Source organism: Amblyomma maculatum, chromosome 11 (genome assembly GCF_055883805.1).
Source record: "Amblyomma maculatum isolate TAMU_Amacu chromosome 11, ASM5588380v1, whole genome shotgun sequence".
NCBI lineage: Eukaryota > Metazoa > Arthropoda > Arachnida > Ixodida > Ixodidae > Amblyomma > Amblyomma maculatum.
In genome coordinates this window covers 79,388,030-79,532,208 of record NC_139354.1, presented here as the reverse complement: position 1 = coordinate 79,532,208, position 144,179 = coordinate 79,388,030, and the positions used below count along the sequence as shown (strand labels likewise).

Below are 144,179 nucleotides of genomic sequence, written 5' to 3'. Positions count from 1 at the left end.
TAGTGCTCCCAAATGCTTCTCAAGGCTTCTTTTCGAATCATCATAATTGAAAACCAGTCTCCTCTCTACGCATTCGTTAGTGTTATGAGAGAGGAATTACAAATTGCATATAGCCGGTTTTTGACGGATGACACACCCACGCATTCTAGGCACCTATATATGTATGTGCCTTTGTAGCTTTCTTCTTATTGTTTTCAGCAGTTCGATTAGCAGGCTTTGCTATCAGCCTTAGCCCAACTGTTTCTGCCAAGAAATGTGCTCTGTCTTGTAAGCTCTACGGTTTATTTCACAAGACATAGCTCATTAAATAATACAATATATTACTGCTCCTGAATTTAAAAAGCGGTTCATTATCAACTTGATGCGAAGCCGTTGCTAACCTGTCTGAAAGGCAACTCCATAAAAGTGCTCCGCCAAGTGAGCCGGCGAACGCAACGCTTTGCATCAGGGAACGTTGCCAGTCGTGGTTGCAGACTAGGCCCCACTGAATGGAAAGAGAGCAAATGCATGATCGCTGCAAAGTTTAGTGCGTCAAGTTGTAGAGCGGTACTAATCGGCAGTGCAAGATAAAATGTCATAAAAAGATCTCGACTTCTGTAATGTTGTTTCTCACCTTGATTTATGAGTTCTGTGAAACAGAATCATATAACTGACCTCAACATTTTCCTCTGGACAAAATGCATATTACTACGTTTTCTGTTTTTCAAGTCACAATACACAGGAAACTAACAAGACATATCATGAAGCAATATGTTCTGTTTCTGTTGTGCACTGAAATTTCACCTTGGAGGATACAATAAAATGTGCAGTTCAAATGGGCCTTGATGGCAGCTGCGGGCAAGTTCCTAGTATTTGTTACAATGATCTGTACTTGTTAACGTGATGCCTCTACATTTTTAATGTGGCACATGTAGTCCAATTAAGGTGGTCGGAAGTGAACACCACAAGCACCTAAACAAAAGGCAAGACGTTTACTGCTAATTTACTTCTGTACGAAACAGTACGTTCCTTACCACTGTTCTTTACCTCATATCAATGTAGAATATATTTTTGTTATCACTGCAATATGTCTAGCATACTGCCTATTCCTTTAGTGTGCTTAACAGCGTTTGTAGTGATAATGTAAGTGTAAAAGATTACGTAATAATGATCCCAGCACATGTTCTGCAGCCTATGTGGGCATTTGCAACTTTATACTCCTTCAGCTTTCTATGCATGTGAACCTTGCCCTGAACAAAATCATTTGGTATTTGGTTGCTGATATATAAAATGAGCGGAACCCCCTCGTGCAGGAACTGTTTATGGAAGCTTTTATGCTCTAAGCTCCTGCTTTATTGTATCCATGATTACATTTTTGTGAGAGCGTCCTTCAAGAAGAACAGATCCCTCTCCATATCAACATGATTTACTATTAAAGAAGTGTCTTGAGATTTATCTATAAAATACTCATCCCAAGCTCAAGACCTCCGGCACAGCTGAAGATCCCGGTAACGTGTAGTTATAGGTCCATGCCTTGCAGGGATGTAGAAGGTCAGGATGCAATGTTCCGTTCTTGAAAACTGTGCGTTGCCGACAACGCTCAAACTTCGTATACTGCTGGACTCCTCCGGCACCAGTAGCATTAGCAGAACCTGAATAGATTACCTCAAAAGAGAAGCAAGCAATTTTCTGCCAAAGTGAAAATAAAAATATAATTTCACAAGTTTTATTATCCTCCAGAGAAATAGGCATATATTTTTTTAGAAACCTTAGCCAAGAGGGCAGCATTCAGAACGGTTTATGAAAAAATTGGGACTAAGAAAGTTATTTGGCTCTGCCACCCTTCTTGCATTCATGGTTAACTAAGCTTTCGCTAATTAAGTACTTTTCTGAAATTTATATTTTCTTTTTAAATAACGGTTCATTAATCAACGCCAGGAAAGCGCAACTCAGGATTTCGTAATCGTGCCATTTTACTTATGCCTGCAATAACCCGATGTTCTTGAACGATTCTCATGCTATACTTTCGGCCTATCTGCGTTTATTACTGGACATAAAACGTATTGTTTGAATAAATTCACTAAATTTTAACCTTCATGTTGCTCTCCTCCAGCAAAACTGCTGCCGGCATTTTAGTGTTCTCGAAGGCTCGGTATTAATTCCACCTGCCTACCATTAGAACAAAACTTCACTTTCATACAGAACCATATTAATTATTGCTTTACTAGTTGACATTTCACACATCATTCGCATATCTCATTAATACACGCGAGCAATCTAAGCTCTAAGTATTATTACGTTCAGATAATATAGTGGCCGGAGGTGTGAAAGTTTGAGCAACTTAACATCTCCCATTTTACCTTGTCATGCACAATTTAGCCATTTTGGTATAAGAGTTTGTAATGAATGAATGTCCGAAAGTTTATATATCGCCACAACTTACCTATATCAATATTAATAGATCTTTACTGAATTATAACTTCCTCCGATCAAGCGTGGGCGCTAATATCTGGCATCTTCATCGTAGGATTCGCATGACTAATGGCAATAAATATCCACCTAGACATGAGATAAAGTTCTCTACACTATTTTAGCAGTTTATGGCAATATAATATTCTTCAGTCCATGAATGTTACCGCCTGATAAAATGCTTGATAAACAGTTTGCCAAGAGGCTGAAAAAGTTCGATAATTTTGACTTCTAACAATATTTTTATCTTCATGCTTGTGTACTGATCTTGTAATAATTTACTCTACGTGGGTTTCCTCTTTTCGATATAGTTCTCAATATGATACTAATTGTCATCATCTGTTTCACACTATTTGTATTACGGTTATATTCAGATTTTTTATTTTCCTTTCCGCTCGCGTTGACATATATTGCTTGAAATGCTGTATTTCAATTACTTCTTTGTACAAGTGTACTATTAGGGCACCTGAATCTGGATAATGTAATCTTTTTTCAACAGTTTCTTACACAGGAGTTTATTTTGAGACTTCTATTACCATTTATTTATAATGTATGACCTATTCTTATCAGTTCGGTGAACATGAAAATTTAAAAGTCCTCTATTCTGCGATCACTTAAGGGAATGGCAAGCTGAAGCCACTGCTCATCTGTAAAGTTTGCTGATAGCGAGGTTGGCTTGGCGCACCAGTGGTCTACGTCGGCCGCAACAAAAGGAGCGAGGAGGAGCGTCCACGCAGTCGGGAACGCCCGAAGCACGGTGATTGCGCCGACAGCCAAGTGGTACCAACCAAGCTGGCCCACGATATCCGATACATCCATCATGGCTTGAACGAATTCGAAGCACAACAATCCTTTCGTTGGGAATATCACATCGTTTGTTTCGGCAATCTATGAAGAATTAGTTACCAAGCGAAACACCATTATATTAACTACGCCGCAGCAGTGAAGATCACTTCCACCGCGTTAAATCATCCCTAAAATCTATCAGCATATAGTACTTAATCGCCGCAAAATGAGTTCTTTAATCCACACAACAGAAATCCATCCAATGCTTAAATTCACAAAACTCACAAACCAATTATGCCACGTAGAAGCACGAAGTATGTAATGCAAGCGCTTCAGCACCGATTTCGTAGCATCCAATAAATATACCACCGACATTTATCTCCGAAACTTCTAAAGATTTGATTGATAAAAACATGAATGATTGCAGATTTTGAGTAAACTGGCAAGTTCCCCATGTTTCTCTATGCTCTATGCAAATGATTACACATTGCTAAAATTTTCTGATGCATCTCCTGCATTGTAATAACACAGTTCTCAGGCAAATTATGTAATTTACACTCTTTCTGTTATAATCATCACTATAATCAGCCTGACTATACCCAGTATAGAGAGAAATCCTCCCACATTCCTCCAATTACCCGGCCCTGGGCTAGCGGCATCCACTTAAGCCTTGCCAACTTCTTACCTTCATTAGCTCACCTAATGTTCTACCTTCCCCTGCTGCGCTTTTTGTCCCTTTAGAATCCAGTTTGTTACCCTAAACGACCATCGTTTATCCTCTCTTCACACTACATGCCCTGCCCATGCCCATTCCTTTCTGTTTTCCACTAGAATGTCAGTAACCTCACTTATTTGTCTGACCCAATCTGGACACTTATTATCTCTTACCGTTACCCCTACCATTTTCGTTCCATAGGCATCTGCGTTGTCCTCAACTTAGGTAGGACTCCCTTCGTTATCCTCTAGGTTTCAGTATTATAGGTGAGCACAGGTGAGATGTAACTGTTGTGTACTTTCCTCTTGAGCGACACCGGTTAGCTGCTAGTCATACTTTGTGACTGCTTGATAAATGCCCTCCATTCAAATCTTATTCTCCTTTTATTTCTCTTTCATATTTAGGACCTGCGGCTACTAGCTCTCCTAAGTAGGCATATTCGCCCACTATTTCCAGGGCTTCGCTACTTAACTTAAACAACTGCTCCTTCTCGAGGCTTTTGAACATTACCTTAGTCTTCTGCACATTGATTGCCAAGCCTACCTTTCTACTTTTCCTGTCTAGGTCATCAATCACTTTTGAATTTTATCCCCTGAGGTACTTAGTAGCGCAACGTCATCAGCAAATAGCTTATTACTGAGGTAGTCTCCATCTACCCTTAACCATTACTACTCCTATTCTAAGTCTGAATACTTTCTCTAAGCAAGCTCTGGATAGTACTGGGGACATCATGCCTCCTTACCTAACACCTTTCTTTATAGAAATTTTGTGGGGTTCTTTATGTTGAATCATGGTTGCTGTGTAGCCTTTATATGTGTCTTCCAGTTAATTAACGTACGGCTAGGTTACAACCTGGTTTCGCAATGCCTGCTAGACCACCGAGGTTTCTACTGAACGAAATGCTTTTTCGTAATCAATTAATGCTCTATACAAAGGCTGGTTATATCCCGAACATATTTCTATCACCATGTTGATAGTATGGATATGATTAATAGAAGAGCAGCTTTTCCAAAAACCTGCTCGATCTTTTGCTTGATTGCAGTCTAAGGTTGTCCTGAGTCTACTAGCCATTACCTCAGTAAATATTTTATACATAGCACGCCGTGGAGGGGGGGGGGGAGGCGTTTGGTCTGTAATATTTCAGATCGTTAGCGTCCCCATTTGATAAGATGTAAGAACTCGTTGGCATTCTTCCATGGTTCCGGCAACGTCATTGGCACCAGGCGCTGCGTATAGATTGTGGACAATTTTCCTAGCACGATATCCCCCCATGTCTTTCAACAAATCTAGCTATCTAATTCTCTTCAGTCGCTTTCCCCCATTTCAGTTTCTAACGCTTTCTTAGCCTCGTCCGTCGTCAATGGCGAAACGTCTGACTGCTTTTCCCTAATGACAATCTCATTATTGTCCTGACTGCTTTGGCTGCTTTCTGTATTACGTTCTCTAATAGTGCTTTTTTCACGGACTGCCTTCATTGCATTCCTTTGGGCATTGATTTTCTTTAATATGCCTCGAATACCTTTCAAGCTCTATTTTGTAGTTTTTGTTCCATGAACCATCCCATTCCAAAGTATGAAATGAAGTCCTAATAATTGATTCATTTATTTTTGAAGTGTCTTGTATTGCCCTAACGGGCATCAATTATTTTTGCTTCGCCATGAACGTCATACATATGTCTCCTACTTAATGTCAACTAGCATATCATCAATCGTTTTTTCTAGCTTCTCTGCAATATACTGAACGCTTCAGTTTTTTGTCGAGGGTCGCTGCGTTTTAGAGCGCACCTCTTTGGCGGCCGTTCCAGCGTTTCGGTCGTCGCTGTCGGCGTCATCCCTCGTAACCAGCTCCGGAGCTGGGACAGCGCGCGCTCCCCCTTCCTCTTTTCTGTGGCGGTGACCGCACGTGTTCTCCGATTGCTGCGCGCGCTTCTGCCACCACTGTTCCCCCCCCCCCCCCCCTATTCCTGCGTGGCGGCGATGGTGTTCCCCGTTGCCGAAGCGCCGGCTCACTATCAGCGGATAACGGTGCTTGCATAGCAAGCCGAAACGCAGAGCCACCTTGTGTTGACTCGCCGGCGGCGTCAGTCATGCTCTGCTATCTATTCGCCACGAAACGTTTCTGAGGACCCACGCGCTGCCTCTCACAACCTCCCGATAACTTAATTGCTCTCTTCCTTTCTCCGACCACAAAGCTTCTTTCATGGCCGTCAAGAATTGTTAGTGGAGTGTATCTTGCTAGAAAATGTGTGAAAACTAAACAAATGTTCTTTGCAACTGTACATACATGTCTTCATCGAAATATTTGCCTCAAAATATAGAAAAGGTGGAACAGCTTATGAGCGGCGCTCAAATTTAGTGTTAGGAAGTAACAGAATCGTCGGCAAATTTATGCGTTAGGTTTATGCGGAAATATGTTGCCCTTCATATTTCCCAGGCGATGACTTCCAGCTTTTCAAGCGAGCAAGCCTGTCAACTGAAGTTCGCATGCTGATAGCTGGATATTTTCTATATGAAGAAAAAATAAACATTTCATGTCGAAACGTTTACGCAACCCAGGCTGCGGCTGAGGCCGCGTTGACCAAAGCTCGAAATGTAGGCCCTCATGAGAACAATATCTAGCTACCTCGCTGTAGTAATTGGTAAGAAGCTCTATATCAATGCACCTAAAACTTAACACAAAACACAATCCAAACTTACGCCCTTGGCTGGGTAAAGTTACTACAAAAATGTTTGCGTTTTCTCATCATTCAAAGCTTCAGTGCAGATGCGCAAGTACTCAAATATTAAACGGCGGCCAGAAATTAAATGGTTTGTGTCGCGCAAGTAATTGGCGGAAGTTTGCGTTTTATGTATTTCAGATGGATACTATTGCCAAGTAGAAACTAATACGTGTGTTTGGAAACATGAGAGGTCTGGGATGAATGCGATATACTTAATAAAAACTAACAACCCCAACGATATCTAGTGATAATATGGGTGATATGTTAATATATGCAGAGTTGTAAATTACAAAATAAGGCACTTAAAATGTCAATATTTTGCGAATCAAAACAAAACAAGCATACATCAGCCGCCACCCTCCGTCCAGTTTTTTTTTTTTTGCCGCACACTGCATTCGAACAACACGGCGAGCGTCACGTTTTGACGCTTTGGAATAAAAGCATTCGACACTAAACGTACCTATCCTCCGTAGGTCCTCTTCATGGCAGCGGAGCCCTTGCCTCGAACTTGGCCTTTTTTCCACTAATGCGGATGGTGGGCTTTTCCATACGCTGACGTTTTCTCCTGAGACTTTTTCGGATGCTTTTTCGCCGTCTAGAGCCGTCGCACACAGCAGCTTTTGCCTATCAGGAAATGGGTTTTCTCCAAAGTCTGGTCTCTGAGTACATTTCCGTTTTGAAATCATGGAACAGCATACACCGATGAGGGAATACTGCAAAATTTCACGCGGATGTGCATAGTAGTATTGCACGACAACTGTATCAACGTCAATGATCGATAACTTTTATATGTCATTACAACACGTATCGTCAAGTGAACTGCCATACACTTACCATTGACAACCCTAGCCCCTTGGTGTCATTTAACCACCGACAGTACTATGACTATGGCTTTCTGCGCCGAGTAGAATCCACTGTCTTCCGGCTTATTTTAGGAGGCCATCGTGTTGCCTAGTGTTGAGTCAACAATTTGTCATTACTGTGCAATACAGCGGCGCATATGGGGTGTTTTTGTTTGACAATTCTCATATGCAAAATGGCTTCTTTGGCACCTTTATTTGCTTCTCTTTCGAAGTGATTTCAGTGAATGTTTGCCTAAAATGACTATGAAAAAACAGATATATGGATTTCAAATCTGCGTTCTCGCAGTGTATTGAAATCCTTGGCGTATTTTATGCTTAAAACTTTTATGAGATGACGACATTTAATGCTCATAAATTCAAGATTGCGCCAGTTGTGGTTTATATTCTTTTATAAGTCAGTGTGCATGTGTCTTTTTAAGATTTGGGGTTCAGCTGTTAAAAGAATTAAACCCAAAATTTGCGCCTACCTCTAGTCACGTTAAAGAGCTGTACAAACAGCGTTTTGGTCTTGATATGCCATTCGTTGTTATATTTTAAGCTTAATACCGAGGATGACCGCACACGAAGCATTATAAGAAATGATTATAAAAAATAAATGGTTTGGTTAACTTCGCTATGTGCCTGTGGCTACAAAGTTATCCTCTGAAACTCGGAAATATCTTTTTCGAGCATACAGATTACGCCTAATAAATTATAAAACCGAATATACACATAGCGGGAATGCGTAGTACTTCATTTATTCTTCGTCGACGTCTCGACCGGGGTTAAAGTCTTTTTTCACTGTTTTGAGAAAGACCGGACCTCGGTTGAAATGTCGCAAAAGAAGAAATGAAGTGTTACGCACCCCCCCATACACGCAACAAGAACTCTTGTTGCGTGTGTATGTATGTGAAAACTTGTATTGCAATAACACAAAGTGCAACGAATACCGCTTCGGTGTCCTAAGCAGTGACAAAGCTGATACTTACAGCAAAGTGTAGACCGAAATTGGCAAACTGCTAATGAAGGTAAGTATTAGAGGATACCTGTTAGGTCATTACACGATAGCATCCAGGTCGAGATTCACGGTGAAAGGCGTTCTGTAGTGCACTCAAGCGCTGCAAATGTATTCTTCACATATTCTGTCTGCTGCATCACAAAGTAGAGGCTTGGAACGACTGGCGCACTTTCCTAATTAACGTATTTTACACATGCATGTCAAGCGCAAGGCTTCTGCTGGGAACTTTTTCACTCAAGACTATGAGTCAACATAGGCTGCTTCTGGTGCGTCGCTGCTGGGCCTTTTTGAGTATAGGAGCTCTGATAATCTTGGCCCGAGGGGTTCTTTTACATTGTGTATCAAAGCCAGGTTCTAGAAGGAGTTTCACGTGTAGATAATATCCGTAATTGCCTAGTCCGCTTTTGTCGTTTATGGTGCCCATTCATGAGGTGACAGATAAGGGCACATCATATATTGCGTGTATATCTCTATATTGCTGCAGCGCAAAAATTTTCAGATGTGTGTGGCTGCCTTCCAGGTGCTACCCATATCTCTTCTGAGAGAAAAAACCAGCAGCGAAGCGTTTTACAACCATAGAGAGTTAGATGTTTTCACTTGCTTAAGCAGGTTACTGAATTTTGATGGCATGAGCACAAATTCTGCGCATATTAACACGTTTTGACCCTGAAACGGTGAACAAAATTTATACAAATGAATGTGAATGGCTATGCGAGAAATGTGAAAAGACAAAAAGGCATCAATATACAGATGTACAATCACAATTTATTTTAGTTTGCTCTTTACCACAGCAGAAAAATCCACTAAAAAGCTGCCTTTTTTTTTATTGCCACATGAGTGTCCCAAAAATAAAAAAGGCACAAAGAGACATTACCCTTCGAGTAGCTACCTAATGGCTTCCGTTTTCAAAGCTCCCTGCAATACTTGGTTTTCGCATTGACTGTTTATTGCGCTTGTCACTTTACTTGTGATCTCAATCGCGTAGTATTCTCAAATATATGCACACCAGGTTTCGCAGTTAATGTCCCAAGGCTTTTAAAAATGACACTCATGTGTGAATTACACAGGGAGGTTATAATGTCACCAGACCTACTTTGCAGGACATTTGATGCACAGAAGATAGTGTATACAGAATAATAAATAAATTTTCAATTTCCGTCCCCGGCAGCAACATGGCATTACGGATTCTTGTGACTGTCCCGGAAAGTTGTTAGGTGTGACATTTCGATCTGAAGATGAGGTACTGATATCTGTTCATTGTCCTCAACAAAAATCTCCCATGTGGCCATCTCCTTTCTAGCATCTCACGGCCAATACTAAACAAAAAGCATCATCGGCGAGAGAAATTCTGAAAAATATTCGCGTACTCTTCACTGTGACGCATGTTCGGAAAGGTAAGATACACAGCTGACACGTGGGAGCTAATTAATGTGCAAGTTATGTTTAATACCTGTAAAAAAACGCTTTAGATAAACGGCAGCTTGCCGTAAACATCAACCAGCAATTTTCAGAGTGGAGTGCAACTTTCTATGTGGCAAGAGCATGCTCCTTGCAATAATATTGTCAGGCGCCTTCGCAGAACTTTGATGGAAGGTGAAGAAGAACGTTTGGCTAGATCGGGGAACAAAGAGGAAGAGCAAGGGCAGAGGGACATTTGTACGCTTCGCAGCAGTCCTGTTCCAACCGATCCCTGTAAATAGCCCCCCTGTAAATACCCCCCCCCCCGTTCGTACAAAGCACGTAACATCTTGGTGAGAGGTACTTGTGTAGCGACCAAGGACCGTTCCATCCACCGAAGAAGCCTTAGAGCCGCTGGCTTATCGCAAATGCTATCGGACATGACTGAAGACGGCAGGACTGAGCAGCCAGGCTCATTCACGAAAAACAACAGTCCCCATTATCGAGAGCCGCGAACATTATCTGGAAAACCTGAGGAGGACGTTGATGAATGGTTGAAACACAATGAAATTGTGAGTAAATATAATCTTTGGAACGCAGCTACTAAGCTGGCTAACGTAGTGTTCTTCCTTGCCGACGCTGCCTTGGACTGGTTTGATAAACACGAGGACTTATTCAGTACATGGGCTATTTTTACAAATGAGATCAAGAAAAGTTTTGCGTATGAACCTGAAAAGAAGAAGTGCGCTGAACAGACTGCTTCAGCGGGCGCAAGCACCAGGAGAAACGTGTACTGCATACATCGATGCCATCTTAAAGGTATGCAACCTAGTCAACCCCGTGATGCTTGAAGAAGATAAAGCCGGGAACCTCCTGAAAAGAATAACGGAAGACGTTTATAATTTTTCTGTTAGCGAAAAGATCCTGAGCACCACCGCTGCTGTTATAAAGCATTGTAGAACATATGAGGCTCTATAGCTGCGCCGAATTAAACCTAAATTCGGAAGACTGGCCAATGTCACCTCTGTTACAAGTGTTGAAGCCTGTCCTTCAGTTTCGATGGCTGATATGATACGAGAGATTGTACGCGAGGAATCGTCAAGGTCCAGGAACACTATTTGTGGTGAATATGTGCGGCTGAGTTGTGCACCGCAGGCAAATGTTCCCGCCCTGTCAACTCAGTGGGTCCAACACAGCGGCATTCGCATATGGACGATCGGCGCAGCTCTACTCAGTGTTATGACCACCAGCGGATAGAAAGGAGAACCCCCTCCTCTGGAAACGTGGTTCGCCAGCAGCGAGAGCCTGGCTACAACCAACGTCGCGACATTGTTAGTGAGGACTCTTATGCGGATCGCTGGCGCCCTCAACCTGTGTGCTACAGGTGTGGCACTGCGGGGCATATCGCTAGAAACAACCGCAACTGTTTTCCAACTGTCCAAGACAACCGCCCTCCGCGAGCATTCCCTAACGGTTGCATACCAAACAGAAGCGATCGCCGACTATGTCCACGTGGGACTCATACCATTCGACATATCTGCGGAATAATCTCCTGCACCTGATCGTAGTGTGACGCCGCCACCCCAGCGCCAGCGCAGGTGACCTTCCCCTCGACGTCATTCTTCCCCTCAGCCTCAGGGAAACTAGGAGGCGCGGCCAATGGAGGTGAGGCCGCCGGCGAGTCGATGAGGTCCATGCCTCTACCCGTGTTCATATTAATGAACAAATTGGAAATGTTAGTTGATGCAGTGAAAACAATGGCTCTTGTGGACACTGGTGCTACAATATCTGTTATAAGTTTGACTTTTACGAACCGTTTAGATAAGAAAGTAATATTCAGTGGTGACCGTGCAGTACTATTCCGTGGTGTCGATGGTGAACCTTTAGTTCATCGTAGTGTGTGTGCTTCGGATGTTGTTATTGGTGCACTCAAGTTTAGAGTAGAATTTGCAGTACTGCCTCGATCAACGCATGATGTGATTCCTGGGATTGATCTCCTGCAAGAGTGTGGTGTAACTTTAGACTCTGGTAGTGTGAGATTGCTTTGAATCCTTCACTACTATCGGCTCTTGGGGATAAGTCGACACCTGATTTTGGAGCATTTTTTTGTGGATGAAGACACAACTGTGCCAGCGTTATCTGCAGCCTTCGTGCGGGTTTTCTCTATTCGCAACCAGTGCAAATCTTTTGAAGCTATAGTTGAACCTACGAGACTCACCTGCTCTAAGTTACGCCTAGTTGCGTCGTTCGTGTGACTAGACGCCACACTGAGCTGTGGACAGTAAATCACTATAAATAGCCAACTGTGTTGCCTCGGGGCCTAAAACTTTGTTTATGCTATTTGGACGACGTTGTTATTTTTAGCAAAACATTTAGTGAGCACAACAGCCGTCTGGATATCGTACTTGTTTGCATGAAACGAGATGTTCTTGTACTGAATGCAAAGAAATGTCATTTTAGTGATCGCGAAACAATTTTCCTAGGTCACTTACTTGATAATGAAGGTGTTCGGTCAGATCCCAAGAAAAGCGAAGATGTCAAAAGTTTTACCGTGGCCAAATCAGTAAAAGAGCCGCAGAGCTTTTTAGGGCTATGCTCGTACTTTCCATGCTTTATACCGAGGTTTGCAGACATCGCTTACCCACTCGCGTGTTTACTGCATAAAGATGCACAATTCAATTGGACCAGCGAATGTGACTCCGGTTTCCGTCATCTGAAGTTTCTTTTGACCTCGAACCCGTCCTCCGCCACTTCTGCCCATCAGCTCCAATTGAAAAACACACTTACGCAAGTGATATCGGTATCGCCGCTTTGCTTATACAACGCCAAGGACGCGATCAGCACGTGATGCGTATGCCAGCCACTCGTTGAGTAAATTCGAAAGAAATTACACGGTTACGGAGCAAGAATGTCTTGCCGTTGTTTGTGCTGTGCAGCGCTTTCATTCCTATCTGTATGGGAATGTTTTCACCATCGTGACCGACCACCATTCCCTTTGCTGGCTCGTGAGTCTTCGTAACCCCTGTGGGCGGCTCGCTCGATGGGCTTTACACCTACAAGAGTTCAATTTTACTGTGGTGCATAAAAGCGATCATAAACACTGAGATACTGATTGTCTTTCGCGTTTGCCGCTTGAAACGACTGATGACGACGCAGACAACTTCGATGAATATTTGGCTGCAATTTCACAAACCTTCCTGATCTCCGAGTTTTCCGAACCGAGCAACGCAAAGACCAAACATTAACCTCTCTGTTTGACTCCGCCAACGTTCCTTTGAAGAACACATTTAGCATTCGCGAAGGAGTACTTTACGAGAAGAATTTTGCCTCAGGGGGAGCATGCATGCTTCTTGTCGTTCCGGAAAGCCTACGTATCACAGTTCTAGAAATGATGCACAATGATGCCACGTCTGGTCCCCTGTGAGTGGCTCAAACTCTCCACCGCACACAGCAGCGATTTTACTGGCCGAAGATGCGTTCAACGATAGAGCGATATGTAGCCAGCTGTGTGCAATGCCAGCGCTTTAGGTTGTCGACGTCAAGTCCACATAAAAAATTGGTGCCAGTCACACCTCCAAAAGCCCCTTTTGAGCAAGTTGGCATGGATCTGCTTGGACCTTTCTCACGGTCCTCGAAAGGAAACCGAGGGATTCTTGTGTGCGTGGATTATTTTAGCCGCTATTTTGAGACAGCCGCGATACCATGCGCTACTGCGTCTAAAGTATCTAATTTCCTTCTTCGATTCATCATTCTTCGGCATGGCCCTCCTGCAGTCATCATTAGTGCCCGTGGACGTCAATTCACAGCGGACATTGTCGAGGAACTTCTTCGCCTCAGCGCCTGCAGTTTTCGCCCCTCCACGCCATATCATCTCCAAACGAACGGTGTGGTATAGCGAACTAATAGGACGCTCACCACCATGTTGGCTATGTACGTCGCTGTAGATCATAAGGACTGCGATGGCGTTCTATCGTAAATTACTCATACATACAAGAGAGCGCAACATGAGACAACAGGCTATATCCCCTTCTACCTTCTCTATGCTCGCACGCCTCGCTGTGGCCTCGACACCATACTGCCATTTTTCATTCATGACGAACCTTCTCTTGCTATCACACTTTCCAGAGCTAAAAAAGCGCGCCAGCTGCCCAGAGTTCGAACTTTAACTTCACAAGAACGTTCTATGAGCCGCGACGACGCCAGATACCAACAAGTTTCCAATGTTCCTGGCAACTATGTGTAAGCGTAAGCGTGGTCTCCATAAGCATGGTCTTGGTCAAAACCTGCTGCCACACTACACCGGACCGTTTGTTGTGTTCGAGCGCATCAGTGGTCTGAATTACGTTATAGGACGTATAACTGCGAATGGTCGACGGTCACATCAGTCTCAGGTGGTGCATGTAGCCCGCCTCAATCGATCTATATAACTTGGATCTATGTAACTAGATCTATGTAACTTGCCTGACGCGCTTCGTCTGCGAAGTGAGAAATGTCACGCGCCTTCGCAGATTGTCGACGGAAGATGAAGAAGAACGGTCGGGTAGATCAGTGAAAAAAGAGGCAGAGCAAGGGCAGAGGGACATTCGTACGCTCCGCAGCCGTCCTGTTTGGACCGATTCCTGTAAATAAATCTCCGCGCGTATAAAGCACGTAACAATATCAGGTCACATAACGGGGCACAGGCTAGTCGGCTAGTTGTTCTGATGTCGCTGGACAAAATGACGGCCAATTTGACAGGAACTGCAAACTAGGGAAGCCCCTTTCAGATGAAAGTAGGGCTGCAAAACTAATTTTCCTCGGCCCTTTTTCCTGATCAAGCGTGTGACATTCCCGCTAGGCGAGGCAGGCACATCCTTGCGAGTGGAAGTAAACACTGATTTACCTTTTAAGGTGAAAACCTTTTACGCTCATGGGTAACGAAAGTGCTCCCAGGAATTGTGCACAGGAATTGTTCCCATGAACTACAAGTTAAGAAACCAAATCTGTCCCACTGGGAATAAAACCTCTGTCCCTCCGAACACCAGCTACGCGAGCAAATCACTTGGCAGGACCGGGCTTTTTTCTTCATCGCGGGATCGTGAGAATTCTCCTTGTCTCTCACGAGTTCTCCTTGTCTAATAACATGAAAAAGGATGCAAGCGAGAGAGTGTACAGTAACTATGATAGCCTTCTAGTGAGGCGGGCAATTTTTTCAGAGGGATTGACATATATTTTGAGAACGCTCATAGAAACCTCTTTAAATAGTATGTTTTTGGCTTCATCCCCTAATATGCAGGTCGCAAGGGTGGAGGATAAAAAGCGGTAAACAACAGATAAACACACAGCAGCGGTAAATTAGATCAATTCTATTTAAAGGAAGCAGAGTACAGAAATGTATAGAAGCTAGAAAAAACAAATCAGGAAGGAATCTTTCTTTGATAAATCAACAGACAGTGCTCAATATTTTGAAGCCAGATGTCAGTGCACTAGAACACGCAGCTACCAAAAAAAAGTTGAACCAAGACGATGACGCATGTACAATGTGCCATAAATCGAACCGTGCAATTGGACATCTCATACTCAATTGCGATGGTAGCCATCCAAATCTCAATGCAGACGCAGTCACCCTCCTTAAGTCCCTACGGTTTACATTCAGCAATCGTCGCGTGAATGAATATGCGGTGCATGCTAGCAAACAGTCATTGGTAGATTGGTGCACGAAAGGTGGAAAATGGCGTATGGATAAAAAGGTACATTTAAGTTCAAATAGTAATTCGAATATTGAAGTAGTTCACTAATTATTGACAAAATTTAAGGTGTAAAAAAAAAGCTTGAGCTTGGTGACGACTGCCACCACTCCGTTTCGAAGAGGACGCTCTTATATTTCATCCGTCCATCCACCCTATCGAGACATCGGCGTTAGCGTCTTTCGCTTCCATCATCAGGTCTCTGACGTTCCCAGTTTCTCATTATGTGAGACAGAACCAGTTCAGCAGCATTACCAAGATTATTAAGCAACACAAGAGTCAACAACGGCAAGCTTTGCGCACTGTGTTAGCCGAAACAAGCCTTCTGGTGAGAAGGGCAATTTTTTCAGAGGGATTGACATATATTTTGAGAACGCTCATAGAAACCTCTTTAAATAGTATGTTTTTGGCTTCATCCCAAACTTTATGGAGAAAAACATTTACTTGAAATTGTAAAACTGACAATGTTAGGTCATTCGTCCCATTACCGTTGAGATATCCACATCGCTCTTGATTGTACCCGCTCGTCGCTATTTCCATCGTGAGATATTGGCTACCCATTTGGGTACTTAAATTAGCTTAAATTAGCAACTTTAGTCAAGGTTCTTTAGTTTCAGGAGACGATGTAAAACTTTTCAGAAATTTCTATCAGAGCAAAACGTCGTCTTCTTCGACGACGGCTGTACAGCGACAGCTGCGAAGCTTGATTTCCCTCGCTGGCGGTAACAAGAGCTAATATAGCAGTGGAGCACGCACGAAACGCGCCTGCATGCGCACATTGCTTCGAGAAACCAGTTTGTTGACAGACAGAGAAAATAAAGAAAAATGAAGGCAAGAAAGGAAAGAAAATTAAAAGAAAGAAGAAAGAGGGAAAGAAATTGTTGGGCATGCCGGTTGCTCTCTCGTCGATTCGATGGCTCGGCAACGGCTGGCCTGACAGTACCGATGACATTAGTCACGCGTGCCAGAGAATCTAACCCTCGACCTCATGTACGGCATCACAGTAGCTGTGTCACTCAAACTCATGACCATGGTTGAAGCCACGACCTTTACTGAAACTCATAACCTTGACCTTACGTTGCGACTCCTGCCATCTATCTTTTTTCTCTCTCTCTGCAAACAGCTTTCTTGTTAATTACAACTTGTGAGGGCGAGCTTTACCAACAGAGCATGCACACGCTAATCATGAGAACACAAATGTTTTTTGTACTAATTGTGTGCTGTCCACCTAGTTGCATAGTATGAACAGAAGTAGACAGTACATAGCGCTCGCTTATGATGTTTCTTTCTGGGCAATCGCGTTTCGTCATCGTTTGATGCCGGTAGTGCTTTGGCGGCATGCTAGGTCATCAATCGTTTCCTCAGTCGACACTGACCGGGATGATCAGCCTGACTACTGACATACTTAGTTTCGGGAAACTACATGCACAGTTATAGAAGCTATCGCCCCGACTGAGATATCACGCGGCTTCTTTGACGTAGTTACAAAGCTGTTCATATAATCTTCTATATGTGTCGATCTAATCTCTTTCGCTGTGATTAACAGTGTTATACCTATGGAATTGGGGCATAGGGCGTGCAATTAAAGGATGAGGAAAATACCACTTTCTCAAGCTCACTTAAGACACGGTGTTTGATATGCTAAACCTGAGAAATTCCGAACGTCAGCGAGAATATAAAAAAACATCTTTAACCTTAAGACGTATCAAGTCATACTCACTCAACCTGAAAGGCAAACTCCAGAAGACAAATTGCCAGGAAGACTACAGAGATCATACTTTTCCAACTCGCAATAAGCGGTGTCTCAGAGATTCACGGCAAGGTTGACTCGAGCGATGTTATTTCAAAAGGCCTCTAATATTCTTGAAGACGTTTTTCTACATGCGATACTAGGATCAAATTACGCAAACGATCATTCAAAAAGCCTACTCACAAGAATTACCAAAATTAAGCGCGTACAGAAGCACACATAACTTCGGGTACAGTGCAACTCGAAGGTCAATTTATATATTACAGTGTTTTGTACTTGACATTTGATATATCATTGCACTTTAGCACCAAAGATATATATGTACCAGGCTGAAGCTTTCGAGTGGCACCACCTTCATCATCACACGTGAGAAAGCAATTAAGAAAGCTTTAAACGCAGTGGGTAGCTCATTAATATGTCCTCGTTTAGCTCTCATCCCATCCGTCATTATTAAATTTGGCCTTGGAAACGCTCTATCATCGCAATTATAGCACAGTATTTTGTACAAACGTTTGCAAAAAGTACATGTATTTTCAACGCCGTGTTAATGCCAAATGCTGGAAGCGCACAAACGATAAATCCTTCATCGCGACGACAGCGGCACATACTTTTTTTTTGGCACCTGTGGAGCTTTTAGAGCCGCACGTCGGTGCATATCATTCCGACAGGCTTGGGTTTTTTTTTTCATAAATATGTCCTTTTAGACATCGCTAGGAGGATATAAAACTGCTGGAGTGGAATTGGCGCGGTGGACGTGAAGCCATACGGTGCCATTTTGTGTTGGGCAAAAAGCGAAGCGCCTGGCCGCTGTATGTTTGGAGGCCGAACGCCGTTTCATGCACAGTTCCGTGACTTTCCCGCCCAAAGTGTGTTCTCAAACTCAAGCGCTTTTATACGCTGATGCAACAAGCGAGGTTTCATCCTACGTAGTATACAGATTCACACACAGCGTGAACTTGGCACCAGGGATCGAAATCGGCAGGAATGCGGGAGATGCTTTTCGAAGTTACACAGCTCATTGGACAAAACTCCTTTCGCATAGTAATCGGGGTTGTAGTAGCAGTCGGCCTCGCAGGTATAGAAATTACTAGGGGCCCATTAAAAACCTTTATCATAAGATTTTGTTGTGCTAGTGATCAATTATTTATAGATATATGTGATAGATGATGATGAATTATTAAAATTATTGCAAATAATGGATAATTTAAATAAATGAAAAAAACAAATGAGGAATGCAGTGTAAAGGTTTCAAAATGCTCGAAATAAAAAGGCAGTGTTTGATTATGCTTAATCAGTAAATATTTGTAGATTTTTGAAATGTATTCATCAATTACTCATTCCGAATTTTTAAAGTTAACGCCATTAAACTTTGGTTTTTGTTTTGAACATTTCGGAGACCTCTGAACACAGCATTTCTAATTTTTCATGTTTTATTTATATTTATTTATTCGATCAATATCAGTCTAAATTTCGATAATTAACATCATCAGGCATTTCTTTTTGATTTTTCCAATTTTTGTTTCAGGACTTTTAGTGACATGATTACAAAGCTCCTCATCGCTATCACACCTATCAGTCATGAATCACTAGAAGCACAAATTGCCATGATAGGATTTTTTACGCAGACACGTTTATTTCCGACACGAGTAGTAGTAGTAGTAGTAGTAGTAATAGTAGTAGTAGTAGTACCAGTAGTAGTAGTAGTGCCGAACACCACTGCTACTAGTACCACTACCACGACTACTATTACGAGCTGTATAAACCATCCCTTATTATTGTTTCCTTTGCGGATTTATATGCAATGAATTAAATTTACTGGAATAAGTGCTGAAAAGCTGCTTTGAAGGTGGTGCAGTGGGCTGTGCTACCCTCTTTTTGGCCACCATAAGGTGAATGCCACAGGCCTCACGTCGACTCATTGGTAAGTGCAGGTGGCTTCCACTCTAGTAGTTTTTTGCCCTCTAGGGAAAACCACGCTTTTAAACTGACTTTTATTTCCCAGATATACCGTAATTCTTGTTTATTAAGTAAGCTGCAACGTTGTGTAAAATATTCCTAATGACAGCTAATTATAATCTTTAAGGGCTTTATATTTATCAATTCTGTGTTCGTTAAGGAGCAACGTCCAACGTTTTCAATAAGAAACAGAATGTTCGTGCAAAAAGCTATTACCACAATGTTCCCCGCTTTCTCCGGGTCATCCGCAGTTGGCAGTGCATATACACTGCATCTAACAATAGGATCACTAATTTTGCTGCGTATATTTCCTCTTAAATGGGGGATTTGGTTTTGCTTTTATGTGCCAAAAAGTATCTGATCATTAGAGACACTGAGTAAACGGCGCCGCAAATGTCACGGGGCTGCAAGCCGATGAACACAGAGAACACAGTGAAGATGTTCCATTACCGTGAGATGATTTTATCAATCGCGGCAGGCCCAAGGAGGTTATAAAAAACAGCAGTATTTTTATAACATATTTTGGCGGGCTTAGTGCGAGCTCTCCTGTCCCTGTCGTATAATTCAATCTCTGCAGCGGTATGGTTATGAAATTTTTATACCCCACTGGTTTTATTTCAACGAGTTGAAAGGTGGTTCAATCGCAGAAGTATGTATGAACGATGTCCCAAATCGGTCCACATTTTATTAAGCCGGCGCGGCGCGAGGCCCGTGCGGCGCCGAAAGGTACACAAGGTTCGAGAAAAGTCTCCTTAATTCGCGCGAGAGAGCGCGTAGCTTTGTACGCGTCGCTGTCACCCTCTTTCTAATCCCCGGCCATGACGGTGCTTCATACGTCCGGAAAATGCCAGACATCTCCAGAAAATTCTACGGGACCTAGCCAATGACGACGCGCGGATCGACGGGATGAAAAAGGAGCGCTCTAACCAGCGAAGCTACGTGTGTGTGCACTCTAGCCTTCGCGCGTCTTAAAAGACCATGGAGGAAGGAAATAACTTAGGAGAGGCCCTTGCCATTTCCAATGCATTGGAGAAAGTGTGGCAGAAGTGACGTCAAAATTTAGGGTTAGCCAAGTCGGGCCATTAGCAACGGCGACGCTGTTGCTACGAAAACTCGGGCCACTAGCAACAGCGTTGCTAAGGGCCCTTGGCTTGCCCTCGGTACTTGAGCGTCGCGGAGAAAGGGTAAAGGAGGAGGAGAGATGCTGCAGCGCCCTGTCGCGGCGCGGCCGCGCCGGCTTCAAAAAAATGACCTCAGGGCCTCTCCTAAGCTTCCCTTCCTCCATGTAAAAGACTGACGCGGTGCGCTCTATTTATGGAGGTCGCGCCGCTTGTGTAGTCAGCCAGTATCTCAGTGATTGCGGCGTGTTCGCTAGTGCTTCGGCTAGATCACCCGCTGCTGGCAAGCTTACGGACCTGCGAGAAAGCGGCGCTCGTTTTGTATGGCGGCCACATCGTGACTCTCGAGGCGTCGGACTGCAACAGTGCCCAGTGAACAATTTGGTATCTGTTTATGATTCTCTCGTGTTTGATCTGTGTTGTAAAGCCTCTGTGTTAATGAATACCTCTGTAGTTCCATGCTTAGCGCTAGTTTTCTGTGAATCTCTCGTCTGTGACATTTTTGTGTTTGAGAGTTCCTCTGTATCGTCTCTTGCTAAAGTTTTTTTTGTTTGTTACTTCTGACTCCGATGATTACTCTGGCTTGAACCAGCGAAAGCTGGGTACCAAACGGCCACCCCCTTTTGTCACTACAAGGTAGTTGAATTCCGGTTGAGCTTGCCACGCAGGTCGAGGGCATCTCCTTTGCGACCGGAACAGCTACCCCCCCTCACTCTAAGTGTGTCTGGGAGTGTACGCACCGTTAAGGGTGCATCGGTAATAATCACTCAAAGTTATTAACGGGTGATAATTATTCTGGCGTCCGCGACAGGACGTTTGATGCATTCAAGCTCAGAGGACGGAGAATGAATTGGAAGAGTTTACGAACGTAAAATGTGCAGGAGCAGAGCGATTGCGAGAGGTGCCGCGCGAAAGCGATTGTGAATGTCCATTGAGTAGTGCTATGTGTCAGCACTAGGCAGTTCATATTGAAGCTGAATCTTAAGGAGATTATTGGGTTGGGCCTAGAGAAAGGTCTAAAAGGAGCAGAACTGCGAGAATGGGTGGACCAAAATGAAAGAGACGTTAAAGCAGAAAGAGAGAGAGAATGACAGAGGAAACAAGCAGAGGCAAAGAGACAAGATGAAGAAGGAGAGAAAGAATGGCTCAGGAAACAGGCAGAAAAGGAGAGAGAATCTCAGAGGAAGGATTTTTTAAAAGAGGGATATCCTTTTGAAGAAGCTGACTGAGGTTCAGCGTTTGAAAGGTATTGCCGAGCCTCCAGAGATTAGCTTTCTTTTTGGTAGGAGGTACAGTGAAACGAGTGATTCGTTGACAGCCACAGGTGCTGTGGAAATCATCTCCGGAAGTCGCAGTGAGATTGCAGAACAATCCGTTTCTGCAACAGAAATTTCAGAGAGGGAGGACCTAACTGGAGCTAAGATTTCTCAGAACAGTGAGAATGTGTCCTCCGAAACGACAGGTTGCGCCGAAGCTGCGAAGGCAGTTGTCGAGCCAGAAACCTTATTCGTGTGCTCATCGCCTGATGACGAAGGACTGGATTCTAGCTCTACGTTAGATTGCACCACGTCTGAGTGCACGAGTTATTTAGAGGAGGAGCTTACAAATAACGGCGAGCACGAAAGCACAGATGAAGCTAAAGCTGAGAACAGCAATCTTCTAGCAAATCAAGAACCGGTTTTGAAGGACGGCTCGACTGCCGAGGATGTTTTTCCCGCCGAGGAAGATAAGGAACCCTCTTTCCCAATGGAGAGCGGCAGGCCAGCTCATAAATTGGAAGATTCAGAAATGGAGCAAATCGAAGACTGCGCTGCAATGAAAAGGTTCAAGGAAACTGTTAATGAAAAAGAAGTAATTGAAATTGAGGAGAATGAGTCTCCAGCTGAAGAGGAGCTCTGTTTTAAGGAGGTACGACTGAAGGTCGTAAACAAGCGAAAGAAAATTAAAAGCATTGAGGGAGAACAAAGTTCTCAAAAAGAAGCTCCTTCCAGAACACAATGTTCTGATCATGCGAGCAAAAACGGAACAAACGCGCCTCTGCCAGCTGTGCGGGAGAAAGTAATTAAGAAAAGAAACCTCAATAATACTGATGTAGGCATAGTTGAGCGGGAAGGGTCCCAAAGGACAACTAGGAAGACGTTCATGAAGGATTGGAAACGTAAGCGCAAAACGACCTGTGCTCACCGAGATCAACTTTCCCAAGGCGTTATGAGAGGTCAACGTCATACTTCCAGTCAGAAATCACACCCAGGTCTTAGCACCAGGAGAATTAGGAACCGCACACGTAAGAGGAACTCAGAAGGGAGTAGAAAATGGAGAAGAACAAGCGAAAGAAAGAGAAGCCATTGCTTTGTGAGAAAGAGAACTGGCGTGTCTGGAAGATTGAGTGGAACTGATACATCCCAAAGAGGAGGTACAACACGAGTTTGGAAATATAGGCAATAGCATGCCTTAGGTTTGTGCGCTTCGCAATTAAATAACTGTGTGCGTCTGTGTTGCTCATTTTCAGCATGTATATTGACAACAATAAGTTATGTTTGTTAACATCAATTTAGTGATATGTGAAAAATTTGTCATGAGAGTCTGAGAAACTTGTGAGACCTTTGACGTGTGAATTGTAGTTTGTGATTACAGCTCATGAAACTTGGATTATAGATGCGCGTATGTGTGCCGTTGCCCATTTGCTTTGTTACTTTGTGAGCGCATGCTTGTGCGCGCGATGTTCGTGTGTATTGTGAATATTGTCGGACAATATTCTTTAAGGGAGGGGCAGTGTTACGAAATCAGCTTACATTTTATTAAGCCGGAGCGCGGCGCGAGGCCAGTGTGGCGCTGAAAGTTACACAAGGTTTGAGAAAAGCCTCCTTCCCTGCGCGAGAGAGCGCGTAGCTTTGTCCGCATCGCCGTCACCCTCTTTCTCATCACCCGGCGATGACGGTGATTCATCAGACCAGAAGATGTCAGATGTCTCTCCAAAATATTCTACGGGACCTAGCGAAAGACGACGCGCGACTCGACGGGAGAAATAGGGAGCGCTCTAATTAGCGAAGCTAAGTGTGTGCGCGCAAGCTTTGGCGCGTCTTAACAGACAGACGCGGCGCACCCTATTTATGGAGGTCGCGCTGCGTGTGCAGTCAATCAGTCCGTCAGTGATTGCGGCGTGTTCGCTAGTGCTTCGGCTGGACTCCCAGGGTCACCCGCTGCTGGCAAGCCCACGAACAGCGACGGAGCGGCGCTTCTCTTGCACGGCGGCAACATCGCGACTCTCGAGGCGTCGGACTGCGACACTACCCGGTGAACAATTTGGTGTTTCTTTATATTGTTACGTGGTTTATTTACACCGATGTTAGGATGCGCTGGAGATTGGTAACACACCACAGCGGACCGACTCAGCTTCCTCGTCCTCTTCTGCTTATTCCGCCAAACCTGATCTTCCTTCAATAAGGACCGCGGGAAGTGCGTGACACTGCCCCCTCCGCAGAGGATGCCCGCCGGGCGAGTCAAGGTTCGTCACGTTGATAGAAGGGCTTCATGCGGGCCGCGTGGACTACTTGAGTCTTCCGAAAACGACGTCATTGGGTGGTCAGGCGAGAGACTACCAAGTTTACTGCGCTGAGACGTTCCAGTACAACAAAAGGCCAGTATAGTGGTGCAACAGTTTCTGGGACAAAAGGCGCTTACGCAACGGCGTCCAAAGCCACACCAACTCAGCAGGAGCATAATTAACATCTTGTTGACGCTTGTCGTAGCGTTGCTTGTAGCGTTCATGGGATGCTAGAGTGCGAAGTCTAGCGAGTCGACAAGCTTCTTCAGCCAAAGAAAGAGTATGCGGTAGCAAAGTTTCAGCAGGGAGTGAGAAAGGCAGAAACGTGTCCAAAGTGCTTAGTGGAGATCGTGCATAGCCTGTCGTTTCGTGCTTAGCAGTGTTAAATTCGTATGTTATGAACGGAAGGACTTCATCCGAGTTTTTGTGGCGGGAGTCGACATACATTGCGAGCATATTGATAAGCGTCCGATTGGTGCGTTCGGTAAGACCGTTTGTTAGTGGGTGGTAAAGAGTTGGATAGCGAAAATGGGATGAGCAGAGGCGAAGAAGTTCTTCTACAACTTCTGCCGTAAACTGTCGGCCACGATCGCTTATTAACACATGAGGAGGCCCATGCCGAAGAATGATGGACCGTAGGTGGAACGCCGAGACATCAGAAGCAGTGGCTGACGGTATAGCAGCAGTTTCACAGTACCGCGTAAGGTAGTCTACGTACACTATGACCCCGCGTTTTCCGTTGGAGGAACGGAGAAACGGTTCTAGAAGGTCAATTCCCGCCGGTTCGAATGGGGTTCGTGGCGGCGTTATAGGCTGTAGATGACCAGGCGGAGAGCAGGATGGGTGCTTGAAACGCTGGCACTGGAGGCAGCTGGCCACATAAAGTTGAGTAGTTTGACGTATCTTCGTCCAATAAAACCGTTCCTTAGTCCTGTGCAATGTCCTCGCGAAACCCAAGTGTCTAGCTGTGGCATCGTCGTGCATAACCCGAAGAACATGACACCTAAGACTTGTAGGAACTACCAGAAGAAGCTGCGCACCTACTGACGAGTAGTTCTTCGTGTATACTACACCGTCACGAATGTAGAATGTGGTCCTAGTGCTCCGACAACTTGCTGCATCAAAAAGCGGTGCCAAACTGTTGTCGTTCAGCTGCGCAATTCTGAATTCACCAACATCGGGGAAACTTGCAGAGATAGCAGCTATATATTCATCCAAGATCTCATTGTCGCAATCAGTAGTTCCAAGTGGCAACCGTGATAGGCAGTCAGCATCACCGTGCTTCGACCACTCTTAAAAGACACAGTAAAATTGAATTCTTGAAGGCGCGAAGCCCAACGCGCAAGGCGTCCACAAGGGTCATGAAGGTTTACAAGCCAACATAGGGAATGATGGTCTGTCACAATTTTAAATGCACATCCGTAAAGATATGACCTAAACAGTTATACACCGAATTCAACAGCTAAGCATTGCTGTTCGTTTACTGTGTAATTACGCTCAGCCTTGCTCAAAGAACGGCTTGCATATGCAACAACATGTACATTGCCATTGTGGCGCTGTATGAGCACAGCACCAACTCCAACTACGCTGGCGTCAGTGTGAAGTTCTGTTGGAGCTGATGGACAGATGTGGCGTAGTAGTGGTCCTGATGTCAAAATAAAGTTTAACTTTTTAACGAAAGGCGTAGTCACAATCGGCAGTCCACTTGAAAGGCGCATATTTTTGCAGAAGACAAGTAAGGGGATATGCTAGGTCAGCAAACTTCGGAGCAAAACGTCGAAAATAGGAGCAAAGCCCCAAAAGACTGCGGTTGAAAACAAATGACAGCTTCGATCTTTTTCGGATCAGGCCTGATTCCATCCTTGTCTATGAGATGTCCAAGTGCCACAGTCTGGCGTTCTCCAAAACGACATTTCTTGGAATTGAGTACCAGACCAGCTTTCTCAATACACTTCAAGACAATCTTTAATCGACTGTTGTGTTCATGAAAAGTAGTCCCGAATATCACTACATCGTCCAAATAACACATACACATGTGCCACTTCAGTCCGTGCAAAACTGTATCCATGAATCTTGCGAACGTGGCTGGAGCGTTACATAATCCAAACGGCATCACAATAAATTAATACAACCCGTCTGGGGTGATGAATTCCGTCTTTTCTTTATCTTCCGGGTGCATGAGGATCTGCCAATAGCCTGATCGCAGGTCGACTGAGGAAAAATAGGAGGCGGAATGTAAGCAATCAATGGCGTCATCAATACGTTGCAGGGGATACACGTCCTACTTGGTAACAGTATTCAGCCGTCGATAATCAACACAAAATCATCATGTGCCATCTTTCTTTTTGACTAGCATCACAGGGGCAGCCCACGGACTAGACGATTCCTGAATGATGCCCTTATGCAGCATATCACGAACTTGTTCTTCGATTGTTTGGCGCTATGATGGGGATACACGATAAGGCTTCTGACGGATTGGATCAGCAGTCCCAGTATTGATTCGGTACTGAGTACGGGAAACGGGAATCAGTTAGGGCGAGTCCCGAGAGAAATCGAAAGTCACAGTATTTTCGCCATAACTTTCACTAAACTGTGACGGTCACTTGCTGGCAGAGATTTGTTAATTATGGCAATAAATTTTGTCTCATCTACTTCTGAGCATGCGGTAGGCTGGGAATTGTCTGTGCTGAGCACGGCCACTGATTTAAAACTGTCTTCGTCAGAGTTGGCAAGTTTTAGACCTCGTGGGAATACAACAGGTTCGTTACAGCAGTTAGTCGTCCACAAAGAAGAATCACCATTCATGACTGAGATGACGCAGCGGGGAATCAAAATACTTTTCTTCGGCAGTTGAGAGTGAGTGGTTCAACCACAACGTCCAACGCATCACTGGCACAGCTTGAACTAACAACTTGTATAAACTCTGCTGACATTGCGGGAATGACTATGTCGTCCGAAACCGAAAGCGTGCTAGGATTGTTCCGGGAATTTTCGCGCAAAGCAGATTCAATTGGAGTGCTCGCAGAAAAGTCTCCATTGCGATAGTCGAGAGTGGCCCCACATTGTTTTAGGAAATCGAATCCAAGAATTACGTCATGTGTTGATCGAGCAAGTACAGCGAATTCAGTTCGGAATTTGTGGCCGGCGATAACAAGATTCACGGAACAGACTCCAAGTGGGTTAAGCGGTTCGCCACCAACACCACACAGTGTTGTCGCACTATCCCAAGCAAACATAATTTTACGACCAAAGCAGTTTTTAAAAGCGAGGCTTATAATAGAAATGGCTGCACCTGTCCAACAATGCCATAGCACGTACACCGTACAATAACACTTCAATTCGGTTCTTTAACATCGAAACAGGCAGAGGCATGGATAAGTTAGAATCATTTGCGACCTCACCTCCATCGGCCGCACTCACTAGTTTCCCGGAGGTGGCTACCGTCGTCGGGGAGAAGGGGAGCATTGTAGGCGCCGAGATGGTGGTGTCATGCTACGGTCAGAGGCCGGTGATTCGTTTCCGTTCAGCGCCATTCTGCGTTCTTCTCGGCTACCTGTCGCTCTGTACTCACTCCGGCCAGGTGTTCTTCTGCATGAATCATCATTGTCAGCAGGACACCTTGTACGGGAGTTCACCCACTGTCGGCGATACTGCTCGTACGGATGGCGGTTGCGGCAAAAACGCGAAATGTGGCCGTTCATTCCACATGCATAACACACTGGCGGCTCACGTTCATTCGATGAATAAGGCTCATCGTCGCTCGGATTAAACGCTTCATGTTCTGGATGTAGTCGACGAGGATGACGAGAGTGCTCGCTGTTGTAGGCGTTGATGGTGAGAGGCTGGATGTTCGGGCGATGAGCATCAGAGCATCGGGTGTTCGAAGGAGACGTAACAGAGGGAGCACAACAAGTAGACGATGGGGTATTGTCTGACGAAGAGGTTCTGTAGGATCTGACATGGCCCCTAAAATCTTGATGCCTCCGAAGCTCCTCGCGGACAATTTGTCGAATTGTATATGCCATTTTCGTTTCCGACACATCCGACATTGGCGACAGTTGTTACATTAGGCAACCGACCAAACTTCGGAATGATACGGCGTCGCTTCAAACATTCAAACGTGCGGCAGTGTCGTGTTACATCAGCTGTGGTATTCAAATCGTCCTTGCAGATAAGAAAGTGTTACACGTCTTGCGCGATTCCTTTGAGGAGGTGACCTACTCTGTCTTCCTCAGTCATTCGAGTATCAACTATTCTGCATAGCTTGAGGACTTCTATATAAGTTGTGCAGGTCTCCCCCGTTACTTGCGCTCGCTGAGCCAGACTCTGTTCGGCGCTCCTTTTTCGAGCATCGGCATCGCGAAATCCCGCTCTCATTTCTCATATGAAGCGATCCCAGGGGTTAAGGGATGCTTCATAATTGTCAAACCATGTTAGCGCAGTTTCTCAGGAAAGAATACCGCATTCGCCAACTTGGTATTCGCATCCCAGCGGTTGTATTTGCTCACCCGATTGTAGTGGGTGAGCAAGTCATCCACGTCTTCCCCGGGCTTGCCACAAAAGTGTCGGGGTTCCCGATAAGGCTGTCCGGTGGTCGCTTGAGCTGCTGGCGTGGGCTGCATTGAACCATCTGCTTGCACCCTCTCCGTCCGTAGGGGGGGTAGCCAAGCAATTCTTCTGCTTCACCGAAGTAGGAGAGGTTCCGTGGTGATCTGTAGGCCGCAAACTCCACCACACTTGTTACGAGGTTTATTTACAGAGATGTTAGGATGCGCTGGAGATTGGTAGCACACCACAGCGGACAGACTTAGCTTCCTCGTCCTCTTCTGCTTATTTTGCCAAGCCTAATCTTTTTTCAATAAGGACCGCTGGAAGTGCGTGACAATATGACTCTCTCGAGTTTGATCTGTAGGCGAGGTAGGCGAGGTGGTGGCATTCTGATAGCCACCGATTGTACCCTTCAATGTTTTAATTTAAAGATTGACTCGCCACTTTAAATATTGCTCATCTGCTCTCGTGCCTCATTTCCTGCCATGATAATCTCAAGTATTTACGGTGCTGCGCACAGCGACGCTCTGTTTGTTCCACAATTTCTTGAGGCTATTAACACCGTAGCCAGAAAAATTCCGCTTGCTAGTATCTTTATTCTAGGGGATTTTAACTTTCCCGCAATAAACTGGGCTTGCGCTTCTGAGATCGTATCAAATTCCGCAGGGTGCCTTTTGGTGTAAACATGTCAAACATTTGCTTTAACCCAACTAATCTCTTCACCAACAAGGCAAAGTGCGCTTGATCTAATTCTAACTTCACATCTAGAGAACATGTTATCCCTCTCACATCTTCCTGCACTTAATGATCATTCAGTAATTCACGCCACGTTTCTGAACCACCTAGCAAGACTAAAAAAGTAACTAAAACACTCACTGTTTATGATAAAGGAGATTATCAGAACATTATTCGTGAACTTGACAATTTCCGTACTTTGTTACTTATAATACATCTCTACAATTACTGTATGCGAGCGTGTTACCATTCCTTGGTTCAATACTACATTAAAATACCTTAATAACAAGAAAAAACGGCTCTTTCGAACAACCAAACGAAATACCAACCCTAATACATCACAGAAGTATTACCTAAAAACTATTTATCGTCCATGTTTTCAAAGCTACGCAATCCCTTCTTTAATACCGCACTACCCAAATGCTACGCACAAACCCTCTTCAATTCTGCAGATCATCAATTCTGTCCCTAGCAACCCAATAACACTTTGTGATGATGATATAGTTGCAGTTTCAGAACCTGATGTTGCTGAAGTATTAAATCGAACCTTTAGTTCTGTATTTACTCGTGAGCCAGGTGGGGACATGCCTGATGTTTCATACTTTGGTTTTACTGCTGTCCCTAATATATCATTCGGACACCCGTGTGTTGTCAAAATAATTGATTCTTTGAAATTAACTATCCGCATCAGCAGGTATTGACGAAATAACGCAAAGGTACTAAACATACAAAACTTTTAACAAGTGTCCTGTTGTCTCATATCTTTCAGCAATCGCTTCCATCAGGCCTTGTACCCCACGACTGGAAAGTGGGCAAAGTCATTCCAGTACCGAAAAAATGGCCTTCATCTTCCCATCATAATTATCGTCCGATATTCATTACTAGCGACCCGTCTCAGCTAATGGAGCATGTAATCGTTTTAAACATCATAAAATATTTGTCTCTGTTCAATTCTTTCACGCTAATCAACATTGTTTTATAAAGTACTTCTCTTGCAACATTCAGTTAGCTCTATTTATTTTTGACCTGAGCTTCAACCTTGATCACAACCTTCCAGTGGACGCCCTATTCTTAAATTTCGAAAAAACGTTTGACATAATTCCTCCCAAACGACATTTTTGAAACTCACATTTCAGTCTCAATTTGTTGGTTCTTGACTGCCTTCGTAACTTTCTAACTAACCGGCAACAAAAACTAAATATATATAAAAAGAAACAGTGCTGTAGGAACAAAAAAAAAACAAAGCTTTCAGATAGCCTACATTCACAATTCCACCACATACATTATTCAGTTAGCGTCTGTTATCATCCACCTAAAATCCAGAACACTGCAATACAAAGATATCAAGTGCGAGGCTGGAAAAGTGACAAACGGATTCAAATGCGACCTTTCAAGATTGCAAAAAATAAATCAAGGTGGTGCCCTCAATTCTTCTCTGTAAACATTCCGGTCGCAGGACTGAGGTTTACCTGAGGTCCAGGAAGGCGCAGTTGTATTGAATATTTATAAGGCATATTACTCTTCAATAATTATATACACAAATTCAGTGTTTATTTTCAATTTTATGGCACTCACGTGAATTTAGAAAGCTAATCACTCAGAAATATTTTAGCTTGGTCCATTCTAGTTCGGTTGATGTTTTTTTTTTCTCGCAGAAGGTTACACTGCCCACCTCAGTAAATAGATCAGAGCACTTGACAACTACTCTCGTATTTTCTTCTGGCCATTTTTCCTTTCGGAGCACATATGGCGCTTGCTTGGTGTATTTAAGTGCAGAGAGCTGAGCGGTAAATTCATTTTGCGTGTGATTAATGCTCCAGTCGCGCTCTATAGAACGGCTCATTTTTCTCTTATATCTTAAAGGCAAATGCACATATCAATGACTGAAGATTGATTTAAGGTACACAGAAAGTACTAGTGAAAAGGGCCCGGCGGATCTGTTCAATCAACAACATTCTAATGGTCCCTTATACAGTATTTGTACTTTACATTCGGATCGTATTTATGCCCTTTTAAGAAATTTTTGTTTTTTTTTATACATTTAAAGTTTGGTGTACCATCCTCGCTAAACATAATCCGAATTTTTGTAAATTCTACCCCGGTATATGCAGTGCATCACTTCTAGCCGTTATCTATACGGCGTGCGTTCAGAAAACGCTCAAAAACGCAGCAAAATTAGTCGCTAATTAGCCTGCTTTATTGAAAACAGAATTTTTGTTGGATAAGCTATAAGTAACCACTAAAAATAGACCTCCTTTTTCATGCTTGTAACACACGTTTGAGAAGTAAATTTGAAATATTGACATGGAAAGAAATTTTGATACATATGATTCCGCTCCGATGGCTTCCCTTTTTATGCCGGTCATTTTTCATTCTTTTTTTTTTTTGATACACTCCGACACTTCCAAGTGGTTGTGGCATTGTGATCACTCTCAGCTTTTCTATAACAGTTGCAACAAGTAAATGAGGTTCAGATATTGCGTTCTACGCAAGCAGCGAAGTCATCGAGCATTTCAACACCATATACGTTTGGAAGAAGAGGTTTCATTCTACAGAGCGGCAGAGTCGCTGTTTTCATCGCTGGTGTACCTTAATAAGCGGGAATCACAAACTAGTTTATGAGTACCTCTTGGAACAAAAATCGTAAATTCTTTGTAATATATGCCATGCGTCCACAGGATTAAGTTTCTGCTTAGCACCCTAAAGCGAGTCAGACCATGAGGGACGGGGTAGTGAAAGGCTCTGGAACTTTCTACCACCTGGGGTTCTTTATCGTGCGGTGGCATAGCCAAGTACTCGCGCTTCTTGCTTTTTACATGCATCGAAAAGCGGCCGCTGCGGCAGGGGTTGAATCCGGCTTTCTTGGGCACAGCAGTCAAGCGTCCTAACCACTGCGCCACTGCGGCGGGAGCTTATGTCAGAAAAATGGAGAGGCAAATACCCGTTGTTGCTTAGTACCAGGAAACCAATAAAATACGCATTTATAAAAGAAAAAGAGTTTCGGGTATTTAGTTGTCACGCCCAATGATGAGTGTGAAAGAATAGCATGAAAGCGAACTCAAAACCACGGTGCAAATACGAGGCAAGAAACAGAACCGGCACATAAGGGGAAGGCTCTTTTCAGCGTACTTGGACGAGGCTCCTGATCTGAACATCGCAGCAGTTCCTAATAATGCAGCAGTTCCTCGAACCGGGAGAACGTTCGTAACGAGAGGGGCATTTTCTAAGCCTTGTGCGGTTTTTCGGTGATGAACATCAGTCAACCCGTTTAGGCCTATGCAAATGTTTTCAGTGGGTGGTGTCAGGGCACAGTGCTGAGAAGCGTAAGCGCTGCTATAATTATTGACGCCATATGAACCGCACTATCACACCTGACGATAGCACACACACACACATATGTAAAGCATGAATCCCACTGGTCACCGCGGCAGCAAAAAGCGATAAGCTACATCGAATGAAGATGATCTAAATCTCTCTATTTAAGCTGCAATTTAGTTAAACCACACTCTTCGCCGGAATTTAACCTGCAGTTCGAGATACTCCTATTTTTCTCGGCAATTTTTCTGTGAGCTTCATGCTTCTCATAAGACGTGTAAACCTCTTTTACAACCCTATAGACACTTTAAGGTGCATGTTAAGGTGTGATTACTTCCTTCGTAGAAAGTTTTGAGTATTGGGAATACAGCGAGAAAAATCAAAGGCCGACTGGGCTGCCGAAGCCACTAAGAACTAACGGTCGCACGAAGATAGTCTGGGCATATACCAGCTGCTACCTGAGCGGATTCATTAGTACAGGGCAGATGCCAGTGGCGTCATTAGTATCATCGATCCCATGTGTGGTGCCCCGGTTTATAGCAACGACCTCCGTCCCAGCTGTTGAACCAACACTTCCTTTTTCCTTTGGCTCACTTCGACAAGGCGTACTTCGTTCTGCGTATTCCACGATCTGGAGATATTGGAGGCATTTTTTTCATGACATGAACATAACTAACGCGTCCTACAGCTGATACTTCATTAATCATCTCCTTAAAAGAACATAACTTCATGCTCATTCCGGAACAACATACAGAGAAAAAAGGGCGTGAGCATTTCCTTTTTCTTAAGAAAGGCGTACTTGTGAAGAAAGGCAAAGCAAGTAGAGTCTCAATTTGGAATCGTGCCGCATTAATCACAAGCATCATTCACAGCTTCAAGGCTAGGATCCCGCACTGCAAAACCACGCTCTATTTGAATTCGTTTATTCCTAGAACTGCAACAAAATGGAACCGTGCGCCGGATTGGAGGAGGAGAAGATGATGAGGAAAGGCAAGGAGGTTCACCGGATTGGAGGAGAAGGAAGATGATGAGGAAAGGCAGGGAGGTTAACCAGTAAAAGCAACCTGTTTACTACCCTGCACTGGGGGAAGGAAATGAGTGTATAAAAGTTGTGAGAGAGGAATAGTTGAAGTTAATACAGTCACATAACAGACACGCCACATCACATCACGTTACAGTCATGTCATAGCAAACTCATAGTCTTTTTATATTGGTTTCACCGCGCGGTGAAACCAATATGAATAACCAACTAGGCCCAATTCTCGCCATTTTATCACAGTCTCTCGATTAGGCCTGTGCTTCTCATAAAGCGGAGCAGTGCCTGGGAGGCCTTCGCCGCAGACGATCGCCGTGGCCAGGGACCTAAATTCTTAGTTTCACTCAATGCGCGTCCATCTAGATACTCCAGCGAACTCCAGATACTCCAGTAGAATATAAACAAAAACTACTGCTGGCTTTGTATGCTCCTCCTCTTTGTAATGCCGCCGGTCTTGAGAACATTGAACATTAGGCACATAACAAATAGGTATTTTTTTCGGATGCAGGGACCACATCATCACTCACTCTGTACATAATAAATCACCCATCTCTTTACAATAATTTAATTATGTCTACGTCCTTCGTCACATACCTCCCTGATTCCCCGCAGCAATAAAATCTTTCTTGAAATAGTGCTTTTAGACAAATGAATTTCCAAAACGAGCCATAACAATAACAAGGCACATGTACACCGTAATAAATGCAAACTTTTGTGGGTCCAGAAGCACATGGATTGATGCGCGCACATATAACTCCAAAGAAGTGAGGTGTCAGATGCCGCCAGGATTTTAATGGGGTGCTAACTAGCGGGAACGGAACCAGCTAAATGTATGGGAACAGGTAGGCGTGGTTCCTTGTGGTTCATCGTCTTTTCCCTGGTTTCATAATCTCTGCATAACGACCATTTAAAGTAGCAATGACAAATATCAAACGTAGACTGAACTAAACAATGTTGGAGCGTGGGATCATACTCGCAAGAATATGCCAAAATAGGCATTGAGAACTAAACAGGCTAGTAGGCAAACGACATCTCGGAGGAGAGCATAGGATTGAAGTTACGAAACAAACAGTCATTCTAGGCCTTCAATTATCACAACACAATACCAGGATTAAGCTTCCGAGAGGGACAAATGTATAATTAATTCTTCCGCACATTACAAATAATCATGGGTCTCGCTGCATGCATTCAATTATCAAGAATCGGCTGGTTTACCAAACGCCCGACCGCAATGGCCCATGTCCTGCGCGGCTCGGTATGAGCAGCTCTTGTCGGATACTTTCACAGTTATCGAGAGGGCCGAACCGGAACTATCCTAAGATCTGATCCCACAGTGTCGAATACCGACATCCGGTCGAGCAAATGCCAAAACGTTCAAATTCCACATGTGGATACCTATGAAAAAGTTATCCAGATCCCGCGGGTGTCGGATGTCCACGGTGCAAAATGTTTCAGCCCAACAGCGCCAGGCTCTGTGTTTAGGGTGTGGTGTTCATTGCAGAATTATGTCATTTGTCTTACGCAGTGAAGCCGTGCCACAGCTCGCGTGGAAAACAATAACTCTTACTTTAATAAAGAGAAAATTTGAAAGCGATGCTGCAACCTTTGTAGCAGGTTTGATTAGCCATACTGCAGAGTTAAATTTCGGAGCAGGATGTTGGAAACAGGTGATTTTAGGTTGAGAGGAAAATTAAGGAGAGCAAGAAATCGTAGGTAGAAATTCTGGGATAGGATTGCGCTACATTATTTGTTTCCCTATTTCCTGTCAATAGATGGCCGCAGGGACGCACTTCGACATGCTGCCCATAGCATTTCTTTGCGTACAAAAACTGCGGACTCAGTTGCGAGACGTTGAAGCAGACCTTTCATCTACCGTTATGCGGGTGCATCTGTATAAGTCTTTATGTTCCTTCTCACCCTTGCAGGTGTGGTTTCGTAGATTTATTTATGCAGTGCAGTGCGGTAGGACAAAAATGTTTCCCTTCAGCCGACGAAGTCCCCCTGCCTATTGAAGTGATTTCAATCAATTAGTGAGCCTTTCACTGGCTACAAACTGTGACATGTACATGTGAAACTATATTTTGCTTCTGATAACTGCATTCGACCAGCATGGTGCGCGTTTTAGGCCACATTCCGACCGAAGAATTGCAAAATCGTGCTGATGCTATATCAACAGAACATATTTAGTCGTGAAACGGCCATTCCGAGCTGGTTGACTGCAGTTTAGTCAGGCTACATTTCGTAATGAACTGAGCCGCATTTTTGATTTCAACAATGAGCTTCTATTTTTTTTTTTGAGGGAAAGCGATCATACCCAAATAATGCAGTGCTCAAATAACTTTGCGTAAGTTTTCTCTTAACTACGGATTACAAAGCACCGATAATTGTTAAACATCCACGCATGCTCATTTGTCCTTCACTCCTGTTTTTTTTTCCTTTTTTTTGTAGATGGCGCGTAATGATTAGAAAGCGACAGGCATTCCAGACATTTTTACCTCTGCACAGGGTATTGCTATCATTTCGACCTGGATGCACCGGCGCCGCTTTCGTCTCGCCAGTAGCGCGCATACACCTCGCCTCTGAGTTCCACACCTAGTGCGGTCAGCGCCCCCCGAATCCCCCTAATGACGCCTTTGTAACAAAGTACCAAAACGAAAGCATTTACAAAAGACGCATCAGTAGTATAGAAAATGGAGTCCTAAATAATTATCAATATAGTTGTTAGAAGTTGCTGAGCGTAAGATCAATATACAATCAGATACAAAACCAATAAGGAACATCTTCATAAAAGGTATTGATAGAACCATAAGCAAAAAGAATTATACACCTTTTAATCAAAGTGCATCAAAGTGCTTCGTTGGATATAAGACAGCGTAGTCAATTTATTCTCAAACTTGAATTAAAAAAAGGGTAGATATGTGATTATCAGTTTTCTGTTCATAATTTATTCTAGGTTTTGGTGGTCGGACTTTTTCTTTAGGAATGCATAGATTGGAAGACCCCTTCATGGATCACTGCCTTGTCGTGGCGGAGGGGCTTGTGAAATTCGATGAAGTCGTGAGCTCTGCTGTGTAGGGCCACCGAAGATAGACAGGTCACGGTAGAGTTCTGACAAAATGTGATTAGTTGAAGAAGGTAACGGCAACCCACTCCAGTATTTCCTGCCAAGAAAACCCTGTGGCCAGTCACAATAGCATTAATGATATGGCGCTGGAACATGAGCCCCCCAGGTTGGAAGGCGTCCCACATGTTACTGGGGATAAACAAAGCGCGATTCCTAGTAGCTCCAGGACGAATGAAGCGGATTGGCTGAAGCCAAAACGACGCTCAGTTGTGGATGTTTCGAGAAGCGACCGGAAAGTCCGATGTTGCAAGGAGATATATCACATAGCAACATGGAATGTAAGATCTATGACGTAAGGTAAACTGGATGTCGTCAAGCGAGAAATGGACAGATTGAACATTAATATCTAGGGTATCAGCGAGCTGAAGTGGACCGGAATGGAAGAATTTAACTCCGGCGACCAATATGTCTTTTATTGTGGGCATGAATCCAAGAGAAGGAATCGGGTCGCTATCATAGTAAACAGAAGGGCGGGCAAAGCAGTGCTAGGGTACAACCCCAAGAAACGACCGAATGATTTCACTTCGGATCCAAGCTAACTCTTTCAACATAACAGTTATCCAAGTCTATGCACCAACGCCTACTGCTGAAGAAGCTGACGTTGAGAGATTTTATGCGGAGCTGCAATGCCTTTTAGGCTGCACTCCATCATCAGAGGTCGTTTTTCTCATAGGAGACTGGGATGCTAAGGTCGGGAGTGAAGAAATATCCGGAATTACAGGCAAGTTCGGTCTTGGTGAGCCAAATGAAGGTGGGAAGAGGCTAGTAGGGTTTTGTCAAGAAAACAACCTGACCATAGCGAATACTCATTTTCAACAGCACAAGAGGCGCCTGTACACATGGACTTCACCGGGCGGTCTGTACAGGATTCAGATCAACTATATTTTTGCCGGCAGAGATGGAGAAGCGCTATACAAGCAGTAAAAACAAGGCCTGGGGCCGTTTGTGGCACCTTTCATCAGCTTCTTGTTGCAAAAAATAGGCTTCGATTGAGGAAAATGCCGAAAACTAGAAGACCTTTCATGTATGATCTGGACCAAATTCCTTCAGAATATGCTGTGGAAGTGAGGAATCGATTTCAAGAATTAGGTCTAGAAGACAGAGAGCCTGAAGAGATGTGGACTGATGTTGGTGATAAAACACAAGAATTTGCTACTAAGGTAGTTCCAAAGCAAAATAAACGCAAGGAAGCAAACTGATTATCTAAAGAGGTTTTACAAATAGCTGAGGAAAGGAGGATGGCAAAAGTTATGGTGGAAAAAGAAAGTTACAAGATTCTCAAGGCGGATTTTCAGAAAATAGCAGAGAGATACGAATCCTTTTCTGAACATACAGTGCCAAGCAGTTGAGGACAACCGCCAATTATGGAACACAAGAGCACTGTGTAAGACAATCAAAGATATCAAAGCAAGCTTCTGTGCAAAGCTGGACGTGATAAAGGACAAACGAGGCAAGGACCTTACTGAAGACTCAGAGATAAAGAGGAGGTGGCAGGAATAAACAGAAGAACTGTAAAAGAAAGACCCGGATGTGCAAACCCACTATAAGATGGTTGTGATTACTGATCTCGAGCCAGGCATCCTGAAGAGTGACGTTGAATGGGCCTTAATTAGGCAGTTTTGCTAAGAACAAAGCTAGTGGAATATGGCATTTCAGCTGAGTTGCTTCAAATCCTCAACCATGACGCTGTTAACATTCTGAATACATTATGTCAGAAGATTTGGACAACCCTGCAGTGGCCACAGGAGTAGAGGAGGTAAGTTTACATCCCCATTACAAGAAAGGCAGTGCCAAAGATTGTTCCAACTACCGCACAATCGCGCTTATTTGGCATGCTAGCAAGGTGATGTTGAAACTCCTCCAAGGTAGGCTGCAGCAGTATATGGATCGGGAGCTTCCGGACGTGCAAGCTGGGTTTCGCAAGGCCAGAGGAACTAGAGACCAAATTGCCAACCTTCGCTGGATCATGGAAAAAGCAAGAGAGTTCCAGGAACCCATCTACTTCTGCTTTATTGATTATGCGAAAGCGTTTGACTGCGTAGGTCACAGCAGATTGTGGCAAGCTCTCCAAGAAATGGGAATTCCAATTCAGCTCATCTGTCTCCTCAGGAATCTGTATGAAGGGCAAGTGGCCATTGTCAAAAATGGGCATGGTCTTACTGATTGGTTTCCGATCAAGAAAGGAGTGAGGCAAGGCTGCATACTGTCGCCCTGCCTATTTAACCTATATGCAGAGTGCATCATGAGGAATGCCGGTCTGGAAGAGTCTTCAGCTGGAATGAAGATTGCTAGAAAACGTGTCAACAACCTTAGATATGGGGTGATACCACTTTATTGGCAGAAAGTAAGGTGGAACTCAAGAGACTTCTGATGCGATTACAAGAAGAGAGTGAGAAGTTTAGGCTTAAACTAAACATTAAAAAGACAAAGATCATGGCGTCTTGCCCTATCAAGTCCTGGAGCATCAAGGGACAAGAAGTGGAAGCTGTAACAGATTTTCTCTTCTTGGGCGCAATGATCACCCCGGAATTAGACTGCAGCCATGAAATTAGGAGACGCCTGCTTCTGGGAAAGAGAGCCATGGTTAGCCTTGACCGCCAAGTAAAGAGCAGACATTAGCCTGCCAACCAAGATCCCTATAACTCGTGCAATGGTTTTTCCAGTTGTGATGCGAGAGTTGGACTGTGAAAAAGGCTGACCGCCGAAGAATTGACGCGTTTGAATTGTGGTGCTGGCGAAGACTCTTGAGATTTCCTTGGACTGCCAGAAGATCAAATCAGCCGAATTGTCTACCATAAACCCTGACTGCTCATTGGTGGGTCAAATTCTAAAGTTCAAGCTCAGCTACTTTGGTCATCTGATGAGAAGAGAGGAGTCGCTGGAAAACGATTTGATGTTGGGAAAGGTTGAGGGTCGCCGGAGAAGAGGTAAGCAGCGAACGCGATGGTTAGATGGCATCCTTGAGGCGCTGCAGATGATGTTATGTAATGTTAGGAAGATAGTGAGAGACCGGAAAGTGTGGCGTGACATGGTCCATAGGGGCACGAAGAGTCGGACACGGCTGAACGACTGAACTGAGATTAGAAGAGCAATATATATTAAGATACAGAAGTAAATATGATTATCCACAAACATAATAATAAATATTAGCATAAACAAACTGATGACATTCTGTAATTTTTTATCAGAATGATTGTAAATGTTTTCTTGGAGGCATTTACTATTGAAGCCTGTTGCACTTGGTTTGAAATGGGTGTATGTTTTAAATTCAGTTGGAGACTATAATTCATTCTAGTTTTGGGAGGTCAGAGTTTTATACGAATGTGTAAGAATACTCGCAATCGATGTATGGGCGGTGTAAAGTTCTTTACTATTCTACTGCATCCATAGGTTATCCGCATTTTCTAAGTAAGGTTAACCAGCCGGGGTGGCGCAGTAGGTACGGCGGTCGACTACTGTCCCCTAGGATGCGGGTTCAGATCACGGCCTCGGCGGCCTCTTTTCGATGGAGGCGAAAAGCAAGGCGCCCGTGTCCTGTGCGATATCAGTGCACGTTAACGAACCCCAGGTGGTCCAAATTTCCGGAGTCCTCCACTACGGAGTCTCTCATAGCCTGAGTTGCTTTGGGATGTTAAACCCCACAAACCAATCAAGTAAGGTTATGAGGGGAGTGTTAAATACTATCAAAAATTGTATGCAGGAAATGGGGTGCAGAAATAGACTACAATATTTTTTTGCCAAAATTTATGGTATCAAATAACCAGGTTAGTTGTTCTTATCGAGCTAAAAATTTTCTACAGTAATCGAGCGCTACACGGATGCATCCGCAAATGTTCTTATGTTACTTTTCAGTTCCTTCCTTATGTCAGTTTTCATGCTCATATCTCATACGTGGTACATGAAATGCAAAAAGCTAGGGTTAAGCCCTTTTCATTAGAGAAAAGGTTCAATTCCACATATGCAGCACGTGAATTGTCTTCCGTAATTCCTCCTTAACTACTTGTTCTAAAGCACCTCGACTTAATTAAAAGTTGTAATATGCTAATTATTTTATGTTCTACAGCGTTTGTAGCTAGCGAGTGGTGTTCACAGTTGCTACTCCTTTCCGTATTGAGTGGATAAGGCAAACTATGTATATTAACGATTTCAAACATAATTGGTTGCACTTTCACCACGGACACCCCTGCCCTTTTCTCCTCTCCAGCTGCAGCCACGCCCTCCGATAGTGACGCTCCTGCAGTGAATCATGAGGCGAAAAATGGCTAATGTATTTAAATGCAAATAAAGCATCTTATTTATATATCACATCATCATTATCAGCCGGGCTATGCTCACTGCAAAGATACGGTCTCTCTCATATTCCTTCAATTGACACCGGTCCTGCGCTAGCTGCATCCACTTGACCCTTTTGAACTTCTTAACCTCATCCGCCTCGTGCTGAGCTTTCCTTCCATTGGAATCCAATTTGTTACCGTTAACGACCATCGGTTCTCCTTTGTACGCACTAAATGACCTCTGACCACGCCAATTTTTTCTTATTGATTTCCACTATAATGTCATTACCCGAGTTATTTCTCTGACCCACTCTGCACGCTTCCCATGTCTTAACGTTACCCCCACCATTTTTCTTTCCATAGCTCTGTGCGTTTTCCTCACTTTACGTAGAACACTTTTCGTTAGCCTCCACATCTGAACCACATGGTTGAGTGCAGGTGAGATGTTATATATATATATATATTCCTCTTTAGCGATACTGGTAAGCTGCTAGTCATAATCTGCGAGTGCTTGCCAAATGCGCTCCATCCTAATATTATTCTTCTTCTTATTTCTTTTTCATTGTCTGCATCTGCGGTTAATACCTGTCCTAAGAGACGTAATCCTCTACCACTTCCAGGGCCGAGGCTGTTGAACATTATCTTAGTCGTCTGCATATTGATTTTCAAGCCTGCTTTTCTGCTATTTCTTTCTAGGTCATCAATTTTTCACAAAAAGCAGTCACATTCCTCGACAATATATTCTATATGCCGTTCCCCCATGTTTACAATCAATTTCTATAGCTACCTTGATGTGACTAGTTTGCTTTCCCACTTCCTTTTCTGGAAACTCCCCCCTGGCTTGTGGTATAACATTACTAATGACATCAATATCAAGCTTCGTTTCTTGCACCATTGCTTCCGACTAGCCCCTCTCGCTAGAAAGTTCCTGGACTCTTTGTTTAGCACTCGTTCGGTCCAAGCTGGAATACGCACACCCTATGTGGGAGCATCATTGTAATTTTTCTTACTCATCAATTTGTTCAAAATCTTTCGACAAATTTTATTTATTCGGGTTCTTGTTAAAATGAACATTTATTCCCCCATCCACAGTTTCACACAGTAAATGTGCCAATTTGTTGAACTATGTCTTTTTAATTACTTTTGACCCTCACTGCTTAAAATTTGGGATTTCTTAGCAGCTCACCGCGTTTTTTATCTCATCAATCACGACAAAAAACCATTTACCCACCATCCGCATTTACAACCGCGCATCTTAACGCTTTCTTTCCTCACAAAGCCAAGAATTAATTCCCTGCCGACGAAGTTTACCGCAGTACTCCAGTTCACTTTTAGTCATTTATTGAAGAAAATATTCGACATGTTGAAACATTCCACCACCAACATGGGCATTTGAGGTATCAACAAATACATAACTAAATACAAAACTTTGCACAATTTCCGCATAAATCTGCACAGACGGCCAAAGGGCAAAATTAAGGAACTGCTCTATTACTTGTGCAGGCATCGCGACAAGGACGGCAAACCCGCGCTACTAATTCAAGCTATAAATTTCACACATAAACCTAGGAAACCTTATTGATAATTCATAAAACAAGGTATTTTGTATTTAACTTTGTTTTGTTGGAGCCCAGCTGTCAAATAGACAATTTAAAACTTTTTGTGTCGGTGTTTTGCTCCTTCTTCCTTTTTTACGGCGGCTATGCTGCCATCGCACCATACTTCTGTGACCAGTCGTCGCGCCACTGCAACTCCGCCATCACGATACTTCGTTTCAAAATCTGCTCACACTGCTACAAAACATAAAGTCGGCCTGAGCTAATCAGGATCGAGCATGTTCGATGAATACGTTCACAAGCTCGTGCTAGAGACGCTGGCATAGGATAGTATAGGAGCACAGTTACATCCTATTCTTTTGATTGCTCCAGGTTGCCCCCACTATTGATAGGGCTGCGAAAATCTTGGGAAACGAGGTATAGTTATGAGACACTGCAGACGTTTAGCAAGGAGCATACTTTTTGTAGTTTCCTTGGAATGTAAAGCCTACTCTTGCCGTCGAATGTTTGCAATTCAAAGCTTGTACTATTCATTAAGCATTCAACAGGAATCGGTTGATCGCTGTGTTATGATGGCCCTCATTTTAACGTGAAAGTGTTAGCACGTTCATGTCGAATAATATTGCCCGACAGCATCCCCCGTGCAGGGGCTTGCAGGCTTGACAAACCAAGAGCATGCCTATGAGAGGTTTACAGAGTCTGGGCATCAGTAACTTCAAGGCGACAAAAATTATGTGGTGGCAACGGCGTCTAACATTTGTACCCTCGCAGTCTCGAAAAATGAAAAGCATGCCACTAACCAGTTGGTATGTGAATCATACCGGGGTCATTGCAACGCGCTTTGGAGCATCGCAGGTTCTAAATATTGAGGGCATGCCGGATTCAAGTGGGTGGTGGAAATGACACGGCAAGGCATTTATAAGCCGGAAGTGCCGTGGCGCGCCGGCGATCTTTTGTCTTTCGCTCATGAACATCGTCAGGCGAATGATTGGTCAGCGGGTTGTGTAGAGTCGAGACCAGATGGCATTGTCAATTTCTCAAGGTTCAACTGGAGCATGTTCTCTCATATTCTGTGTGCGATGGCAATTGAACCCCTTGCTCCTGCAGTTTCAAACCAGGCCACTTCGAAAAGTCCCGAACCTGTCTGTGGAAGGCATGAAAGTGCACACTTAGCGAACACGAGATTTCTATCATCCCATGAAGTTTGAACCCTTCCCCTGAAAGAAACACCGAAGGCATCCAGTAAATTCTAGGTCAATTAAATGTAAGTTTACATTGCACAATAAAAGATTTTGAAACTTCTTTTTTTCTGTCGTTTTTTATCTAAGCGATAATATTATCACTCAGCATATTGTCACGTACTCAGTACGTAACGGGGGTGTTTATTGGTAGTCTAAAGCGCTGCGAGTCACGCAAGGAACACCAGCACACACCACTCTGTCTTCCGTTTCTTCTTCTTCTCCAGCCTCTTCTTCCTTTCCTGACGCCCCGAAGCACGTGGCACTTCCCCCCTCGCAGACGAAGCCCCAGGACAAGCAGTTTAAGGAAGGTGCCGGGGATGGAAACTTTTTAGCCGAGCCACATGCACCACCTGGGTCCGGCGTGAGCATCGGCCACTTTCGGTGCGGCGTGAAATTACATAGTTCACGTCACTCAGGCGCTCCAAAACGACAAAAGGGCCGCTATAACGAAACAGCAGCTTCTGGGCTAAACCACGCTTCCGCAGCGGCGTCCACAACAACACTAAATCACCGGGCACATAAGAGACATGCGGGCGTCGGTTGTCATAACGCTCCATCGAACGTTCCTGTGAGTCTAGGATGCAAGGCGGGCAACGCGGCGAGCTTCTTCGGCTCGACATAAATTAGTGGCGATAGAAGGCTCGTTGTGGAGGGAGAAAGGAAGGATGGTATCAAGACAACTGCGGGGAACTCGAGCATACAAGAGATAAAACGGACTGTAGCCAGTCGTCTCATGTTGTGCAGTGTTATATGCGAATGTAATAAAAGGGAGGATTTCATCCCAGTTCTTATGATCAGAGTCCACGTACATCGCCAACTAAGTGGTCAGAGTGCGGTTGGTCCGTTCAACAAGTACATTCGATTGCGGGTGATACGGCGTTGTATGAAGGTAATCGCAGGTGCATAGACGAAGGAGTTCTTCGATAACTTCAGCAGTAAATTGGCGCCCACGGTCACTGATCAGAACTCGAGGAGGGCCGTAGCGCAGGACGAGAAATCGCAGAAGAAATAGGGATACTTCGTAAGCAGTGGCTGAGGGTATTGCGGCTGTTTCTGAATATCGAGTGAGATAGTCAACACATACCAGTATCCACCGGTTACCGTTAGAAGATCGCGGTAAAGGACCCAAGAGGTCGATGCCCACCTGCTCAAAGGATGTGGTCGGAGGCGCAATAGGGCGCAGCGGTCCAGGTGGACGGGAATTAGGGAACTTGTACAGCTGGCACTTGACGCAACTGGCTACATAGCGCTGAATGACTTGACGCATTTTCGGCCAGTAAAAGCGTTCCTGTGTGCGATGAAGGGTCCGGGCGACACCCAAGTGGCCCGCCGTGGTATCGTCGTGCATCATTTCAAGAACGGGAATGCGGAGGTTTTCCGGCACGACGAGAAGAAAGCGTGCACCTCCGGGGTTGAAATTCTTCTTGTAAAGTAGGCCGACACGAACGCAGAAACGCGCATCTCTTGAATCATGAGCGGCAGAGAAGAGCGGTGCCAAAGTCGGATCGTTGCGTTGTTCTGTCTGGAACAGCTGAGGGTCAGGAAACGTTGCCGAGATAAGTGCCAGGTAGTTATCAAAGTTGTCATCATCACTACCAGTTGATGAAAATGGCAAGCGTGACAGACAGCGTCAGCATGTTGGCGGCCCCTTTTGTATGTCACAGTGAAGTTAAACTCTTGCAACCACAATGCCCATCGAGCGAGCCGGCCGCAAGGGTCACGAAGATTTACGAGCCAACAGAGCAAATGGTGGTCAGTGACGATGGTAAAAACATTGCCATATAGGTAGGAACGGAATCGTTGCACCGCAAAAACCACTGCGAGGCACTCTTGTTCAGTAACGGTGTAGTTGCGTTTCGCCTTGCTCAACGAACGACTAGCATAAGCTATCACGTGCTGATCGGTGCCATGACGCTGGATGAGCACAGCACCAACGCCCACGCCACTAGCGTCGGTGTGAACTTCGATGGGGGCAGAAGGACAGAAGTGACGTGGGATAGGTCCGGATGTCAGAAGGAATTTGAGGTGGCGGTAGGCAGAGTCGCAGTCAGTAGTCCAATTGAACGGTGCATCTTTGTGCAAAAGGCACGTGAGCGGGTATGCGATGTCAGCGAATCTGGACACAAAACGACGAAAATAGGGACACAGTCCTAAAAAGCTACAAAGCTGCTTCGCTGATTTCGGTGCTGTAAAGCTGGTTACAGCCGCAATCTTCTGAGGATCCGGCCGAACACCATCCTTATCGACCAAGTAACCAAGAACAATTGTTTGGCGTTCGCTAAAGTGGCACTTCTTAGAGTTGAGGACGAGGCCTGCTCTCTAATTGCAATCAAGAACGATGGCGAGGCGGCTATTGTGTTCCTGAAAGGTCTTGCCGAAAATCACAACGTCGTACAAAAGCACAAACAAATTTTCCACTTGAGTCCGCGCACAATGGTGTCCATGAATCGTTCGAACGTGGCAGGCGCATTGCACAATCCAAAGGGCATTACGTTGAACTCATAGAGACCATCAGGGGTCACAAATGCCGTCTTTTCTTTGTCGCTTGGGTTCATCGGTATCTGCCAGTACCCCGATCTCAAGTCTACCGAGGAGAAGTATGACGCCGAATGAAGACAGTCGATTGCATCGTCAATACGTGGAAGTGGATATACATCTTTTTTGGTGACGGCGTTAAGGCGACGACAGTCCACCCAGAAACGCCCTGTGTTGTCTTTCTTTATAACGAGAATAACTGAAGACGCCCAAGAACTTGAAGTTTCCTTGATAACGCCACGTTGGAGCATGTCATGAACTTGTTCGTCAATGAGCTTACGTTCGGCCGGAGACACACGGTAGGGTTTCTGTCTGATCGAGCGAGAAATTCCAGTATCAATCGAATGATGAATGCGAGAATTTGGAATCGGTGGCTGATAATCTCTGGCGAAGTCGAAAACTGAAACATGCTTGGACAGCAGGTCTGTCAAAATTCGGCGCTCCTGTGCTCCCAACGCTGTATTTATTATTGCCTGGATTCGAGACTCTGCAAAATGAGATGTTTTCTCTTCAGGAGGATGGTTACTTAGTGCCGCCACGTCCTCGTAATGAGCGAGCTTCATGCCACGAGGCAACACGGCTGGCTCGTCTGAATAGTTTACAGTCCACAGCAAGGTGTGGCCTCTGGTGACTGAAACTACGCAACGAGGCAACAAGACACTCTTCTTTGCACAGGCCAGCATTGTAGGTTCCACTACGGCGTCGAAATCCTCGCATAATTTCGTAGATGAAATAACTTGAATGAATTCTCCGGACATCGCAGGTACAACTGTATCTTCAGACACAGAAAACGCTCCTAAATCGAGCGACGAGGTTTCTACAAGGGCCGACATCAACGCAGCATTAAGCGAGATCTGTCCACTACGGAAGTCTAACGTTGCACCACACTGGTGCAAAAAGTCTATACCTAGAATTACTTCATGCGTGGAACGAGGCAACACTGTGAATTTGGTTCGCAACGCTTGGCCCCCAATCACAACTTTCGCGTAGCACACACCCAAAGGCACCCATAATTCACCGCCAACACCACGCAATACCACAACTTGATTCAAGCTAAACATCACTTTAGGTCCTAATCGATTCTTGAATGCTAAACTCATAACAGAGACTGTTAAGCCAGTGTCCATTAGTGCCATCGTGGGAATGCCGTCAATGGATTCTTCGAGTTTGTTCTTTAACATAAACACAGGCAGAGGTATTGAGAACGTTGATTTTCCGGCGACCTCACCCCCATCGGCCAAGTCTTCTAGTTTCCCGAAGGGGAAGAACGGCGCCGAGGAGACGGTGACTGTCGCTGTCTTTGGGTTGGCGGCGTCAAGCTGCGGTTCGAAGCAGGCGATCTGTTTCGCATCTGTGCCAGGCGGTATGTATCCAGAGTCGGTGTCGGATAAGATTCAGTGTCGAAATGATTAGAAACGTTGAGCAGCGGTCGATGATCTTGTGGTAGTAGGCCCCGCCGACGGCAATACCGGGAGATGTGTCCGATCATGCCACAGCTATAACACACGGGTTGCTGGCGTCACCGGTCCGAGTAAATGCGGGCGGGAACTGGTTCTGGTTGGCGTTAGTAAGGTAGCAATCGGGACGGCGTTGCTTGACGAACCACCTGGCGTGTGTAGGTGGTTCTTCGGCCCATCCCTGGCTGAGAAGTGCTAAAATTGTTATGCTGTCTGCCCTCGCCAAAGCGTGATGCATTTAAAGCCGGAGTCCAGGAAATTGATGTGGTCGCGGGTTCTGCTTGCAGCGCGCAACCGTCATACTGGTGTTCGTCCCGGCACGCAGAGTCTTTGCCACGCAACAATTCTTCCCGCACTATCCGGCGTATCAGGTCAGCCATGGACTCCGGAGCACTGACATCAACGCGCGCAACAGATGTGACGTTGGCCAGTCGCCCAAATTTATGAGTGATGCGGCGCAACTTCAAGGTTTCGAAAGTGCGGCAGTGCCTGATGAAGTCAGCTGTAGTGTTCAAATTGTCTTTGCTAATAAGAAAATTATAGACATCTACAGCGATACCTTTAAGCAAGTGCCCCACATTATCTTCCTCGGACATCCGAGGGTTTACCACCTTGCACAATTTCACAATATCCTCGATATATGCGGTGCATGTCTCGCCAGATACCTGGGCCCGCTGCATCAACGTTTGTTCTGCGCGTTTCTTCTTCGCGGATCCGTCGCCAAAGCTGTCCTTTATCTGTTCTGTGAAACAATCGCAGCTGGTAAGCGAGTCTTCATGATTATCAAACCCAACTAGGGCAGTGCCCTCCAAGAAGAACACTGCGTTCGCTAGTGTCACGGTCGCGTCCCAACGATTGTACCGGCTCACCCGCTCGTAGTTGGTTAGCCACTCGTCGACGTCCTCGTCAGATTTTCCACCAAATGTGCGCGGCTCGCTGTAGTGCTGCCAGTTGCTCACCGCAGGTGTTGTTCGGTCAGCGTCGCCGTCTTGAGCCATGTCAGATGGTAGGGGTGGCAAACCAGCGAGCCGGCGGCTTCGTCGAAGACAACGGGGATCCGTGTTGATCTACACCGCAAACTCCACCACAACTGTTACGTACTCAGTACGTAACGGGGGTGTTTATTGGTAGTCTAAAGCGCTGCGAGTCACGCAAGGAACACCAGCACATACCACTGTATCTTCCGTTTCTTCTTCTTCTCCAGCCTCTTCTTCCTTTCCTGACGCCCCGAACATGCACCGACATGCACCGCTATCGTGTTCATTGTGCATGAGTTTCATTGATCGTATGCTTTTTTGGCTCAATGGAGGCGTCCAAACGAGATGGTCGCATGAATATCCGCTATTTTCTAATGGACAAGCTGTTTCAAAAACTGACTCTAAAAACTCTCAATTTGTTTTACTTACTTTCATATTTTAAATGAAGATGACACGACGTCTTGTTGTAGCTTTATGCATGCAACCAATGCGGGACTTGTACTTGTTACTGTCTTTTTTGTTCTCTATGAAAACCTTCGCCAATCCCACACAACAAAACATCTCGAAGAATGCTTCGAGGGTTGGCGAATAGTGCAAGCTCTCGAGCGTGCAGTAGTAGACTTTAACATCTTAGTTTCCGATACAGCTCAGCTCTATGCCAGAAAGGCAGCATCTTTAAGCTAAATACAATTACATAATGCACTGTTCGTGCTTTCAGTTTATTATTATCAGCTCGGCTCTATGCCAAAAAGGCAGCGTCTTTAAGCCAGATACAATTACATAATGCACTGTTCGTGCTTTCAGTTTGACAAATTGTAATTTCCGAACCAGTTCTTCAAATTTTATCTCTTCTGAGTAGTTCTGTGCTATGAAAGTGGCATCTTCGCTGCCACCGTCGACCGGTGTTGCGTGTGCCGTTCGTATCATCCGATGCCGAAGGAAGAATGCTAGGGAGATGTGCGGTCAACCGCCATATCAGCTGAAGAATAATGTGGAAGAGGGTGAGTGTGAACTTTTGACCAAACAAAGTTTTGGTGATCATTATTGACAAAGCAGTTGACAAATTCCTTCAAACCTTCTGCAATACACTCGGCCCACGTCAAGTCCTTTCCGAGTCTCTACGGTAGCACTCTCACAAGACAAACGAGATGGCACCACCAGCATCATCTTTGGGACAGCGGCACGTTTTACTTCGTGGTCAGCGCCTGCGATGAGAGCTTTTGATTTCTTCTGATCACATCACGCAAGTATCTAATTTGCCTAATCTCACATTTTCATCGGAACCAGAAAATCTAGTTTTTTTAATAAAATGCCACTTCTGTGCAAACTGTAGGTTCTAATGATTCAACGTGTTCAGCTTTGATAGCTATTCTAGGAAGAGGCATACAATTGTACAATGCGCTCTATTGTTTTATTTGTTAGCCACAAGAGCGTACACGATTTTTAAAGAGTAGATGGTAAAGGAAAGAAATGCATGTTAACACCAAAAAAATGTAGTTACATGAATGATTGCTGCTCTTTAAGGAATGTTAAGATGTTCTAAAAAGTATAAGTAAAAGTTATATCCGAAATGCAGCATTCGCGGATTCTTTTTCTGCGACAAAATTGCGCATTCTGTGAAACTTGTGTGTTCTCGTTGATCGGCTGCACATGGCACAGCTTTCAGTGGTGCTCTCAGATGGCCGTCGCTGTTAATAACGTTGACCGCTGACCACTGAGAACAGTCAGCTCGTCCCCTTCCACTTCGATGCTTGCCGCCCTTTTTCCGCCGTCCTTGATGTTTAGATCCACCACCTGTTAAAAAGACGTGATACAGTCTGCTCTATTAAAATTGCTGAGACAATTGTATTCTATATAAGTTCACTTTATCCTGTGATTAGTGCTAAGCCCGCGGTAGTCAATTTCGAAACATTTCGGCGCGAACGCCGGAGAAAACGGCGCAGGTTGAAGGACCTAGGAGTTTTCAGACGGGCCACCGAGATCCGGGCCACAATGCTGCGCATCCTCGCCCCATCGACATGGGCAAAAAGGCACGCTGACTCACGCATACTCACGCAATGGGCCTCGTCCTCCTCACCTCGTGCAAATGAAGAAGCTGCGCAGGCTCACCATGGCTTCTAGCAAATTCCAGGTCTTTCTAGCAAGCCGGAAGAGGCGAGCATACGTTTGGGTAGTGCTAAGCTATTTCCGATCCTACTCCGCATATCGAGCATTCGACGGCGGTTGTTTGAGAGCGCGCCGCGCGGTCATCGGTGGTTCGGTTCTTTGAGGAAGCGTCCATTGCGGTAGCAGGCAGGCCCCTGCTTAGAAGAAGAGCTAGGGGCCAATGTTGCATTTAGCGTGCCAACTCGTGGAGTTGCGCTTAGTTTTCGTTCAGTCTCTTTTGTACAGTTTAATCGGCTCTCTGTCTTTTGTAAATAAGTTTTCCGTGCCTTGTGTTTGTTCCATATAAACTTAGATTTCATCTTGTTTCTTCAAGGGCGTTGTCCTTCGTCTCAATGTCTTTGTAAACTACACGTCACCCGCCAAATCGACGAGCACCTCGAAGAAGTGTAGAAGAATTGAAAATGAAAACAACGACCCCTGGCCTTTAGTTAAGTCATGTGCTGTCGTTCACAGAATAAAACCAATTATGAATCGAAGTAAGTGGACAACCTTTTTTTTTAAAAACAAGAAGCACAACTCATATTGAAAGCATTGCACTAGAAAAAGAAACCTTGATTTAGGCAACTAACTCTGAATTAAAATATATTGCTCGGCGAGGTACGCAATTCATTGCTGTTTGTCCACTCACCTCCCGCAGATACCGGACCCTATGAAAATTTGGAATATTTTTACATTACGGCAACTAAATTTACTCAAAATCGAAAACCATCTTATCACAGTGCACTTTCAAATGAATCCATCTGGCCGCTAATTGCAAGCAAGCATGATTTTACATCTTATTCGGATAATAATTTGGTCGAATAAATACTGGCAAAGTTTTCAAAATAAGGAAAAGTTTGCATTGCATGGTACATTCTAAAAACACACCGCACGACATGTTATAAATGCATTAAAAAATTCTTGAGGACACTATTTACCCGTAAAGTGGGATGAGGTGAAAGCCATTATAGCACGGTGGATTGCAGCCCTCTACTACTGCCCCTCCATCTCCCTCAATAAAGGCGGATAGAGATGAGGTATAGGATAGAGAACATGTACCTTCCTTTACGGCATGGTACATGTGTCCGCGGAGAACTGCAACAGATATTGCGCCTTTTCTATCCTGTAAATCAATTTCAAACGCCGCTCATGCTTGCTGGATTAACGCCTCCTAGACGCCTATTTCCGAACTGTAAACTGTCCAACACCTGGCTCCGCTTCTGTGTGCTGTGTGGTGCGGTGTTCGAGGAAGCACCAAATGAAAGGAGTCGCACGGATACCTGGAACAGACACCCGGCGGGATCAGCTTCGTAAATGCGTTGATTGATTGATTAAAACTTCATTTTCCACCGATTTAGGAGACCCACTATTCCCCGCTCCTGACACGCAGGCCTGAGGAATAGGGCTGGATTCGCCACGACTGTCAGCTGCAGCTAAAATCGATCGCAAAACAATCCGAATTTGGGTCACCACTCACACGTCCATTTCCGGCAACGAAGTGGCCCATGGTTTAGCCCGAGATCTCTTCTTCCAGGTAAACGCGGAACCGCCTGACTACCAGAAGATTGACGAACGTTTGGAAACCTATCAAGAAATCACCGAAAATTATAGATTAGGCAGACGTCTTGTGCCGCCAACGGATCATATTGCTTGAATAATAAAGAGGCCATAGCCTGGCAGGGGTTACAAGCCGGAAACTTCCCAAACTTTGTCTGGTTGTTTCACACCCAGATAGAGTAGAGCACAAATGATAAATGTAAAGCCTGCGAAGCGAGAGGGACCCTCGACCATATACTTAGGGAATGCCCAAAGTCTGCGGGAGCTAGGGACACGAAAAGTACAAAGCCTGACAGACCCTGTTGCGAAGTGACGTCGTATATGCGTGAATCACCTGGTGACGTCATGACCTGTCATGATGGTACATCATGCGCCCCTTGTCGAACACAACCGGCATTTTATTGAAAGCATCAAAGTTCACCGGCGTTTTATAATTCGTTTGTAGGATAACAAAGGCGTATTATCTGTCAAGTGATCTGTGGTGGTGGTCATTGATTGTATATACAAAAGGAAGGAAAAGATGTTTGCCAGCCCCGGTATCTGCTATCTGATATCTGAAGCACCTGAACTGGGGCGACGGAAATAAAAGGATAGTGAGAAAAATGTAGAGGAAATCGAAGAGTTGAACGATAAGGAGAAAGAAAAGAGTATGTAAAACCAAAAAAATATATATGCTATGGTACAGTATACAGTAGTTTGCTTGAGGCCCACCCGCAAATGTCTTAGGCCACTGAGCACTCGGCACATCGGGCGGGCCTACAGTCTCAGCCACTACAACTGCACCTGGCGTAGACAGCCTCCTGCTCCACCAGTAGGAGGCTCGCAGTGGGATCGTCAAGAGTAGAAACGGCAAAAACACAACAGGAAGCTGAAGCTAAGAATAGCCCAAATCACTGCCGAAGCAGAGAACTATGCTGCCGAGCTGACAAATAACAACTGTCATCGCTTTTGCGACCATCTCCAAGGCACTCTCGGCATGGCTCGCACGTGGTCGCTGCTCCGCGCTTTACTCGACCTCAAACAATCCAAATCCGAGATGAGCAAGGCGATACGTACGCTCCTGCGCAAGGAACAGTGTGACGACGACGCTGTTCTCTCCCAACTAGAACAGCGCTACATCAGTACAAGGACTACCCCTACGAGGTCAAGAACAGGCCACTCGACGCTGACATAACAGAGGCCGAAGTCCGAGCAAGTCTACAAAATGTTACGAAGAATACGGCGCCGGGTAGGGATGGCATCCAATACAAGGTGCTTAAAAACCTGGACAACCAGTCAATCTCCCAGCTGACATCGTTCTACAATAAAGCCTGGACGACGGGAGCCCTCCCTCAAGAGTGGAAGCACGCCGAAATTACGCTCATTCCCAAACCTGGCAAACAACTCTCACTAGCAACTCTTCGGCCAATCTCGCTCACCTCGTGTATCGAAAAACTATTCGAACACATTGTATTATTCCGGCTCTACCCCCCCCCCCCCTCGAAGCACGAAGATTCTTCCCGGACACGCTGTTTCGTTTCCGACCAAATTTATCCATACAAGATGTCAAGCTACAACTGGAGGAGGAAGTAATGGGCCATCCTAGCAAGCTTCAAACGAGGGCGACACTTGCGCTCCACTTAAAAGGCGCTTTCGATAACGTTGCACATTACCTCATCCTTGACAACCTGGCATCGTCCCATTGTGGGAATAGGATATACAACTACATCAGAACATTTCTGACGGACCGCACGGCCACCATAGGACTAGGCGTACTACGCTCCGACAATATCGCTCTTACAGGCCGAGGGACGCCACAGGGCTCGGTCCTCTCTCCGAATCTTTTCAATGTGGCGATGGCAAAACTGCCACCTCTGCTAGACAACATCCCCCGGGTTCGTCATGCTCTCTACGCGAATGATATCACAATATGGGTCACGGAGGGCTCTGACGGCGATGTGCAAGACGCGCTTCAGGAAGCCATCGACGTGGCCCAGACGTACGCCGCCGCTGGCGGGCTAATCTGCGCAGCGGAAAAGTCCGAACTCTTGATTATAAGCAAGAACACCCACGGAAGGGGAAAACAGCCTCCAGAGATCGATCTTTTCCTTAAAGGTGCGCCAATACCATAAGTGGAGAGGATTCGGGTGCTGGGGCTACACCTCCAATCTAATGGTAGAGCCGCACGCACAGTACATCTTCTCCGTAAAAAAATGTCTCAAATCACCCACATGATAAGACGGCTTTCCAACCGACGAAGAGGTCTTAAGGAGAGGGACACACTGCGCATAGTTCAAGCGGTCATCAGCAGTCGCCTCACGTACCACCTCTCGTACCACCACCTTAATCGGGCCGAAATAGAAAAACCTAACGTGGTACTCCGGTCGGAGGTAAAGACGGCACTGGGTGTCCCTCCCCACGCGGCCACTCACCGCCTTTTTCACTTAGGCATCCACAATACGGTGGAAGAATTAATTGAAGCACAGTGGGTAGGATAAGTAACTAGATTACAAAACACACGCACAGGACGTGCCCTACTCGCGAGACTCGGGTATCCAGCCCCCAGTACCGCCTTACCACCAGATCCGGAGCCCATGAACCCCTTAATGAGAGCAAAGATCCAAGTAGCCCCAATCCCAAAAAACATGCATCCAGACCTTAACGCGGGCCGACGGCATGCCCGAGTATGGGCACTTCAACGTACATTAAGAAATATAGAATTCGTATTATACACCGACGCAACAAGCTACCCCGGCAAACGTGCCGCAAGCCTGGCCGTAACGAATGATGACGGTCAGGTACAAGTAACAGGCTCCATTCTCACGACCTCGATCAGAACGGCAGAAGAGACAGCCATAGCCCTCGCCATCCGATACATCTCATCCATTGCACAAACACTTAAAAACCTGCACTGTTGTCAAAGACTCAGATGCAGCATGCCGAGCCTTCTCAATCGGTCTGCTGTCTCCCAAAACCCACCAAATCCTTCGTCAGTGCAAAGAAAAGACGCACACGCCGTTTATTCGAATACTTTGGGCTCCAGGTCACGCATTTTTTCTGGCAACGAGCGCGGCCACGCACTCGCCCGCGAACTAACTTGCCGGGCACCAGGAGGGAAGACTGAAGACGGCGGATTACCAGCTAATACGCAAACCAGAGAGGAAAATGCTCTGAAGCCATCATCAAGCTCTCAGCTGTCAACCACCACAGAAGAACTCACGTACACACTTACCCTCGAATACTACAGGCAACAACGAAGAACACGTCCCGCACCGCACAAATCCCTCTCCAGAACAGATGCCTCTAGCTGGCGTCAACTTCAAATGCACACATTCCGGAACCCCTACCACAAACACCTTTTCTTTCCCTCGCGGTACCCTTCGATCTGCCAATCATGCGCCAGCACCAAACCAACACTATACCATTCCATATGGGCGTGTCCAAAGCCGCAAGGCTTCCCGCCCATTCCCCACCCCACCGTCTCCTCTTGGGAAACTGCTCTGGCTAGCTCACACCTGCAAGATCAACAACGGCTGATCGAGCGGGTGCGCGGGATAGCAGCAGCTGCCGGCAACCTGGACTGAGGAGGCCGCCTGAAATGGACACGACCGCCTAATCACCAGTGCCTAGATATTGGGTTTAAAAAAATGTTTTTCCTCCTCCTCCACAATATATCTGCGTCCAGGCAACTGTTCACTACGCACGCACTTGCACACTGTAAAAAACATTGACGGCCGTCGTGGGGCGATCAGCCGTTATCATCCCAAATAGCACACGAGGAGCGTTCGGTCACAGCGTGCAGTATCTGGCGAGGTAAAATATGCAGGTCATCAAGCCTTCCTGTTAGGTATATTCGCACAGGCTCACGTGTGTTTGCTCGCGGACGCGCGCACTGCCCGGCGGCCACAGGAGCACAGCTACGCTGTCCGGGATTACCCCTTGCGCTCTGTAAGCCGCCAGTAACTCACGTCGTGGTTCGGCTACCGCGGCGCAGTGCAGTAGATGTTAGAGAGTTTCTACCGCGCCACAGACGTCACACATGTCACTGATGGCAAGTCTGTGGATCATCCGTCTTTCCCCAGGCCACACAAATTCAGTGCGTGCACGAAGGATAATTACGCGTTGCAGCCGAGTTAGCGTGCAGCCGCTGACACCGTGACTGCGCTCACCTCATTCGATGCGTGGGTCGGGGTGCTGCGTCCGTAGGTGATCGTCGATTACCGCACGCACGTCCTCTAAAGCAAGTTGCTCGTCGCTAGGAGGGAGTTTATGTGCTGCGGTCGCGAGCTCGTCAGCACGTTCGTTGCCCTCTACGCCGCAGTTCCCGGGGATCTACTGTGGCCGTATAGAGCAGCCGCGCTCCGCCAAGCGCTCGAGACACGCCCGAATCTGACACAGCAGCGGAGTTCCCCGGCCGGTGGTATGAAGGCGGCTGAGGGCAGCGCGGGATTTAGATAGCACGGCACACATGGGTGGCGGCGGAGTCAGTTCAAGCAGTAGATCCAGGCCTCGGCGTAGGCCCAACAGCTCCGCCATGGTGCAGGAACCCAGGAATGACAAATGCAGCTGCCTGTGCAGTTGCAGGGCGGGGATAGTAGCCGCCGCTGCTACCGAGCAACTATCTCTGGCCACGAAGCCGTCGGTGTAAAACGATGAGGCGGTGTTGGAGATCCTCGTCGATGACGGCTCCAGTAAGCTGCTGCACTGCACAGAGCGGCGTGGTTCGTTTCCCCGCGATGCCGACAATCTCTCGCTGAACCTCCTTAGCAGCGGGCCAGGGCGAGAAGAGGTCGTAGGGAGGCGTTTCATTGGTGAGCTGCTCGTACTCAAGCAGCGCCGCTCCTATGCGCGAGTGGCGATGATGTCGCAACCGATTTAATAGCGGGCCGCCACCCTGGAGGTCGAGCATCGCAAGGCGCTCTGTATTTGCCTCGGCCTTCCTCAGAACTCTCAATGCGCAGGTACTTTGGCCGTGGCAGGCGCGTGGCCAATAAAACTTAAGGCCACGCTGCGGGCGCTCCGACACATCAAGGATAAGGTTCCATTTTAGGTAATTATGCTTATGGACCTCCACTGTATATCGCGCTCCAGAATGGCAGGTTGTCACCGTGACAGGGATGCCAGACCTGCTCGACTTTATTTTCGAGAGAGTACGAAGCGGTTTATTGCCATTCAAAAAGTGGCTGCAGAACCTTCCGAATGGCTCTCAAGGGTAAAGCCTTTGTTGTCGCTTCGGAGTTTTAAAGCGACGAGGCCAGTCTAACACTAGCTGATCATGACATTCATTCATGTACATTGCCTTATGGTTTTTTGTTCTACGTTTTGATGGGATTTTCCATTGTGATATGTCGTGTGCTAAAGCCAGGGAATCAAGAAGAAAAAAATTCGGAGCGTGGCGCAGTTGGTAAAGCGGAGAGAGGGAGAAGCGCTGAGGGAAAAAGGGAGAGAAAGATGCACGCCGCAACAGCCAATGTCCACCACCGAAGCGGTGGCGGGTGCAGTGACGGCCTACAACAGATAAACATTCGGTGGCAGGCTAGCCTCCACCACAAGCGGCGTTGACCTACCTGTCCCAGCCCCATCAGAACCAGCTTCAGCCACCCTTCCTCCCCTTCTCTTTTATCCGCACGAGGCAGCGCAGGTGGCTCAGCTCCCCTCCCTTCCTGATGGGGCTGGGACAGGCAGGTCACCGCCGCCTGCGACGGGGCTAGCCTGCACCGAATTTTTATCTGTAGTAGACCATCATTGTACCCTTCACCGCTTCGGTGGTGGACGACGGCTGTTGCTGCAGCGCTTGTCTTTCTTTCCCTCTTCCTTTTCTTTCTTCTCTATTTTCTCTTCTGTCTGCACGAAGCAGCAGAAGTGGCACAGCTACAGAGCCAGTAGCAGGCCTGTGCATTTTCTTTTCCTTCAGTCGCAACAACAAAACATTTGCGACATTGCGGTCAATGTAGCTCTCGCATAAAATATTTGGTTCACAGGAAGAGAAAGGCGCAGTGTCTGTCCCACTTGTTCTTGTTGTGACTGAAGGAAGAATGAAAAGAAAATGCATGGAACTGCTACTGGCTCTGTAGCTGTGCCATTTCCGCTGCCTTGTGCAGACAGAAGAGAAAACAGAGAAGAAAGAAAAGCGTTAAAGAAGTGCGACTTGAATTGGGCTAGATTTTGAATGTTTTAAGTGGGAAGAAATTGGAACTTCTATCTCCAAAACTTTGGTTTCAAAATAACCTGTTGTTGCTGTTATGGTTTTTATGAATGGGTTTTAAGTGAAAATTTGTGCTTGCGCTCGTTTTTGTCGTTTTAATACTGCCCTAGACGGGTGTCTTTTTTTAATAAACGTGAATTGCTGGTTAGCACCTGTCGTGTATTTTCTACTCTCCGCCTGCTTACGTTTTCGCTGTATTTTTTGAGCCCTACCACTCAACGAAGTTGCCGACATTTCTACTCTACTCCGGAAATTACAATTTCAGCACTTGTGAATTGTTACCACTGGTTTTGGAACGGGAAGCAATCCGAGTGCGTACTGCTGGATTATAGGCCGCATAGAAGCCGGCTATAACTATCAGCAGTTGGCTGAATACTCTTCTTGGAAAACTCTTTCCTCCAGAAAACTGCTGCATGTGTTTTCGCTAGAAATGTTTTCTTTAGTTAGCCAACTAAGTGGTTTTTAGTTAATGCATGTGGCATAACTTTGCTAATTTTCAGCAAATCATTAACGCAAGGCAACCATCTACTGTTCCTTGTCAGTGCATTAAGCAACCACAGCTAGGTGGTCAACTGTATCTTAGGTCTTCCACAGCAGTATCCGTCATAGCCAGAGCTGTTCTCAGGAGTTATTCCGTTAACCACAAAACAACCAAAAGTATATACGCGTATTGAAATTTCCACTTCGCAAAAACAAAACCATGAATCCCTTACCCAACGCACATCACAAGATGATGGCCAGCATTAATCCGCGCCTCAGCATGAGCGCCTACTAGACACGAAAAAAGTGAAGAGCTCTGCCATTTTTGTCACGTCCAGAACATGGCATAATAATCGATTCAAAGAATTAACTTTAAAGGCATAACTGCTTCTCCGGAGTCTTGTAACCGTAACCAAATATAAACTCTTATTAGGTTTTTTGTTTTTGAGCTTGCTGCATACCCAGGGAACACGCAGAAATGCTCAGCGGTTGTGTTTGTATCTGGCCCTTCTCATCATAAATATACTTCTTTTTCTTTTTAAATTCACATCGTTGCCTACGTCCTAGCGCAGTTTTACTCATATTGCAATGTCAGTGAAAATAAGGTGCAGAAATGGCATTTTTAAATGACATTCTTACATCACTAATGGCAGCTCTTACTATTCCGGAATAGGCTGCGCCTCGGATACTTCGCTTCCGTTAAATTTCTCTGTTCTTTTTGTATTTCCGGTGAAATTTTTATCACTTGAGTCTACCCTATAAGTCTAGTCGGACTAAATCTACCGATTTAAAGTTCATTGAAAAGACCAGTTCATTGTGGACTTAATTGTCATGTCAACAAAGAACATCTCACAGTGTCTATTAGATTACGCTTCCTGAGAAAGCCACATATTAAGAGATCTCAGGTGAACCAATACAGCGCACTGTTCTTTAAGGTTTTGAAGAACGACAAGCTTGGATTTCATTTCTGCCGCAGATAACTGGGATATCTTGCGCGTGCTCGCCGTGCTTGCAAAGTTTTGTTTGGCTAAAGTTACTCTATTCCGCTGTTTTATTTTCTACCTTTTTTGAAATGCTGATCTGCTCCAGGCTTCGTATATGCTAGGTCTGTTAGTGGTAGCCAAGCCGTATGCGAAAAACACGCCTGTGCTGATAGTGGAAACACATCCGAAACTATAAATACTTTGAGGGCAACCATACAATATTTACTCATTTTGCTCTGTGCAACATAGTTTTGTACTAAATCCGTAATTTTTATGGCAAAAGCTGGTGGGAAGAACAACCTACCTTTAGATCATTGCGAATCAGGGTTAACTTCTTCCACAAAGACAAAAACAGAGGACTTGTGAAACGGAAATTTCGGCGCATGTTTTCACCCCCACCTGCAATACCGACACGATATTATTGACCGAAAAGAAAAGTATAGCTAATTGAGACGCTCAAAACAAACGATCTTTAATCAGCATTCCTGATTGTTAATAAGGATGCAGGCTCAGTTTACTTGGTGGGCACGCAATCGCTACGGAAGGCACAAGTGAAGTACTGCAACCATAGTCTGAACAATGTCCTGTTCAGAGAAAAGTTTCGAGTCGATGCATAAATTTAAATTGCGGCATGCTGAAGTAGCTGCTCTTGTCTGAATACATTCGAGAACAAGAAACGTTTATTATTGATGCCATCTCTGGTGTGTTCCGGATGTCGGTATTATATGAGTGTTTACTTTTAAGCTGGCAATTTTAGCTCATAGAGCAACGAAGATTCTAATTTGAAGTGTGAAGAATTTCAGAAGCATCCGCACAATTGTTTTAAACTTAGATCGCGAAAGTAAATTTGATGGAACTGAACCTCGCTACACGTATTCGATTATCCTGCGAAAACAGGTTGTACACATAGGCTGATCTAAACCAAACCCAAGTTCCTAAGTGACCGCGAAAGAATCCATGCGCTGGCCAACGCCTGACGTAAGTTATGAGTACCATGAACTAAATGCGAAGAATGAAAGTAAACGTCTTTCTGAATTATTGCAGACGTGGCGGCTGATTGGGGTTGAAGAAAAATGTATTCTTGATACAGCGATAACATAAACAATTTTTGAAGTCGACGCAGTCGAATGACAAGTATTTTTAAAAAAGCTACAAGGATTTTACGAACAAGAACCTGTTTTTGAAGCCTCAATGCCTCTTACTGTTTTTGAGGATCCAGGTATAACGAGAGGAAGAAGATGGATTACACGGTATGAAGAAGCACTGAACAAGGATAAATGGGACCTGCGAACTGAGCCGTATCCCATTTACCATTGTTAAGCGCTTCTTCTTACTGTTTTTGTTTTTCCGTAGGCTTTTCATATATATGTCGAACATGTTTCTGTTGTGCATCAAAAAAAATCATAATGTATGCTGTGCGAACATTAAAGGCTGCGAACTCACCTGTAGCAAGACTTATACCGGTTCCCAGCACGATCGTCAGTATGGCACCAATGAAGGACATCCAATAGAAGGAGATCCGGTACAGTGGAAATACGGCTGAGCTGCGCTTGGGACAAGAGGAGGAAAGGAAACATGATTAATTGTTTTGAGTGAACAAATTGTCTACCAGTAAATTCTTCACAAACATAGCTGAGGCTGTGGCCAATGGAGTAGAAACTGAAATTTAAAAGTGAATAACAAGAATAACGTTTTTGCTGCAGACTTTTTGCGTGTGCTACCAGTGCTAAATATGACTTTCAATGACCTTTTTGCGTTTTGCTTTGCTCCAGTGCTTTTTAGTACTTTTCAGTGATTTTCTTAGCCCTTAATAAAGTATGAGTCTCTTCTTGACTAACCGGGGCTAAATTAGGCCACGCAGCTACATCTCAGTGAAGCTAAAACGCAAAGCCGCGTATATATTGTATAATGTCAGTGTCTTTTGAAGGTGCTCAAATAGACTACATTATGGCGTCCTCAACTAAAGCTTTTTGTAGCCTGGGATGCCTCGGGACGTGTACCCTGCGCATCTTGGTATCATACCATTCACAGTTCATCACTTCATGTTACTCACGAAATCAAGTGTCACCTCCCTCAAGGAGTACCTTCGTCTCCCAACACTCGAATCACGCCGTGTCATTTCTCACCTATGTTTGTTTCACACATTTTATCATAATACAATAACACGCCACTACTTGATAACTGCCGCGCTAAGAACGTCCTCCCCCCTCAGCCATGATAAACCGATGGCACGTATAAGCGGTCACATGTCTTCTTATAACAGTTCATTCTTCCCTAACGCAATAGTACTCTGGAATTCGCTGCCTAAGCACATCGCTTCATGCATTCATCGTAAAACATTCCGCGAAAAACAAAAGCTCATTTCACTTAGATATCAACTATTTTTGTACAATTAGTTTTTCTTATTTTAATCTTATATATGTTATAGCGCAGTATAATCCTTTGCTATAATCTTACATGAATACCATATAGTTCTCACGTGTGTTTCACTTGGTAGTTACTTCTCACTGTGTGCTTTATTTTCATTGTTTCCGACATTTCCGATACTATATATGTCCCGTCTTATGTAATGCCTTCGGGCCCTTAAGGAATCAGTAAATGAAATGAAATGTATACCCTTTGGTTGCCACAAATGCACGTGAACCTGATCAAATTGAAGCCGTGGTCGTTAGAATGTTTTTCTTCTTCTGGTACCCACGCCAATTTCATTGCATCAATACTTCTTTCCTGAATTTTATATTGTAGTCATGTCGATTTCGTTCCTTTCACCGGGCAAACCGAGGAACAGAAAATTTACGCGAATTGCAGCCGATTATATCCAGACTCATGATGCATACAGAACAGATAAATCGCATGTTTTTTTGAGTCCTTGTGAAAATTGTTTTATTTTTGCATGACTTCTCAGTCACCCCATGAACGAGCCCTGAAGAAGAGTAGTGGGAGAGCCTCAGTGTGCAAGCCGAAACAATGTTACAACAAGGTGACTTGCTTTCTTCTGGCCCAGTCGAAAACAAGTCCCCCTTTTTTTCTTGTCAAAACGCTGGCTCGGCTTGTAATCTGAGGCTCCCCCTCAAACATTGGTAAGTACTCATTATTATTGTCAGTCATCACCAGACAATGTTTTTGTATGTCAAACTGTTTCAAATAAAATAATCTGCTTACATACGTTTTAAAGGTGGTCGGAGGACATATGCTGATTCCCGGAAATGCAATATTTTTGGGTGAACTATTCATCTTTTCGCGCAACGTTTGAGCAAAAAAAAAGAATAAACAGCAAAAACCATACAAGCACTCCACCAACATAACAATCTACAAATGAGGGAGTCTACTGATGAGTGGTTTAGCTTCCCCCTTTAGAAATGTTGTTGTGCGCTAAAACATTTAAGCAATCATTGCCAGCGGGATAATAAGCTAACAAAGTTCAGTTTCAAAAGTTTGGATTAGAATTCTCATTTATATTCTACTTTAGAGCAGTCCCCTCTCATTAGAATTCGGATTTTCGTAAAATGCGTTGTTAAAAGAGGATATGTTTTTTTTCGTGGTTCGCGTTTCGCCTACATCGAAAGCAAGCTACCGCGGTTGTGTTCTTTGCTTATTATTGCAGATTGACTTTGTACCCGTTGAACCATTCTGCCAGAATATTTTATTGGTAGACGCCACAATCAAAGTTGATACAGTGAGCTCAAGAAGAAAACTGCATATTTTTTTATCTTGCCATGATCGTGAAGTCAAAAAAGAATCTGCGCGACCTGATGCATTCTTTAGTGAAATGCAATTACGTTCAATGAAATGAAATTTGATGTCATTTATGACACGTGTATGTTTTATACTATGTGGTGAAAAAAGAAAAGTGGAGCACATATTAAGCACCCCGGCATCCCTAATTAGGTATTTCCGCGCTCCAGCTTTTGAGCTGAAGTAGATTCCCTGCTCCTAGCACTAGATCACATGGAGAGTATAGCTAAGAACTAGCCTAAATTAAAGCAGCTGTAATAGGGAAGTGCAAGCGAATAACGTAAGGAAGACCAACGCAAAAAGTTTTCTTTGGTAATACCATCAGGGATGGCCTCGATATCATTGTAGGTTTTATTCAAGTCGCTGAACGATTCTTCCTCTCTAAGGCAATTCAATTCGCTGTTTCTATCAGATGGGGGGGGGGGGGTGCTATTGTGATGAGAACTAGATCCAGCAGATCTTCAATCGTTCACCCATCTAAGTCTTCATCGTGCTGAAATGAAAATCGCTTTCTCTCTCTCCCTGACACTCCCACCCGCAATTCGCTTGCATCTGCAACATCCATGCTCATTAGGGCAGGCACACCGTATCACTAATATGTGGCATGCTGCGTGAGTTCTAATCATCATTCCACAATTTAGAGCTACTGCTAACCAATAAAATGCTAGCCATATTTACGAGCACTCTTTAGAAACAACGCAGAATGCCCATAAGCACCAACTACCAAGCACTCTTCAGGACGCCCTAAGGCCATTTACGCTTGTTAACCGCCTGACACATTGCTGAAGATCATGGGCAACTACAAACTGCGAACGGAACCCCTCCCTCATCCCTTTCCCCAGCAGCCGCGATGTTATCCTTTTATTGTTTGCAGAGGACATGCTTGGCTCTGCTGTGCTTTCAACCATAAAAGCTTCACGTATTGTCACGAATGCGCGTCTTGAAACTTCACTAGGAATGCGAAACCGAACAGTAAATAATTTGATTTCACTCGTATGTAGATAACTTTTTTGACGAAATGTCTGCACCGAGGGACTAAAAAAAATTCATAGCCACTGTTCCGCCAGTGTGTTAGACTGCCTGCAGAAAACTGACCTTCCTGTTTCCGTCTCGTCCGCATAATTTGCAGATTCCTCAGTGCCGTTTGAAACGCTCGCGTTCAAAGGGCAGCGGTCCAAAGTTTTAGGGAGGAAGGGAGGTAGGTAGAAGTCCGAAGATATCCTCCCTATCACGTGCCACATCTGTAGCGTGCACACCAGGAGCGTCGCACATGCGATACCCTGCAGGTGAGAGCAGTAGTTTTGGAATGTGCATTCTTCCAGTGTTGGTACACAGCCAGTCTCCCGACGCACACTGTTTCAAAAACTAAGTGCACCTAGAAAGCATTGTAAAACCAAATGCACGTTCAGAAGGGAATCTTCACTATATCTGTCTTATATTCTGAGGGAATTTCTCAAGTAAAGCAATCTGCTACGATCTACAATAAGAATATTCAATTGGTGTTTTTTTCTTCTGCACGTACGAATCTCCTTTATATCAAAACCTATACTGACAACAAATGCTCTGCGGTTTTTCATTACTTGCCATGCTATTTATTTGCTGAGCATTCTGCTAAAAGCTGAGGGACTAGAACACAACAATGTGAAAAACCAGATAAATATCGGGAGAAAATTGTTAACTGGTTTGATAAGTGTCGATGCTTTTTAAAAGCGACTAAATCATTCTCTGTGCTTGCAGTTCTATGCAATACTTTTTTTATGTTCTCCAGCTAGATTCTGTGTAGCGCAGGACTTATTTAAAAACAAACTTGCTTGTTGACGTCGTCACTAACCTAGTCATTTCTTCTGGTTTACGAGAGTAGTACATCATATTAACAGAGCACTTGTTAAATTAAAGTGCAATGAAAACGTACTTCAAGTAACCTCATTTTTAGCGTAGCTATGACTTCATCATAGCAATAGAAATAAGTTTCGTTGAGATGATCGTGTTATTGTGCACACTCCGAAAGTCGTGCAGTGTATCTGAAGAGGAAACAGTCGCATAGGTGAGTGGCCGGAGATATGTTTTACCTGCATTTATACGTGATTTTGGTCGCAACTTTACATTCACCTGCATGAAGCGCATTTGTCGCAAACCCTCTGTCGTCTGTGATTAATATTTCTGGATGCATTGAACTTAATCCTTACCTTTACGTTGACCCACGGAGATGACATGGCAAGAAGAAAAAGACCGGCGAACGGGCCCGAAGCAGATGAGTAAAATGACATGAAAAGCTAAGGACGGAAAATAGTGAAAACAAAATTGGATTAATGAAAATGCGAAGAATGCACAGAACAAACTTTTCAAAACTACTTCACTCACCCGAGCAGCCGTTCCAAGGTATGGCACCGCAATTGCAAACAGCGTCATTATGGTTCCGCTGCAAAAAGCTGAAAGACCACATGTTCTCTTATTGTCGCGGCCACTATTTCCTAGTTTAAAGAAGGCATGATGTAGTACGGTACTAAAGGTACCTGTCTAGCAAGCTCAAGCACTGGAGTAGAAATCGACGTAGCGAGAAACCAGAGTTCACATAAATGCTAGTCGAAAATGTTAGCGCCACGAATTTATTATTTTTGGGAATCTATTCTCATCAGCTCATTTTCATATTATCGACCGAAACAAGTTGAGTTTTGCTTTTGCGCGCCAAAACGCCTTTTCCTAGAATAAAAGACCAGCTCATGAAAGTCCCATAGCATGTTTTTTTTTTTTTTTTTTTTTCAGAAGTTACAATACAAATGGCACCACGGAATAATCGTGTGCGACTTTTCTTCTAACTTCTGAAAAGAAAAAAATGTCCGAAAAGAAATGATTTTGCTTCTATTCAGAAGCGATTTTATTCAGATACCGCTGGAAACATTGCAACCGCAAAACCAAATTAGTTCCATACGCATCTCTCGTATGCCCTTTAAGTACGTAGATGCAGTTTTGGGACCCAGAGCCTTAAGCAGAAACTAACCGCGTAGAATGAATAAAACAGCGTTTCATTTTATTTATAGTGCTTATGGTAGACAGTTTTCGGCATGAGACCTTTACAAACGGTCCGGTATTTGCGTACTAGAATCACGGCAAAAATTGCCCCGCCTAGAAATGAAATTAAACTGTTAACCGAAACAAAAAAAACTAGGCTTCCAGACTTACGTGCACTGTAAGAGTGCACGATCTACTTGAACAAAACACTGCAAGGCGATTTTGATATCCCAATGTCGAAAAAACTCCCACAAGGCTTCCTTTTTCCTGAGGGCCGTTTTTAAGTGAAACAGGCTGCCGAGTAAGGAGGTGAACTTGTCAACGTCCCAATCCTTTGAATCCGTTTTGGCAGCCGTTGTTGCTTGCTTGTGATTGCTGTGCATATGTTGTTATTTTTTAATGTGCCAGTTTGCTAATAAGTGTTGAATTGATGTGTTGCTGAATAATAGTTGAGTTTTAATTCTTCACTGCATATTTTTGTTGATGTTTTGTATTTCGCTGCTTTTGTCGCCATAATAGGACAGGAATTTGTAGCAAACAGAACTTTTTTTTTTGCTTTGTAACCACTCCAGCCTTGGAGGCCAAACGTTTGCTGGCGGTATTGAATAAATAAGTAAATGAGCGATGGTTCTGAAAAGCAACGTTTGTTTAGATATTGTTGTTTGTGAGAAAGAAGAAAAACTGCCCAGTTTTTTATTGCCATTATTTGCCTCAGGGCATCAGTAGGGTTTGACATGAAGAATGAGCTAATGATAATGAATAGAAAGAGGTTGGCTGATATTATGAGGTCCAAGAGTAAGCGATAATGTAGTCCCTGCGTTCAAGCGAGATACGAGGCAGGATTGCTTGCTGAAAGGCCAGCTATCGTCAACTGCCGGATTCGTGTTGGTTTCAGAGCTAGGCAGACCCACAGTAAATGGTAAATGTCGGCTTCAACATTTTCATCTTTACATATCGGACACCCTGGGCGGGGATATAAGTATCGGAAGTGAGACAACGTCCGAGTGACAGCTAGTGTCAGGGCAACCCCGACCCAGATCCTCCGAAGCGCAACCTCCTCTGCACGGGTGAGATCGTGGGGGAGCGATACCGCACACGGAGGGATAAGAGCACGTGTGCGGCGCCGGAGGTGTTACTTTCTTGATAAAAGAAGGGTAGTGTCGTCTATATCAAGGAGCCGTGGTAATGATGAGTCTTGGGTCACGAGGCACGTCGCTAAGTCTGCTTGACTCTGGAAGGTAGAATGTCCCGTGGGACGCACTCAAAACGTACTGACTGCGGGATGGGCGCCTCAAGCTGGTAAATGTCCTGACATAATTTGGGCAACGGCTGACCCGTCGAAGCAAACGTACCGCTTGAAGTGCGTCAGTGCGAATGATAACTTGGGCCGTAGGAAGCATTGTAATGGTGGCCGCGAAGCAGAGCGCCTCCTGAACTGCCACGAGCTCAGCGCAGAAAGATGTAGGTTGTTCATAAAATTTAAGCGTAGAGGTCTGATCCAGGCTAGGTCTCCACGGAAAGTAGATTACTGTTTTTGCTTAACAGTCTTGTATGCTTGCATCCACGTACACTACAATTTATCCTTGAGGCAGGTGAGCGTCTTGTTCTTCATATCTCTGGCAAATGGACGATGCCGAGTTGACAGACGTTGATCTGCGGTTATCTGTTGGCTTGCTGCCACGTAACTGTACAAAATTCGAGGGAGGGAGAACTGGCGCAGGTGGCTGAAGAATAATGTGTGAAGTTGCCTACGCCCTCAGTGCTTGCATGGAATGTAATAAGGCGGCTTTAAGTCTGCGCGCATCACGGTGCTGCTGTACTAGATCATCTGTGGTCTTGAGCTGCGCATTCTCGTGTAATGCCCCGACCGGGGTGATTCGTAGAAAGCATGTAGTGGTTCTCATAACTTTTCAGTTCACGGATTCAAAGCGATCTTATTGTACTCTTGAAAGATGTTCGAACTGGACTTCATAAACGTTACGTGGCTGCAGCACCGCTCTCACCAACTGGAGTGCAACAGATGAGCCAGCGCCACCGATTTTAGGAGCAATTCTTCTAATCAAACCCATAATCTTAATAGCTTGCTTTTTTGCCTGGGAAAGCCAAGCAGTCGCTGATCCTGACTGGTGAATCGTTAAGCCTAAAATTTTTGCGCTCAGACTTTCCTGTAGAGGGGTGCCTGATAGACAGAGATCAATTGGATTAGCAGTACGTTTACCGCGTCCCCAGGGGTTAGAGACACACGTGTATGTAGTCGTACACGCAGAAAGCTGAAGGCCAATGGAAGAAGCGTAATTAGAGGTAATATCTAAAGCTGACTGAAGGGCAGCCTCTTGAGTAAGCTGTTCTTGGTGAGTGCTCCATACCGTGATGTCATCGGCATATAGCAGAAACTTGCTTTGAGAGATGTCATGTAAGTGCCATGCAAGTGGGATGAAACCAATATTAAACAATGTCGGTGACAATACTGATCCATGGGGCACGCCACGTAGTGAAAAGAATCAACAAACTGCGTCACCACTGAGGCGTATTGCAAATGTTTTCCGTCCAAAAATGATGCGACAAACCTGAGTACTATCAAAGGTAGGTGGAGCATGTCAATGGCGTTCAGAACTGCGGCATGAATGATGTTGTCGTATTCTTTCTTTATTTATTTATTTATTTATTTATTTATTTATTACTGCAGACCCTTTGGTCCAAGCAGAGGGGCATAGTTGAGTACAAAAAAGAGCAAAGAACAACAACAAAAGTAATAAGAAATTATACAATATTATTCGCAATGCATATCCATCTGTAAATTAGTGTTCCAATCTGATATTGTGCGAGGGAAAAAGGAAAACATAAACGTGTTAGTTCGAGCATAATAGGGTGTCAGTGAGTCAGGATGATGATGTCTCGTATAGCGTGTTGATGCAGGAGATATATAAGGGGGCTGGTTTATTGCAAGTGTGTTATTTATCAGAAGAGAAAGGAACACAATCCTCAACTGTTTTCTGCGGGATTCAAGTGTGGGAATAGAATTATCTGTCATTGTTTGAGAGGGTGAGTCAAAACTAGCGAATTTATCAAATATAAACCGAACTGATTTTCTTTGTATTTTCTCAAGGTGCTTGATATCTGACTTAGTGTGAGGATCCCATGCTATGCATGCATACTCTAGCTTAGGTCTAATGAAAGAGATGTAACAGAGTAACTTTACGGAAGCGGGTGCATTTTTTAGTTTGTGTCTTAAGAAACAGAGTTTGTGGAAGGCAGAGGAGCAGATAGTGTTATATGTAAGCTCCAGGACAGAGTAGAAGTTAAGGTAACGCCCAAGTATGTGTAGCTGTTAGTACTGCGCAACGTCCTTTGTCAATATTGTACAGACATTGCGGCTGCGGGTAGATAACAACACTTCTGATGCCAAGACCGCCCACCTGTCCACTGTAAGGATGAAATCCAATTTGAGCGGGGTGATATACACCGTGCTGTTCCAGACACCAAGCAAGTCGTATAACCAGCATTTTCTCTGCAAGCTTGCACAGCGTTCATGATAAGGAGATCGGTCGCAAGTTGGCGAGGTCTGAAGGCGCTTTCCTGGTTTGGAATTAGGGATCAGCTTTTCCAGTTAGTGAAGAATACTGTCTTTAGTGTTGTAATAATTTAAAACGACGCGTCATCTATAACAAAATTTGTTGTACCTGACATCAGGTAACCGAAATTTACATCACGTTATAGCCATCGGTCGGCTCGTAAAGCATATAGCGTAAATGCCGCGGACGTCTTTCCACTCCGATTTCTGGCTGATTCGGATGTTTTGCAATAGGCCACGCATTATTTTGACCACTCACAAACGGCGCCACTCGAGCCAGGCTCTTCGAGCCGTAGAGCCGCAGTTGCTTACTACAGGTGCTGTGGGGTCGTTCGGTGCTGGGGTATGTACGTCTCCCTTTTATATGTACATATTTGTTTCAGATTTCCTTATTTTATAAAATACAAAGCAGTTGTTAGACCCGTAGAAAATGGCTTATTGCGTCTCTAAACAAAAAACATGGTTGCAAATGTAGGCTGCAGCGAATCAGCAAACACACTATACATCAGAAATATCCCATGTCATGTCGAGCACATCAAAAGAACGAATAAAAAAACATTTCCGTGCAGAATGTTGTGTCCCAATAAAAAGTAATTGCAAAGTTCTGCCGGAGAGAACATTCCTGGAGCTATGCAAGCCCTTCAAAATAGTCAGCGATTCCCATTTTGATAGCAGTCCACTTGATTAGGACAGCATTTACTTTCTTTTTGAAGTACATTGTAAACTAATCCATACATTTAAGATGTTCGCATAAAATGCGTCTTGGTTGTATACTTTAACATTAACAGCTTCTTTTATATGTACTGGCAGTGAATTCGAGACTATGCGGGTCATACATTCTACAATCCTTATACTGTATACATTGTGAGATGCACCAAGATTCAAATTCTGTTTGGTGGCAGCTCTTGTATTTCGAGTTGGCATTTTAAGTAATCTGATCAGAAACTGGCGATCAGTTTTTCAGTGGTGTGAGGCAAGGCTCGCAGTGATATCAAGTGCTTTCTACATAGAGTCAGTTTACGTTAATTTGTGCTCTGCCAGCTGAGTGAACCTGAAAGAAGTGGAATGGTAGCCACGACGCGCCTTTGCATCTACTGAAAGCGTCTTTGATTCATTTGTACAGCTGGTAAAGGTTTCCTTAAATGTAACACTTCACCAAAACGAACGGCCGACCTTAACTTGCATGCTTGCCAAATTCGGGTTAAGCAGCTTTAAACTACATTTAAACATCACAAGAGAAATGTGTGAAGGCTGTGTTTAGATGAAGCTCTCCGGTTAAATAATATGGTAACCATCGACCGCCAAAATATATATTTATATATGACCCTAAAAATTGAAAACGTTTTCGGCATTTCGCTTTCATCGAAAATACTGCTTCGGCAGCCAGAAATAAATCCAGCGCTGTAGAGTTTAGTAGCAACTCGTCTCCGTCGTTATGCGAGAGCGCTGGGAACTATAGGCGACGAAGAGTGCATAAGCGATGTTGTATTGGTGGGCGGTATTGAATGTTTTGCTAAATTACGCAAAAGCGTTTGACTGCGAAGCTCACAGCAGATTGTGGCGAACTCTCGAAGAGATGGCAGTTCCAATTCACCTCATCTGTCTCCTCAGGAACCTGTATGAAGGGCAAGAGGCCACAGTCAGAACTGGGCATGGTCACACTCATTGGTTTCCGATTGAGCAAGGAATGAGACAAGGCTGCATACTGTCGCCCTGCCTATTTAACCGATATGCTGAGTGCATCATGAGGAAGGCCGGTGTGGACGAGTCTTCAGCTAGAGTGAAGATTGCTGGAAAACGTACCAACAACCTTAGATGTGCGGATGATACCACTTTATTCGCAGAAAGTGAAGTGGAGCTCAAGAGACTTCTGATGCGCGTACAGGAAGAGAGTGAGAAGTTTGGGCTTAAACTGAACATTAAAAAGACAAATATCATGGCGCCTTGCCCTATCAAGTCCTGGAGCATCAAGGGACAAGAAGTGGAAGCTGTGAAAGATTTTCTCTTCTTGGGCTCCAAGATTATCCCGGAAGGAGACTGCATCCATGAAATTAGGGGACGCCTGCTTCTGGGTAATAGAGCCATGATTATTCTTGACTGCCCAGTAAAGAGCAGAGACATTAGTCTGCCAACCAAGATCCGTATAACTCGTGCTATGGTCTTTCCAGTTGTGATGTATGGATGCGAAATTTGAACTGTGAAGAAGGCTGACCGCCGAAGAATTGACGCATTTGAATTGTGGTGCTGGCGGAGACTCTTGAGAGTTCCTTGGACTGCCAGAAGATCAAATAAGTCGATATTGTCCACCATAAACCCTTACTGCTCATTGGAGGGTCAAATTCTAAAGGTAAAACTCAGCTACTTTGGTCATCTGATGAGAAGAGAGGAGTCGCTGGAGAAAGATTTGATTTTGGGAAAGGTTGAGGGTCGCCGGAGAAGGGGTAGGCAGCGAACGCGATGGTTAGATGGCATCCTCGAGGCGCTGAAGATGAAGTTATGTGATGTTAGGAAGATAGTGAGAGACCGGAAAGCGTGGCGTGACATGGTCCATAGGATCACGAAGAATCGGACACGACTGAACGACTGAACTGAACTGAACTGAACTAGCGAACATGCCCCTGTCGTTCCTCTAATCAGTCTACTATTTTACACAAGCTCTGTCTACTCAGAGAGACTGAGGGCTTCAGGAAAGGATAGGTGATCAGACGCAGTGATAAAATATTTTAACGGCTGTAGTGTGTTGTGAGTGAGTGTCCGTTTATATGGGTTTACAAAACTTGTAGTAGGCCTTTTAAAGTATTTAGCTTGTCCGAAATGATGTTCTGTCGCGAGACGCTTTGGTTCGAGATCGAAAATTGTGCAAATTAACTGGTGCATTTAATATCAAGAAGTTATATAACAATAGTCTTACGAAAGTAAAGGTGTAGTATCTGTCACACTTTATACGTAGACACCTTAACCGCTCACTGAAGGAAGGAAAGAAGGTTGGAGTAAAAGTGGAAATGGAGAAAGATTTGCCATAGTGAGGGGCTACCATTCCTAAAGAAATACTGACAGCACATTTCCTTATCTTCATATTGTTGGCACGTATCTACTAATCTTTATGGTGCCTTATGCGGCGCAAAAACTTATAGCATATGGTCAAACTACTAGAGGCCAAGGGATTGAAAATAAAAATGTAGGTCACTTCGCATGTAGAGTTCCTGGTGTAGTGAGAGAGCGAAAATTCGTCCTCACTGTCATGACAATGGGAAGTTCATGCCCTCATTAAGACCTATTTTTTTTAGTATCCTCGTGGCTTCCAATATCCTTAATGGAGGAAAAGCTCAGTGGTTACAACACTTACCTATCTAACGGAACATAATTTCAATCACGACATCGGCGGTCCTTTATAGATTTGCTGCTTGGGCGATGTGATGTGCGATAGCATAGACGCTCAAAACTTCAAAGTAGTCTAAATTGATCATGAGTCATACACTGTGGCATCACTTAGACGACGAGCTGCTTTGAGTGGTAAAACTCCACAGTTATCGTTTATTATTTATAACTTAATATTGATAATTAGCAAACAAAAGCTACATAATTAGAAAAATAAATTCCAGAATATTTGCGTCGCTGGTTGAGAGTTGTTTCCGCAAGGAATTCCAACTTCGGGCGAGCTTTACGGCCACGTAGATAGTACTTCGCAAAACAATACGCGATACTACATGTTTTCTTCTGACCTAGTCATGCTAAAGATATCCTAACGAACGTGTGGGCACAGAGGAGTTGAATACAAGGGCGCGGAAATATAAATATTCTTGATTTCGGCCATCTAAGAGGTCAGCCTTATACAAAACATTTAGGATCAGTATTCGTAAATCATATAGGCATTTGTCCAACGCCGCCAGAAAGCTTCCAGGTCGTGTGTGCAGGCCAGCTCTCTAGTTTCTTGAAGTTTGGGTTTGGCTTTGTGGGGTTTAACGTCCCAAAGCTACTGAGGCTATGTGAGATGCCATAGTTGAGGACTCGGGAAATTTACGCCACCTGGGGTTCTTTAACGTGCACTGACATCGCACAGCACACGAGCGCCTTGCTTTTCACCGCCATCTAAAAGCGGCCGCTGAAGCCGGGATTCGATCCCACTTCCTTGGGAACAATAGTCGGGCGCCGTAACCACTGCGCCATCCAGGCGGGGTCCTTGAAGTTTTAAGACACAAATATGTGAAGGCAGGAGTTCGACTCAAATTTACGTATTTAGCTAAAGACGAGAAATTAGTTTGCTTGACTGAAAGATATAATACTATTGATGTCACTTATTAAGACTATACCTTCCCCATAACAACGTGGTTTTCTTGATCTATGTATGCGGTCACAAACCTAATCAAAGACAATAGACGAATTCCCTAAAATAGACCTTTCCGGGGCTATAACAATGCAATAAATAAAAAAAATTCGCGGCATTTTTTGAAGTTGAATTGTTTGATATCAGGAAGCACAAAATGATTCCATACCTCGCTCTCCCGAGGCGCATGCTTAGCGCGTACAAGACATACACTTAGCGCGAAACATGGCAAGTCGATTGCAGTGACATTCTACTTACCTAATAGGCGCATGATGATCAGTGCTCTCTTGTCACTTATCTTGACGTATGGAGTGACGACATCGATGTAAAATATGGCTGCGTGAGAGTTTACGATGGAAGAAACAGTGCTGCAAGAGGAATAGAGGGATTATTGCACATACCCCATTCGCACACGTATCGCGTGTGTTTGCTACAATGAAATATTTGCATTTCCACAAAACTCCAGCATCCGTGCGATGCTCGTCATAATAATTATTACGTGTTGAGCAGACGCGCTCTTAATGTTAGCTTTTAAATATTCGCTCCGTATACAACCCTTCTTTGCACACTTCATAAAGTGTAGGGAAAAATAAGATATAAGTTTTTGAAATTTTTTTCAATTCAGTAAATTCTACACAGCAATCACAATTATGCTTTTTTTTAATGTTTTGGTGCTATGATGTGATTCAATTGGTTTGCCGCACACCTCAGTCCTATACGATTGTCCACAAAGGAGAGGCTGCTACCTACACAATGTAGAAAAACACTAAGACCAAAAACAGCTTTGGTCTTAACAAACCCCACACACTAATATAAATATAAACCATATTTATACAAAATATAATGGGATAATCTCGCGCATCTACAACTTTCAGATGAAAGCAAACGCAACGCAAAGTCAATACCATATAGTGCCGGGAGCAAGCAGTACGGTGTCATGTGCAGTGCATTCCACTAGAGAAAAGGAAAATTCATTATTATCTGTAGGCTAAAAATAGGATTGACGTGGTATTTGTACACGTGGCGTGATTTTCTTGATGAGTGCATAATTTTGTATTCTTGTATACGGACACGTATTTTATTATCAAATAATTCGTTTAGGACACGACTACCAAACTTAAGTTTGTTTTTATTTTGGTCCTGTTATGTGCGCTTTCAATTACATTCGCTTTCCACTTGTTCTGCAATATTTGTAAGTTTCTCGCGCTGGCAAGTAATATGTTCTACTCGTATTTGTGTCACGTAATATCTCTATATAAGCAATGAGGACGTTGTTCAAGCCACAAATCTAGCAGGAGCATCATTAGCGGGCGGATTTGCAAGATTTCGTGGTATAAGAAATCAAAGGAGGTTTATTTTGAGACATTCATATCGTCATACCAGATAGACAAAACAAGCTACTGAAAAAGGCAGCATTCATGCTACCCCGAATAAACGCAGACATATCAAGATTTTTCAGTGGCGTAAATATCGAAAGTGGACCCCTAGTCGCATGTGCTGCTCAATAAGACAACTGTAGCTCCACGTCTCCAAACCTGCGAAGTAATTAACATTTCATGATGATTAAGAACACTGATTTTTGATGTGGATAGGTGGACGTCGTATAGTAAATGTGTACTTTAGTAGATGGATCGTAGCACTGATTCTCATTTCGTGGTGTGATCCTGATTCACCAATTTAAGGTGTTATGATAACGGAAATTCTTGAAAGCAATCTCTGAAATTACCCTTTCATAAGAGATGCAAGAAATTGCGCTTTGGATATTAGTTTAAACATAACGAGGATCCAAATCGGTTTCTATGCTAACAGAAATGGGTAATTACAAGAAGGTTGAAATTACGACTTGGAAAAGCAAGTCTGCATGTATTATTTGAATTAAACGCCTTTACACGCACTTCGTGCTTTGCCTGATGAAGAAAAGAAGCCAGCACAGCGGAGAAACACCCTCACCTGCCAAATTCTTGGCCAATCTCCTTGCGTGAGCATGGGCCATTTGTTATTTGATAAACAACAACCTGCTGTAGGAATGCGGAAGCAGACTAGGCGACCAATGACAGCGTTCTGGACTCCACGTCTCGGCTTTGTCAAAGAGAGATCAGTGAGAAAATTTGGCGCGCGTGGTCATGCAGCCAGTATACATTAAAGTTAAAAGTGTTTTCGTTTTGCACACTAAGGGGGGGGGGGGGGGGCTACACATAGCAATAAAGTCCAAGTGTACCGTCGATGTTTTAGTGCACCTCATAAAGCCGATGCTGAGGAATTTTCTTGGGGGCTTATTATAGTGCTAACTTTGGTTGTATATTGTGTAGAACTTTGCACTATCTTCCTATTTGACTCATGCTGAAGCATTTGAATGATAAAAGCGGCTGCATTCCAATAACGGAAATGTCGTACATTTTATTTGAAAATGTGCCGTTGTTTTGCTCCACAAACAAGAAAATCTCAGACTTGCAAGCGGCTGGCATACTAGGCTTTCGGAGTAAACTGTACCTGCCAGCTTCCTGCCACAAGCCGTAGCCAATAGTGGACCAGTCATTAGCAGGTGCCCACCTTACGGTCCGTTGATGAAGCAAGGAATATTTTTGCCACCACTAGGCTACAGAGGACCACTGATCAAAGTAACTTACCTTAATTCCGTAAGAAGTCAAATAAAACTTCGCAGCTATAGGAAAAGTGGGTTTGTGGGCACACCTTAGTACTGGCGTTTTTCAAACGGAATTTCACTCAAGTTCTGAGAGATCTGAGGTTTTAAGCGCACAATGTGGTCTCGCCTTGCGCTGAGGGGGCGAACGTTTACTGTTTCAACTTGCAAACATACAAATTAACAGTTTACTTACAATTCGGTGGTGTTTGCTCATAGCGTAGTGAGAAATTGACCGGGAGTTAAAATTACTGATCTCTAAAAAGCCTGAGCAATCATAAATGGATTATGCCGCCCAGCACTATTACAGAAGGTGTGTCAACTTGCTGCCTTTATAGGCAAACCTTGACTGTGTCTCCGAATCAGAGCAGCGCTGCCTCCCACTGCTCTGGTGTAGCTCTGTTTGTACAATTGGAAGCGTCATATAGAGCGTGGCTATTTTTTCGTAGAATGAGCCTGCGGTCTTGTATTGTATTTTTCGAAGCGTTCATCTTACAAGCATCTCCTTAGACGGCTGACAATGGGGTGGTGGTAGACCTTCCTTAGTCCCTCGTGGTGCTGCACTATATTGCCATGACTGTTTCGAGGAAATCACCCTTTGTTTCGAAGGCTAATGAAATTCAAGTTCAAGCGCGACCCTAACAGCCCTCGCTGAGTTAGTATGTCCTCATTTTATGATGTATAATGCATGATTCTTGTCCAAGCTCGCGTGTCCCGGTGCACACATGATCGAACGAGCTGGTGAAAAAAATCAGACACTATAAAAACGTGAGAAAATCAGCGCTGTGGAGCATCTTAGTCTAGGCTCTCCTTGTAGAGACTATATTTGGTCCTCTACAGTTCAAAGTAGCAGAACATTTAGGTTACGCACAATGCAGCAAAATATTTACCGATCACCTGCTGAACTGCAGATGTTTATTTCAAATACATTTACTTAAGAAAAATATGAATCCTGCCGACTCAAACAGACAGCAGCTACTGGGTTAGAAATTCCTTCTTCAAGGTATTTTCATCCTTTCTTGTTTTTGTTGTGTGTCGCTGCGCGTGATACAATTTCGCGCTTCGTTTTCCAATGTTGCAAAAGGAAAGGCTATGTCTTGTGTTCCACAGGCAGCAAAAAAAAAAATATAATGAACAACAGCGCACTCTTCCAAATTTTCTTCCCTAGCAGTGCACGAAAGAAAAAAACTTTAGAGCTTGAATATAATGGCAGCATCCTTCGCGCGTTTCTGAATGAAACACACGCATAACTTATACATATAGAACGATAACGTGCAAGTTTATACTATAACGCAACTCAATTGGTGAATATAATCTAAATCAACAACCTCACTGACATTCAGCAAAATGTCTAACCTGAAGAAGCAAATTATTGACTAAAACATTATATGTTAAGTTCTGCCTCGTGATTCGCTTCGTCGCTTTTTAAAGTTAACCACAATCGGCATTTTGCTCCTCTTCGTTAGGCAATTTTTCAGGAGAAAAGGTATGAATATATACAGATCCAGCATAGCCGAGCGATTTGTCAAGTAGTCTGTTTTATACGCTGCAAAAGCTGAATTCTAGGTCATTGTGTATTTTTATCTCAGAGCAACTAATCCAAATATACATTACAGATTACTGACGACCATTAATCCTTTCTGGGGAATGTTACCTTACTACGGGAGAATGAGGCAGAACTAATTTGCGTAAACGTTTTGTTTAAAATTCCTATTATTGTTTAAAATGTACGCTCGAATCACATATAATGTATCGTATTGCGATAACCGCATTGATTTCTCATTTCTGCTGGTCCCCTAAGCTTTTTTCGCATATCAAAAAGGATGGATGCACCTAAGAAGTAAAGAATAAAGTATTAAACATATATTTTTCTTTCAAAGTACTTACATATGTGACGGCGCGTAGAATGTTAATTGTGGCATAGAATCAAATTTGTCAGGATTTTGAAGGTCAGAAAAAGCAAAGCCAGAAAGCATTTAATATTACGAGCCCTTAATAACATAATTTCAGTGTAGAATTTCCACTACAATGAAGAAGCGCAGAAACTGTAAACCTTAAAGCCGGCCACAAGGGCAGTAAATGTGCATTCTCTTACCTTGTAGATGCGCCAACAAGACCGGCAAGAAACAGTCCTCTCAGCATTGGGATGTCCGACAAACTTGTCATCATGTAATATGGAACCACCTGAGTTATGATGGGGTAATCAATATAGGAGTGTAGAAGATGATGCTTCTTCCATGTTCCATGTTGTGACACTTTGGCTGTTCCTTCACTTATACCTCACGATGTGCGACGCCGAACGCATTACTGTAAAATCACCTCCTAGTGGGCGGCGCTATCCTCGCCACCACGAGGAATACTGCAAAAATATGCGCCCCACTGTGGCTACATTAAATGTTTTTAGTTGAGTTGGGTTTAATAGCACATAGGCTATAAGGTCATCTGCGCCCAGCGCAAGGTTTTCCGTGTTATATTTCGTTCATTAAACTGTAACTAAAAAAGAGCGCAATATTAGCGCATTATTCGTAATTTAAGTTTTGTTTTGGTGCAGCAACCTCACAATTTATTCTGAAGTCAATAAAGCCTAACTTGCTGGTACAGTAGAAATCAAATCTCACATTGTTCATGCAGGTATTCTATACTACAGAAACGCTGATACGACACAGAAATGCGACGTGAAAACCAACGCAATGCATGACCTTTACACAACGGGTATATGAGATAATATTATTAATTTAAAAACAAAACTAGCGAGTATGAAAGAGAAAAAAGCTATATACTGTCAAATAAACGCAGCCATATCGGAGGTAATTTAGTGTGAAACAAATATAGTGAATAAAACTCACTAGTTAACAGTCCTGTCCTTTGTGCCTATTCGTGAGTCTCTATTAGCGATGTTATTCTTTCCTTTTAAGAGCAATGCACCAACTAGCCAAGCAATTAGTTTTACTTAACTATTTTTTACCCACTTGGCCGGTTACTCCTGACTAGTATAGTTTATTACTATGATGAAAACGATGCGATATCAGTTTTTGAAACTAAATAAATTCATTTTCTAATGTTCTGCGGCAAGAGACAAATTCGCGTTGTTGAATTCAAAACGAAAACTGGGTGCATTAGACGCGCAGTTGTCGTAGTGAAGACAACACGTCCAAAAATGACGTATTGCACTCCCAACAACCTCCAGTTGGAATTTCACGCCATTTTTTCTGGACAAAGTATTAGGCAAAGATTTGACACATGTAAACCTAAGTAACTAAAGCGAAAGTGGCGGCACGTTTCTACCGACCAGCCTCTCCTCGTCTATGTGTGTCAAAATCTGGTCGAGCTACGTCCACAGTATGGTCAGATTCAGCCTGTCCAATTCGCTATCTTGAGAATAGAACAATTCACTAGGCATCTTGCCTAGATCATCCATGTCGACTGCTCCCTTTCAGTTTACGAGAACTGTTGCGATACGAAAGGCACCGGCTAAGAGGCAGCGCAGGCTAGCTGGACAGAGCGAACGTCACGGCTCAAGCGTAGCTGCGGTTAAGTGACGTCGTGGTCGCAACGTGAATAGGTAGAGACGAGCGCGTGTTAACCTCGGTTTCGGCGACCATGGAGACTGAGTGACGTCATAGCTGCTGCGGCGAAATAAAAAAAGAACGGAAAAACGGAAAAAGATATTTTATGAGAACATTTGCTCGAGCCCATGCTCGAGTGCGCTAGCTCGGGCAATGCTGGTGCTTAGTATTTATTTTTAACGGTTGTCATGCGGTCTTTTGTCGATATAAGGTTGAAGCACGTGTGCACGGCGTACACTACGAAGAATCTATGGAGGGGAGTCATAAAAGCTTTCGCTTTTAAACTGTTTTGGTTCTGTCACTAGGTGCATAGGAAAGGACTGCCATTGCCAACTGAATGGTCGGCATTTCCGAGATAGAGCGAAGGCGAGGACAAGAAACGCGTAATAAAACAGGCAGTTCAAATTTGGCGTCGATACAGGCGCAGAGTGGCAGCCAATTTGCCGCTCGAGGTTTTTTGTTTCTCGATTCTATTTTTGTTCGAAAAGCACCATTTTCTTCACCAAGAAGGGCTTCAGGAAACAATTTTGCCAATTTCTAAGTTTACTGTAGCACTGCCCTGTTCATGAATTTGAACACTCAACTCGCACTATAAGCACCAGTGGATTAATATAACGTCCTTAGATAGGTGGACACAACGCGCAATGGAATTGGAAGATAACTTAGAGAAAAAATACACGCCAAGGCTGAAAGCTCGTTCTTTAAAATATTTTTGCTTCTGATCTTATACTTAGGGATTTTTGAACTGTTCTATAAAAAACCAGGCAAGTATATATTAATTTAAATGCATTTTAATCTATGTCTTGCCTTGAAGAGTGAATGTTCTTGTAGTAAATGCGCTACTTGTGAAGCATTGGCTAGGATGAAGGTTTTCGAAATGTCTCTGTATTTAAATTTACAGAGTTCACCAGTCGTGTCACGTGGAGAGGGCAAATAAAGTTGAAATTTGTGATCACGAATTGTTGCTATTGGTGGCTTTCAGAACCTTCAACAAAGACATGTAGAATGCTGCTTGTGATAATAAAAGGAATATGAATCTAAGCTTTGCCAATAGCCCTGCTATTAGCAAAGCTAATAGCGGCGCTCTCATAGACCGATTTTTTATAGACAAATTGTATTTGTGGCGACTGTTCTGAAGCCTAAGCCTACCTTAAGTGCTCGTAGACCAGTAACCCGGTTATCGTAACGTAATTATCGCTACTGTGAATGCCGCTCTCTGCACTCGATAATGCTGACTACACAACTACCCCTCCTCACTCTTTCGGGGGATAATATTTGGACCATATATATGTAACCTCTTTCCTTGTATAGCATGCCGCAAACTAAGAGAATATCTTACCTGTATCATAATATTTAATTGCTGAAAAATTCGTAATTACTGGTCTGTGTTACTCATTTTAATACATATTGAACGAATCGTGCACAAATAAAACGAAATCGTAAATCGCAGGCCCATGGTTCATACCGTTATCACTGAGACTGCACGTCAGCGAGCGTCATAAAGATAGCATAGCAGTAGACAAAGCAAAGTTTTAAACCAATAATAAATGAAATAATTATGCTACAAGGAACATATAAAAGTTTTACACTAGCTGACATTTTGTGCGATTTTTTCATCTGCAGAAAAGTGGAATATATTTTAAACAATTGAGTGTGACGAAAAGGCAAAGCAGCACAGCCGTGGATGGGAAGTTGTAAATAAGAGAGTCCAAAATATTTTTAGTTTGTTCTCTGTCATACGCTTCTTATTTAAACACCTCACTGTAGAACTAGATCAACCATAAAAATTATTTTTCTTCTCGTGTTAGGAAATTTGTGCAGCTTGAAGAAAAACTACAATGCCCTCAAATCGATTTTCACTTCCATGGCGTGTTGAACAGGTGTCCAGCATATAATTTTACAACAGCAACTTGCGACTCTGGCCCCTCACTATACTGTACGTATTCATACCTTGATGTACTTTGGATTGAAGTGTCCACTTACGACCCAAACATAGTTGTCTGTGAGCATAAAGAACCGCGTCTGTAGCATGCCGTGTACGTCGCATCTTCGCAGAAGCTTGATGGTGGGCTCAAGGTAATAAAACAACAGGAGTGGAATCTCATGCATAATTATTTCGGGAGTAAAGCGCTGCCACAATAGAGGTTCTTACTGCTGACAACCACGCTAAGCATAAACTCTATGTTTCTTGCATAACCTGGGATTATAGGAGGTATTGGAAAGACCACGAGAGGGCATCTAACAATGCTTGATAGCTTTACATGTCAATGGAGCTGCACATAATACAGAAGGAAACGACAAGGGCAAACAAAGCACAGTATATAGGCAGGCGTAAGCAAGCTGTAATGACACTTTGACTTAAAGAACCTGTTAACAACTCGCGAGCTTTCAAAGCTAGACTTCCGCTGGAAACGCCTCCTGTCCAGTGATGCATATCATCTTCTGCTGATGTAATAATTTGGGGTGCTTAGGTACGTTGTAAAGCCTTTTCAGTTAGTATGACTGGCAATCAAGAATAGGTTACTGTTTTCTGAACCTATGAAACCCGTCCTTTTTGCGGTAAGCTCTGTTGCAACTCCAGATCAATTTCTTTCATCTCCTGCACAGGCCTTGGGCTGGCTCGGAATGCTCAGTTGTATGAGCTCATGGCCTCTTCCAAGGGAACGAAAATTCCGTGCAGCGGCGCAAAATTTCCAGCTTTATTTTTCTTCCCGTGAATAATAATTGCAAGTACTGGTGAAATACTGCAGGATCTCAAGGCCGCAGTGTGCAGTCCCTCCTACTACCTACTTCCAGTGGATTTAATGTAGCCATTTATAATGCACTGTAATTCTTCTTTAGGACGGTAAATATCCAGTACTGGCACACAGCACAATACACTCAGACCTAATTTTTCAATCCTACTCTTCCACACTGAATATACGTTTGCGAACTAAAAAATGCAATCTCGGTTCCATCCGACACAAGCCTGTAAAAGAACCTCGTGTTTTAGGCATTTATATTCACCTGGTCATAGCTCCTGATATCTCTTCTTAGGACAGGATCGCAGTCTCGGAACCAGTATATAATCGCTGCACCGGTGCAGTCCCCAAGAAAGAAAAACAACAGCACGAACAGGGGACCAGCAATGGCAATTCTGAAAAAAAAAAAACAGATCAAAAATTGCTTGCATATATTTTGAAATCAGTATGTAGAAAATATATGCAGACAAATAAAAGAAACTTACCCTTTTGCTTCCTGTAAGGATCTCGCGGCCATGAACCTCTGTACGGCCATCTGATCGAAACCCGTACGGACCAAACTGTAAGGCAGCGCACCAGCCAAACCACTCCACAGGCTCTCGTCGTTTGTCATATCGAAAGTTGGCCTGCATGGTGTTCAGAAATATCTCATTCTAAGGTACCATGAACAGAAACACTGCTTATAGTGCGCACAGTTCTAAAATTCGTCTGACATCGATGCTTGATTGCACCCATAACGATACCTGTATAATTTATATGATCATAGTCGAGAGTTAGGTGTAGTTTGTTTACTTATAATTGAACTACGTTTGTAATGAGTACAGCCGCATTCACTTCTAGCTCTAACGCTCTCAGCGCCTTCAAAGTGCTATTCGGTTCGCCCGGCCACACAATAGAGCTAAGTAGCAGGCCATGTGAAGCAGCACGTCATGGTCCCAGTGTGCTTGTACCGATTTGCATCGATATGTGGCTGTGTCGTACGCAATGTTGCTTTTAAAGCAGTGTCTGTGTTATAGCTAGAAGTGGATGACCCTGCAGAGTTCTCTTGCATTTGTAATTATTACTCTGGCGTTGTAAAACGTGAAACAAATTATAATCGCTGGTGATCAAGATCACATGGCGTGCGGGAGTGCCATGCACGACCGGGTGATACACGCTAAAGAGCGCTACGGTTGGAATAAATCTGTGCGAGCAGCTCCTTGGGGATAAACGCCGTCTTGGACAAAGTGTTCCACTAAAGCTTTGCTACAAGTTTTACTTTTGACATAAAAGGCAAAACTTTTCCATCGCTGCATTGAGGACGCATGCTATTTGTATTGGTCGGCGTCGAACAACTTTCACAATAAGAAGCAATACACTCTTATTCTCAGCCTTTATATTTGTTTATAATTGGACGCCAAGCTTCACCACTTTAGGCAGTGATGATTTATTTACCTAGCGTAGTGAAGGTGTCTGATGATTTGACCATCAGTCGACCTTTAAAGAGCATGACAAACTTGTGGTTCAGGTATCGGCAGAGAAATGTGACAGGTAGTGTGCCTTTTCTTTCCTATAAACCAACGCATAATACATATTGATGCGTAGCAATAGGATTAGCTCAAGAACACAATGGCTGATTGGGGCACTGCATTGGGACACGTAGGGCAGGATGGCAGGATGGCACCACAGGTTTTGTGTTCCGCGTCGACATACGTAGCCATAGCGTCTGCAGTAAGCTTGTTGAGAAGCTCCGTTAGTCCATTGGTCTGGAGATGGTAAGCTCTTGTATATCAATGGCTTGTATCACCGTTGGTCAAGACGGGTGAGCACCGTCGTCGGTGCTGCTCCCCAGTACCTGAGATGAACTTCGCGGGCGCCGTGTCGCAAGATAATTGGTTTAACAAAGAACTTGGCTACTTCGACCACGGTGCCATTAGGCACGGCTTTGGCTTCGGAACAGTGATTTATGAAATCTGCGGCTCCGTTGATATAATTGTTGCCCCTTAATGAAGTCATGAAAAGGGCGTGAAGATCGGTCACAATTTGTTGAAAGCGCGGGATCGGGGTGATATAAGTTTCAGTCGACCAGCTGGTCTAATAGAAGGTGTCTTGCGTCGCTGACATCCACGGCATGTTTTCACGTTACGTGTAACCTTGGTGGTTAACCAAAGTCAATAATAGTTCTCTGAAATGTGGTAAAATGTGTGTGAAAAACTGAGATGCCCTCGTTTAGTCCATCATGGGGCGGCAGCAGAATTTCTTCCTTGAAGATTTTAGGAACACCATGAGCGGTCCTGTTGGATGCTAAGGTGTTTGCGAGGATGCCATGTATAATGAGAAGGACAACTGATGCCTGAAGACAGCTTGACAAGAAGTGGCCTTGCCTGCTAGCTTCTCCACTAGATTTTGCAGCTCAGGATTCGAGCACATCTGTTGTGCAAAACTGCTGGTGGATACCGTTAACAAGAAGGCGCCACTGTTGTCTTCTTTCGTGAGAGCGCTGATGGGGGCTCGGGATAAACAGCCTGGACCGTATCTCTTGCGGTCTGACTTCTAGACAACAGATATGTCAAATGTTTGAAGACGTAGCAACCTGAAGTCACTTTTTCGTATACTCGCATTGCATGTTGGCTTTGGTGTTCTCCCTTTGATTCGTCGTGCGCTGAGGTCACGGCTCGGGTGCACCGTGGTCACTTCGCTGGCCGGTGCGGTCAACTTGGAGTCTGGTCGCGCTGTCGTCGATGCTGTTGTCGTGTTTAGCGGTGGTGTTAATGTTGCTGAGTGATCAGTCGTTGTCGACGGCGGAGGATCTTCGTTATGTCAACACGTAGCAAACTCACCTCTAGAACTCCAGCCTTTAGTTACTCCTACGGTTGCTAACATACCTTACTCGCACACTGCCATCATAGCTCTACTCCGGCAAAGCAAAGCGGACTCTCTATGGCTATGGAGATCTGAACCGACGGTTTTATGGCACAAACCTTCTTCTGCGTGAATGTCCATTTCTTGCGGTTCTTCAGCTGAGCAGGGCCATGAGGTATCAATTGCAAAGCTGCGCAGGCCGATTCGTAGGTACGGTAGGCGCCCAAAGGATGTGTCCAACCTCACCACAGTGCAATATTGTTCGATGTCCTCCAGGCGTTACCCTCCCTGGTGCTGAGGTGCCATTCTTTTCCTGGGCAGGCGGTGGCCAAGATGCGGCGTTCAGGAGCTCTCCGTTGGCATCGGCAGTGCATTGGAGGCTATCATACGAGAGCAGCACGGCGTACTGAAGCAGCATAGTTGATCGCTGTTGCTTCTTGTCTCGGAGCTGTCGAGAAATGCCCAATGGTCGCTGGACTTCTTCATGAATGACGCCCGTAAATGACGTTTGCGTGGCAGAATCCGCCGTAGCGTTTTTTGAACGGCTTCCCAGATAATCTCACGGAGGTTATCCTGGCCTGTAGCTGTGGCTTTGCAGTTGCTTACAGAGAACCAATGAAGAGAGGAACGGTTGCATTGTTGAGTTCGGGTGCCTACAGTTTGTTCTATTTAGGACACGTTTCACTCGAATTCGGCAATGCCTTGGGGTTAGCTTCTTATGAGGACAGCAAAACGAGAACCTTTGACGCCTCGCATAGAAAATTTCACTTTCTTTTGTCAGTTATTTTAGCATCTGCACTACAAAACAGGCTTTTAATTTCTCTAGTGTAATTTACGACTGAAAAATTCGAGAGCTGAATGTTGGTTTGGAGAAACACTTCCACTTTTTCTATCCGGACGGCACTTGTGAAGGGCTCCAGAATCTCTGCCCTGATTGCGCTCAATTATTCCTAAAATTTGTATTATTTCCAAATCGCACTCAAACGATCCTTAAAGTTCAAAGTAGACCTGCCTTAACTTTGTAGCGTCGTTCCACGAGGTGAATCTTGCGAAGCGGACGAATAAGTCAAACCATTCTTAGTCATTTTCATCTGGCCGGCCGTCGGAGGTAGCGTACTCACGAGGTAGCGCACACATTAGGGGCTCTGTCTCTTCGACAGGCTGCGCCTTCAAGGGCATGGTCCTCTTCATTGCATTCAGAACCTCCACCAAGTGGCACTTGGTAGTAACGAGGCCCTAGGCCCAATCAAGGCGATTGAATTTCACTGGAATAAATGTTGTATTGGGCTGACTCCTTTCTCATATCTACGCGGAAAAACAGCCATGCTTGATACAAAATTTCGGGTATAACGTTCATCGCCTTGCTTTAGAAGCATTTAACTTTAGCTTGTCCAAAAAACTCATGTTATTCCCATGCTGTCCCTTCTTTCTGAATATTGTAGAATTGAATTTCGACCATTCATAGTTCGATTAAGGGCTGTATAGAACGCTGAAGCTGCAAAGGGGAGTATGAGGAATGAGAGGAGACTTTCCTACAAACTTCCAAAAACCTCGTAAGAGACACTTTTATTTGGCGTGTTGTCCTTTTCTAAGAAACTGCATGATGAGACAGTAGTTAAGGTAGGACAAAATAGCGCTCCAAATTACTTATGCTATTGTACTCACCGAAAAGCGAGGTCAGTAATGCTGATCTCATTAATGGGTCGTAGCGGCGGGCTCACGAGACTGGAGTCATAGATAACTTTTGCGATGATGACGATGGGTGACAGGAACATGACGAATGCTTGAGCACAGTCCGCCCAAACAACTCCTCTAAGTCCTCCCTTTGTGAAAAAGAAATCGTGTGTTAAAATGATGCTGCGCTCAAAGAACCTTTCGCAGGACGTACAGTTGAATAACGATCCGAATGAATTATTTAAAATATAAATGTATGTCTTTCTTCTCAGTGTGAAAGACACACCTAGGCGTAGGAATAGACATGAAAGCTATCTTTTTAATTTGGTGATCAAAAAGCCATGTAAATTCCTGTTGTACGTTCCCACTCTGAATTATCTGGCTATGCATATCGAGCATGCACAGCTTGAAGAAGCTAGTGATGGGAAACGTGCATATTTTGTGACAATTCGGCTTTAAGTTATCCAACAGGTTGAAGGATTAAGGAAATATTTTCTGTCCTGCAGGAAACAAATAACTTCATATTCCGCTCAGCTACTGCAAATATATGGAATCTATACAACTAATTCCCCTTTGGCGTAGCACAAATCTGTGTCATTTTTTGGCAGTTATGAGAGCTTGGCTTTTGTTGTAATGAAACAATTTTCCTACAGTCTCGCTTTTCTTCGCTGGTGGTTATGTGTGTGTGCGGTTTGTGGCTCCTTTAAATTTAAAACAATAAGCTACCAACTAGCCCAGAAAGACGTTCTACGTTATGAAACCTTGAAACTTTATCAGTGCTCCCAGAAATCATTGTTCTTGCGTTTCAATATTATCTGACATTTCTGAAGACATTGTTTTTGTGTCAGTCATGCTCTATGTTACCCACAGGAGTAAAAGTACATTCGGTCTCAAAAGAAGGTTTTCTAAATTATTATGTTGTGAAGAATACAGCAGAAATACACAAAAAACAATGCACACTCGCATTCTACCTTTACTTTTAAGCGCCTAATATGCAACTCTTACACTGTTGTAAGTTAGACACAAAAAATAATATATTTAAAACCAGACTCGTGCTCAGTGTGGTTTCTTAACTCTGAGATAAGATATTTTAACTGTACGCACGCTACGATGGCCAAATGCTCTTTATTGTCTTTGCTAAGAATATGGCACGTGGCTCCATTGCAAACTTATAGGCTCACATTAAAAAAATGCAGAACAAGATAATTCATTTCCTATATTTGAAATCACCCCTTAAGATAGTTAAACTGCATTACGGCTTTCAGTTGGTGGCCGTCCTGAGCGCGACGTATTATTATTTGAGGAGTTTTCTTACCAGAGCGGTATATATTGTTCCTGCGAGACCGATTCCCATGTTTGAGTAGACAAGAGGCACTGGAAACACTATAAATGAAACAAAAATAATGTAATCAGAGCAGCAGAATTGCATATCATGTCGTTATATTATTTTTAAACTGCTCAGCTGGGACAGGCATGAAAGACCTAGCCCTATGTGAGCTGCGACTCCGAATGCCTATTAGCAGCTGAATACTTGTAGATTAGCAGCTGAATACTTGTTGCTCTGAGAGCGCATTGCTGCTTGACGAGGAAGAATTTCCTTCATTTTCATAAATGACAAATTGACCGCGACTGCTACTTGAATTTTTGGTGCCCTTATTTGTTGTCGTGAGAAACAAATGGTACTAATTCGTCTGCAATTTTTGCCCTTAGTTAAGCTTCATTGATCTGCGTTGCGTCATACGTATTTCAAATCCTGGTCATACAGGTGCACTTGCTAACCTACAATGAAGGCGGAAAAAACATGCATAGCCTTTGGTTGATTCCTAAAATGCATAAATAAAAAATGCAGCTGACAAATATTCTGCTGGTAAATTGGTAAGGCAACTGAGCCCAGCTGTAAAAATTTATATCACCTGCCTTTCATGATGTCTTTATTTGCAGATTTCATTTCAGACGCCGCGCCATCTGTACGATATATTGAAAATTTCTTTGCATCTTTTTATTTATATAAGAAACACAAACCATCCAATATGGCCAGAATACGCACTTGTTGATATTGCGATCGCAGAACTGTAGATCCCCACGGCACCAACCGTTTGCTGCAAACAAACAAAAGGTTACGGATTTTTCCTGCGGATGTTTCCTGCGGATAGTGTCTAACGGTAACAAGCACTGAAATGGCAATCCTGACAGGCCATGATCGAGAGCTCTATGAATAAACTATCAAATAAAATGATTCCATGAACTCGGGCATTACCTGCCGCAATAAATCAGCAAAGCGAACATTTCAGTGGTAACGCCAGGGAAATGCTGGTTGCATTTACCCCGCACTGATTGATTCCGCTGCGCTTCAGCAGAAGTTGAATGCACTTCCATTTATTTTCCTCCTCTGTTGCAAATCTAAATAAATACATTTATCTAGATGGCGAAGAAATAAATGGTTACTGAGAGTTTCAGAGTTGACCGATTAATTTAACAGAGCTGAATGCCACTAGAAGGGGCGGTGCTGAAATTGGAGCCTATCCCTTGCCATCTTAGGCAAACAGTGTACATTCATTTTTAAGTTATTTTCTGCGTTCAATAGAAAAGTGGGTTCTTGTTTTACGCAGCGAAGCATCGAAGTGTGTTATCAAATAGACAGTTGAGTTATTATGAAGAAGAAAGAAGTTGACACCTGATTCACCTTCCGATTGTAAAGTTTTATGAGCCTTTAACTACCCAATGAAAAATTATAGCCTCACCATGCTAAGCGCGGTTCATCGTATGAATTACAATCTGCAAAATGCATTGAAAAATAACAAGTAAGAAGACGATTGTTTGTTGGTCAACCTAACAATAGTTCTAATCGGGAAGCCTTGTGTTACAGGTAATAAGAGTGTTGGGGCAAAATGGGAGCTAGGGCAACAGACGACGTTCCACGTCCGCTGGGAGGGGGGAGGGGAGTGGGCGAGAGTGGCACTGTCGATAACTCTCAAGATGAAATGGTTCGTTCTTTTTTAGTCGCCCGTTCAGGCGGTTCAGCTGCATCGCCGTCGCTGCTCTATGGTGTAACCGAGCGAAAGAGAGTCCCGAGCCGCGGCTTACGATCGAAAGGAAATTGATCAGAAGAAATTAGGGAAGGTTAAACATCGATAAACCTAAGTAAGCCAAGTGAAGCCTGAAAGTCTGGCGAGACGGGCCTCATGTTCTTCTGAGGAATCTGCGTCACTTCGCTCGACCCGCCTGTCTTCGTTCTATGCGGCTGCATCTCGGTGAGCTACGTCCAGGAGGAGGAGGAAAAAACTTTATTAAACGAGCGAGTTTGGACCCTTCAAGGGCCCAGGGCCACCGCACGGCCCTCACATTACGCGCATGTGTCCAGGTCACGTAGGGCCATGGCACTGGCACCCCGGTCCACACAGCGAAGTTGTATGTCCAGGTCCTGCGACGTAAGGAGGGCCTCCCATTCCTCCCATGATCCGATGGCGGGCTGTCCCTGCGGGGGAGGATCGGCAGGGCAGCCGAAAAGAATGTGGTCCAAGGTGGCGTGCAACTCTCCACAGAGAGTGCACTCAGGGGAAACGGGTCGGTAGTAGGATAGGCGTTGAGGGGTGAGAAGCGTTCGGGTTTGAAGACGCCTCCAGAGGATTTGTTGGGAGTGTGACAGCTGGGGGTGGGGAGGGGGGTAGAGTCGACGGGCAAGGCGTGCTTGCTGTGTGAGCTCAGAAAATGTATGTGCCCGCTCCCTCGAGAAATCCCGGCATGGGTCGCCATTTGCCCGGCTAATAAGTCCTCGGGCTATGTTATTGGCGGCCTCATTTCCGGGATTGCCAGAGTGAGCCGGCACCCATATAAGCTCAATACGCCTGTCAGAATTCAGGGTGCACATTCTCAATATTTGTGCGGGGTCTATCATGTGTCGAAGAAGATGCCAGGCCCTGGAGGAGGAGAGATTACCTCGCAACCCATCGCATATTTGGTGCCAGTTATGTTTACTGAGGGCGGCGCTGTGCTCCTCTACTTGCTTTTGAATTTGCGCCAGTTTAAGTTTAAGCTTTCGATTATCCTTATGTTTAGTGGATAATCGGATTCGGACTGTCGTTTTTGCCACATCCAAGTTGCCGACCGTTCACGGGGCGCCTTGCATGAATCAACCATGACGAGTGCTGCGGTTAAATTGTCGGGAGCTGTTGCGATCCGTTGGCACAGGCTAAGAGGAAGCGGAGGCTATCAGACAGAGTGAGCCACAGCTGCGGCCTAGCAGCGGTTATCGTGACGTCATGATTGCCAAATGAGTCGGCAGAGACGAGCACGCGGTCACATCGGTTTCCTCGGCGGCTGAGTGACCTCATAACTGTCATGTGGTTTCTCCTTGGTTCAAGGTCAAACACGCGCACGCGGCAAAGAGCTACGTAGGGATTAGTAAAAGCTCTCGCTTTTAAAAAAGAAGAGCCACGAGGTATGGGACGATCACTCATGGGACAGCTGACAGGGCCGCCGGTTCAGCGTGTTCTTTGATAGGGCTGCCTTCCATGAAGAAGTAAAAGCGACCGACAGATATGGGAAAACACAGACAAACTTATGTAACTAATGCCGGGAAGTTGCCACTACAGAATGTTTTATCCTCTCCTTCCGGAAGTTCACACTTCAAAGAAACACTAGCCTGGAAGTCCCTCTGTCCATCTTAGGCTTCCCCTTGTCCGTACCAGTGTTACTATTGCTCGGCGCGAGCGCCAAAGAGTTCATTATGGTTGAATATATGGGATGTTTCATAATTATATAATTGAAACTGGTAGCCTGATTTGCTAACTTTTTAAACGTTTCTCCGAATTCTTCTTTTTCGATCAAATATTGTTGCGAAAGCAAAACTACCACAGTCAAAGCGAGACCTGCGAGACCTCGTGTGGACGCAGCTACACTGTGAAGAGGCGCATCTACGAAAAGAAGAAGACGAAGAGAATGCTCGGTCACCCGCAGCTAATGCATTCGCTCCACATTCGGTTCAGCAACGTCGAACAATATTCATATTTTTGTATATCTTATGTTACTTTAAACGCTCTTTTGTCACCGTGCATCAATTTGTTATTTCATAGTTCTCGCTTGGCGTTATTTCTTTTCTCGTAACCGCCTGTGGAAATTTCGATATTAATGAGTTCAAACCTTCGCCAATCTCCCTATGTCTGTATGTGCCATGTTTCAAAGGCCAAGAGGAAGATAAAGTAGAAATGCTCCTCCTGTCGCTGCATGAGCATGAGGCTCAACACCGTAGATGAGATGCCAGAATTGAGATGTGTGAGGAGATTGCCATTCGCGCCGCCGAAACACGAGCTAGGAACCACCCCCTAGAGGACCCTTAAGTTCACACTGCTGAAGGAGATCATTGCCACAGCAGCCAGGAGCCTGCCGTTCGCGCAGCCGAATGACTAGCAGAGCTCCAATTTTGGACTGGGGAGTATCGTGAGTAATATGCAATTTTTTTTTTCAGACGCGCACAGCAACGCCGTTGCAGACAAAAGGAAAGGAAAAGCTAACCGGATACTAGACAGCACCGTATTTCCTTTTTATCTGCACTTTTCCTCCACGGTGTGACAAATATGCGCCACTCATAGGTTCGCACTCACAGGCTCGTAAGAATAAATGTACTCAGTTGAGATGCGCGTGATCGCTGCGTTCTAATGTAAAATGTTGCCTATGTAAACCATTTCTTCATCATTGTCATTACACTGATGAACAAACACAGAAATTCTTTATCTAGCTTTAGCAAAAAGGAATGTGGGCGGGCTCAATATCATCGCGAAATACGAATATGCTGACTAATCGCATGTCCCTAAGAGCATCCACATCTATTCCTTACTCACTGATAGCCCTTGAAAATTCCGGTTTCTGCAGGCGCGGTTTCCCTTCCTATTTTAGCGAAAGTGAGGAAAAAGTTGTACTTACGCTGAGGACAAAGTAGACTATGCATGCAGTGATGCCCACTTTGTTGTCGAAGCGCAAGCGAAGGTACTGCAGGTAAAGACACAAAGCAAAAAATAAAACAACGAAGGCTACGTATAGTCTAAAGTTATTCTTGTCGTTTTTTTTTTAAATGTTTCAGTGTTTAATCGCGCTAGATAACATAACGCTTTATTCGAAATAACAAACAGCAGAGTTTGGGATTTATTTCCGAATATTCAAATAATTGTACACATGAATGCGGTTAGTCTCCTACTCAGCAAAATGCATCAGAGGGGTTCGAAACTGCTGAATGCCAACCTATGGTTTTGAAGCGGTAGCTTCACTGCCCTGGGTAAAGCCAATGTCACCGTGTGCTTCCGATAACCTTCAAACAACTTCAAGGTCAAGTGAAAATAATTGGTTCCCAGCAAGTGAAAGGCGCAGTGTCTGCCACAATTGTTTTCGGTGCACGCCTTGCCGCGCAGTAGCGGATAGGAAAACGTTGAGAGGGAAATTTGGAGTGTTTCAATGCTGCTGAACCGAATGCCAAGCTATAGTTCTGAAGAAGTTGCTTCACTATGCGAACAAAAGCCAATTTCACCATGTGCTTCGAATGGCCTTAAGGTCAACGTTACTTCAAACAGCTTTAAGGTCAAGTTCGAAATAAAAAAAAAATGGGTTCATAGGAAGACAAAGAAGCAGTATATCTCTCCCGTCTTCTTTTCTATGGACACCGAAAATACGCTGTGAGGGAGGCGATGGCGGTGAAAGTGGAAAGAGAGGAAGAGTAGCCGTAGTGAAGGGCTCAAGAGTAATTTAAACCAGAATCTTTAACGTGCACTGGCACCGCACAACAGCATAATTCTATTTTCTCAAGGGTAGGGTTCTGAAACTCTTATCTCCTCACTAGTTATCTCTCAGCAATTTAAACTGCGATTGTTGCTGACAAGTGTCTCTGAACGCAACCTGAAGGTAATATACACTCACATAAGACAGAGAATGATTACGGTGAAGGTATTTGCAGAGTGTAACCGTTGCAATACCATCACCCACTGGCTCTGTTCAAAACTGGTTTTGCGGTTAATAACAATCAAAAACATCCCATAATGCAACCTAAACGGGGAAACACCTCAGGAAGGATGTTATTAATTTATTTCAATGTTGTGGGTTGTAAAAAAGACAGAAATAAGCACGCTGAGGGGATTTTTAGCTGACAATTTACTGCTGAGATGAGTAGTGCTGAGATGAGTTTTTCTTTATTGTCGGCTGCAAATACAGTTCATAAAATGTGCTGGCAGCCCTTTGTCTATCGTGACATTAAAATCTTTTCAGTGATGCCAAAGCATCAAATACAGCCGCACATTGAGGCGGATCTGGCAACGCTCGATACACCTCTCAAAGACAGAACTTTTCTTTTTTTTTAATTTCATGGAAATACTTGAAGACTGATTTAACCAGGTCGCATCCCATAACCTGTCATACACAGTGACACCAGCATCAAGCTCTGAATTGGTCCGCACATCGAAAATACAGGAGACATATACATGCATTGAGTAAATGTAACCAGGCAGGAGGTCCCTCCTGTGCAGCATATACCCCGCACCATAGCACACTGTTCTCTGAACAGACACTTCCAGAACTTAGTAGCTCTTCGTGGGGATCTTTCATGCGGATTTTCAACAGGCTAAACAGTACCATGAGCACAAGAAGGTGACATGAAACCTCAGAAGTTTCCATTGTAGGCATAAAATCTTAGAGTATAGGGCGCAATATTAAGGTCCTTCTTGACAGCCCGCTGAAGAATCCCCCTCCCCCCCCCCCCCCCCCCCCGAAAAAAAAAACTGCATCACAGCAATGCACAAAGCAATGGCCTGAAGTGTCTGACTGCTGACAAAGGCGACTATCCACTGACCATGGCGCAAAAGTCCTTGTTGGACAAAGCCACGTTTTGACAGGTATGGTTGACATGTGAATTTTAAAACAGAAATACTTTGCTCCTGATTTTATATACATGATTTTCACCCACTTTAATACACTATTGTCTACAAAGGGGAGGTAAGGCTGCCAATACATCGGTACAGGAAATATCATGACAATCAGAACTTTTTGTCATCTGTCTTCTGGATAGACTGTATAGGTGTTCTAAGGAACACCTTATGGTGAGGAAATGGAATGTGTCAGAAAATTCCTTAAGAAAACACCACAAAGAACCCTTACTTCTATTTTGAGTGGGCGCAAAAAAATTAGGCAAGTGGGTACCAAATCATCTAATAGGATGAAGGGATTGGTTGTTGTGTTAAAAAAGAAAAATCTTGAAACAAGCTATTGAGCAATCAACTGCTGAAGACCAACTCCACCAGCCTCCGGAGGGAGAAACAAATTGTCTCGACGCATAGGCTCCGATTGGCAGCCCCACACAAAAGTAGCAAAATTCTATGTATAGACTCTTTTTTATATCTTGCACAATTTAGCACCTAGATGACACAGATAATTTTCGAAATCAATGAGATTGCAAACTTGTGCTTGTGTAAATAGAGACAGCTCCCTACTTATCCAAGCCAGAGTTGGCATCCTAACTGATGAGCTCTCAGAATTCCAGTGAGGCCCACTATTGCGATACTGATGCGAGAGAACCCCCTAATGATCTAAGTGTTCGGAGTCCCACCTGATGCTGGCAAACAAATTTGTTCTTCTACACAAGCGACCTAACCAGAGCCCACTTTATTTATAAAGCTTAATAGACGCCCCCGAAATGTAATAAAAACGCTCCGTTACAGGAAAAACATCATTCAAGCTCTTTTTATCAGGGCAGAAACTGGTAATGTTATCAGTACAAGCCCAAATGAGCCTCACATTGCGATAGTGAGAAGCCACGAACTGATTGGGTCTTGAAGATACTAAGACGCAGTGGCACAAGATATAACTAGAATAACCAGGGCGATAGCGGACAACCCTGTCGAACAGATGATTTAAGCCGAATAGGTTTGGTGAACATTTGATTAACTTCAATCTTGTAACCGCTTTATAACATAGTTCAATGCCTTTAAGCAAGAAATCTCCAATGTTTGCGCTCTCCCATACAGCAAATAAAACATTATGGCGAACCCTATCAAACGCTTTTGCCACATCAATTTGAATTAGGTCCACTTGATTGACCTCAGCTGACACTGTCTCTACCACGGAACGTCCGATATGGATATGGCTTTGGATACTACGGTCTTGGAGCCTACACACTTGGTGTGGTCCTAATAAACCTAATGCCACAAGCTGCACACGACAACAAAGACCCTTCGCAAATATCTTATAATCTACATTGCATAAGGATATCGGTCAATACCCCTCAACAGTTTTCAACCGAAATGTGTTCGCGGTTTTAGGGAGAACGCTTTCAATGAAGTGTTCGCGCACGGGATGAAAAACGGCTCGGCATGTCCAAATTGCATTTTCGTTTTGACAAAGCATGGTGACCAGGACCATAATTAAATAGTATGGCATTTCATTCGATGAATCTATGGTCAGGAAACGTATGCCATATGAGTCAAGCGGGAGCTGTTTCATTGTTTTGCGGTAGAAAAAATATTCCCCTCCCTCAAAAAAAAAACTTAAAATGTCCCAGAAAAATATTGGGTCACGGCAGTCCAGGCATATATGTTCTAAGATTTCAGGTGTTTGGCAAATAAAACAGTTTATAATCCATCTTATGAAAATAGACTTGTCATAAAGTAATGTCTTAAAGGGGAGTCTGTATACAGCTTAAAAAATGTTTTAACAGATCGTAATACTGGCATTTGTTTATATTCTTAAGCGCATCCTGTACTGGGCCAGCGCGATGGGGTAAGCGGTACTTTGGTAGAAGAAGCATTGTGTCAATGAGGTCATTGCAAATTTTCTTAGAAATATTGCTTAGATACTACGCAAAAACGTCACCTTCAGCCTCCTGTAAGAAAGTACAACTTCACGGAGATAACCTGTCACTTTTCTACACATTTCACATGATGTCACAATGAATTCTGGAAGCAGTCCGCGTAATCGTACTTGTATGACCGTGCGGAGAAATCGATCAAGTTGATCCCGTAGATAATCAAACTTCGACTCAGCTTGCCCCAGAAACAAGTGAATAAAACCAAAGCTCCCTTTTTTTGATATGATGAAACAAATTCGTTTGGCTAGTACGCTTCAATCTGGAGGCGAAAAGAAACACCGCAAATATTCGATGGAAATTTTGTAGAAGAACGGCTGATTGGGCGTCTCGGTGAACCTTGACGGACAGCAATATAAGTGCGCAACAAAGACGTGACAAAGAGGAGAAGGGGACAACGACGCCGTTGGCCATGTGTCGCACACAGCACATTCATTATGCACTAGATCTTGGAGTTAAAAAAGAGGTTGCAGACAGTGGCTCGTGCAAAATTTGACAGAAATCTGCCGTGCCATACATCAGACTTCTCCCTTGCACTAACACTTCATCATACCAATATGCGTCCGGATCGCAAGAGCTTTCATGTGGCACACCGAGGTATTGCGTTGGAACAGTAGACCACTGCAACCGAAAAAATGTTCTGGCACGACGTCACAAAAGCCAAGCAAAAATGCATAATTTTTAAAACAGTTCATCTTGGTTCCGGTAGGTTTACAATATTGTTCAACAAGAGTCGTGACTTGTTTAATGGTTGGATAGTTTGTGGGTTTTAACGTCCCAAAGCTACTCAGGCTATGAGAGACGTCGTAGTGCCCTAGTGAAAAAACTCTACGAGTCACAACAACCTCATACAAATTCTCATACTAAACTCATACTAATCTCATACAAATCTCATATAATCTCATACTGGACTCATTCATCATATGATAAATATATGAGAATAATTGAGATTTGTATGAGTTCAGTATGAGAAATCTGTATGAGGTTATTGTGACTCATACGGTGTTTTTCACTAGGGTGGAACACTCCGGAAATTTAAACCACCTGGGGCTCTATAATGTTCACTGACATCGCACAGCACACGGGTGCCTTGCTTTCCGCCTCCAACGGAAAGCGGCCGCCGAGGCTGGTATTCAATCCCGCATCCTTGGGAACAGTAGTAGAGCGCCGTAACCACTGCACCACACCGGCTGGGTGAAGGTGGGGTAGAAAACGGCAAGAAATGATATTTCCGCGCTCAAGAACTGTTATGAACAATAAGGCGATAGCGTTTAGGGCTCGTTCTACAGTAGTTTAGTTAGTAGTAGTAGTAAAAACACATTATTTTAGAGCCGAAATCAACAGCTCAAAATGAATTCCGCCTGCCACACCAGGCAGAGCTTCTCTTCTTCGTAAGGAGAAGCCCGCCATGTATGCCTGGTGTAATGAGTGTGTGTGAATTTTGCGAAGGGTATGAGCCTAGGAAACAGAGAGACGGAGGTGTGGGGCAGGGTGAATGGCGAGCTCCTGCCCTAATTCTGTGTAGTATTGCGTTATGGCTTTCCCGATCAGAAGACTCTCGTCACACAACGATGGGCAGAACCAGAGGATTGCTGGAGCCCGGTTAATAGTTTCGCGGGCCAGCTGATTACACAGCTCATTTCCAGTAATCCCTGAATGCCAAGGTATCAATCTCAATATGATTGCACGAGGCTTCAGATCAAAATGCGCCATATCTAGGTCAGCGTGCATATTTGAGGGTATGGTTCTCTTTTGAAAGGCATGGAGGGCGGCCTGGGAATCAGTGTACGCAACGTGTTGTTGGGTCGGGGAAAGACGAGTGAATTCCTGGACAGCATGCCCAATCGAAAGAATCTTTATGGTAGTACTGTCTGGTGGGTCTAGACGTGGACCACTAGTGGAATAGAGAGAATCAGGGAAGAGAGGGGAATGTTTGATCTGGGCTGCAGCATCCAGGAATCCGAGTATGGAGGCGTCGGTTAACTCTAGGGTGTGACTGTTTAGGGGCGGCGAGTGTCGGGCAGCCTAGGCTTGCCTGCGCGTGCAGGGTGAAGGATTCGGGATATATTGCGAGGAATTGGTGCTATACGAAGGTTGGAGACGTATGGGTGCCCAGGGACCTGAAGTGCAATGGGCATGTGATTGATTTGAGCATGGGAAAGGATCCATCTTCCTTGCTGTGTAGATGACAGGCGAGCAAATTGACGGTCACGATGGAGATTGAGGAGGGAGCGTTGAGGGAGAAATAAACCGGTGTCGTAGGGACGTAGTGTAGAAGTTTGTATCGGATGTTGGAGGGCCGCTTTGTAAAGCCTGTGCAGAGCGGATTCCAATCTGTCTATCTGGGTTTGCGTTAGAGAAGATATGGAACATAATAAAGGACTTTATTGAGCGCGAGGGCTTGAATAAGACAACAGGCTTGAGCCACATGAGGAGCAGTGCCGTCTGCCTACACGGCGTACAAAATGTGTGACGGTGTGACAGAAGAAAGTGCTTATTTTAGAGCCTGCACGTTTTTGCGCGAATGAAGTGGCATGCCTAAAACGCGACATCTTGAGACTGCGACTATATGTAGCGAGTTCAAATTGAGAGACATAAAGCTGTTGGGCGTTATACTGCCTCTCTGTTTCGCCTCCATTGAAACGCACCCACTGGCGTTGAACCCGGGAAATTCCACGCAGTAGGTGGACGCCCTATCCACTGCGTTACCACAGCGGGCCAACGTGGTTCCGTTGTGCATTAGTGAAATTGTAAACTGGTTCAGAAGGAAGGAAAGGCGCAGTATTAGCCATAGTTCTGGGTCGACAATGGGGCCATGTCATGAAGGAAGAAAGGAAGTAGGAATTAAAAGAGGTGCCATGATGGAGTCTCCAAAAAGCCTCTGCAGTGAGCTAACTTTCGCGGCCGCTGTCGGCACAGTCACAGCAATCAAGTGCCATTTGCATATTTGGCAACAAAAGTTTCTACCACCCTAGCCATAAACACTAAATGAAAGAAAAGCTCCCAAAACACTGCCTGCATGGCTCCAGATGACAGTTGACTGATTACTGGTAGGGATTTACTAATTGTAGTTGTCCAATGGTGTTTCGAACATCGTATAAACGGCCCGAAAATAGGGAGAAGAGAGAGAAAATAGATTTAAGGTTATAATGTGTTATACAGCGCCTACATAGAGTTCGCGTATATAGGAAGGCATTCCAATTCTTTGAAGCTGCTCCATTGTGCCTATAAAACAATATATTTCATTCCCTCGCTTGTTAGAGCCAGAGAGGCCTCTTGGTAGTTGGAAAGTCTGGTGACTATATTGCCGCGAAATTTTCAAAACTAAATTTGTTGTTTTTTAGCAGCAGCCGGCATGCGGCCTTAATACTGTGATTCTGTCACGCATATCGATTCTGTGTTTTTTTATTAATGCTCGATGTCGCGCGAAGCACGTTCACCAGTTTCTTTGTAGCTCAAGAAGCGCCGACATCTGTCTCGCAGATTACGGGCACTCGTGTATGTTTCTACAAAGTTCCAGGTTGTGCTAGTAATAGTTTGCGACGTCATCTAGATGTTTCTGAACCGCCTTTGAATTGCGCGTGGACGTATGCGACAGGCATTTTGGGTTGGACGATCGACGAGCACGTTTGTTGCTTTCGCCGCCAATTTGCATAGTTTATCTGCGGGCGCAAGTCGGCCCAATACAGAGTTAATTTCGGTAGTATCACGCCTGTGTCGTCTTTTCGTGTCTACGTCCTTGTCACCACTACGTGATATCTAATGGAGATGCTGCTCTTCGAGTCCAGGTTTACCCTTTCAAGCCAAGCCAACAGTCATATTCCTGTTGCTACTTAAGCCAGCCGCTGGCATAAAGGGCTCCCAACCCGAACATGGTCTGATGTCGGACCCAATTCGATCTCGGAAGGCATCAACGCTGACAATGGCAAAGCCTAAAGCCCCGGTTGTTTTCGTTAAACAGGTAAGCCCCCTGTTTTTATGGACGACCGGACGAGGATGCAGAAGAATAGCTTGACCTGTCCGAACGCGTGGCAACTTTTAACGCCTGAAACAACGAAACGAAGCTCAGGCAAGTCTACTTTTTTCTTGAAGGATCTGCCAGAATATGGTTCGAAAATCATACGGCCGCTGTGAACGATTGGGCGATTTTCAAAAATGAGTTTTTGACTGCCTTTGCAAGTGTCGTCCGAAAAGAAAGAGCCCAGGCTCTCCTTCAATCAAGACTTCAACTCCCTAACGACGCTGTCCTGGCATACGTTGAGGCGATAAAACTCCTCTTTCGCCGCGCCGACTCTAACATGACCGAAGGAGAGAGAGTGAACTTTTTTAATGCGAAGGGTTAAAGAGTCTTTTTGCAGGGCTTGTGTGGAATCCGCCAACAACCATAGCGGAATTTGAAGTCGAAGCGTCAACCATCGAGAAGATATTGGACACCTGGCTGCACAACTACGAACGACCTCTCGAACCGGTCTACGCAAGCTCCTACATCAGAGCTTCTGAGTGCGGACAGAGCCCTTTGGATCTTATCCAGACGATCGTGCGAGAGGAGCTCCGCTGATTGCTACCATCATCCAAACAACCCCAGGTGGCGAAGCTCGTGGACGTCGTTCGTGAAGAAGTCAAGCAGGCACTGAGGGTTCCTCAGGCAACGGCTTCGACTGCTCCAGTGCAAAAAGCAGCAACTATGAACTATCCGCTGCAGCAAGTCGTTCTGCACCTCGAAGTTAACTTCCAGACCCTCGACGGTACCGCCCTGTTCTTGAAAGCCGCCCGTTGGCCCCCGCCCACCCATCCGACCAACGACCTCCAATCCCCAGGAAGTGCTACGCCTGGAGGACTGCTAACAACCGGCCATTATGCTTCCACTGCAGTGAGGCCGGCCACATTCTGCGCCACTGCCCGCACCGACGAATCGGTCTCCGGGGATTTGCAGTCGACGCTCCACAACCACGCCCAGGTGAACGACCACAAGAAATTGACAACTACCTGCGTAGCGGTGAGATTGCGCCACCAAGCCGTCGGTTCACATCTCCATCGCTGTACAGGGCCCGCTTTGTGTCGCCAGGCCGTACCTATGATGAGAGTATGCGCGGAAGGTCCCCAAGCCCGCGCAGGGGAAACTAAACAGAGCAACCTTTGGAGGTGAGGTTGCTCAACGGCGAAAAGACGAACATCCTCCGCCGCGGACGACAACTAACGACGACGCAGCCATTTCACTGCCGCTCCACACGACGTCATCAACGACAACACGACTAGACTGCAAGCAGACACCGCCGCCCAGCGAAGTAACAACGATATGCCCCGGCCATCACCTGAAGAAACGACGGAGCCGAGATCGGACACTAAGGCCCACGTGCAATGCGAGGACGCGAACAAGTGACCTTGAATTTGATATCGACGGTCGCAGAGTCACTGCCCTAGTAGACACCGGAGCTGACTATTCAGTCATTAGTGGACCGTTAGCCTCTCAGCTCAAAAAAGTTACCACTGCTTGGGATGGCCCGCTGATTCGCACCGCAGGTGGCAACCTGATTACTCCATCGGGACGATGCACTGCAAGAATGACCGTAAATGGGCGTACTTACGCCACCAGCTTTGTGGTCTTGCAGCAGTGCTCCCGCGACGTGATTTTAGGTATAGACTTCCTAAATGAACATAGGGCTATCATCGACCTGCGATCCAAGCTCATCAAGCTCTCTGCAGACAAAGCCATTCCTGCTACGACGACGTCGATGCAACACATCGCTCTAAACGTCCTCGATGAAGAATTGACCGTCCCACCCCGATCAAGCATCGCAGTCTGCGTAGGTAGCGCAAACATCGAAACCGCTGAAGGCATCGTCGAAGGAAATATCCAATTGCTCTTAGAACGAGGTGTCGGCATCGCAAGAGGCATTGCGAAATTCCGGAGAGGTCAAGCTCAGGTGCTGGTAACAAACTTCACCGAAGAATACCGGCATCTCAACAAGGGCACGACGATCGCTTTTCTCGACGAATTAGCCGACCTCAAAGATGTATTCGCCCTCCACGACCAAACACTGGAAGACGCACCGGACCAATTCCGTCAGCCCAAATTTGACATCAACCCGGCATTGACCCACAGCAGGAAAGACCTTATTCTCAGTCTTCTTCGAAGCTACGGGGAGTGCTTCTCGTCATCATCGAAGGTACGACAAACACCACTGGCCAAGCACCGCATTATAACGGACGAACACGCCCGACCTCTGCGCCAAAGCCCTTATCGTGTATCGCCCCGAGAACGGCAGGCCATTCGCGATCATGTTGAGGAAATTCTGCGCGATGACGTAATCCAGCCATCGAACAGCCCCTGGGCGGCACCAGTCGTTTTGGTCAAGAAGAAAGACAGCACACTTCGCTTCTGCGTTGATTACCGCCGCTTGAATAGCATAACGAAGAAGGATGTCTACCCGCTTCCCCGCATCGACGACACTCTCGACCGACTCTGCAATGCAAGGTACTTCTCATCGATGGACCTGAAGAGCGGATATTGGCAAATTGAGGTCGACGAAAGAGATCGCGAGAAGACTGCATTCATCACACCGGACGGCCTTTATGAGTTCAAGGTGATGCAATTTGGCCTCTGCTCCGCACCAGCCAGGTTTCAACGAGTAATGGACACAGTCCTGGCAGGGTTGAAGTGGCAAATTTGTTTGGTATATTTGGACGACGTTGTTGTCTTCTCGTCAAACTTTGAAGACCACCTAAAACGACTACAGACAGCGTTGGAAGCCATCAAGTCCTCGGGAATAACGCTAAAAGCAAAGAAGTGTCACTTCGTCTACGAAGAACTCCGGTCCCTAGGTCACATCGTTAGCAAGGACGGTATTCGCCCAGACCCGGAGAAAACAGCTGCAATCGCACAATTCCCACCGCCTGCCGACAAGAAAGCTGTGCGCCGATTCCTTGGGCTGTGCGCTTATTATCGACGATTTGTCAGAAACTTTTCGCGGATCGCCGAACCGCTGACGCAGCTTACAAAGGCTGACGTACCTTTTAAATGGGAAGCACCGCAAGGAGAAGCCTTCGACGAACTCAAGCGCCGCCTGCAATGCCCTCCCGTACTTGGCCACTTTGATGAAAACGCCAAGACCGAAATTCACACCGACGCGAGCAGTGTGGGCCTAGGAGCCGTTCTCGTGCAGAAGAGTGCCGGACAGGAGAAAGTAATCGCCTACGCTAGCAGGTCACTCACAAAAGCCGAAGTCAATTACTCGACGACCGAGAAGGAGTGCCTTGCAATCATCTGGGCCACTTCTAAGTTTCGTCCATACCTATACGGCCGACCATTCAAGGTGGTAAGCGACCATCACGCGCTCTGCTGGCTGGTTAATTTGAAAGATCCTTCATGCCGCCTTGCCAGATGGAGCCTACGACTTCAAGAATTTCACATGACTGTAGTCTATAAGTCGGGCAGAAAGCATTCCGACGCAGACTGCTTATCCCGCGCTCCCGTCGATGCTCCCCCGAAGGACGATGACGACGACGCCTTTTTGAGACCGGTAAGTGCCAGCAGTTTCGCAGAACAACAGCGATCAGACCCTGAGCTGAAAGCGCTAGCCGATTACTTGGAAGGAAAGACCGCTTCCTCTCCTGGTGTGTTCAGGCGACATTTATCATCCTTCACGTTAAGCAATGGCCTCCTCGTGAAGAACTTCGCACCCAACAAGACCGCGCAGCTTCTCGTAGTGCCTAAAACCCTTCGGCAAGAAATTCTGCAGGCGTTGCACGATGAGCCCACAGCAGGCCACCTCGGATTTGCGCGCACATTGCGTCGAATCCAAGAGAAGTATTACTGGCCGCGACTGCCTGCCGAAGTTGCCCACTACGTGAAGACGTGTCGTGAGTGCCAACGACGCAAGACGCCACCGATCAGACCAGCAGGACTACTAAACCCGATTCCGCCCCCAATCCTGCCCTTTCAGCAAATTGGGATGGATCTCCTCGGCCCCTTTCCATCTTCGTCTATGGGTAACAAGTGGATCATCGTGGCCACTGACTACCTTACCCGTTACGCCGAAGCAAGAGCACTACCAAATGGTACCGCGGCAGAAGTCGTCAAATTTTTTGTCGAACAAATTCTCTTGCGACACGGCGCCCCAGAAGTGCTCATCACGGACTGGGGAACGGCGTTTACGGCAGAGGTGACGCAAGCCATCCTGGAATACAGTCACACAAGCCATCGACGAACAACTGCGTACCATCCCCAGACCAATGGCCTCACGGAGCGCCTGAACAAAACGATCGCGGACATGATCGCTATGTACGTCGACGCTGAACACAAGACCTGGGACACCATCTTGCCGTACGTGATCTTCGAGTATAACACGGCAGTCCAGGGGACTACCAGAGCGACCCCGTTTAAGCTTTTGTACGGTAGGGAGCCCACGACGACGCTCGACGCAACGCTGCCGCACGTAACCAGCGAAGACAACCTTGACGTCGCCGCCTACCTGCAGCGTGCGGATGAAGCCCGACGACTTGCACGGCTGCGTATTAAAGACCAACAGCGCACCGACAGACGACGATACAATTTACGACGACGCCACGCAGAGTACAATCCAGGAGACCAAGTGTGGGTTTGGACACCAATTCGCCGTAGCGGATTAAGTGAAAAGTTGTTGCGTCGATACTTTGGGCCATACAAAATCATTCGCCGCGTCGGACCACTGGACTATGAAGTCATTCCCGACGGAACGTCAGCATCACAACGGCGACGCGCACGCCCAGAAATTGTACATGTTGTACGACTGAAGCCATATTACGCGCGTTAAAGAATCCGTGGCAGTGTTTATGTTTAAGTTCCTTTGTTTTGGAACATCAAGGCGATGTCTTTTTAAGGGGGGAGTAATGTCGCGAAACCTTCAAACAGTATTTGTTGTTTTTTAACAGCCGGCGGCATACAGGCTTAGCACTCTGATTCCGGATCGCGTATCAGTTCTGTATTCTTTGTTTCTTATTGCTCGATGTCGCGAGTCACACCTTTATCAGTTTCGTTGTAGCGCAAGATGCACCGAGATCTGTCTCGAAGGTTCCGGCCACTCGGGTGTCTTTCCACAATGTTCCAGCCCGTGCAGGTAGCTGTTTGCGACGTTATCTAGATTGTTCTGTGCACCCTTTAAATTGAGCGTTGACGAGTGTGATGGGCATTCCTTGTCCGACGACCGACGAGCGCGTTTGTTGCTATCGCCGCCGCCGAGTTGCTTAGTTCTTTTGCGGGCGCAAGTCAGCCCAAATAAAGAGTTTCTTCAATGCAATCATCGACCCTTCATTTGTGTCGTCGACCTCGTCACCACTACGTGACAATATCGTTACATCGTTCTTTTAACCTTGTGTTCAAACACCTGCCGGTGTGGCCTCTATAACTCATTCCATACAAGGGAATGTTACACAGAATACGATTATCACAATCAAAAAATCTTTGTGCGCAATTTCGCACGTGTTGACTCTATCTTTCAGATCTTGACTCATTTTGTAGCAGAGACTCATTACCTTTTTCGGAGCGCTAACAAGAGATGAACGTTATGTCTACTTGCTACTTTCATTAAAGCGTAGGATACATTGTGTACATACGGAATGATGACATCATAAGTAGCTTAACCTAAATTCGTTTTCCGTATCCTTTTGCTGTTACTCGAAGTTTGTAGGTGCTTTTTCGCAACTAAGATAAAAGCTGGTCACGGTATCCATTTGCCTTTAGCCTATCAAGTTGTCCTGTTGGTACATGCTCCCCTTAATAAAAACATGATTTCTTAATGAAATGCTATAAACTATTGGATGCTTGATTTTTTTTTCACTAGTTTAGTGTGTGCGGAATGATAGCTTAACCATTTTACAACCATTCAACTCAAGTTTTGTTTCTAGCAATTGTAGGAAACCTGAGATACTAATACGGGATTTGTTCTAGAACCTAACTGTTCTAAACTGATCCATACATTCTTCTACAGCAGTTAAGGCTGCCGCGACCGGTATACTAAAGTGTATATATTTAACATCAACAGACACACAGGCAACCCCGGGGGCCTTCTTTCGGGAAAACAGTGACATTTACGAAGTCCTAAATCTTAAACGGGTCATCCAGCTGCAAACGTGAAAGGTGCCGTCTTAAAAAGCGTGCAAACCCCTCTCTGCCAAGTGCCTCTGTCGTCAATCATGGCCAGGAACAGTTTCACTTCCTTGTGAGGTTTCACCGTAAGCATCGGTGTCATGTTCAGCTGCATCTACAAACTTATAGTGACAGCAAGAAGGTGCGGAAAAAAATTTAGGGCAAGGTACCCAAGTGGTCATCATTCCGTATGCACAAAATATATCCCAAGCTTTAAAGAAAGTAGATAGTAGATAGAATGTTCACCTCGTGTTCATCGCTCCGAAAAAGGTAATGAGCCTCTGCCATAAAATGAGTGAAGATCGGAAAGACAGAGTCAACACCGAGAAACATATTTACATGTTATATTGGCATCATGTATAACATTTCCTTGTCGTGTGGTACGAGTATATATGCCAGACCGTCAGCTGTTTGAACACGAGGTAAAGGAAAACTGTAGTGATATTGGTAAAATCACTAAACCTGAAAAGCTTGATCCCCATTGCGCAAAACGCAAACGCACGCCAGAATTTTAAGGAGCCACAACCGAAGGCCGTTGAAAAGAAAGAAGAGAAACCAAAATAATAGAAGCGTTTCCGATATGGGAAGGCAGAGAAGACAAGTGCGTAAGCACATCTTCAGTTACGCTGACAACTCATGAAATAAAACTAATAAAGGAACGTATACGCGTATACACTGCCTGTGCAACGAGATTGCGAGATTTATTTTTCTCAGGAAATGCGCGTGGACTGTTTTAATGGTAACCCTGTTGTAAATAAACCATAGTTGTGTGTGCGTGCTTGTCCTGCGTATGTACGTCTTGCTGCTTCCTTGTGGGCCTGTTTATAGCCTGGCGCGTAACTTTCTCGAGAGGAGCTCGCGAGGTAAACAAAAAAATATTTTACTGGGGTTTGTTTCTCTTTGATAAGATTGAGAACACCCAGCTATTCGGAACAAGCGGACGTTTTCAACTCTAAGGTGTGTTGTGAACACAAGTGTAATGCAGAAGCGGACAAAAGTGCAATGCAGATGCATTGCTACTAGCGTCCTTTTATTTTGCAGAAGTGGCTTTGAAACCTCCGTCGAGCTACAACTAAAAAAAAAGGAACTCCTCACCAGTCGCTTTTCATTCGATGCCGATGGAAATTGATCAGCTTTCGTGGGCACTGCGTGTGACCACTCGGCCATTTTTGTAGCCTCCGTTATCTTTTAAGTCTGGTTCTTAAAGTTCTAGGGACCGGCCGTTCACGCTTCGACTCGTAGCCCATCATATCATTTGTCCTCGCTTCCTCTGACCGACTTGCATTAGACTTTATTTTGGCCTTCGTTGAGAATGTGGTATGTAAACCAAGCAAAACGTAGCTAAACATGGCAAGACGGGGAAAAGCAACCCTAAACGAAGTAAAGCATACCTAAGAAGTGATAAACATTGCTTCTGAGTATATATCGCTTCTAAACCAAGCTAGAGCACCGATAAATGCTAATGACACCAAGACTTTAAATATATCGACGAATCATCCCTCGCGATGCTTTTATTTTGCCCATTATATCAGAAACGTACCGCTTTGTTTTTCTATGCACTTCAAAATACTGTGTGCAAACGCAAGCCCAGCTTTCACAGGGAGATTTTACTACGGGTCGGGATATCTTAATATCCTCTATAAAATATGCACATAACATGGTGGCTCAAGTATCTAGTTTTACGAAAATAGTTTCCAAATCAGCTCTTGCTGGGTTTCTGTAGTGGACGTTACTGTTCGGTGCGAGCACTAGATTTATACTGCAAGCAAATTTGCGCTGCGAAGTGGAATCTTATGGATTCCCGATATGTAAGTTAATACATTATTAACACTGTCTCATAACACTATACTGCTGCATCGAAACAGTGCTTAGTTTATAATTTACTATTACGTTCCAAACAGGCATCAACTTTCAGGCTCACTTCAAAGGATCTATTTTTAACATTCGACTTTGTGAGGTATTTTACCACGCACAAATATCCCAACACGCAACCAAACCCAGTAGGAAACAACTACAGAACATTTTCTGATGTTACGACAGAATTTCTGTGCGGTTTTTGACGGGAAACCTGTTGCGACAACAGAACGTTCTGTAGTAACATCAGAAATTTCTGTAGTTACCACAGAAAAGTGGTACAGAACAACAGACAACAGAAATATACTACAGAAAAACTACGGAAAAGTACTACAGAACTGCAGAAAAATCTGATAGTTACGACAGTACTACAGGATATTTTGTCGTATTTTTGACACAGTTCTGTAGTTTTTTTCGACTGGGAATCTTCCATTTGACCGTGCTCAAAGATTACCCGCTACTATCGGCATTCAACCCGCGTCTTTGGTACCAGCAGTCGAGCTCCTTCCCCACGCAAAAATATCCCAACGCTAAACCAAATCTTGCGTTTGACAGCGGTCAAAGCATAACCGCTACCACCGGCATTGAACCCGCGTTCTTGGGATCAGCATTCGAGCTCATTCACCACTGAACCAACAAAACTGAGTAGAATCCAATGCAATGTCCAGAAAGCTAGTTATGGGAACTACCAACGAAAGAAACAACACCAAAACGTCAGCTTTCAGTCTTCATCCATGTAATCGAAGGCAGCAGCAAACATATCTGGTTCCCATGTCCTGTGACGGCATAGGACCCTGTACATTCCTTTAATACACGAGTTTGTTCCTATTCCAAAGCCCACCTGGAATATGGAAGCCACCCGCAGGTTGTAAAGCAGTGGGACCAACGCAAAAGCTGCCGTGACACCCGCCAAAGGAATGCCGGCGAAGACCCAGGTCACGTGGAAGCCGTAGGCGTAGTAATGGCCCACGAAGCTCACCACGCCCACGGCGGTTGCCACGGACGCCACCACAGAGATGGCCAGGGCAGCTGGGGGTAGACTGCGTCCACCCAAGAAGGCTTCCAGGATAGCCGACGCTCCTCCGCTTTCTTCTCTCGGCGTCTGCTGCTGATAAGACCACATGGAATAGCTAAGGGTTCCTGTCCCACTAGCTTTGTGAACATCATGGCCTGGGTCATTGCCAAGCGTTCTTTCGACGTAACTTATTAGTCGTGACGATTTATTTTTCAGGGTAGGAACTCCACAAATATTTTATTTGCGAAACAAAAATCACCTTCTTGCTGCAAGCAAATTTCATAACTTTATATTTCATCGGTGTCTGCCCTTCTTTGCTTTTTCAGGTGTAATATGTTCTCCCTAATTCTCTCCCCATGGGGGTAATTCCGCTGTTGGGTCTATAAGGTAAATAAATTATTGTAAAATAAGGTCTCATGGTTATACTCTTACATACTCTTTTACGATTGAGAGTGTGGGCAATTATTTTGTCGAGAAGTCGCAAAAGCAATAATTCAAAGTAGAACAGGCAAGCCGATTTCTCAGTTTTTTTTTTGTAGCTACTGCATCTGTAGTAAGTTGTTCCTTATATCTCGTAGTAACTGTAGTTACTGCACGATACATGTTAGTCACTTACTAACACGTACATAAATAACCTCTGTAATAACGGTAATGCGCGCTCGTGACCTATGTACTAATGTTAAAATTGCAATGGGCTCAAAGCTCACCATGGCGACTGCATTTAAAATTAGGTTATTATCTAATTCCGTGCGTACTGAATATTTGGTTTACCTGAACAATTTACGGCGATAAAACGCATTTATAGAATGAAATGCAAAAGCGTAGTCATTTTTCATTCCGCCTACATATTGATGAACTGAATACTGAAGACGTTTCAGGCAAGTTTGACGTTTGGTATTTGAGGCGAAAGCCTTTAATGCCTAATTGTTGTCGACAAAAGGTTGTCAGCAGCAGGTTGTCAGCAGAGATATCACGCTTTCGAGAGCGAGAATTAAATATAAGTTAATAAACCTTGTCTCTAGCAGGAATAGAAACTACATCCCTTGGATGCCCAAAAAAAACACTTGAACACCTGCGCCATGCCCCCTTTTTTTTTTATTTCCTGTTAACAATGAAAATGATACTGTTGGTGACAAACTTTTAATGATTTGAAAAGGATGGAGGTATGCATGAAACGGATCTTTGAAGATCCAGCCCTTACAGATACTAGGTGGGGTCCCTAGTGCGGGACCCCAGTGGCGTCGGCCGCTGCCCGGGCGCGCTCGACCAATGCCTTTTGGGCCTGCAGGTCATAGCAGCCGAGCAGGGTCGCCTCCCAGTCCTCCCGAGTGGGATTGTGGTCAGGAGGAATAGATGGGTTGTATGGGCAAGCCCACAACATGTTATAGATGTCCGAAGATTTATCCGCACAATGGGACAAAGTCGAAGTACATTACCACGAAGAGCTGTACCATCACGACAGGTCATGACGTCACTAGGAGATTCATGCATATATGAAGCTGATCCAACCGGGCATCCGATCCAGGCGTCTGTGCGGCGCCTTTCATTTATTTGCCGCTTAGTAAATCGCCTTACCACACAGCAAACAAAAGCAGTCTCTGATGTTTAGGAGGAGTTAGTACAGTTGGCATCTGCGGCGTTTTAAATTGATTTGCAGGGTGTGAAAGCGCAGTATCTCTCACAATTCTGCGCGGACACATGTACTGCGGCTTGAAGGAAGGGAGGAATGTCAGAGTAAAAGAAGGGAATGAACAGAGGTGCCGTAGTAGAGGGCTACGATCCACCGCGCTATAATCCCTGATTGATTGATTTATAGGAAGAGAAAGGCGCGGTAACTGCTTCACTTGTACTCTGTGGACAGCCGCACTATAATAATTTTGGCTTCATCGTACTTTAGTCGCCCAAAGTGCGCTCTACAATTTTGCTGTTCCAATCAGCGTATACACGCGGCGCCATTGAAATAAAGTATATCCGTGTATAATGCCGAGTGATTTGCAGTCAGGTATACATTTTGCTTATATTCTTCGTAACATGTTACCTTGCTCTCCCATGCTCCAATTTTTGTTGTAATCTTCCCGCTATTTATTCTATTGAGGCGCTACTCTTCTAATTTTAGACATTTCGGTTGTTATCGAATTCAGGTTCTACACGGAACACGTGGGGCAGTGTATTTACAGTTGGTGAGAGATATATCGAACTCCAAGGAGATATTTAAACAGCTCCATATATTGATAATTCGATATACACAACATACCACCATATGAGCTCCTTTGTAATCCAGAAGCTTGAATGCGGTGTACCCATGTTGACGGCGCGTTTCTTGAAGCGATTCTCTTCTCTTCGACCAAATAGACGCCCGAACGCGCCATTCATCAAAAAGGGGGTGTGTTTGGGGCACCTCTATTTGAAAAACCGTGGAATGAAGCACGTCCTCCAAAAATATATTAGTCAGAAATAAGTTCGTCTCAGATTGTGCTACTCACCCCATGCAGTTGCATTTCGCGCCTCGTGGCACATGTGCCTTTGGGCTTAAGGTTGACATAAGAGCTGCTGCAAACGGTGTCTGGAGAAAAGCGAGCGCTGATCATAAAAGGTCTAACTCTCTTACTAGGACACAACAAACGCAAAAATAACTAAGGTAAAATAGGGTCACACTCTGAAGCTTATTTCTTCGTCCCCTTTAACCGCAAAGGAGACCACGCGTGAGCCGCGGCAAGCCTTCGGTCAGCACGGCTGGCTTCACTGCATAGTACCTTGAGCACCTGACGCTATCGTCTCTGCATGACAGCAGTGTCACGTTCAAAAACATGCAAGGCCCAATGGCACTTTAAAGCAGATTTGACGCATCTCGCTAAGTGGCTTTACAGCGTTAGCGTTTCCTGCCGCTGTAAAGCGTTGTCAGCCGCTGCGGATGAGAAGGTTGGCTGTTCCTGGCCCTACCTGGTTGGCACGGTAGGTCAACACTGCTTGCGGCGGGGGCTATCCAGCCAGCAAATTTTTTATCTGTTGTAGGCCGACATTGCCCCCGCCACCGCTTAGGTGGTGGACGACGGCTCTTGTGGCGCGCGTCTTTCTCCCTCGCTCCTTTTTCTTTTTCCTCTACTTTCTCCCTTCTGTCTTCACGAGGCAGCAGAGGGGGCTCAGCTACAGAGCCAGTAGCAAGCACGTGCACTTTCTTTTCTTTCTTCCTACAGCCACAACAACAGCCGCTGCCCACGGTCCCCAGCAGACTTATCAATGGGCGCGAAAATTTACCGTGGGTGCGCCATTACAAAAATGCTCCTTGCAGGCGCACTGCGCGCAGTTCACACTATTGAAGGCCCCATCGAATTAGAATTCGATGAACGCAAGTATCGGTCTTACACCTTGGCACGGGAGTTTCAAGGATATATTCTGAGTGTTCGACATATCGAAGATTGTCTGCATATTAAAACAATTACTTGATAGCCTGGAAGCTTGCACATGCTGCTAATTCTAGTTATTCCGGTTTGTCTTATCTATAATATCAATACCAACGTACCTGGTTTCGCCTGCGGCCGAAGGAAAAGTACAGTCCAACGATGTATCCGACAGCTGTCAGCACGGAGAACACGATCCCATCGGCCGCATCCATGCTCTTCGCAGACGACAGGAAGTGTCTGTGATGCTCTGAAGATAACGTGTACCACCCAGACGCGCTCGAATTTGGAGGCAAAAGTATCTAGCTTTTCTTTTGTTTTCTTCGTTATAGGCGGTACAATTTTTCAATCGAGCCTCTTGGCACAACTGCGAGGCTAACGAAGCGCTTTCATGTGTCAGTTATGGAATAAATGTGGACTAAAGCAATAACCATAAGTAACGATATTCCGCACTAGGCGAGCCAGCAGCAAATATCTTATAGCGCAATTCAAAAGTTCAAGCTCTCGCGGTACTCAAACCTATCGAACGAAGATTTAGGTCAAGCGGCACTCTACCGCAAAAAAATTACTCGTGTACAAAACTCTATACGGGCAACTGACGGTGCGCTTGAACAGAAGGACAGGCTTGGTCCACCGAAAGCATCCCTTCCTTTTACGCAGTTTCCTGTTCATCACATGTGGCAACAGCAATCTAAAATAAGATGCACGAGTAGTGCATGTGTTGCGAAAGGCATTATGATTCAACAATAAAAAAAGAGCGACTCAACTGTTGCGTTCGTTGGACGACGCCAGGCTCAGGCTTTGCTCAATTCAGGTCCAGCTGCATCACCACCGCAGCACTCCCAGCAGACCTGTATTCAGCAGAGAAAAAGTAATACCACATAATATTCGGTATCATTCAGGTACGCTTGCGGGCTGTAGGTTAAAAAAAACTAAATTTCACAAGAATATGTACTAGGCCTCGAGAGCAGAGCTTTTGTTTTGTTTCCTCCTAGAAACCTACATGACGGCCAGGACAATACATCTGATAGTGCTCGGGACCCTATATTTCCTTTTTTTTTTTCTGCTGAACGTTCGCGAAACCAACAGGAAATGAACGAGACTCTCCTGTTCTATTGCTCTACAAGTACGGATCATTCAGCGATGTTTAGCGTACTCGCTGACAGAAATCGATATGTAACGCTTTGTCGGGAACGTTCACTGGTTAAAACGTACTAGCTCTAAGGAGATGTAATTGCTAAACAAGTTTATTTGGCCAAAAAAAGGGAAAAACACGTATCTATCGTTATCAGTGGCTTCTGTGGTATCCATATTTGCGTTTAATAGCAAATTGTTGAGGACACATGCTAATGCTGTAGATACTCCCGCTGTTGGCACGCTCACCCCTCTTAGCTATATTTTGTGATACACTCTAGGCGCAATAACTGCAACATTTAGGAAAACGCAGAACAAGCCACTATTCCCTTAATTGTATGATTATCATCTATGCCGTCATAGGCGAAATAAGACCAGGAAAAAAAGCCTTTCGCTTTTTACATTTAGTTACTAAATAACGTTCGTATATTCCTTGGCCCAAAATTTGCAGCGAATGCTGTGTGGCTCAACAAACATCGACACGAAAAATTTCAGTCGACCATTCCGGCAGCATTTTCATAAAGCTAGACAACTTGCCTCGGTCCAGATTTAATTTGCCTTACAGAAATGTTTAAACGATATTGCAATCTCGTTGCTCGCCATCAACTGACCTCGCTTTTAAGCATTCAAAAAAGAAAAAAAAAACATATAATTAAATATATTCACCTTGAAGTGCTAAATGTTATAGCTATATTATGTTGGTAGCAATTTCAATGAAGTGGTAATGTTTCTAGCAATAAGTATAGTAATTATAGTATGCTGCCTGCGTTTTCTTTTTCTCTTTTTACGTTTATGAAGGTTATTTCTTCGTACAAGAGATCGCACTTTCTGTTTCGTGGCGGCGATGACTATGTAATGTGTCAAGTCTTGCATTTCCTAATACGTTTTATCTTGTGTGAAGTCAAGAAGAAGCAATGGAATTATGCAGGCAGTGTATTAAAGAGAGCAGATGACCCGTAGTTTGCTTTGAAGATTGCGGTGATATTTTGTTTGCGATGTTTATTGCCTCAGGGCACAAAAATGCTATGAAGGATGAAGGGTGTGATCAAATAAATGAGTAAAGGTTGGCTGATGCAATGAAGTCGAGGAGTGAACGATGATGTGTTCTTGCGTCCAAGCCGCGTATGACTGCAGATTATGGGGAGAGAGGCCAGCTGCCACCAGATGCCGGATAAGCGTTGGCTTGAGCGCTGGACATTCCCACAGCAGGTGATGGATGTCAGCTTCTGTATTTCAGGATTTGCAGACGGGGAATCCAAGGTGTGGATACCAACGTCGAAATTGAGGCCACTTTCTGATCACTGCCAGTGTTATGGCCACCCCAACTCAAATCCTCCGAAGTGCCACCTCCTGTGCACGTGTTAGACCACGCGGGATGCTTACCGTACACCGAGGTATAAGTGCACGGGTACGGCGTCGGAGGTGTTCCTTTCTTGATAAAAGTAGAGTAGCATTGTCAAATTTTATGAGGTTCGGCGATGTCGAGGTTACGGGTGAAAGGCGGGACGTAGAATCTGCCTGACTTTGAGCCCATAAAAGGTCACTTGGAGTCTGTTCAATGCGAATTGGCTGTGGTATGCATGCCGCTAGATTGTGTATGTTTTGCCAGATTTCTGTGCTACCACTAACGAGTCTAACTGGCTTTGTCACCCGAAGGGCATAAGTGTGTATGACGAAACGGGCTGTGGGAGGCATGGGAATGACGGTCACAGAGCGAATCGCCTCTTGCACTGCAAGCAGTTGCGCACAAAAAGAAGATGGAGGTTCCGGTAATTGAAACTTTGATGTCCTTTTCAGTGAAGACTTGCTAGAGCAGTGAACTGCAGTTGTCACTTCGCATGATTGGATGCACGCGTCGACGTAAATTATAATGGATCCCTGTGGCAAGCGGGCGTCTTGTTCTATAATTCGCTCGTGAAGTGACGGCATTTTTCCCTGTGTTCTAGGCAGTCCTGAATCAGTTGGCTTGTTATCGCTCAGCTGTACAAAATGCCAAGGAGGAAGAACTGGCAGCGGCGGGGGTAGAAGTGATTGTGACGAACCGTAAGCCGTCAGAGCGAACGTTGCGTGAGAGAGGGTGCCCTTAAGTCTGCGTGCATCACGTCGATGCTGCACCAATTCTTATTTTCTGCTTAGCTGCGCGTTTTCTTAGAGTGCCACGATTGGTGTGATGCGAGGGAGGCAGGTGATGACCCTCATTGCCTCTCGGTTGATGGCGTCAAGGCGTTCCCATTGTGCCTGGTCAAATACTGAAATTGGGTCTTATAAACAAGGCGCGGTTGAATAATTGCCCTCACCAACTGTCTTGCAACATCTGAGCGAGCGCCACCCATTTTTTGAGCAATTCGTCTGATCATACATATAGTTTGTAATGCCCAATTAGCCAGTCTTACACCAGCTGAAGTCGCCACCGAATTCCCTAACCTCGCCTCCTGGCGTGATTTCCTGGCGGGCGTATATTTTCAACAAAGAGTATTTGAGTGATATACTCTTTGTTCAAAATATACGTCCGACAGGGAGCCGGGTCAAAAGGCGAGGTTAGGAACTTGGCTGGCGACTTCAGCTGGTGTAACACTGGCTAATTGGAGGGTTGTGAGTGAAACATTTTCACAGCAGTTGGGAAACTGGACTGATCTTTAGGAAATCAGTGCATAATGGGCATATTACACTGCGACTGATTTTATTCGCAACGTTCCCATGGTCTAAGTCAGGGGTTCTCATACTGGGCTGCCTGCAAATGGTTGCACTACTTGGAACGCTTTTCATATCCACCTAGCACGTGAATTGAGGCACGCCTCAAACCTTTCGCTGGTGGGTAGTAGAATGTACTGTAATCTCTCATGGCTGACTATTACAATATACATCCTCACATTACACAGTAGGACTCCAATATTATACTGTTGGACCCTCGTTAGGCAGTCCACGGCTGTTTATTCTTCTGTGAGAGAAAAAAACATGAATTGCATTTGTAATTTCGAGTAAAGAAGCCAACAGACGGAGAGGTTATGAAAGGTGTAGGGGATGTTTTTTAGCTTTATATTTTGTTATTAATCTGAATTAGTGATTTCATATACTGAGGGAGAACCACAATTCATTACAAAAGAGAAACAAACGCAACGCACTGATGACGGCAATTGAACCCACGACATGTCGCCTCCGATGCTTTTACGAACTAATCTCCGTCGATTTAGGTCAGTTGGTAAGAGCACCAGTGCCACTGACTGCAACGGTGATCACACCTATGACGCAGCAAAGGGTGCTAAGAATCTGTCGCCCCTGACAGGGCGCCACTGGGCACTGACCTTGGAAACGTTTAACGCAAGAACCCTAGTTTGTAGGGGAAGTTGAGCAGTGTTTTTAAAAGAACAAGCGGGTATTAACGGGCTCAATAAGGATTATTGATGTTACGAGGCCAATTTTGGCATACACTGTACTAAATGGCGGGCACGTATTCCGTTTCGAGGTTTACCTGAGAGACAAATATAGTTAGGGGGTCAATAGGTGGTTTAAACCTTCGGTTTATTACTCTTACATGTAGTCAAAATGATATGGCAGTAGAGAGCTTCTACGAAGATGCAGATACAGCAACGAGGAGAGTAAAAATGTAGTATATGGTACCGACGAGCGATATCAATGCCAGGTCAATGTAGGCAACAGCAGGCTGGCGATGAGGTAGTGGGTAATTATGACATTAGAAGCATCTCTCAGAAGACCGTTGCTGCTGGCAGCGCAATTAAATGTTGATGGCAGTAAAGTTGATCTGTCTATGGCCGAGGAGCTGGCCAGGATAACGCCGGCAATAATTACAACCGTGTCTTTCTACTTTGTCTTCGAAAACACTCCCCAATGCCCCTCTCCGCCACCCTTTCTACCTGCCGACCTCGAGCTCGCTGGTATGATGCCGGAGACGTGAGCGTAGGTTTTCTGAACTGTTGTGGATATGAAGGAAATGAGCTTCTGGAAACAATTTCAGATGTCTAATGTCATACTGGCGCCCTGAAAATAGGGACATTTAAAGAAAATGCATGTCTCAATGTTGGGACTGTTGGCTATGAGCTGTCACTGCATTTTTGTAGGCGCTAAGCGCAAAGAGGCGAAGGTCAAACTTCTCTGCCTTCCGGAACATACAGATGTTTTTATACACGTTTCAGTTTAGGTGTACGCTAAAGTCACCCAGTTTAACAACTGCCAATTTCAATTATCAAACGTCAGTTATAAGGGCATGATGCGCAATGATGCCTGGGTGCCCTGGTATGAGCTCTTACAAAATGTAGTGTGTACCCAGAAAGCTTGACACGACAAGGCTCGCTAAATTGAAGCCGCCATACGAGCTGAAAGCTAAATCCGGATTTCAGGTCCAGTGCTACCCTACTTAGTATCTGTAACACTTGCTCTGTGGATACCTGAACCGCGCCATAAGGGGAGGCCGGAAGATGGCAATGAAAGCATAAAGAAAGAGGTGCCATAGTCGAGGGCTCCGGATGAATTTCGACCACCTGGGGTTTTTAGTAACGTGCACAAACAATAATAATAATATAGCTTCACAGGAAGGAAAAGGCGCAGTATCTGTCACACTTGTTTCTCTGGAGACCTGGACAGCGCCGCGCCGTAAGGGAAGGGAGGAAGGTGGGAGTGAAAGTGGATAGAGAGAAAGAGGAACCGTAGTGGAGGGCTGAAGGGCAATTTTGACCACCTGGGGATCTTTAACGTGCACAGATATCGCACAGCACACGGACGCCATTTCGTTTCGCCTCCATCGAGAGAGAGAGAGAAGAAACCTTTATTTAGACGGATAGTTATATAGGGCCGGGCCGAGTTATATTGCCCTACTAGATGGCCAGCAGGTCAAGCCTGTTAGCGACCTCGTAGGCACGCTTGAGGATCCGGTCTTGTATGCACGGGTCCGAGCTGCGCAGCAGGGTCTCCCATCATCTGGATGCAGGATTTCTCCTAATTCTGGAGGTGGGGGGTACTCCTTGAATCCCCAGAGTATATGGTTGAGGGTAGCTCTTTCATCGCACAGTGTGCAGTCGGGAGAAAATTGGCTGGGGAAAATATGTGAGAGAACTACCGGGTTTGGAAAGGAGTTTGTTTGGAGTCTCCTCCAGGTAATTTCGTGTCCTTTGCTTAGACGCTTGTGCGGGGGCGGAAACTTCCTTCGTTCAAGGCGGAAGTGGTTTGTTAAATCATGAAATGATATAAGATTATCTTTGGCTGTCCCAAGAGCGGAGTTGGTCACCGCCCGGCCGACTAAACCTCGGGCTGTCTGGTGAGCCGCCTCGTTTCCAGGGTTGCCAGAATGTGCCGGTACCCAAATCAGTTCAATGTCCCTATCTGGGAAGGGAATCTTATTAAGAATATTTAGAGTAGATTGTGCAATTCTACCTCGGGCGAAATTGTGTATGGCAGTCTTGGAGTCGCTGATGATAATATCTGCCTCTGAATTTGTAATGGCTAAAGCGATGGCTGCCTCCTCAGTCATTGCGAATGTGCGTACACGCAGGGAGGCCGAGAATGTAGCTTGTGTTCCCGTAACCCCTGCCACTGCAAATGCTCTTTTTGGAACTGCATACTCAGCCGCATCAACGTAGATAACACCCGGTTGGTGCTTATGAGTCTTATGAAGAGCCAGAGCCCTGGCCATCCTCCTACCCTCGTGGTGTATAGGATGCATGTTTTTGGGCAGAGGCTTAATGGTGAGCCGCTTCCTGATTGGTGTGGGTAGATCTCTCGGTTCATCTATTTCTGGCTCTGAATTTGCGTCCAGTGCGCCGAGAATGGTCCTGCCTGTTTTAGTTTTTGTCAGCCGCGCCATCTGTGTGGTGATGTGGGCCGCGCAAAGTTCCTCGAGTGTGTTGTGAATGCCGAGTTGAAGAAATTTTTCTGTAGATGTGTAATGAGGAAGCCTTAGTGCCGCTTTGAATGCTTGTCTGATTAGGCACTCCAGCTTGGTCTTCTCTGCGGCATAAAGCTGTAGGTAGGGCACTGAGTAGGTGAAGCGACTGATAACAAATGCCTGCACTAATCTGCACAGGTCTTTCTCTTTCATGCCCCTTCTCCTGTTGGCGATTCGTTTAATCAGACGGATTGTCTGATGGGTAGTGGCAGAAAGCCTGTTAATCGTCTCCGCATTGTTGCCATTACTCTGGATGAAGAGGCCCAACACCCTCAGTGTCTGGACTTCCGGTATGGGTTGTCCGTTAACCTTAACAGTAATGGGAATAGAATCTTGATGTGCTCGCCTACCTCTCCCCTTACCTCGAATGACGAGGAGTTCAGATTTAGACTGTGAGCAAGTGAGTCCTGCTTGTGCGGCGTAATTTTCTACCTGGTCAACTGCCAATTGAAGAGTTTCCTCGATTTCGCCCTCGTTACCTTTATTGGTCCAGAGGGTGATATCATCAGCATAGAAGGTGTGGTGCAAATTTGAAATTTCGGCTAGCATACCTGGGAGGCGGATGAGTGCCAAATTGAAGAGAAATGGGGAAAGGACCGAGCCTTGCGGTGTAGCTTGTGTTCCTAACGTTATTGGGGCGGATGTTATGTTTCCTAGTGTTATGACGGCTGTACGTTTAAACAAAAATGATTTGATATAATTGTTTGTTCTGATGCCTGGATTAATACTACTTAGATTATCAAGGATGATTCTGTGTGAGACGTTGTCAAAGGCCTTGTTTAAGTCAAGGCCCAGGACGACTCTGGTATGTTTGTTTCTGTCCCTGTCGATTATACCCTTTTTGAGACGAATCATAACATCCTGGGTAGATAAGTTTGCCCTGAAACCAATCATTGTGTCCGGGAGGAGACCGTTGTCCTCAACGTAGTTCTTGAGCCTAGTAAGGATAATGTGCTCAAATAGTTTTCCCAGGCAAGAGGTCAGGGAGATGGGCCTCAAATGTTCTAGCGCTAGCTTTTTGCCATGTTTAGGTATGAAAGTAATTTTGGCATGTTTCCAGCTTTGTGGGAGGGTGCCTGATTGCAAATGATGGTTAAGGAATTCCGTTAGGGCGAGGATCGACTTAGGGACCAGATTTCGGAGAACCTTATTGGTTATTCCGTTCGTTCCAGGTGCTGTGCCTGTGCGCAGTTGACCCAGCGCTTGCCAGACTTCTGCATCCTCGATGTCCCTGTCGAGGTACGCATTATCCAACCCAATGTAGTCTGGCAGCGGTCCATTGTCTGTGGTGTTTACATATTGTTGCTGGAGTTCATTGATGAGTGCGTCCTGTGTACACGGATACTGGTGTACAAGTCGAACCAATTGGTCTTTTTGAGCCGATTTAGGGTTACTGGGGTCTAGAAGATGCCTAAGTAGGAGCCACGTCTTTTTGGTGCCTAGCTGTCCATTCATGCTGTCGCAGATTTGGCCCCACTGTTGTTTTTCTAATTCAAGAGAGTACTGCTCAATCTTCCTTTCTAAGTGAGCAATTTTTACACGTAGTGTCCTGTTTTTGCGCTGTGTTTTCCAGCGTCTAAGAAGGCTGGCATGCGCTTCCCACATGTGGAGTAATTTATTGTCCGTGGTATGTTGCTCTGCAGACGCAGGTGCCAATGAAGTGGCATGTTCTACATCTGAGGTAAGATCAGAGATCCATTTCTCCAGGTTAGAGATATCGGTTGAAGCGGTTTGCTCCCGAATTTTGCGAAATTTGTCCCAATCCGTAATTTTGATGGTCGTTTTGGGGGGCTTGTTGGCTTGGATTTGGAAAGCGGTTGAGATAATCTAATGATCACTGCCAAGTGGGACACCCGTGTTGCACCACCGAATATCGCCAATGTTTTTAGACAGCGTGAGATCTGGAGATGTATCGATACTGACACTATTACCTATTCTTGTGGCAATTTGCGCGTCATTGAGAAAAGAGAGGCCAAGGTTTTGTGCTGCAATCCAAATTTTAGTTCCTTTGGTACTGCATTTTCTGTATCCCCATGCGGTATGTTGGGCGTTAAAGTCACCGACGATTAGAAGTTGAGCTCTCTCTGCTGCTCTAACAACCTTCTGAAAGAAACCTGGGATCTCGGTGCCTTTGTCTTTGGGCGTGGTGTATACATTGAGGACAAAGCAGCTTATGTTTTCCTTACCCTGCGGAAGGATTTCGATGAGTGTATGAGGTACTGTTGTTCCGTCTATGTTGTGTTGTATCGCTACCATATTTCTCTGAATGAGAGTTGCAGTGGCAGGGAGTCGCCCTCTGCGTTCATCAATCGGAGATTGGAAAACCTTATAGCCTGGTAATTTTACGATTGCGTTTGTTTCTTGTAGGGCAATAACGTCTGGAGGTTTTTGGAGGGCTAGAATATGGAACTGCGTGTTGGCTTTTTTGTTTCGATACCCCCTGCGGTTCCACTACCATACCTCAATTTCCCGGCTTCGCGGAGCCATTTTGGTTAATGGTTGGTAATATTAGGCGGGGGGGGGGGGGGTTGAATAACCTGTGCGGGTTGAGTAACCTGTGCCGGGGATGAGGTGTGGAGGGGCAGAATGGATTCTAATCGTTTCATGATTTGCGAATGGAAGTTTCGAAACATGATTTCAACTTTATCTTCAAGCTCTTTGACGTAGCGTTTACAATTGGCATCGACTTTTTGCATTGTTAAAGGATTAGATGGGAGGTCCTTGTCTGAAGGGGATTCCGACATCTTTTTTGCTTGGGGTTCCCTATCAGAGGTAGCAGGGCGTTTGAGCGCATTGCTGCTGCCCGTAGTGTCCATGATTTGTTCGTCCATGGTCGTAGGACGCGGGTTACCGGTTGAGAATTTAGGCTGATTGGGGAGTGAATTTGCAATGGTGGCCTGATTGGCTGCTATCCGCTGATCCATAGCATCTAGGCGCTTATTTATGTTCCGAATAGCCTGAAGAATTTCATCCAAAGGAGAGTCAATTTTACCTTTTTCCCGCTTCCGGATTTTTTCCTGGGAGACCCCGGCACGCCAGCCCACCTGTTTACCCGGCTTGGTGTCTTCGTGTCCCTTGCTGTTACTTCTTCCTCGGGGTGTGGACTGCGACCTTTCGCGGAGAGGTGGAAATGAGCTGGAACGATCACGGGTGCTGTACTGCTCTCCTTGTCCACTGTTCTTGTTTTGACGTTGCCTTGGTCTTGACTCACGTCGTGGAATTCGGATTCTTCGGCGCTGAGGGCTTGACTTGATCCACGTAGCGGTACTTGCAGTTCTTGCGCCCTGTTGCATGAGCGCCCCCACACACGACGCACTTAGGAGTGCACTGAAGGGGCTGGCCAGGGCTCGGGGGCGGGTGTTGTTCACCACAGCTATGACACAGCTGCTGCGGCGGCTTGCTGCAGACGTCAAAGCGATGCCCCATTATGCGGCAATTCAGGCATGTTTCGACTCGTTCTCGGAATTTATAGCAGTGGAACAATGCTGAACCGTAGTAAAGTTCATAGGGCACATGCTTTCCGGCGAATGCAATTAAAACTGAACGAGCTTTGCCAATTCTTCGTGCAGAAATTATTGGCAAGTCCGGGTTGCGACTTACTACAGCGTCCAGTACTTCATCGGGCGTCTCTCCCGGGTGATAGGCTCCGTAGATAATGCCTCTGGACGACTCGTCGGGTGACGGAACATATGCCATAGTTGGAAATTCCTTGCCTTCCAGTTTGACGGACTGCAAGCGGCGATAGCTTCTCATGCGGTTGGGATCCTTGGTGGCGACAGTGATAGTGTTGTTGTAAGGGTTCACTCGAACACAATTTTCCTTCAGCACCAATATAGAGTCGAGATTCACAGATGCGGCGATTGCCTGGTGGACTGCCCGGGGGCTGTAAGCCTGAAGCTCGAAGCCTCTTGGCCTTACGACTACTTTGTGGTAGTCTGCCGGAAGGCGGGGAAGGGCTGCCCTGCGAGGGCGAAGAGGTGGATTGCTGCCAGCGGAGCAAATTTCGGACTCGCCTTTGGCCACGTTGACTTCCGACGGGTCCATCTCGGCATCTCTGCTTCCCGCGTTCCGGCCGCGGGCGGATTTCCTGCGTCCAATGTGGCTGTATTTCTCATGGTGTCCCAGAACTCATTCCCAGCCCTCTTCCGAGAGCTGTTCAGGTGAAATATCTTCACCGTCGACGTGGTACTCCACCCTTTGTGGCTGAACGAGCGTGCGTGGAGCCGCCGCGACGCGTCGGGGGACGCTAGGCTTAACACAACCTAGCGTTCCCGTACACCTGGCGATCCAAAAGTCCGCTAGAGTGGTCGGTGGATGACCCACCTGCACGCAAATCGGCTTCGGCCAGTCCGGGAGCACTGTCCAAAAACCCTGCGGCAGGTGAAGAGCTGCCTACGCGGTGCGTAACGGTCCTCGAGCGGGCGCGAAGAGCGGAGTGCATGAAACCACGTCCGTCCTCTACGGCAGCTGAGACCGCCTCCATCGAAACGCAGCCGCCGGCGGTCGGGATCGAAAACGGGTACTCCGGCACAGTAGCCGGGCGTCTTACCACTGCACCTACGCGCCTTTTTTTCTTTATTTTCTGCAACACCGTGGCGGAGCATTTTAGTTTTTCTACTTCAGAAAAAATTTGTTTTCATGATGCAGTCCTGCAGTCTTGGGGTCCTCCTGTAGATAGTTGAAGCTGCGTTCTCACTCTCGTTTCATCCTGGGTCGTTCTTTGAGCCACGAGGTGACGCGACTTTATCCACAAGAAGTTAAATACCAACAGTACTACTATGCGGTTCATAACAAGGCTATCGCAAAAGCGCGATGACAACCGGATTGAGTCCCAGCAGCCAACGTAATGGACAATCAAAATGCTTCTTTACGAGTGAGCGCGTGTAGAGTTTCAATTTTGCGTTCTGTGCGTTCTCTCCTGTATTAACTGTAATGTAAGATCAAAATAGTGCTGTAAAAGGGGGCATGAATAGGGAACACAGTACTTAGTTCTCCAGGAGCTGCCATAAAAAGCGGGTCAGCTGAATACCGCAATCTGAAACTGTTTTGGCGTTCACTCATTCATTCATAAACCTTGACTCATGATCTGAGACCTAGTGCGGAAGGACGTGGGTTAGGTGAGGCTGAGGGCGCCAGACTCCGACATGGACTAGCAGGGCACTAAGCTTGCGCTTGGCGTTCGTATTGGGGTCTGTCCCGTCTTCGTAAGTGAATGTGGGGAGCAGATGTGTAGGGGGCGTGGAGGATAGCCGTGCCAGGCCAGGTGCAGATCAAGTGCTGCAGATATACGGAGTCAGCAGGCAATTGGGGCTGCTGATCGTGGTTCGGCGCAATTGACTGAGGATGTCCGGTGTGTACTCTGCACCGGTTCGCACCTTGCGAGTTAGAATTTGGGCAGGTCGAGACAGGCCGGAAGGGATCGGAGGAGTAAGATCGGGGCCAAGGTCCCACAACAAACTCCTCCGCTCATGTTTAAGCTACGTGATGACAGAAAACGATATGATGAGGGCCACGAAAGAACAGAGGTGGTCCGAGTTGGACAGGTCCACACCAAGGCTATGCCGGCGGTCTTCCTCTAGGTACGCGCCAGCGGCCTCGTGGGTCGTCCTGTTCCCGGTTCCTTGTGCGTGATGTCCAGGTGTCCAATGAATGCGTACCGAAACTTGTGAGGTCTCTCGCGTGTAGCGGAAGCGCTGTTTGATGGACTGTTGCACTGAGGTCTTGTAAGAACGGGTTTGCAGAGTTATATAGCCTCTTGACTGTTAGTGTAGATGTGGATGATACAATCTGTTCCTTTGGTGCAATGTTGAAGGGCCTCGTCGATGGTCGTTAACTCGAGTTCAGTGGCGGACCAGTACCTTCGACCTCTGTGGCTAGTAGCGGGCAGCTGTGAACCCTCTTGGTAATAGGCGGTGGTTGCAAACGTGATGTTGGTGCCACCCTCATGGTATAGGGCGGCGTCGGTATAAATGCGGAGACCGATTTGTTGGTCTTTTATATCAATTAACTGGCTTTGTCGGTGATCTCTTCCTGGCCCTTTGGTGTTGGTTGGTGGGCGTTCTGGATCCGTTAACAATGTTTCTCTCCAATATGGGTAAGTGAAGGTTTGCTTCGTCAAAGATTCGAGTAAGAAGGCGGTGCCCGAAGGGAGTGTTTCGCAGGCGAGTTTCATGAATGGCTCAATGCGTGGCAATAAGTGCATCCACTGGTGGAAGTTGAGTGAATCTGTGAAGCTCCGTGATGCGCGTGTGTACGGGTAGACCAGTTATACCCCTCAAGGCAGAGATATAAAGTAAGCCAAGTGTCTTGTAATTGGCTGCGGCCAAGCCAAAGTAAAGGGAACGTTAGCGAAACTTAGCGAGCAGAATAGTGACGGTGAAGCAACGCGCTAACTCCGTCCCTGCTCCCCACTCTTGCTACCAAGCCATTTGATGAATTGCAGCGCTGGCTTCCATTGACAATTTAGCTCTTGGATCCAATCCTTAGCAGTACCATGTTGATGGATGGGAACGTCAAGTATCCGGCGATGACCTTCCGGGGTTGTTCGATGCTTTGACCGCCGAAGTGAAGGTTGACGTCCACGCCGCCAGGTGGTGGATGTATGACCAGAAATTCCGTTTTCCAGGGGATGAACGCATGCCTGTCGAATGAAGTTTCGGTTTCGATTGCATCTAGCGCTAGTTGCAGCGTCTCTGTTTCTTCTCGAGCCGTATTATGGTACGTGGTCCAGAGCGTGATGTCGTCCGCGTGTAATTTGAAACATAGGCCATCGATTTTGTTTAGTTGCCATGCGATTTTCGCCATGACGACGTTAAATAAGGTGGGGGAAATCACTGAGCCTTGAGGCACACCTGTGCGGTTTGTAAAATGTATCCCTCATCAACCAGCACTGGAATACGGGCTGCCTACCACCACATTGAAAAAATTCGGTAGTTGTTCCTATTCCCAAGCCTGAAATACACCCCACGCAACTTGCCAACTTGCGACCAATCCCTCTAACCTCAACCGTCTGTAAGCTAATGGAAAGCATGGTCACCAACCAACTCAAACATTACCTTGAGACCTCAAATTATATTCACCCGTTCCACACTGGCTTCCGCCCTCAGCTAGGAACACAGGACAGCCTTTATCTTCTCCGCACCAACCTTCACAGAGCACGCCGATGGTGCAGAGGCCGTAAATACTCGTAGCTGTCGATTTACACAAGAAGTTCGACACCATCAGCCATCAAGCCATTGTCGACGCTCGCATCCACACTGGAGTTGGAGCCAGCGTTATCAACTTTGTGAAATCTTTCCTGAGTAAAAGAACGTATGAAATTCAAATCGATACCAACTATTTTGACGGGAATTTCAACGATTTACTTTCATAAATTTTGCATAGATGGCGCCAGTAGGTGTCCAGTGTATTGGACAGTGGGTTTTATGAGGATGAATGTCTTGGCAAATGAGTACTGTCTCAATACTTAGTGTTCATTACAATGGACAAATCCCCATAGCCGGGTCTCAGGAGGATATTACAGCCAGTTGGCGCACTGTAATATCACAGGTGGTGCTTTTATTATCAGTTTGCCATTTTAATAATACCTGCTCTTTCGCTTTTCATGACGGAAAAATATAAGTTGATCAGCTACTCTTCTTACAGTGCTTGGTCTTGATGAGTGTTGTGTTAACTCTACAAACAAACTAAAACCATTGTTACTTAAGCCCTGCTGCAGGTATCCTTTAGGCTTTACGTGTAGGCCTTCTCAGTTTTTTATTAACAAAGTTTTAATTTTAAAAAGGACTTTACACTAAACAACAATTCTCAATGAGTGGCTAAAGATGTATCTCGTTGTTAGGTATGAATAACCAATTCTCTAAATTCTCAAGTGCGCAATGCCGCTTCTCGCAGACGCTAAGCAGATGTGCCGTATGATAAAGCTTCATTCAAAGTGTTGTTCGTTTTGTAAGTGCATGTCTTGAATCATGCTTTCTATAGTAAAAAAGCACTTATCGCACCAAATAATATTTTACTCGTCCTGTGTTATCCAGTATAAATGCCATATTGTGGCGGCCGGTCCTGTATGCAGTTCAAAGAGGTTTATACCGACCGATATAACGCTCGAACTGAAAGGAAAGTCCCGTACGAAGCTTATTCGGGACATGTCATGTCCACAATGCAGGTTTTCAGCACCGACCATATCCGGTATAGATCTAAATTAGGACGAAACAGTTCCACATGAAGCTAATAATGGACAGGCCATTTCTGGTATATATCTCCAATTGGACATGGCTTATCGGTACGGATGTGAAACCAGAAGTAGCAATCTGCTATGAAGCTCATATACAGGACAGATCATTTTCATTTTAATACATACGGAACGCAACGTCATTGATGATACTGACACCGGACAGAGTATTATCGATTCTCTACTCAAGCCGGGCGGATTGATGACGCTCTACCAGAACAAACATGCTGGAGCATGTTAGCACCTTCAATAAGGATGAAACGTACACAATGTATGTTACAACTCTTCTGTACATGAGAGGTGTGCGTTGTTTCACAAATAGCTCGGAGATATGGAGCCATTGACCAAGTAAAGTATTTGACAAAAGTATGGAGCCCACTAAAAAGGAATGCGGAGCAGCTGTGGAGCCGACAGAAGCAGGCTTCCTAAAAACAGGCGTGCTTGATTCGGGGATATAGAGAGAAGAGAGTACGCAGGCGTTTTGATTGTCGCCCATATAAACGTGGTCCCTGCAGACGATATCCAACCCATGTTATGAACTTGCACCAGTCGATCGCTCTGGCACTCAGCCATCACGTTAGTTCTTTGGTTCTTTTCAGGTAATAATTGACTCTTTATTTCTGCTCGCCAATTGTGTTCATTCGCAGGAGCAAGCAAAGGCTGTGATGTTTAAAAACATAATATTGAGCAGTAAGGAGTCGCCTTTTCTTGCAAAAATAAAGAAAACCTTCTTTGGGCACGCAGCGAAAAAAAAGCCTCTGGTACTTGGGCGCTGCATACCAAGAGGACAAATAAATGCGCGCTTCATCTCTAGAATATATCGAAAGCTACTTAGCACTTAGCAAATAAAAACTCCCACGTAAGATTTGAAGATTCCCTGTAATGACTGCACCTGCCTGCAAGCATTCACATCGACTACCATGAAGTAGTGGTACTGTTTACTCCTTTCAATATTTCAATTGCTTCACTGAAAGACTAAGCACGTTTGTTTTGTGAAGATGGCGGTAAATTGTTCTTCAAGAATTACCGGATATTTCTCTAGATCCACCACCTGCCAACACCTTAATCTTCAATTTATCACAGCATTTATATAGCTTCAATTACAGCATTTAAATAGTCGATGAATTCGAAAAGAACAACATGTTCGGTAAGTCCACCTTTAAGACAATAGTTGTGAGGTTTACTGCGATGAACAACGTTTGAGTAATTGGTCAATAAATAAAAATAACAAAATAAGCGAGGCGTATTAGCTGTACCCAACAAAATGGTAAAATTCGTTATTTTTCCGCGCTTGAGGGTGGCTTCCATGCAGGAAGAAGAATCGCTGTAGTGAAGAGTTTAACATTTTAATTGTCCGCCAAATTTGACCACAGTAGCGTGGTTTCTTTAACAAATTTTTCAAGCAGTCCCTCAAGCATTCAGTGTTTTTACTCCCAAATAAAGCAAGGCAGAAAGCAGAACTGATCCCCTTGCAGGTTGAAATACAGATTTAAATAGAGAACGCATCTGTCTTCTCCTCCGCAAGCAACCAGCCATCATCCCCCCGCACCAAAATGCATATCCTTTCCGCCGCTTCACAAACGTGTTCTTCTCATAGCACTCAATGCGTACAGTAGAAAGAGTAACGCTAAAAAAAAATCATTTCAAGTTATGAAGGCGAGGCGCAGGCATTGACGTCGAACAAGCTGCTCACCGTGCTCAAGCGCGTATACTTCGGCTACGACGACAGATGTGGCATTAGGTGCGATGCGTAGCGCCTTAATGGGTATCGATTGACTCCGAAGCAATTAAGCATCATGAGGAAATTATGGTACCAATTTAAAGGTATTTGTCCTGGCATGCCTTTGTGTGAAAAATACAGTGCGCCGCCAATCAGGCAACAGGCTGTGCTGTGAACTCTTGCGTGTTTTATTAGTAATCACGCATTGCTCATGATGACAGACGACGCTTTTGATTGACCCCATGTGGTTTTTGTGATTTTTTCGTTTTTCTACTACGTCGTGCAGGGCATAGAAGAACGAAAACATGGTCCGATAGTTCCGGAATATCTGAGCAGCCATCGTGTATAGCCAAGCATTTAGTGTAGGCGATGGAACGTCTTCTCGTCAAAACATTTGTACTGTTAATATCGATTTAGCTGTCTATACCAAACTAAGGGGTCAAGTGGATGCAGCTAGCACAAAACCGGGTGAATTGGAGAAATATGGGAGAAGCCTTCGCCCTTCAGTGGGTATAGTCAGGCTGATGATGATGATGACTCAACTTTGCGATGCAGCTTCGCCGTGGATAGGAGCATTCTAATGAACACCTTCACAATCTCCGTGATGAACTGCGTGGATTATGACTCACTCATGAATATTTTCTTGTTTAACGTTTGGTGCTGCACGGAGTATATACCGAAATAATTAAATCCGGCGTACTGAAAGTGTATCAAGCGTTTAGCATGCGCACCGGAGTTTCGTAATAACACGTTGACGAAACATTACATATCACTAGAAGCAGGTGGCATCGAATCCCAGCCAGGCGAGGCGGTTTTGCCGCTGAAGCGCTGCAGCTTTCGCGCGACCAAGAAAATGAGAATGTTAAAATTCCCCGTCTGCATCAATCGAACAGGCAGCAAATAGTTTCGATGGATGACGTAATTACAGAGAAAGCAAAACCGGTGATTGCTTCAGCGACTACCATATTTTAGCTCGAGAAAGACTGACTTGACATAAAAGCGGGGCTTCAGTTCTCCTTTGGCAATGCATTTTCAAGCAGGTGGTACTGCTTCGCTTCAGTAAAGAAGTAACAAAACGTTAATCACAAACCTTGTTCCCTTCTTTTGTAGCTCTGCGCGGTCTTTGTTCGTGCTTAGTTCTAAGGAACGCTCTCCTTCGGTAAAGCAAGGCAGAAAGTGATTAAAAAGCTTATTACTCTATAAACGAAGCATATCAAATCTTATTTGCCAATGACAGCGATGATGACGTCGTGCTATACCTTGTTTGAGTAGATGGCGATTGGTAAAAAAATGACGCGAGAAACTGGTGTATTTTTTTATTAGTTGCAAAAAATAAGCTGTCAGAAATCGAAGCCTTTCAATCACTTCGGTAAGCGCAACTTTCTCAGATACAGCTTATTAAGAGGGCACGGCGGCACTCTTCCGAGCATCATGTTTCACCATGTCTGGATCGCTGTGCAGGTTCTTTTCTTCGTGCCGCCGCCGTCAAGCTTCAGTCGACCTGATTCGCCCGGTTTGTCAGGACATGCGCTATGGGTTCCTGGATCTTCATGCAGCACGTGGAATCAACCGCTCTGGTCACAAGACTGCCCTACCTTTATCATCGCAGAAAATAGAATACCGCATGGGCTTCACTGCTCAGTGACGTCAACGGAATACGCCATAAAAGGCCCGGATTCTTTGCATCGCCTCAGACGGCACGGCGGCACTCTTCCGAGCATCATGTTTCACCATGTCTGGATCGCTGTGCAGGTTAGATTTTACAATCCGTTTCTTCTATTCGGACAAATTCTCGTGCGCTCGTCATGCTGCCGTGCCCTCGGCGATGTGCTCAGATTGCTATTGAGTGTTGGTGTGTTTTGTTACTCCTGCTTTGTGGCGATGTGGAAAATAATCCCGGCCCCAACGTCACTAAATGCCATCCTTGACGAACTTCAAGAGATAAAAGATGCTGGTAGAGTACGTGATGCTACCCTTTCCGAACTAGATAAAAAGCTTACCAAATTAGACGAGGTCTTAGAGTTAACCAAAGCGAATGAATCTAAAATAAAAAAAAACTCGAAGAAACGATGCACCATCTTGAAGAAGCATTGTCGGCTCAGAATAAAAAAACTTGTTGATTTTGAGGACAGTGCTCGGCGGAATAACCTTTTGGTTTTTGGTATTAAGGAAATCTCGAATGAAAATAGGCAGGATCTAGAAATCAAAGTTGTTCGCCAGGTTTTCGAAGAAAAGCTTAGCGTCAGTGTAAGTTCAGTGGAACGCATTCATAGAATTGGCAAGCCACGAAAGGATCATACACGACCTGTGATTGTTCGCCTATACAACCACAATGAAAAGATAACCCTGTTTAAGAACTGTTCAAAACTAAAGGGTTCCGGCATATCAATTTCTGACGATTTTTCTCAAGAAACCTTACAGATAAGAAAGAAACTGTGGCAGTCCGGATTAGCTGATAGCGGTCCGAATGACAAAATGAAACTTGTTCACGACAAGTTGTTTCTAAACGATGATGTATATGTATGGGACAGTGATAAGAACAGCAAAGTTTTGTTTCGCAAAAGTACGAAATCAGATGATTGACGTTCTCAGGCTACAGAGAAGCCTGCGCAGAAGCTTCTTCGAATTGTTTGTTTGAATGCGCAAAGTGTGCGCAATAAGTCAGAAAAGCTTGAATGTATTTTGCTCTCATATGATCCCCACGTGGCCATCATCACAGAAACTTGGCTTCACGATGATATCCCGGATAACTGCGTATTTGCACCTTCATATATCTGCTATCGAAAAGATCGCGAAACAAAAGGTGGCGGTACTGCAGTCCTTGTTAAACATGGGCTTTCATCCTTTGCGTTACCAGAAGTTGACAATGCTCACGAAAGCGTATTTTGCAAAGTTGAATTTAGCGGCAGCACAGTCATTATTGCGGGTGTTTACAGGCCACCGGGATCCCCACCAGAATTCTTACTAAAGCTCTACGACCATTTAGAAAAATACCGTGATAAAAATATTATAGTGGCTGGAGACTTTAACTTTCCGGCTATTAATTGGGTGGAAATGAAATGTGGATCAGTTGACGCCCACAGTTCTGAAGTGTTACTTGACATGCTACTTGCATATAACCTCACCCAAACAGTTCTTGTCCCAACACGAGTGACAGATGCTGCTTCCTCAATTTTAGATATTTTACTTTGTTCTAACAGCATTCAGGATCGTACAACACAGGTTCACGATGGTATTTCTGACCATAGCCTCATTTACTTTACCTGCGGTTTTCCACGGGGTTCGGGATCTTGCAAGCCGAAACCTGTTTTTGTCAAGAATTACTCAGCTGCTGATGATCTCCAAATTACGCATTATTTAGAGAATTCCCTTTTTTCGTTTCATGACGATGACATTGAAGCATTATGGACTAAGTTTAAATCGTGCTGTCACTATTGTATAGACAAATTTGTTCCTGAGAGATTGAAAAAGGTTGGTCGAAGGAGCCCTTGGGTAACCAGAGAGCTGCTTTAGTTAAAGCGCAGACTAAAACGCCGTAGAAAATTGAAGCGAATTAATGATGATGTAGTTTCAGAGCTAAAAACAACCCTAGAATATAACATGCGAGAATCTCGAGAACGCTATTTCACTGAAACTCTTGGCAGGTTCGCTTCAGAAAGCCCCCGAAAATTCTGGCAGTTCCTTGGGAACAAGGCTCATCGGCGGATTGAGCATGTAGCAGTAGGTGGTAATATGGTTACAGACAGCAGGGAGATAGCACAAATATTGAACTATCATTTTCAAAGTGTATTTTCAAAGTCAGGCAAGTGTTGCGAAGGTGTTCCCGCACCTAGTGAATCACGCACTTTGTTCATATCCTTGTAGGGTGCAATTGAACTGCTACTACGACTAGACGCGAAAAAATCAACAGGTCTGGACAAAATTCCCGCAATATTTCTTAAAAGATACGCGGAGCTTATGGGCAGATTTCTCGTCATAATTTTCAATAAATCTCTAGAATCTGGTAAAGTACCGACCGATTGGCTTCTGGCTCGTGCAATCCCAGTTTTTAAGAAAGGTAGCCTTCTAGAAATCAGTAATTATCGACCTATTTCACTTACGTGTATTTCTTGCAAAGTGCTAGAGCATATTCTGGTGAAACATCTAAATACTTTCTTGGATAAGCACAGTATTATAATTAAAGCGTAACATGGCTTCCGAAGGGGCTTTTCTACTAACACGCAGTTAATTGTAACCATTAATGAATTTGCTAAAGTTATAGATAAAAACGGTCAGGTAGGTAAAATATTTCTGGACTTTTCAAAGGCTTTTGACAGGATGTCACATAATAAATTAAACATAAAGATGAAAGCACTGTGTATACCTCCTGAAATAATCAACTGTGTAATATCTTACTTGACAAACCGAGAGCAGTATGTAGAGGTAGACGGAGCGTGCTCTGAACATTTAGACGTTTACTCGGGTGTGCCACAGGGATCTGTACTGGGACCGGTCTTATTTAATATTTACATAAATGACCTCGTCGATTCACTGAATCCAACGGCATCAATTAAGCTGTTCGCTGATGATTGTGTCATTTTTAAAACCATAAATTCTTTTCCTGATCAACTTGAGCTAAATGATAATCTAAAATTACTAGCAGAATGGTGTGACAAATGGGACATGATAATTAATTTTGACAAAACTGTTCACATGTGCCTTACCAATAAAAGAAACAAGCTGGAATTCCTTTACAGCATGGATGACAAGATAATTAAACAAGTTGAGGAATATAAGTATTTAGGGGTTACAATTACATCCAGGCTTAAATGGACAGCGCACATTGATAACGTGTGCTCTTCAGCTCGTAAAAAACTAGGTTTATTAAAACATAAATTAGGCAGATCAACAGCTGCACTGAGAAAGAAGGCGTACAAAGCCATGGTGAGACCCTCTTTGGAGTACGCGAGTATTGTGTGGGACCCTCACACAAAGGTAGAGATAGAAAAACTAGAAAAACTTCAAAGGTTGGCCGTTCAGTTTATTTATAACCGCTATAAACGCCGAGACTCCCCATCTGCTATGTTAAATGACGCAAACCTGGAGTGCTTGAATGAACGCAGAGAAAATTTGCGAATTAAATTCCTTAATCGCTTATATTTTTCGAAACTAGGTATTGATCCACAAGAATACATAACTAAACACTCGTCAGGGAAGTCTCGTCATAAGCACAAGCACTACATAGAACCTATTTTTGCTCGCACAGGTGTGTTTTTTCCTCACACGATCTCGGATTGGAATGCACTGCCGCATGATTCACCACAACTTGTTTCCGACGAGTGACTGCATCATTAATTGACACTGTCTGTAATTCAATGTGTTGTTGACTTTGTGCAGCGTTTCTTTCAACTGGGGTAGTCTTTTGATGCATGATTTCACCCCATTTAGTTTTGTGTAAGTATTCATTGTTGGTTTTTTTTTTCTTTTTTGTGCGTGTTCTGTCAATACCAATGCTGTCCAGGGTCAGTTTTTTGTACTTTCTTTTATACCGTGCCTCTCCTGCTTGGACCATGTTTGGTCCGCAGTATGTGATAAATAAAAATAAATAAATAAAATAAATATTTCGCTGTGCGACGCACACTAAATGAAGGCGGACGGTATTAGAGAATTGAAACAGGTTGGCGCATTCTGTTATTGGAAATTCTTTTCTCGACAGTAGCGAACAATTACGAACATTTCACACATGCTGAGACATATGACAACTTGAACGCAGGGTGTGGGTTTTACAGGCCAGACTGGCACACGGCAATGATGGGGTGATAGAGCCAGGGTCGCTATAACTGCTCGGCTTGGCAAAGGTGGAACAATAGACTTCCCCTACAATACTGCAGAACTAGGTACTAATGGCGTTTGGGATATAGGTGCGACAGCTGGAATGCAGTTCCTAAATTTTTCTAACCTTCCGTGAGAAATAAGTTGCCACCAAGCTTGTGCGTTTGCCTTCGTACGGATTTGTTCATCTATACTCAAGAAAACTGGCAAATGATCACTGATACCTACTGCGATACGGTCCAAAAAGGGAGCACTATGACTACTTGTTAAAATAAGATTTAGCGCCGAAGAACAGGCAAGTGTGAGGCGTATAGGACTTCTGATAGCGTTGTGAAAAACAAACGCCTCGACAAGCGTTGAAATCGTTCGCTGTGCTGAGCTGACTCTGTTTATATCTATGTTTAAATGTCCCGCTATACAGGAGAAAAGGTTTTCGGGTTAAAAAGGAAAAATTCGTGCTCATAGGTGTCAAAAAACGGCACTATTTTTCTTGGGGGGTGGGCAAACAATCGAAACAGTTTGGCGGGCCGACTTCACAGGGAGCATTTTGACATCACCGTTGGAGAAGCAGAGGCAAGATAAAAGACCACCGGCATAGTTGCTTTGGAGCGAGAGCTAAACTACGCCAGCCGCTTCGCCTCTTCGCCGTGATCGCACTTTCGTCGGGGTCGCACTGATCTTGAACCGTTGCCTAGCAACCACTAGAAGAAGAGGAGGAGGAAGTCGGGGGAAACGGTGGCTGGCATCTGGCATGGCCGAGCACTAACTGGACGCACTAACTGGAAGTAGGTAATGACATTACATTTGGTAGAAGCTTCCAACTCGGGACCTCTCCTTTCATGGGAGGATGATATCACAATTCGCCTGTCAAAACCTAAGCATTCACTTTATCCCTAGGCTACGTTCATGAGGTTCGGTCAAAGCGGGGCTCTATATGTTGGCTGGTAGCTTGCGCTATCGCATCATCACGAAGGCAGGAGTGAAAACAGAAAGAAAGAGTTGCTATAGTGGAGGGCTTCGGACTACCACGCAACAGACGCGTTCGCCTCATCGCACTTTAGTGTTCAAAGGTGCCCTCTACGGCATAAATTAGGAACAACATTGGAGTAAAATCCTATGTGCAAAAGCCATGTCTATACTTTCAAGCCGAACCAAAGCCTAGCCATTCAGATAGCTATCGCGTAACTACATGGTTAATCATAAGTTAAACCACAGCTAACTTTTTTCCTGTTTCTGATAAGCCTTTCCCAGATTTTTTGTACGGTTATCATAAAAACTATTCTACCCTGGTATTTGCAGAACGTCAGTGTCGCGCTAATGTCACGTTTCGGTTGAACAGATGACATCAAACGATATCGTTAAGAGTGCCAAACATGAGTCAGTTATACATCTTTGTTCATAGCAGATTGCTTGTTGAGATGTATTAACATGAATTGCTCAGTTGAATCTAAGCGATAACATCAAGTGACGTATTTACCATTCGAAATAGCAGGAAACGGGGCCAAAGGATCATACATGACAGTTTCGGGCGGTAGGCCAACAAACTTGATAGAGCGGAGGCGTGACTTGATATCTGCATGGTCTCAGCAGAATGGCAGGTCTAAGCGAAGGAGGCCATTGCAATAATCAATCGGGGCAGAGTGGGGCGCTAAAAATTCAATGCCGAGGATCACATCGTGAGGGCAGTGTTCGATTACAGGGAAGAGCGCAGGGGTAGTTCGAGCAAAAATGCTTACGCGCGCAAAGCACAGTCCCACGACGGAATCGACGTCTCCATTATCAACAAGAACGGCTGATGAGGCGGGTGTGACAACGTGTTTGAGTCGGTGGCGAAACGAAAAGCTGAATACGAAAATTTGGGCCCCCGTGTCAATGAGGGCGGTAACACGGACACCATCTACGCAGATATCTTGAAGATTACGGTGATGAGCGAGGGTCAGCAGAGAATTTTCGGGCCGGGTCGTCAATTCAGCTTCACCTCCGGGAGCTGCATTGATCAGTATTTCGGAAACGGTCCAGAGAAGTGAGATGACTAGGAACGGCGAGGTTGGGGCGAGCAGGAACGGCGGGTCTGGGGAGAAGGCGAGTGACTCGACATGCGTGTGGATGGCGAGTTAAAGTCACGAGAGAGCTATCACGAAGAGAGTTTTGGTGTGGTCCGTAGGCGGTGCTGCGATCATGATAATAGTGAGGTCGAGTTAGTGGAACCCAACGGCTGCGGCAATGGCAACAAATGTGGCCGACAAGTGATCAATTGAAGTAGATGGGTCGGTTGTGCAAAGTCCGCCATTCTTCCGGGTTGCGGTAGCGTCGGGGTATCGCGTCGGGAAGAGCGCAGTCGGAGCCGCCGCAGCTACCACCGGAACGGATGGCTGGACAGAGTGCTGTGCGGACGGCTGACCGGAGCTGGGACCTACGTTCACATTAAGGCCCACATTGGCGAATTCTTGGCGAACGACAGCTTGGATCAGTGCTATAGTAGCTTCCGCCGGCTGAGGTGTGAATGTGCGGAGGCCATTGCCTCCAGCTCTCTGCGAACGATCCTGGTCAAGTTTGGCTGATGGGACGGCTGCTGCAGTGTTGGCACATCTTCGCACGAAGACATAGCAACTGTGTTTGGAAAGCGGTCGAAGCGGGAAACAATACGACGATGTTTAGCTTGCTCAAACCACCGACATACCTCAAATATGCAGTCGACCGTCGTACATTCTTTGAAAAAGAGAAGATTAAAAGCGTTGTCATCAATTCTCTTTAAGATGTGGCCCACTTGTCATACTCGGGTAGGGCGCTGTTCACTTTGGCGGTATAGAGCTAGTACATCTAGAATGTATGATAAATATGATTCGGTCGATGATTGGGCTCATGATGTCAGGTCCTTTTTAGCGCTGAGCTTGCGTCCCATCGCTTTGCCAAAGAAATCCCGAAGCTGCTCTTTGCACATATCCCAGGATGTCAGATCGTCTTCGTGCGTATAAAATCAGAGGCGTGCCGAACCAGCCAGGTAGAAAATGACGTTCGCAAGCATCAGTGTTGCGTCCCATCGGTTGTTCTTACTGACTCGCTCGCACATAGCGAGCCAGTCTTCGATGTCGACGTCATCAGTGCCGCAAAAGGTGCCCGGATCACGAAGCTGCACCACGACGACAGTGGGCGCCGGTTGTGCCGCTATCGAAGTAGCTGCGTCTGACTGCATAGTGCTAGCACCAAGCTAGCCGCCACTGCGGAGATCCAGATTGTGGTATTGGTGTCGCAAACAGCACCTCCACCAAGATGTCGCGAGGCGATGCTACGTGTAGCCGCAACAGTTCGCCGTCAAGGACACACTCGCAGGACAACCAGAGCCTAGCTGCAGCGTCGTCTGTCTCCACTAGCTCAGCACTTCGTCATCGTCTCTGTGACTGCGTACCGAAACAATATCTATTAAATCGTGCAGATGTGAGCAGAGATTCCATGCTCGTATTTTCGACTAAACATTTCATTCATCAATCGCTCAGTGTTCTCTTAAGTACGAGACTCGTCGTATTCTTGACTAGACTCGCCGCGCTGCTCTCATCGGATTTCCAGTGCGTTACCCCACTGCGTGCAAAGTAGGGCCGTTTATAAATGCGTCATACACGTCATATCAGAGTCCGCTTGACGTCTAGCACATGTGCTTAGCTTACGCAAATTTCAGCTCAAGCTTGACGAAGCTTCGTTTTTGCTAAGTACATTATAGTTGCGAGTCCGCGACGCTTATCTATCACTCCAGACTGACTTTTTTAAAGTGCCACTTTATCCGGGATGCAGTCCTCAGCCTGTGTACTTCACCACAACGCAGATGTGCTTAATATTATTATCGCATTACGCTGTGCTACGAATGTGCCCTCAATGATAATTTATTTTCCGAGCTGTTGGGTTTCCTTCTATTCGAATCCATCCCGTAATCTCAAACATCCTCAGATTATTTCTTCTGACACCATACATTGTTTCCTTTTGTTTCTACCTTCTATTATGGGCCAAGGTATCATAAGAGTGCGTTGTTTGAATGACGTCCCTTGGTCTAGTTTCAATTGTTAGTGTTTTATAATCGACATCCGATGTAATCTGTTCGTTGGAATATACTGTCCAGATGAATATTTTATTTTCTGTAAACAGGTCATGCGATGTCCTTCAGAGGTGCACTATCCCTAACATTGTTTCCGCAGCTCGGAACGACTGGTTGGTCTATTTAGGGTGCCCCAGGTAAAATTGACCAAAGTTAAAAATAATCCTAAGTTTTCGTCCCGAGTGAAATAAAGGAGTGTTCTTATGAGCCGCGCAAAGCATCCACAGCTATTTTTTTTATTCCGCCGACTTCAATAATTAGGCAACATTACCTAATTATATTTTTGGTTTAAGAGCGCTCGAAACTCTAAGGTGTGAATTACATAGTTGATAAGGGCGACAGAAAAAGACAGGCCAAGGTTTTGGTGGTAAGGAAGCCTTAACGTAGCGCTTTTAATGTTGCGAAAATGAAAGCCCGAAAAGTTTAAAAACGATTTTCTGTCATAGCGCGAAACGTACGCCCACATGCAGTGAGATTAGAGCGCTTTCAGCAGGCCTCACTAAAACGCTGCCAGATTCGCTCTTTCTCGGCTTCTGTCTCGGTGACCTGTAGGCTGGCCCCCCGGGGCGACAGGAACAGGGCTGTGGTCTTGGCTTGAGGGAGTAACCACAACACGAAAGGCAGCACCTCCACCAGATGTCACGTAGTGGTGACAATGTCATTGGCAACGGATCAGGAGCCTTGAACGTCACTTTAATTAACTCTTTATTGGGCTGACTTGCGCCCGAAAAAGAACTAAGCAATCGGCGGCGGTAATAGCAACAAACGCGCTCGACGATCGTAGATCTACGATCCCCTTTCGCGCGCCTTGACACTACAGCCGACGTGCCATAAAAGTATGCTTTCAGACGTCTTTGACTCGAATCTTGTGTCCAGAAGCAAATCGATGTTTTGTCTTGAACAGAGCAGAAGGAGCAAACTCGGCAGCGCTTTAACCAGTCCCAGATAAGAGTGCTGTAATCACGGCTCATTTAGTCCCATGGAGCGCACCTTCGTATGACGTATTTTAAATCTTCTGTAACTTTCATTTTGCGAAATAAAGTTGTACGCTAAGGCGTCCTCGCAGAATACATCACTGTCTGCATATTTTTGTGGCACTCTACACCTTTCCCTTCCACCATGTTATAGTTTAAAACAATATTTAAAAAGTTGTTCGTCATTCAAATAGACCATTAATTCAAGTTACTCATTATTCAAGTAGGCGGAAGGACTAAACACCAGTGGATAAATTAATAATTTCTAACAACTCACATTATTTCAGATTAAGAGTGTTTCGGGCTTTTTTTAATCTTCGTGGATTTTAGCTTCGACACTTTTTCATAATTTGTAGGTTTCGCATCGCTTCACCACGTTTTCTTGCAGCTTCTACTTACATTTTGCTTGCATAGAGAATCACATATCTTTGTACGTAAGCAAAAATAAAGCCCATCCGAACCATCAACGACAAGAGAAGTACTTCGACCGCGAGTCTTTCGCGTCATCAGGAGCGCGTTTGCAACATGTACAGCCTTCCTTTTCTGCAACAATATACTGCGACCAAGCGCCCCGCAACGGTCATAAGCGTGCAACACGGCTAGAATTCGTGCACGCGCCCGAAGAGAGAGTGCCGTCTGCGAAGCTGCTCAGATGACGAGGGCACAATCCCTGCTATCCCTGCCACAATACCTGTTTAAAAAAACCCGACGGGAAGTAGTGCGCATGTGCATGAATAAGATGCTACGCTTCGACATAATTTCTCTATCTTGTATACTAATACTGGAGGCCGCGATGGTAAAACAGGGATAAGGTAAGAAAAGATAAAGGAAAGAAATACAGTAGCACGTGGAAAATTCCTTGAAATGCCAACCTTCTGATTTGAGCAACCCTCTCTGAGACGGGAACAAGATAAAACAGGCACCAAGAAATGCACTTGAACTCTACTGCCGACAGTTTTTCTTTTTTTTTTTTAGCAGTTAATGTGGCAGGGCGTGTGTCCTCGTGATCGGGACAGCGTTGAGAACGACGTTCTACTTTTGTGCGCGTGCGCAAACTCTCGCCGTTTTGCTCGCTTATCGCCGTTATAAAGCGCTGACCAACAGTTTGGTCACCGCTCGCGCTATATATTTATATATCAGGAGGGCTGTACTTAGACTTTGTAAAAAACGTAGACCACGATCGACTTCCTCTAAAACTTATATGAAGCGTCCTGCAGTATTCTCGAATAATGCTCATTTGAGGTGGCTACCTATGACATAGTGGATGCAATACGAGCCGTGCGATGAGGATCAAAAGCAAACCGCTTGGGCTCCAAATTGTTCACAAAAAGGGAAGCCGCACTGCTGATCCCGTCGTTCATTTGTGGCATCTCAGACAGATCTTTACCTTGCGAATGTTGTCCGACGAGTCGTAATCTACAAAGCTTTGAGTACTTTTATAAAATTCCCACGTAGGTCTTAATGCGCTACTGGATTCTTGGTCTTTCGCTTTCCACTCTTAGTAACTCTGTTTTCGTCCCTCAATTTAGAACGAACGTACTATTTCGAAGTATTTTTCTCACGTATTGCGCCACTAGACTAGTTAATCACTATCAGTCTCGATATCAAGGATGCTAAGGGTGCTTATTATATCTGCCTGCAAACCTGAACCATTTCGTTAAGGGTAGGGGTGTACAAGCAGTGATGAGTCTTTCTCTGTATAATTAATTTATCGACATCGTCATAATTACTGTTAACATTGTTACCGGGAAACGCGTGACCAAAGTGATTTGCTCACCGACAAAGACAACGACCGAAGAACACGTGCACGCCGACGCTGACAGAGTGGATGCAGCC

The 144,179-nt window shown here is 45.0% G+C and overlaps 1 protein-coding gene across 1 annotated transcript; it reads right to left on the bottom strand.

Annotated features, from left to right (window-relative positions):
* Window positions 1-50,207: 50,207 nt before the first annotated feature.
* LOC146174235 (putative sodium-dependent multivitamin transporter) lies at window positions 50,208-114,721 on the bottom strand. The gene is made up of 16 exons (XM_084583871.1): window positions 114,617-114,721; window positions 110,923-111,183; window positions 94,189-94,254; window positions 90,317-90,368; window positions 89,585-89,652; window positions 88,261-88,418; window positions 84,240-84,380; window positions 84,020-84,149; window positions 79,543-79,631; window positions 75,065-75,174; window positions 66,264-66,331; window positions 66,089-66,175; window positions 64,998-65,182; window positions 61,611-61,711; window positions 60,472-60,566; window positions 50,208-50,612 (listed from the first exon to the last, which is right to left on the bottom strand). Exons 1-16 carry the CDS (start codon window positions 114,707-114,709, stop codon window positions 50,493-50,495), a joined length of 1,824 nt encoding a protein of 607 aa, XP_084439997.1. The 5' UTR covers window positions 114,710-114,721; the 3' UTR covers window positions 50,208-50,492.
* Between the last annotated feature and the right edge of the window lie 29,458 nt (window positions 114,722-144,179).

What these genes read in the sequence shown, in the direction of transcription:
- LOC146174235 (XM_084583871.1), bottom strand. Translation starts at nt 114,709, where the DNA reads ATGGATGCGGCCGATGGGATCGTGTTCTCCGTGCTGACAGCTGTCGGA. An exon ending in TAGTCTACTTTGTCCTCAGC is followed by an intron (nt 90,369 to 94,188) that starts GTAAGTACAACT and finishes GTTTGTTTGCAG; the next exon opens with CAAACGGTTGGTGCCGTGGG. An exon ending in TGATTCGCAATGATCTAAAG is followed by an intron (nt 50,613 to 60,471) that starts GTAGGTTGTTCT and finishes TCTTTTTAACAG; the next exon opens with GTGGTGGATCTAAACATCAA.